This window comes from Desmodus rotundus, chromosome 2 (genome assembly GCF_022682495.2).
Source record: "Desmodus rotundus isolate HL8 chromosome 2, HLdesRot8A.1, whole genome shotgun sequence".
Taxonomy (NCBI): domain Eukaryota; kingdom Metazoa; phylum Chordata; class Mammalia; order Chiroptera; family Phyllostomidae; genus Desmodus; species Desmodus rotundus.
Window position 1 is genome coordinate 47492376 of NC_071388.1, and position 139964 is coordinate 47632339.

Below are 139964 nucleotides of genomic sequence, written 5' to 3' on the forward strand. Positions count from 1 at the left end.
CAGCGCCAGGTGGATCGGGCCCGGGTTGAGGAGACCCACGCCCACGTATGGGTTCTCCCAGTGGGACTCTTCCTGGGCCCCCACTGAGCGCCTAAGAGCCTTGCTTGGGCTCAAACTGCCCCACCCTGCCCCGAAGCTGCAAACTAGGACACCAGCAACTTCCACTCTGTCCCGTCTGGGCTAACCTGCAGGAGATGGGACTGTGACCTCTACGACCTCGGTCCCCCAGAGGTCGAATCCCCCCCCCCCCCCCCCGCCCTGACAAGACATCCGCGGCCTCCGTTCCTTGGTGTGTGCAAAAGGCATTCACCTGGGGAGAACCCGGGCCCTGGTGAGCAGCACAAGGCCCCGTGGAAGGAGCCAGTGGAGGCCTCTGGAGGCACGCTGGCCAAGGCTGGGGAACTTTCCCGTGGTTCTCTCGGGTCCAGGAGCCCTCTCTGGCCCGGGGAGCGCCCACGCCATCCCTTGAACCCCGCAGGACTCCCACATCCCGCGATAAGCGGCCCTCTGCCTCCATCGGGCTTGCAGGCATGGGGTAGGGGTGTGAGCAAATGGCCTATGTGAGAGCAGACCCGTAAACCCCGCAGTCCCATCCCCACCACTGCGAAGATCCCCCTGTTCTTCCATCCGTAAAGGGTTCCCCCTTTACGGATGGAAGAACAGGGGGGAGGCCCCCAGGAGATGCCTTTTGTCCGAGCTGCGGCTGGCTGGTTTGGGGCCAAGAAGCAGGGCCGCGCAGGCGCAGGCAGGCACTCACAACTGAAGCGCCCCTCGGGAAAAAGTACCCCACCCTTGAGATATCAGACCAGGTTCACAGGGTGCCTGGGCTCCTCTCGGGGAAATGGAAGCCCTCCCTGCCACCCAGAGGACCACGGGTTTTCCCGTTGACCACACCTCCCAGCAGCTCTCCCACCCCCGCAGAGGCAGAGTGCCTAGGGAAGACCTGGGGACCTGGGACCCGGGCAGGGGGCCGGCCACGGTTCAGCACCAGGTGGATCGGGCCCGGGTGGAGGAGACCCACGCCCACGTATGGGTTCTCCCAGTGGGACTCTGGCCTGGGCCCCCACTGAGCTCCTAAGAGCCTTGCTTGGGCTCAAACTGCCCCACCCTGCCCCGAAGCTGCAAACTTGGACTCCAGCGACTTCCACTCTGTCCCGTCTGGGCTAACCTGCAGGAGATGGGACTGTGACCTCTACGACCTCGGTCCCCCAGAGGTCGAATCCCCCCCCCCGCCCTGACAAGACATCCGCGGCCTCCGTTCCTTGGTGTGTGCAAAAGGCATTCACCTGGGGAGAATCTGGGCCCTGGTGAGCAGCACAAGGCCCCGTGGAAGGAGCCTGTGGAGGCCACTGGAGACACGCTGGCCAAGGCTGGGGAACTTTCCCTGTTGGGGGCTGGGATAAGCCTGAAACAGGCTGATACAATCAGACCTGAGAGCTGCGCCGGAATAACAGGATGCTGCGGTCAGGAGCCATAGAAACCCCCCCCTGGACATGCAGCTGGCACACCAATCAGTGCCTTGATCACGCGCCCGCCATGCACCCCCTGGCCAATCGCAGGCTAGAGCACGCTTTGAAGCCACCTATCCACTGCACTTCCTCTACTGCCCTCCTCTATATAACTCCCTCCGTTTTGAAATAAATTTGCAGCTTGATCAGAATCCTTTGTCTTGCTGCCGTTCTTTCGCGCCTCCTGTCCCATCCCTTTTCATCCGTTGCAGGTATATCGGCGGACCCCGTTGACTGCCTCGCAGGCCGAGGCAACTGGCGCCCAACGTCGGGCCCGACTGATCGCCTGTGCGGACCGCTGTCCCCTTCGATCGCAGCGTTTCGCCCGGCTCGCCGCCAGCGTTTCGCCCGGCTCACCGCGACTACCCGACCGAGCGCCGGCATTCCCTGACGACCCCCGTTCCCCGACAGCGGCATTTCAAAGGTAAGACCCAACCATGGGACAGGCATGCTCACAACATGATTTGTTCGTTGCTCAATTAAAAGAATCTCTCAAGGTGCGCAAGATAAGGGTTCGTAAAAAAGATTTGAATTCCTTTTTCACTTTCGTTTTTAAAATCTGCCCATGGTTTCCTCAGGAGGGTAGCATTGACTCCCGCCTCTGGCACCGTGTAGGCGACTGCCTAAATGACTATTATAAGGTTTTTGGCCCCGAGACTGTCCCTATAACTGCCTTTAACTATTATAACCTCATAGCAGACATCCTTAAAAACCACAATAATTCCCCTGACATACAGCGCCTTTGCAAAGAAGGGCAAGAAATTCTCCGTAGTCACTCCCCGGCCCCTTCAAAAGCCCCCTCAGTTCACGGCCTCCCCGACGCTCATGCTGACTCGCTTTCGCGACCCCCCTCACGAGCGCCTTCAAATTGCCCTTCTGTCTCCATCCAAATAGATACAAACCCTCCGGCCCCTTCTCTGCACCCTCCCCTTCAGGAGTTCTATTCCTCTGCTCCACCCCCCGTTTCTCAGGACTCCGGCGACCAGTTAGATCCCTCTGAACAGGCAGAATTAGAGGACGAGGCCGCTCGCTACAATAATCCTGGCTGGCCACCACTCGTGGCGGCAGTCCTTCCGCCATTCAAACCGCCTCCTTCTAGTACCTCTCACGCACCTGCCGCCGCCATTTTGCCTTCAGCGCATGGCGCGTCCGCCATTTCACCCGCGGCGGGCAAGGCACCCATTACCTTGCCCCTGGCGGCCACCGCCGCATTCACTCCGCTTCCAAAGCCTTTCCTTCAAGAGACCCTCACTTTCATCCGAGATATTAAAACCATTGCCAAAGAATTCTCCGCTTTTACGATCAGTCCCCCTCCCCACGAGACTTTAGCATTCCCAGTTACTAGATCCCAGACTCGCCCAGATAGGACCGAGAATGTAAATAGTTCAGCTGCGGCTGCAGCTACCCCCCTTCCTGACAGTGAAAACCCCGAGGACTCTGACAGCTCCCCTTCTGATATAGACGAAGCAGAGCCCAGTACAAGAGACACTGCGGCCCCCCAAACTTATTTCCACACATATAAGAAACTTAGTCTTAAAACATTAGAAAAGGTCAAATCTGCTGTAACACACTACGGGCCCACAGCCCCCTTTTCCCTCTGCCCTGGTCCAGGATGAGCATTCATTTGTGGTAATAATTTAGCTTTCACTGCCTTACCTGCCAACTGGACAGGGCTATGCGTCCTAGCTGCCTTATTACCTGACATAGACATCATCCCAGGAGATGAGCCTGTCCCCATTCCTGCTTTTGACCACTTCGCAGGACGACACAAGAGAGCCTTAGCTATTATTCCCCTGCTTGTTGGTCTAGGAGTCTCTGGAGCAGTAGGTACCGGAACTGCAGGATTAGGAGTTGCAGTTCACTCCTATACAAAACTTTCCAAACAACTTGTCGATGATGTCCAAGCCTTATCAAGTACTATTACTGACATTCAAGACCAGTTAGATTCCCTAGCAGAAGTAGTCCTACAGAATAGACGAGGTCTAGACTTACTCACAGCAGAGCAGGGAGGCATTTGTTTAGCTTTACAGGAACGATGCTGCTTTTATGCCAACAAGTCAGGCATCGTCCGGGACAAGATCAAGATCCTTCAAGAAGATCTGGAAAGACGACGAAAAGCTCTGACTGAGAGTCCTTTCCTTACAGCCTTCAATGGACTACTCCCCTTTCTTCTCCCTCTCCTCGGGTCTTTAATAGCTATCATTCTCTTCCTGACCTTTGCTCCCTGGGTTCTCAGGCGCACCACAAACCTCATCCGAGACCAACTTAACTCCCTTCTTGGCAAACCTATCCAGATACATTATCACCAGCTAGAAATGAATGAACCTGGCACTGACTCGCAGCGTCTTCTCCGAGAATGTCCTCGCGCATAAGCTCCTTTTTGCACCCCCACCTCCTACGAGGACAGTATAACTCTTGGCATTATACTTTACATATAAATTGTAATGGATACCGCTAGGTGCAGAGCAAAGCATCGCAAGGAGAAGCTACCCCGAAGGTGGCCCTGCCATGTCTCCTGAGAGGCAAGTCGGCTTGCATAGAGGTCAGCGCCCCAACCCTCTCCTCCGAAAAGGGTGCTTCAGAGCTCGGGACGAGCTCAGGAGGAGCCAGACCACTGCCTCCCCTAGCCGGTTAAAGTCCACTCCTCACCTTAAAAATGAAAATAAGGGAGGAGATGTTGGGGGCTGGGATAAGCCTGAAACAGGCTGATACAATCAGACCTGAGAGCTGCGCGGGAATAACAGGATGCTGCGGTCAGGAGCCATAGAAACCCCCCCCTGGACATGCAGCTGGCACACCAATCAGTGCCTTGATCACGCGCCCGCCATGCACCCCCTGGCCAATCGCAGGCTAGAGCACGCTTTGAAGCCACCTATCCACTGCACTTCCTCTACTGCCCTCCTCTATATAACTCCCTCCGTTTTGAAATAAATTTGCAGCTTGATCAGAATCCTTTGTCTTGCTGCCGTTCTTTCGCGCCTCCTGTCCCATCCCTTTTCATCCGTTGCAGGTATATCGGCGGACCCCGTTGACTGCCTCGCAGGCCGAGGCATTTCCCGTCGTTCTCTCGGGTCCAGGAGCCCTCTCTGGCCCGGGGAGCGCCCACGCCATCCCTTGAACCCCGCAGGACTCCCACATCCCGCGATAAGCGGCCCTCTGCCTCCATCGGGCTTGGAGGCATGGTGGAGGGGTGTGAGCAAATGGCGTATGTGAGAGCAGACCCGTAAACCCCTCAGTCCCATCCCCACCACTGCGAAGATCCCCCTGTTCTTCCATCCGTAAAGGGTTCCCCCTTTACGGATGGAAGAACAGGGGGGAGGCCCCCAGGAGATGCCTTTTGTCCGAGCTGCGGCTGGCTGGTTTGGGGCCAAGAAGCAGGGCCGCGCAGGCGAAGGCAGGCACTCACAACTGAAGCGCCCCTCGGGAAAAAGTACCCCACCCTTGAGATATCAGACCAGGTTCACAGGGTGCCTGGGCTCCTCTCGGGGAAATGGAAGCCCTCCCTGCCACCCAGAGGACCACGGGTTTTCCCGTTGACCACACCTCCCAGCAGCTCTCCCACCCCCGCAGAGGCAGAGTGCCTAGGGAAGACCTGGGGACCTGGGACCCGGGCAGGGGGCCGGCCACGATTCAGCACCAGGTGGATCGGGCCCGGGTGGAGGAGACCCACGCCCACGTATGGGTTCTCCCAGTGGGACTCTGGCCTGGGCCCCCACTGAGCGCCTAAGAGCCTTGCTTGGGCTCAAACTGCCCCACCCTGCCCCGAAGCTGCAAACTTGGACACCAGCGACTTCCACTCTGTCCCGTCTGGGCTAACCTGCAGGAGATGGGACTGTGACCTCTACGACCTCGGTCCCCCAGAGGTCGAACCCCCCCCCCTCAACAAGACATACTCGGCCTCTGTTCCATGGTGTGTGCCAAAGGCATTCACCTGGGGAGAACCTGCGCCCTGGTGAGCAGCACAAGGCCCCGTGGAAGGAGCCTGTGGAGGCCTCTGGAGGCACGCTGGCCAAGGCTGGGGAACTTTCCCGTAGTTCTCTCGGGTCCAGGAGCCCTCTCTGGCCCGGGGAGCGCCCACGCCATCCCTTGAACCCCGCAGGACTCCAACATCCCGCGATAAGCGGCTCTCTGCCTCCATCGGGCTTGCAGGCATGGGGTAGGGGTGTGAGCAAATGGCCTATGTGAGAGCAGACCCGTAAACCCCGCAGTCCCATCCCCACCACTGCGAAGATCCCCCTGTTCTTCCATCCGTAAAGGGTTCCCCCTTTACGGATGGAAGAACAGGGGGGAGGCCCCCAGGAGATGCCTTTTGTCCGAGCTGCGGCTGGCTGGTTTGGGGCCAAGAAGCCGGGCCGCGCAGGCGCAGGCAGGCACTCACAACTGAAGCGCCCCTCGGGAAAAAGTACCCCACCCTTGAGATATCAGACCAGGTTCACAGGGTGCCTGGGCTCCTCTCGGGGAAATGGAAGCCCTCCCTGCCACCCAGAGCACCACGGGTTTTCCCGTTGACCACACCTCCCAGCAGCTCTCCCACCCCCGCAGAGGCAGAGTGCCTAGGGAAGACCTGTGGACCTGGGAGCCGGGCAGTGGGCCGGCCACGGTTCAGCTGGCCCGGGTGGAGGAGACCCACGCCCAGGTATGGGTTCTCCCAGTGGGACTCTGGCCTGGGCCCCCACTGAGCGCCTAAGAGCCTTGCTTGGGCTCAAACTGGCCCACCCTGCCCCGAAGCTACAAACTTGGACCCAAGCTGCTTCCACTCTGTCCCGTCTGGGCTAACCTGTGGGAGACGGGACTGTGACCGCTACGACCTCGGTCCCCCAGAGGTCGAATCCCCCCCCTCAACAAGACATACTCGGCCTCCGTTCCTTGGTGTGTGCAAAAGGCATTCACCTGGGGAGAACCCGCGCCCTGGTGAGCAGCACAAGGCCCCGTGGAAGGAGCCAGTGGAGGCCTCTGGAGGCACGCTGGCCAAGGCTGGGGAACTTTCCCGTGGTTCTCTCGGGTCCAGGAGCCCTCTCTGGCCCGGGGAGCGCCCACGCCATCCCTTGAACCCCGCAGAACTCCCACATCCCGCGATAAGCGGCCCTCTGCCTCCATCGGGCTTGCAGGCATGGGGTAGGGGTGTGAGCAAATGGCCTATGTGAGAGCAGACCCGTAAACCCCGCAGTCCCATCCCCACCACTGCGAAGATCCCCCTGTTCTTCCATCCGTAAAGGGTTCCCCCTTTACGGATGGAAGAACAGGGGGGAGGCCCCCAGGAGATGCCTTTTGTCCGAGCTGCGTCTGGCTGGTTTGGGGCTAAGAAGCAGGGCCGCGCAGGCGCAGGCAGGCACTCACAACTGAAGAGCCCCTCGGGCAAAGTACCCCACCCTTGAGATATCAGACCAGGTTCACAGGGTGCCTGGGCTCCTCTCGGGGAAATGGAAGCCCTCCCTGCCACCCAGAGCACCACGGGTTTTCCCGTTGACCACACCTCCCAGCAGCTCTCCCACCCCAGCAGAGGCAGAGTGCCTAGGGAAGACCTGGGGACCTGGGAGCCGGGCAGGGGGCCGGCTACGGTTCAGCGCCAGGTGGATCGGGCCCGGGTGGAGGAGACCCACGCCCACGTATGGGTTCTCCCAGTGGGACTCTTCCTGGGCCCCCACTGAGCGCCTAAGAGCCTTGCTTGGGCTGAAACTGCCCCACCCTGCCCCGAAGCTGCAAACTAGGACACCAGCGACTTCCACTCTGTCCCGTCTGGGCTAACCTGCAGGAGATGGGACTGTGACCTCTACGACCTCGGTCCCCCGGAGGTCGAATCCCCCCCCCCCCCCCCCCGCCCTGACAAGACATCCGCGGCCTCCGTTCCTTGGTGTATGCAAAAGGCATTGACCTGGGGAGAACCCGGGCCCTGGTGAGCAGCACAAGGCCCCGTGGAAGGAGCCAGTGGAGGCCTCTGGAGGCACGCTGGCCAAGGCTGGGGAACTTTCCCGTAGTTCTCTCAGGTCCAGGAGCCCTCTCTGGCCCGGGGAGCGCCCACGCCATCCCTTGAACCCCGCAGGACTCCAACATCCCGCGATAAGCGGCCCTCTACTTCCATCGGGCTTGCAGGCATGGGGGAGGGGTGTGAGCAAATGGCCTATGTGAGAGCAGACCCGTAAACCCCGCAGTCCCATCCCCACCACTGCGAAGATCCCCCTGTTCTTCCATCCGTAAAGGGTTCCCCCTTTACGGATGGAAGAACAGGGGGGCGGCCCCCAGGAGATGCCTTTTGTCTGATCGGCGGCTGACTTGTTTGGGGCTAAGAAGCAGGGCCGCGCAGGCGCAGGCAGGCACTCACAACTGAAGCGCCCCTCGGGGCAAAGTACCCCACCCTTGAGATATCAGACCAGGTTCACAGGGTGCCTGGGCTCCTCTCCGGGAAATGGAAGCCCTCCCTGCCACCCAGAGGACCACGGGTTTGATCGTTGACCACACCTCCCAGCAGCTCTCCCACCCCCGCAGAGGCAGAGTGCCTAGGGAAGACCTGGGGACCTGGGACCCGGGCAGGGGGCCGGCCACGGTTCAGCACCAGGTGGATCGGGCCCGGGTGGAGGAGACCCACGCCCACGTATGGGTTCTCCCAGTGGGACTCTGGCCTGGGCCCCCACTGAGCGCCTAAGAGCCTTGCTTGGGCCCAAACTGCCCCACCCTGCCCCGAAGCTGCAAACTTGGACACCAGCGACTTCCACTCTGTCCCGTCTGGGCTAACCTGCAGGAGATGGGACTGTGACCTCTACGACCTCGGTCCCCCAGAGGTCGAATCCCCCCCCCCGCCCCGACAAGACATCTGCGGCCTCCGTTCCTTGGTGTGTGCAAAAGGCATTCACCTGGGGAGAACCTGGGCCCTGGTGAGCAGCACAAGGCCCCGTGGAAGGAGCCTGTGGAGGCCACTGGAGCCACGCTGGCCAAAGCTGGGGAACTTTCCCGTGGTTCTCTCGGGTCTAGGAGCCCTCTCTGGCCCGGGGAGCGCCCACGCCATCCCTTGAACCCCGCAGGACTCCCACATCCCGCGATAAGCGGCCCTCTGCCTCCATCGGGCTTGGAGGCATGGGGGAGGGGTGTGAGCAAATGGCCTATGTGAGAGCAGACCCGTAAACCCCTCAGTCCCATCCCCACCACTGCGAAGATCCCCCTGTTCTTCCATCCGTAAAGGGTTCCCCCTTTACGGATGGAAGAACAGGGGGGAGGCCCCCAGGAGATGCCTTTTGTCCGAGCTGCGTCTGGCTGGTTTGGGGCCAAGAAGCAGGGCCGCGCAGGCGCAGGCAGGCACTCACAACTGAAGAGCCCCTCGGGGCAAAGTACCCCACCCTTGAGATATCAGACCAGGTTCACAGGGTGCCTGGGCTCCTCTCGGGGAAATGGAAGCCCTCCCTGCCACCCAGAGCACCACGGGTTTTCCCGTTGACCACACCTCCCAGCAGCTCTCCCACCCCCGCAGAGGCAGAGTGCCTAGGGAAGACCTGGGGACCTGGGACCCGGGCAGGGGTCGGCCACGGTTCAGCGGGCCCGGGTGGAGGAGACCCACGCCCAGGTATGGGTTCTCCCAGTGGGACTCTGGCCTGGGCCCCCACTGAGCGCCTAAGAGTCTTGCTAGGGCTCAAACTGGCCCACCCTGCCCCGAAGCTGCAAACTTGGACCCAAGCGGCTTCCACTCTGTCCCGTCTGGGCTAACCTGCGGTAGACGGGACTGTGACCGCTACGACCTCGGTCCCCCATAGGTCGAATCCCCCCCCCTCAACAAGACATACTCGGCCTCTGTTCCTTGGTGTGTGCAAAAGGCATTCACCTGGGGAGAATCTGGGCCCTGGTGAGCAGCACAAGGCCCCGTGGAAGGAGCCTGTGGAGGCCTCTGGAGGCACGCTGGCCAAGGCTGGGGAACTTTCCCGTAGTTCTCTCGGGTCCAGGAGCCCTCTCTGGCCCGGGGAGCGCCCACGCCATCCCTTGAACCCCGCAGGACTCCAACATCCCGCGATAAGCGGCTCTCTGCCTCCATCGGGCTTGCAGGCATGGGGTAGGGGTGTGAGCAAATGGCCTATGTGAGAGCAGACCCGTAAACCCCGCAGTCCCATCCCCACCACTGCGAAGATCCCCCTGTTCTTCCATCCGTAAAGGGTTCCCCCTTTACGGATGTAAGAACAGGGGGCGGCCCCCAGGAGATGCCTTTTGTCCGATCTGCGGCTGGCTGGTTTGGGGCCAAGAAGCAGGGCCGCCCAGGCGCAGGCAGGCACTCACAACTGAAGCGCCCCTCGGGGCAAAGTACCCCACCCTTGAGATATCAGTCCACGTTCACAGGGTGCCTGGGCTCCTCTCGGGGAAATGGAAGCCCTCCCTGCCACCCAGAAGACCACGGGTTTTCCCGTTGACCACACCTCCCAGCAGCTCTCCCACCCCCGCAGAGGCAGAGTGCCTAGGGAAGACCTGGGGACCTGGGAGCCGGGCAGGGGGCCGGCTACGGTTCAGCGCCAGGTGGATCGGGCCCGGGTGGAGGAGACCCACGCCCACGTATGGGTTCTCCCAGTGGGACTCTTCCTGGGCCCCCACTGAGCGCCTAAGAGCCTTGCTTGGGCTCAAACTGCCCCACCCTGCCACGAAGCTGCAAACTAGGACACCAGCGACTTCCACTCTGTCCCGTCTGGGCTAACCTGCAGGAGATGGGACTGTGACCTCTACGACATCGGTCCCCTAGAGGTCGAATCCCCCCCCCTCAACAAGACATACTCGGCCTCTGTTCCATGGTGTGTGCAAAAGGCATTCACCTGGGGAGAACCCGGGCCCTGGTGAGCAGCACAAGGCCCCGTGGAAGGAGCCTGTGGAGGCCACTGGAGCCACGCTGGCCAAGGCTGGGGAACTTTCCCGTGGTCTCTCGAGTCCAGGAGCCCTCTCTGGCCCGGGGAGCGCCCACGCCATCCCTTGAACCCCGCAGGACTCCCACATCCCGCGATAAGCGGCCCTCTGCCTCCATCGGGCTTGGAGGCATGGGGGAGGGGTGTGAGCAAATGGCCTATGTGAGAGCAGACCCGTAAACCCCGCAGTCCCATCCCCACCACTGCGAAGATCCCCCTGTTCTTCCATCCGTAAAGGGTTCCCCCTTTACGGATGGAAGAACAGGGGGGAGGCCCCCAGGAGATGCCTTTTGTCCGAGCTGCGGCTGGCTGGTTTGGGGCCAAGAAGCCGGGCCGCGCAGGCGCAGGCAGGCACTCACAACTGAAGCGCCCCTCGGGAAAAAGTACCCCACCCTTGAGATATCAGACCAGGTTCACAGGGTGCCTGGGCTCCTCTCAGGGAAATGGAAGCCCTCCCTGCCACCCAGAGGACCACGGGTTTTCCCGTTGACCACACCTCCCAGCAGCTCTCCCACCCCCGCAGAGGCAGAGTGCCTAGGGAAGACCTGGGGACCTGGGAGCCGGGCAGTGGGCCGGCCACGGTTCAGCTGGCCCGGGTGGAGGAGACCCACGCCCAGGTATGGGTTCTCCCAGTGGGACTCTGGCCTGGGCCCCCACTGAGCGCCTAAGAGCCTTGCTTGGGCTCAAACTGGCCCACCCTGCCCCGAAGCTACAAACTTGGACCCAAGCTGCTTCCACTCTGTCCCGTCTGGGCTAACCTGCGGGAGACGGGACTGTGACCGCTACGACCTCGGTCCCCCAGAGGTCGAATCCCCCCCCTCAACAAGACATACTCGGCCTCTGTTCCTTGGTGTGTGCAAAAGGCATTCACCTGCGGAGAACCTGCGCCCTGGTGAGCAGCACAAGGCCCCGTGGAAGGAGCCTGTGGAGGCCTCTGGAGGCACGCTGGCCAAGGCTGGGGAACTTTCCCGTAGTTCTCTCGGGTCCAGGAGCCCTCTCTGGCCCGGGGAGCGCCCACGCCTTCCCTTGAACCCCGCAGGATTCCAACATCCTGCGATAAGCGGCCCTCTGCCTCCATCGGGCTTGCAGGCATGGGGTAGGGGTGTGAGCAAATGGCCTATGTGAGAGCAGACCCGTAAACCCCGCAGTCCCATCCCCACCACTGCGAAGATCCCCCTGTTCTTCCATCCGTAAAGGGTTCCCCCTTTACGGATGGAAGAAGAGGGGGGCGGCCCCCAGGAGATGCCTTTTGTCCGATCTGCGGCTGGCTTGTTTGGGGCCAAGAAGCAGGGCCGCGCAGGCGCAGGCAGGCACTCACAACTGAAGCGCCCCTCGGGGCAAAGTACCCCACCCTTGAGATATCAGACCAGGTTCACAGGGTGCCTGGGCTCCTCTCCGGGAAATGGAAGCCCTCCCTGCCACCCAGAGGACCACGGGTTTTCCCGTTGACCACACCTCCCAGCAGCTCTCCCACCCCCGCAGAGGCAGAGTGCCTAGGGAAGACCTGGGGACCTGGGACCCGGGCAGGGGGCCGGCCACGGTTCAGCACCAGGTGGATCGGGCCCGGGTGGAGGAAACCCACGCCCAGGTATGGGTTCTCCCAGTGGGACTCTGGCCTGGGCCCCCACTGAGCGCCTAAGAGCCTTGCTTGGGCTCAAACTGCCCCACCCTGCCCCGAAGCTGCAAACATGGACACCAGCGACTTCCACTCTGTCCCGTCTGGGCTAACCTGCAGGAGATGGGACTGTGACCTCTACGACCTCGGTCCCCCAGAGGTCGAATCCCCCCCCCCGCCCCGACAAGACATCTGCGGCCTCCGTTCCTTGGTGTGTGCAAAAGGCATTCACCTGGGGAGAACCTGGGCCCTGGTGAGCAGCACAAGGCCCCGTGGAAGGAGCCTGTGGAGGCCACTGGAGCCACGCTGGCCAAGGCTGGGGAACTTTCCCGTGGTTCTCTCGGGTCCAGGAGCCCTCTCTGGCCCGGGGAGCGCCCACGCCATCCCTTGAACCCCGCAGGACTCCCACATCCCGCGATAAGCGGCCCTCTGCCTCCATCGGGCTTGCAGGCATGGGGTAGGGGTGTGAGCAAATGGCCTATGTGAGAGCAGACCCGTAAACCCCGCAGTCCCATCCCCACCACTGCGAAGATCCCCCTGTTCTTCCATCCGTAAAGGGTTCCCCCTTTACGGATGGAAGAACAGGGGGGAGGCCCCCAGGAGATGCCTTTTGTCCGAGCTGCGGCTGGCTGGTTTGGGGCCAAGAAGCAGGGCCGCGCAGGCGCAGGCAGGCACTCACAACTGAAGAGCCCCTCGGGCAAAGTACCCCACCCTTGAGATATCAGACCAGGTTCACAGGGTGCCTGGGCTCCTCTCGGGGAAATGGAAGCCCTCCCTGCCACCCAGAGCACCACGGGTTTTCCCGTTGACCACACCTCCCAGCAGCTCTCCCACCCCAGCAGAGGCAGAGTGCCTAGGGAAGACCTGGGGACCTGGGAGCCGGGCAGGGGGCCGGCTACGGTTCAGCGCCAGGTGGATCGGGCCCGGGTTGAGGAGACCCACGCCCACGTATGGGTTCTCCCAGTGGGACTCTTCCTGGGCCCCCACTGAGCGCCTAAGAGCCTTGCTTGGGCTCAAACTGCCCCACCCTGCCCCGAAGCTGCAAACTAGGACACCAGCGACTTCCACTCTGTCCCGTCTGGGCTAACCTGCAGGAGATGGGACTGTGACCTCTACGACCTCGGTCCCCCAGAGGTCGAATCCCCCACCCCCCCCGCCCTGACAAGACATCCGCGGCCTCCGTTCCTTGGTGTGTGCAAAAGGCATTCACCTGGGGAGAACCCGGGCCCTGGTGAGCAGCACAAGGCCCCGTGGAAGGAGCCAGTGGAGGCCTCTGGAGGCACGCTGGCCAAGGCTGGGGAACTTTCCCGTGGTTCTCTCGGGTCCAGGAGCCCTCTCTGGCCCGGGGAGCGCCCACGCCATCCCTTGAACCCCGCAGGACTCCCACATCCCGTGATAAGCGGCCCTCTGCCTCCATCGGGCTTGCAGGCATGGGGTAGGGGTGTGAGCAAATGGCCTATGTGAGAGCAGACCCGTAAACCCCGCAGTCCCATCCCCACCACTGCGAAGATCCCCCTGTTCTTCCATCCGTAAAGGGTTCCCCCTTTACGGATGGAAGAACAGGGCGGAGGCCCCCAGGAGATGCCTTTTGTCCGAGCTGCGGCTGGCTGGTTTGGGGCCAAGAAGCAGGGCCGCGCAGGCGCAGGCAGGCACTCACAACTGAAGCGCCCCTCGGGAAAAAGTACCCCACCCTTGAGATATCAGACCAGGTTCACAGGGTGCCTGGGCTCCTCTCGGGGAAATGGAAGCCCTCCCTGCCACCCAGAGGACCACGGGTTTTCCCGTTGACCACACCTCCCAGCAGCTCTCCCACCCCCGCAGAGGCAGAGTGCCTAGGGAAGACCTGGGGACCTGGGACCCGGGCAGGGGGCCGGCCACGGTTCAGCACCAGGTGGATCGGGCCCGGGTGGAGGAGACCCACGCCCACGTATGGGTTCTCCCAGTGGGACTCTGGCCTGGGCCCCCACTGAGCTCATAAGAGCCTTGCTTGGGCTCAAACTGCCCCACCCTGCCCCGAAGCTGCAAACTTGGACTCCAGCGACTTCCACTCTGTCCCGTCTGGGCTAACCTGCAGGAGATGGGACTGTGACCTCTACGACCTCGGTCCCCCAGAGGTCGAATCCCCCCCCCCGCCCTGACAAGACATCCGCGGCCTCCGTTCCTTGGTGTGTGCAAAAGGCATTCACCTGGGGAGAATCTGGGCCCTGGTGAGCAGCACAAGGCCCCGTGGAAGGAGCCTGTGGAGGCCACTGGAGACACGCTGGCCAAGGCTGGGGAACTTTCCCGTCGTTCTCTCGGGTCCAGGAGCCCTCTCTGGCCCGGGGAGCGCCCACGCCATCCCTTGAACCCCGCAGGACTCCCACATCCCGCGATAAGCGGCCCTCTGCCTCCATCGGGCTTGGAGGCATGGTGGAGGGGTGTGAGCAAATGGCGTATGTGAGAGCAGACCCGTAAACCCCTCAGTCCCATCCCCACCACTGCGAAGATCCCCCTGTTCTTCCATCCGTAAAGGGTTCCCCCTTTACGGATGGAAGAACAGGGGGGAGGCCCCCAGGAGATGCCTTTTGTCCGAGCTGCGGCTGGCTGGTTTGGGGCCAAGAAGCAGGGCCGCGCAGGCGAAGGCAGGCACTCACAACTGAAGCGCCCCTCGGGAAAAAGTACCCCACCCTTGAGATATCAGACCAGGTTCACAGGGTGCCTGGGCTCCTCTCGGGGAAATGGAAGCCCTCCCTGCCACCCAGAGGACCACGGGTTTTCCCGTTGACCACACCTCCCAGCAGCTCTCCCACCCCCGCAGAGGCAGAGTGCCTAGGGAAGACCTGGGGACCTGGGACCCGGGCAGGGGGCCGGCCACGATTCAGCACCAGGTGGATCGGGCCCGGGTGGAGGAGACCCACGCCCACGTATGGGTTCTCCCAGTGGGACTCTGGCCTGGGCCCCCACTGAGCGCCTAAGAGCCTTGCTTGGGCTCAAACTGCCCCACCCTGCCCCGAAGCTGCAAACTTGGACACCAGCGACTTCCACTCTGTCCCGTCTGGGCTAACCTGCAGGAGATGGGACTGTGACCTCTACGACCTCGGTCCCCCAGAGGTCGAATTCCCCCCCCTCAACAAGACATACTCGGCCTCTGTTCCATGGTGTGTGCAAAAGGCATTCACCTGGGGAGAACCTGCGCCCTGGTGAGCAGCACAAGGCCCCGTGGAAGGAGCCTGTGGAGGCCTCTGGAGGCACGCTGGCCAAGGCTGGGGAACTTTCCCGTAGTTCTCTCGGGTCCAGGAGCCCTCTCTGGCCCGGGGAGCGCCCACGCCATCCCTTGAACCCCGCAGGACTCCAACATCCCGCGATAAGCGGCTCTCTGCCTCCATCGGGCTTGCAGGCATGGGGTAGGGGTGTGAGCAAATGGCCTATGTGAGAGCAGACCCGTAAACCCCGCAGTCCCATCCCCACCACTGCGAAGATCCCCCTGTTCTTCCATCCGTAAAGGGTTCCCCCTTTACGGATGGAAGAACAGGGGGGCGGCCCCCAGGAGATGCCTTTTGTCCGATCTGCGGCTGGCTGGTTTGGAGCCAAGAAGCAGGGCCGCGCAGGCGCAGGCAGGCACTCACAACTGAAGCGCCCCTCGGGGCAAAGTACCCCACCCTTGAGATATCAGACCAGGTTCACAGGGTGACTGGGCTCCTCTCGGGGAAATGGAAGCCCTCCCTGCCACCCAGAGGACCACGGGTTTTCCCGTTGACCACACCTCCCAGCATCTCTCCCACCCCCGCAGAGGCAGAGTGCCTTGGGAAGACCTGGGGACCTGGGAGCCGGGCAGGGGGCCGGCCACGGTTCAGCGCCAGGTGGATCGGGCCCGGGTGGAGGAGACCCACGCCCAGGTATGGGTTCTCCCAGTGGGACTCAGGCCTGGGCCCCCACTGAGCGCCTAAGAGCCTTGCTTGGGCTCAAACTGCCCCACCCTGCCCCGAAGCTGCAAACTTGGACCCAGGCGGCTTCCACTCTGTCCCCTCTGGGCTAACCTGCAGGAGATGGGACTGTGACCTCTACCACCTCGGTCCCCCAGAGGTCGAATCCCCCCCCCTCAACAAGACATACTCGGCCTCTGTTCCTTGGTGTGTGCAAAAGGCATTCACCTGCGGAGAACCTGCGCCCTGGTGAGCAGCACAAGGCCCCGTGGAAGGGGCCTGTGGAGGCCACTGGAGCCACGCTGGCCAAGGCTGGGGAACTTTCCCGTGGTTCTCTCGGGTCCAGGAGCCCTCTCTGGCCCGGCGAGCGCCCACGCCATCCATTGAACCCCGCAGGACTCCCACATCCCGCGATAAGCGGCCCTCTGCCTCCATCGGGCTTGGAGGCATGGGGGAGGGGTGTGAGCAAATGGCCTATGTGAGAGCAGACCCGTAAACCCCTCAGTCCCATCCCCAACACTGCGAAGATCCCCCTGTTCTTCCATCCGTAAAGGGTTCCCCCTTTACGGATGGAAGAACAGGGGGGAGGCCCCCAGGAGATGCCTTTTGTCCGAGCTGCGGCTGGCTGGTTTGGGGCCAAGAAGCAGGGCCGCGCAGGCGCAGGCAGGCACTCACAACTGAAGAGCCCCTCGGGGTAAGTACCCCACCCTTGAGATATCAGACCAGGTTCACAGGGTGCCTGGGCTCCTCTCGGGGAAATGGAAGCCCTCCCTGCCACCCAGAGCACCACGGGTTTTCCCGTTGACCACACCTCCCAGCAGCTCTCCCACCCCCGCAGAGGCAGAGTGCCTAGGGAAGACCTGGGGACCTGGGACCCGGGCAGGGGGCCGGCCACGGTTCAGCGGGCCCGGGTGGAGGAGACCCACGCCCAGGTATGGGTTCTCCCAGTGGGACTCTGGCCTGGGCCCCCACTGAGCGCCTAAGAGTCTTGCTTGGGCTCAAACTGGCCCACCCTGCCCCGAAGCTGCAAACTTGGACCCAAGCGGCTTCCACTCTGTCCCGTCTGGGCTAACCTGCGGTAGACGGGACTGTGACCGCTACGACCTCGGTCCCCCAGAGGTCGAATCCCCCCCCCTCAACAAGACATACTCGGCCTCTGTTCCTTGGTGTGTGCAAAAGGCATTCACCTGCGGAGAACCTGCGCCCTGGTGAGCAGCACAAGGCCCCGTGGAAGGAGCCTGTGGAGGCCTCTGGAGGCACGCTGGCCAAGGCTGGGGAACTTTCCCGTAGTTCTCTCGGGTCCAGGAGCCCTCTCTGGCCCGGGGAGCGCCCACGCCATCCCTTGAACCCCGCAGGACTCCAACATCCCGCGATAAGCGGCTCTCTGCCTCCATCGGGCTTGCAGGCATGGGGTAGGGGTGTGAGCAAATGGCCTATGTGAGAGCAGACCCGTAAACCCCGCAGTCCCATCCCCACCACTGCGAAGATCCCCCTGTTTTCCATCCGTAAAGGGTTCCCCCTTTACGGATGGAAGAACAGGGGGGCGGCCCCCAGGAGATGCCTTTTGTCCGATCTGCGGCTGGCTGGTTTGGGGCCAAGAAGCAGGGCCGCGCAGGCGCAGGCAGGCACTCACAACTGAAGCGCCCCTCGGGGCAAAGTACCCCACCCTTGAGATATCAGACCAGGTTCACAGGGTGCCTGGGCTCCTCTCCGGGAAATGGAAGCCCTCCCTGCCACCCAGAGCACCACGGGTTTTCCCGTTGACCATACCTCCCAGCAGCTCTCCCACCCCCGCAGAGGCAGAGTGCCTAGGGAAGACCTGGGGACCTGGGACCCGGGCAGGGGGCCGGCCACGGTTCAGCAGGCCCGGGTGGAGGAGACCCACGCCCAGGTATGGGTTCTCCCAGTGGGACTCTTCCTGGGCCCCCACTGAGCGCCTAAGAGCCTTGCTTGGGCTCAAACTGCCCCACCCTGCCCCGAAGCTGCAAACTAGGACACCAGCGACTTCCACTCTGTCCCGTCTGGGCTAACCTGCAGGAGATGGGACTGTGACCTCTACGACCTCGGTCCCCCAGAGGTCGAATCCCCCCCCCCCCCCCCGCCCTGACAAGACATCCGCGGCCTCCGTTCCTTGGTGTGTGCAAAAGGCATTCACCTGGGGAGAACCCGGGCCCTGGTGAGCAGCACAAGGCCCCGTGGAAGGAGCCAGTGGAGGCCTCTGGAGGCACGCTGGCCAAGGCTGGGGAACTTTCCCGTGGTTCTCTCGCGTCCAGGAGCCCTCTCTGGCCCGGGGAGCGCCCACGCCATCCCTTGAACCCCGCAGGACTCCCACATCCCGCGATAAGCGGCCCTCTGCCTCCATCGGGCTTGCAGGCATGGGGTAGGGGTGTGAGCAAATGGCCTATGTGAGAGCAGACCCGTAAACCCCGCAGTCCCATCCCCACCACTGCGAAGATCCCCCTGTTCTTCCATCCGTAAAGGGTTCCCCCTTTACGGATGGAAGAACAGGGGGGAGGCCCCCAGGAGATGCCTTTTGTCCGAGCTGCGGCTGGCTGGTTTGGGGCCAAGAAGCAGGGCCGCGCAGGCGCAGGCAGGCACTCACAACTGAAGCGCCCCTCGGGAAAAAGTACCCCACCCTTGAGATATCAGACCAGGTTCACAGGGTGCTTGGGCTCCTCTCGGGGAAATGGAAGCCCTCCCTGCCACCCAGAGGACCACGGGTTTTCCCGTTGACCACACCTCCCAGCAGCTCTCCCACCCCCGCAGAGGCAGAGTGCCTAGGGAAGACCTGGGGACCTGGGACCCGGGCAGGGGGCCGGCCACGGTTCAGCACCAGGTGGATCGGGCCCGGGTGGAGGAGACCCACGCCCACGTATGGGTTCTCCCAGTGGGACTCTGGCCTGGGCCCCCACTGAGCGCCTAAGAGCCTTGCTTGGGCTCAAACTGCCCCACCCTGCCCCGAAGCTGCAAACTTGGACTCCAGCGACTTCCACTCTGTCCCGTCTGGGCTAACCTGCAGGAGATGGGACTGTGACCTCTACGACCTCGGTCCCCCAGAGGTCGAATCCCCCCCCCCGCCCTGACAAGACATCCGCGGCCTCCGTTCCTTGGTGTGTGCAAAAGGCATTCACCTGGGGAGAATCTGGGCCCTGGTGAGCAGCACAAGGCCCCGTGGAAGGAGCCTGTGGAGGCCACTGGAGACACGCTGGCCAAGGCTGGGGAACTTTCCCGTCGTTCTCTCGGGTCCAGGAGCCCTCTCTGGCCCGGGGAGCGCCCACGCCATCCCTTGAACCCCGCAGGACTCCCACATCCCGCGATAAGCGGCCCTCTGCCTCCATCGGGCTTGGAGGCATGGTGGAGGGGTGTGAGCAAATGGCGTGTGTGAGAGCAGACCCGTAAACCCCTCAGTCCCATCCCCACCACTGCGAAGATCCCCCTGTTCTTCCATCCGTAAAGGGTTCCCCCTTTACGGATGGAAGAACAGGGGGGAGGCCCCCAGGAGATGCCTTTTGTCCGAGCTGCGGCTGGCTGGTTTGGGGCCAAGAAGCAGGGCCGCGCAGGCGAAGGCAGGCACTCACAACTGAAGCGCCCCTCGGGAAAAAGTACCCCACCCTTGAGATATCAGACCAGGTTCACAGGGTGCCTGGGCTCCTCTCGGGGAAATGGAAGCCCTCCCTGCCACCCAGAGGACCACGGGTTTTCCCGTTGACCACACCTCCCAGCAGCTCTCCCACCCCCGCAGAGGCAGAGTGCCTAGGGAAGACCTGGGGACCTGGGACCCGGGCAGGGGGCCGGCCACGATTCAGCACCAGGTGGATCGGGCCCGGGTGGAGGAGACCCACGCCCACGTATGGGTTCTCTCAGTGGGACTCTGGCCTCGGCCCCCATTGAGCGCCTAAGAGCCTTGCTTGGGCTCAAACTGCCCCACCCTGCCCCGAAGCTGCAAACTTGGACACCAGCGACTTCCACTCTGTCCCGTCTGGGCTAACCTGCAGGAGATGGGACTGTGACCTCTACGACCTCGGTCCCCCAGAGGTCGAATCCCCCCCCCTCAACAAGACATACTCGGCCTCTGTTCCATGGTGTGTGCAAAAGGCATTCACCTGGGGAGAACCTGCGCCCTGGTGAGCAGCACAAGGCCCCGTGGAAGGAGCCTGTGGAGGCCTCTGGAGGCACGCTGGCCAAGGCTGGGGAACTTTCCCGTAGTTCTCTCGGGTCCAGGAGCCCTCTCTGGCCCGGGGAGCGCCCACGCCATCCCTTGAACCCCGCAGGACTCCAACATCCCGCGATAAGCGGCTCTCTGCCTCCATCGGGCTTGCAGGCATGGGGTAGGGGTGTGAGCAAATGGCCTATGTGAGAGCAGACCCGTAAACCCCGCAGTCCCATCCCCACCACTGCGAAGATCCCCCTGTTCTTCCATCCGTAAAGGGTTCCACCTTTACGGATGGAAGAACAGGGGGGCGGCCCCCAGGAGATGCCTTTTGTCCGATCTGCGGCTGGCTGGTTTGGGGCCAAGAAGCAGGGCCGCGCAGGCGCAGGCAGGCACTCACAACTGAAGCGCCCCTCGGGGCAAAGTACCCCACCCTTGAGATATCAGTCCAGGTTCACAGGGTGCCTGGGCTCCTCTCGGGGAAATGGAAGCCCTCCCTGCCACCCAGAAGACCACGGGTTTTCCCGTTGACCACACCTCCCAGCAGCTCTCCCACCCCCGCAGAGGCAGAGTGCCTAGGGAAGACCTGGGGACCTGGGAGCCGGGCAGGGGGCCGGCTACGGTTCAGCGCCAGGTGGATCGGGCCCGGGTGGAGGAGACCCACGCCCACGTATGGGTTCTCCCAGTGGGACTCTTCCTGGGCCCCCACTGAGCGCCTAAGAGCCTTGCTTGGGCTCAAACTGCCCCACCCTGCCACGAAGCTGCAAACTAGGACACCAGCGACTTCCACTCTGTCCCGTCTGGGCTAACCTGCAGGAGATGGGACTGTGACCTCTACCACCTCGGTCCCCCTGAGGTCGAATCCCCCCCCCTCAACAAGACATACTCGGCCTCTGTTCCATGGTGTGTGCAAAAGGCATTCACCTGGGGAGAACCCGGGCCCTGGTGAGCAGCACAAGGCCCCGTGGAAGGAGCCTGTGGAGGCCACTGGAGCCACGCTGGCCAAGGCTGGGGAACTTTCCCGTGGTCTCTCGGGTCCAGGAGCCCTCTCTGGCCCGGGGAGCGCCCACGCCATCCCTTGAACCCCGCAGGACTCCCACATCCCGCGATAAGCGGCCCTCTGCCTCCATCGGGCTTGGAGGCATGGGGGAGGGGTGTGAGCAAATGGCCTATGTGAGAGCAAACCCGTAAACCCCGCAGTCCCATCCCCACCACTGCGAAGATCCCCCTGTTCTTCCATCCGTAAAGGGTTCCCCCTTTACGGATGGAAGAACAGGGGGGAGGCCCCCAGGAGATGCCTTTTGTCCGAGCTGCGGCTGGCTGGTTTGGGGCAAAGAAGCAGGGCCGCGCAGGCGCAGGCAGGCACTCACAACTGAAGCGCCCCTCGGGAAAAAGTACCCCACCCTTGAGATATCAGACCAGGTTCACAGGGTGCCTGGGCTCCTCTCGGGGAAATGGAAGCCCTCCCTGCCACCCAGAGGACCACGGGTTTTCCCGTTGACCACACCTCCCAGCAGCTCTCCCACCCCCGCAGAGGCAGAGTGCCTAGGGAAGACCTGGGGACCTGGGACCCGGGCAGGGGGCCGGCCACGGTTCAGCACCAGGTGGATCGGGCCCGGGTGGAGGAGACCCACGCCCACGTATGGGTTCTCCCAGTGGGACTCTGGCCTGGGCCCCCACTGAGCTCCTAAGAGCCTTGCTTGGGCTCAAACTGCCCCACCCTGCCCCGAAGCTGCAAACTTGGACTCCAGCGACTTCCACTCTGTCCCGTCTGGGCTAACCTGCAGGAGATGGGACTGTGACCTCTACGACCTCGGTCCCCCAGAGGTCGAATCCCCCCCCCCGCCCTGACAAGACATCCGCGGCCTCCGTTCCTTGGTGTGTGCAAAAGGCATTCACCTGGGGAGAATCTGGGCCCTGGTGAGCAGCACAAGGCCCCGTGGAAGGAGCCTGTGGAGGCCACTGGAGACACGCTGGCCAAGGCTGGGGAACTTTCCCGTCGTTCTCTCGGGTCCAGGAGCCCTCTCTGGCCCGGGGAGCGCCCACGCCATCCCTTGAACCCCGCAGGACTCCCACATCCCGCGATAAGCGGCCCTCTGCCTCCATCGGGCTTGGAGGCATGGTGGAGGGGTGTGAGCAAATGGCGTATGTGAGAGCAGACCCGTAAACCCCTCAGTCCCATCCCCACCACTGCGAAGATCCCCCTGTTCTTCCATCCGTAAAGGGTTCCCCCTTTACGGATGGAAGAACAGGGGGGAGGCCCCCAGGAGATGCCTTTTGTCCGAGCTGCGGCTGGCTGGTTTGGGGCCAAGAAGCAGGGCCGCGCAGGCGAAGGCAGGCACTCACAACTGAAGCGCCCCTCGGGAAAAAGTACCCCACCCTTGAGATATCAGACCAGGTTCACAGGGTGCCTGGGCTCCTCTCGGGGAAATGGAAGCCCTCCCTGCCACCCAGAGGACCACGGGTTTTCCCGTTGACCACACCTCCCAGCAGCTCTCCCACCCCCGCAGAGGCAGAGTGCCTAGGGAAGACCTGGGGACCTGGGACCCGGGCAGGGGGCCGGCCACGATTCAGCACCAGGTGGATCGGGCCCGGGTGGAGGAGACCCACGCCCACGTATGGGTTCTCCCAGTGGGACTCTGGCCTGGGCCCCCACTGAGCGCCTAAGAGCCTTGCTTGGGCTCAAACTGCCCCACCCTGCCCCGAAGCTGCAAACTTGGACACCAGCGACTTCCACTCTGTCCCGTCTGGGCTAACCTGCAGGAGATGGGACTGTGACCTCTACGACCTCGGTCCCCCAGAGGTCGAATCCCCCCCCCTCAACAAGACATACTCGGCCTCTGTTCCATGGTGTGTGCAAAAGGCATTCACCTGGGGAGAACCTGCGCCCTGGTGAGCAGCACAAGGCCCCGTGGAAGGAGCCTGTGGAGGCCTCTGGAGGCACGCTGGCCAAGGCTGGGGAACTTTCCCGTAGTTCTCTCGGGTCCAGGAGCCCTCTCTGGCCCGGGGAGCGCCCACGCCATCCCTTGAACCCCGCAGGACTCCAACATCCCGCGATAAGCGGCTCTCTGCCTCCATCGGGCTTGCAGGCATGGGGTAGGGGTGTGAGCAAATGGCCTATGTGAGAGCAGACCCGTAAACCCCGCAGTCCCATCCCCACCACTGCGAAGATCCCCCTGTTCTTCCATCCATAAAGGGTTCCCCCTTTACGGATGGAAGAACAGGGGGGCGGCCCCCAGGAGATGCCTTTTGTCCGATCTGCGGCTGGCTGGTTTGGGGCCAAGAAGCAGGGCCGCCCAGGCGCAGGCAGGCACTCACAACTGAAGCGCCCCTCGGGGCAAAGTACCCCACCCTTGAGATATCAGTCCAGGTTCACAGGGTGCCTGGGCTCCTCTCGGGGAAATGGAAGCCCTCCCTGCCACCCAGAAGACCACGGGTTTTCCCGTTGACCACACCTCCCAGCAGCTCTCCCACCCCCGCAGAGGCAGAGTGCCTAGGGAAGACCTGGGGACCTGGGAGCCGGGCAGGGGGCCGGCTACGGTTCAGCGCCAGGTGGATCGGGCCCGGGTGGAGGAGACCCACGCCCACGTATGGGTTCTCCCAGTGGGACTCTTCCTGGGCCCCCACTGAGCGCCTAAGAGCCTTGCTTGGGCTCAAACTGCCCCACCCTGCCACGAAGCTGCAAACTAGGACACCAGCGACTTCCACTCTGTCCCGTCTGGGCTAACCTGCAGGAGATGGGACTGTGACCTCTACGACCTCGGTCCCCCTGAGGTCGAATCCCCCCCCCTCAACAAGACATACTCGGCCTCTGTTCCATGGTGTGTGCAAAAGGCATTCACCTGGGGAGAACCCGGGCCCTGGTGAGCAGCACAAGGCCCCGTGGAAGGAGCCTGTGGAGGCCACTGGAGCCACGCTGGCCAAGGCTGGGGAACTTTCCCGTGGTCTCTCGGGTCCAGGAGCCCTCTCTGGCCCGGGGAGCGCCCACGCCATCCCTTGAACCCCGCAGGACTCCCACATCCCGCGATAAGCGGCCCTCTGCCTCCATCGGGCTTGGAGGCATGGGGGAGGGGTGTGAGCAAATGGCCTATGTGAGAGCAGACCCGTAAACCCCGCAGTCCCATCCCCACCACTGCGAAGATCCCCCTGTTCTTCCATCCGTAAAGGGTTCCCCCTTTACGGATGGAAGAACAGGGGGGCGGCCCCCAGGAGATGCCTTTTGTCCGAGCTGCGGCTGGCTGGTTTGGGGCAAAGAAGCAGGGCCGCGCAGGCGCAGGCAGGCACTCACAACTGAAGCGCCCCTCGGGAAAAAGTACCCCACCCTTGAGATATCAGACCAGGTTCACAGGGTGCCTGGGCTCCTCTCGGGGAAATGGAAGCCCTCCCTGCCACCCAGAGGACCACGGGTTTTCCCGTTGACCACACCTCCCAGCAGCTCTCCCACCCCCAAAGAGGCAGAGTGCCTAGGGAAGACCTGGGGACCTGGGACCCGGGCAGGGGGCCGGCCACGGTTAAGCGGGCCCTGGTGGAGGAGACCCACGCCCAGGTATGGGTTCTCCCAGTGGGACTCTGGCCTGGGCCCCTACTGGGCGCCTAAGAGCCTTGCTTGGGCTCAAACTGGCCCACCCTGCCCCGAAGCTACAAACTTGGACCCAAGCGGCTTCCACTCTGTCCATTCTGGGCTAACCTGCAGGAGATGGGACTGTGACCTCTACCACCTCGGTCCCCCAGAGGTCGAATCCCCCCGCCCCGCCCCGACAAGACATCCGCGGCCTCCGTTCCTTGGTGTGTGCAAAAGGCATTCACCTGGGGAGAACCCGGGCCCTGGTGAGCAGCACAAGGCTCCATGGAAGGAGCCTGTGGAGGCCACTGGAGCCACGCTGGCCAAGGCTGGGGAACTTTCCCGTGGTTCTCTCGGGTCCAGGAGCCCTCTCTGGCCCGGGGAGCGCCCACGCCATCCCTTGAACCCCGCAGGACTCCAACATCCCGCGATAAGCGGCCCTCTGCCTCCATCGGGTTTGGAGGCATGGGGTAGGGGTGTGAGCAAATGGCCTATGTGAGAGCAGACCCGTAAACCCCTCAGTCCCATCCCCACCACTGGGAAGATCCCCCTGTTCTTCCATCCGTAAAGGGTTCCCCCTTTACGGATGGAAGAACAGGGGGGCGGCCCCCAGGAGATGCCTTTTGTCCGATCTGCGGCTGGCTGGTTTGGAGCCAAGAAGCAGGGCCGCGCAGGCGCAGGCAGGCACTCACAACTGAAGCGCCCCTCGGGGCAAAGTACCCCACCCTTGAGATATCAGACCAGGTTCACAGGGTGACTGGGCTCCTCTCGGGGAAATGGAAGCCCTCCCTGCCACCCAGAGGACCACGGGTTTTCCCGTTGACCACACCTCCCAGCATCTCTCCCACCCCCGCAGAGGCAGAGTGCCTTGGGAAGACCTGGGGACCTGGGAGCCGGGCAGGGGGCCGGCCACGGTTCAGCGCCAGGTGGATCGGGCCCGGGTGGAGGAGACCCACGCCCAGGTATGGGTTCTCCCAGTGGGACTCAGGCCTGGGCCCCCACTGAGCGCCTAAGAGCCTTGCTTGGGCTCAAACTGCCCCACCCTGCCCCGAAGCTGCAAACTTGGACCCAGGCGGCTTCCACTCTGTCCCCTCTGGGCTAACCTGCAGGAGATGGGACTGTGACCTCTACCACCTCGGTCCCCCAGAGGTCGAATCCCCCCCCCTCAACAAGACATACTCGGCCTCTGTTCCTTGGTGTGTGCAAAAGGCATTCACCTGCGGAGAACCTGCGCCCTGGTGAGCAGCACAAGGCCCCGTGGAAGGGGCCTGTGGAGGCCACTGGAGCCACGCTGGCCAAGGCTGGGGAACTTTCCCGTGGTTCTCTCGGGTCCAGGAGCCCTCTCTGGCCCGGCGAGCGCCCACGCCATCCATTGAACCCCGCAGGACTCCCACATCCCGCGATAAGCGGCCCTCTGCCTCCATCGGGCTTGGAGGCATGGGGGAGGGGTGTGAGCAAATGGCCTATGTGAGAGCAGACCCGTAAACCCCTCAGTCCCATCCCCAACACTGCGAAGATCCCCCTGTTCTTCCATCCGTAAAGGGTTCCCCCTTTACGGATGGAAGAACAGGGGGGAGGCCCCCAGGAGATGCCTTTTGTCCGAGCTGCGGCTGGCTGGTTTGGGGCCAAGAAGCAGGGCCGCGCAGGCGCAGGCAGGCACTCACAACTGAAGAGCCCCTCGGGGTAAGTACGCCACCCTTGAGATATCAGACCAGGTTCACAGGGTGCCTGGGCTCCTCTCGGGGAAATGGAAGCCCTCCCTGCCACCCAGAGCACCACGGGTTTTCCCGTTGACCACACCTCCCAGCAGCTCTCCCACCCCCGCAGAGGCAGAGTGCCTAGGGAAGACCTGGGGACCTGGGACCCGGGCAGGGGGCCGGCCACGGTTCAGCGGGCCCGGGTGGAGGAGACCCACGCCCAGGTATGGGTTCTCCCAGTGGGACTCTGGCCTGGGCCCCCACTGAGCGCCTAAGAGTCTTGCTTGGGCTCAAACTGGCCCACCCTGCCCCGAAGCTGCAAACTTGGACCCAAGCGGCTTCCACTCTGTCCCGTCTGGGCTAACCTGCGGTAGACGGGACTGTGACCGCTACGACCTCGGTCCCCCAGAGGTCGAATCCCCCCCCCTCAACAAGACATACTCGGCCTCTGTTCCTTGGTGTGTGCAAAAGGCATTCACCTGCGGAGAACCTGCGCCCTGGTGAGCAGCACAAGGCCCCGTGGAAGGAGCCTGTGGAGGCCTCTGGAGGCACGCTGGCCAAGGCTGGGGAACTTTCCCGTAGTTCTCTCGGGTCCAGGAGCCCTCTCTGGCCCGGGGAGCGCCCACGCCATCCCTTGAACCCCGCAGGACTCCAACATCCCGCGATAAGCGGCTCTCTGCCTCCATCGGGCTTGCAGGCATGGGGTAGGGGTGTGAGCAAATGGCCTATGTGAGAGCAGACCCGTAAACCCCGCAGTCCCATCCCCACCACTGCGAAGATCCCCCTGTTTTCCATCCGTAAAGGGTTCCCCCTTTACGGATGGAAGAACAGGGGGGCGGCCCCCAGGAGATGCCTTTTGTCCGATCTGCGGCTGGCTGGTTTGGGGCCAAGAAGCAGGGCCGCGCAGGCGCAGGCAGGCACTCACAACTGAAGCGCCCCTCGGGAAAAAGTACCCCACCCTTGAGATATCAGACCAGGTTCACAGGGTGCCTGGGCTCCTCTCGGGGAAATGGAAGCCCTCCCTGCCACCCAGAGGACCACGGGTTTTCCCGTTGACCACACCTCCCAGCAGCTCTCCCACCCCCGCAGAGGCAGAGTGCCTAGGGAAGACCTGGGGACCTGGGACCCGGGCAGGGGGCCGGCCACGGTTCAGCACCAGGTGGATCGGGCCCGGGTGGAGGAGACCCACGCCCACGTATGGGTTCTCCCAGTGGGACTCTGGCCTGGGCCCCCACTGAGCGCCTAAGAGCCTTGCTTGGGCTCAAACTGCCCCACCCTGCCCCGAAGCTGCAAACTTGGACTCCAGCGACTTCCACTCTGTCCCGTCTGGGCTAACCTGCAGGAGATGGGACTGTGACCTCTACGACCTCGGTCCCCCAGAGGTCGAATCCCCCCCCCCGCCCTGACAAGACATCCGCGGCCTCCGTTCCTTGGTGTGTGCAAAAGGCATTCACCTGGGGAGAATCTGGGCCCTGGTGAGCAGCACAAGGCCCCGTGGAAGGAGCCTGTGGAGGCCACTGGAGACACGCTGGCCAAGGCTGGGGAACTTTCCCGTCGTTCTCTCGGGTCCAGGAGCCCTCTCTGGCCCGGGGAGCGCCCACGCCATCCCTTGAACCCCGCAGGACTCCCACATCCCGCGATAAGCGGCCCTCTGCCTCCATCGGGCTTGGAGGCATGGTGGAGGGGTGTGAGCAAATGGCGTGTGTGAGAGCAGACCCGTAAACCCCTCAGTCCCATCCCCACCACTGCGAAGATCCCCCTGTTCTTCCATCCGTAAAGGGTTCCCCCTTTACGGATGGAAGAACAGGGGGGAGGCCCCCAGGAGATGCCTTTTGTCCGAGCTGCGGCTGGCTGGTTTGGGGCCAAGAAGCAGGGCCGCGCAGGCGAAGGCAGGCACTCACAACTGAAGCGCCCCTCGGGAAAAAGTACCCCACCCTTGAGATATCAGACCAGGTTCACAGGGTGCCTGGGCTCCTCTCGGGGAAATGGAAGCCCTCCCTGCCACCCAGAGGACCACGGGTTTTCCCGTTGACCACACCTCCCAGCAGCTCTCCCACCCCCGCAGAGGCAGAGTGCCTAGGGAAGACCTGGGGACCTGGGACCCGGGCAGGGGGCCGGCCACGATTCAGCACCAGGTGGATCGGGCCCGGGTGGAGGAGACCCACGCCCACGTATGGGTTCTCCCAGTGGGACTCTGGCCTCGGCCCCCATTGAGCGCCTAAGAGCCTTGCTTGGGCTCAAACTGCCCCACCCTGCCCCGAAGCTGCAAACTTGGACACCAGCGACTTCCACTCTGTCCCGTCTGGGCTAACCTGCAGGAGATGGGACTGTGACCTCTACGACCTCGGTCCCCCAGAGGTCGAATCCCCCCCCCTCAACAAGACATACTCGGCCTCTGTTCCATGGTGTGTGCAAAAGGCATTCACCTGGGGAGAACCTGCGCCCTGGTGAGCAGCACAAGGCCCCGTGGAAGGAGCCTGTGGAGGCCTCTGGAGGCACGCTGGCCAAGGCTGGGGAACTTTCCCGTAGTTCTCTCGGGTCCAGGAGCCCTCTCTGGCCCGGGGAGCGCCCACGCCATCCCTTGAACCCCGCAGGACTCCAACATCCCGCGATAAGCGGCTCTCTGCCTCCATCGGGCTTGCAGGCATGGGGTAGGGGTGTGAGCAAATGGCCTATGTGAGAGCAGACCCGTAAACCCCGCAGTCCCATCCCCACCACTGGGAAGATCCCCCTGTTCTTCCATCCGTAAAGGGTTCCCCCTTTACGGATGGAAGAACAGGGGGGCGGCCCCCAGGAGATGCCTTTTGTCCGATCTGCGGCTGGCTGGTTTGGGGCCAAGAAGCAGGGCCGCGCAGGCGCAGGCAGGCACTCACAACTGAAGCGCCCCTCGGGGCAAAGTACCCCACCCTTGAGATATCAGTCCAGGTTCACAGGGTGCCTGGGCTCCTCTCGGGGAAATGGAAGCCCTCCCTGCCACCCAGAAGACCACGGGTTTTCCCGTTGACCACACCTCCCAGCAGCTCTCCCACCCCCGCAGAGGCAGAGTGCCTAGGGAAGACCTGGGGACCTGGGAGCCGGGCAGGGGGCCGGCTACGGTTCAGCGCCAGGTGGATCGGGCCCGGGTGGAGGAGACCCACGCCCACGTATGGGTTCTCCCAGTGGGACTCTTCCTGGGCCCCCACTGAGCGCCTAAGAGCCTTGCTTGGGCTCAAACTGCCCCACCCTGCCACGAAGCTGCAAACTAGGACACCAGCGACTTCCACTCTGTCCCGTCTGGGCTAACCTGCAGGAGATGGGACTGTGACCTCTACCACCTCGGTCCCCCTGAGGTCGAATCCCCCCCCCTCAACAAGACATACTCGGCCTCTGTTCCATGGTGTGTGCAAAAGGCATTCACCTGGGGAGAACCCGGGCCCTGGTGAGCAGCACAAGGCCCCGTGGAAGGAGCCTGTGGAGGCCACTGGAGCCACGCTGGCCAAGGCTGGGGAACTTTCCCGTGGTCTCTCGGGTCCAGGAGCCCTCTCTGGCCCGGGGAGCGCCCACGCCATCCCTTGAACCCCGCAGGACTCCCACATCCCGCGATAAGCGGCCCCCTGCCTCCATCGGGCTTGGAGGCATGGGGGAGGGGTGTGAGCAAATGGCCTATGTGAGAGCAGACCCGTAAACCCCGCAGTCCCATCCCCACCACTGCGAAGATCCCCCTGTTCTTCCATCCGTAAAGGGTTCCCCCTTTACGGATGGAAGAACAGGGGGGAGGCCCCCAGGAGATGCCTTTTGTCCGAGCTGCGGCTGGCTGGTTTGGGGCAAAGAAGCAGGGCCGCGCAGGCGCAGGCAGGCACTCACAACTGAAGCGCCCCTCGGGAAAAAGTACCCCACCCTTGAGATATCAGACCAGGTTCACAGGGTGCCTGGGCTCCTCTCGGGGAAATGGAAGCCCTCCCTGCCACCCAGAGGACCACGGGTTTTCCCGTTGACCACACCTCCCAGCAGCTCTCCCACCCCCGCAGAGGCAGAGTGCCTAGGGAAGACCTGGGGACCTGGGACCCGGGCAGGGGGCCGGCCACGGTTAAGCGGGCCCTGGTGGAGGAGACCCACGCCCAGGTATGGGTTCTCCCAGTGGGACTCTGGCCTGGGCCCCTACTGGGCGCCTAAGAGCCTTGCTTGGGCTCAAACTGGCCCACCCTGCCCCGAAGCTACAAACTTGGACCCAAGCGGCTTCCACTCTGTCCAGTCTGGGCTAACCTGCAGGAGATGGGACTGTGACCTCTACCACCTCGGTCCCCCAGAGGTCGAATCCCCCCGCCCCGCCCCGACAAGACATCCGCGGCCTCCGTTCCTTGGTGTGTGCAAAAGGCATTCACCTGGGGAGAACCCGGGCCCTGGTGAGCAGCACAAGGCTCCATGGAAGGAGCCTGTGGAGGCCACTGGAGCCACGCTGGCCAAGGCTGGGGAACTTTCCCGTGGTTCTCTCGGGTCCAGGAGCCCTCTCTGGCCCGGGGAGCGCCCACGCCATCCCTTGAACCCCGCAGGACTCCAACATCCCGCGATAAGCGGCCCTCTGCCTCCATCGGGTTTGGAGGCATGGGGTAGGGGTGTGAGCAAATGGCCTATGTGAGAGCAGACCCGTAAACCCCTCAGTCCCATCCCCACCACTGGGAAGATCCCCCTGTTCTTCCATCCGTAAAGGGTTCCCCCTTTACGGATGGAAGAACAGGGGGGCGGCCCCCAGGAGATGCCTTTTGTCCGATCTGCGGCTGGCTGGTTTGGAGCCAAGAAGCAGGGCCGCGCAGGCGCAGGCAGGCACTCACAACTGAAGCGCCCCTCGGGGCAAAGTACCCCACCCTTGAGATATCAGACCAGGTTCACAGGGTGACTGGGCTCCTCTCGGGGAAATGGAAGCCCTCCCTGCCACCCAGAGGACCACGGGTTTTCCCGTTGACCACACCTCCCAGCATCTCTCCCACCCCCGCAGAGGCAGAGTGCCTAGGGAAGACCTGGGGACCTGGGAGCCGGGCAGGGGGCCGGCCACGGTTCAGCGCCAGGTGGATCGGGCCCGGGTGGAGGAGACCCACGCCCAGGTATGGGTTCTCCCAGTGGGACTCAGGCCTGGGCCCCCACTGAGCGCCTAAGAGCCTTGCTTGGGCTCAAACTGCCCCACCCTGCCCCGAAGCTGCAAACTTGGACCCAGGCGGCTTCCACTCTGTCCCCTCTGGGCTAACCTGCGGGAGATGGGACTGTGACCGCTACGACCTCGGTCCCCCAGAGGTCGAATCCCCCCCCCTCAACAAGACATACTCGGCCTCTGTTCCTTGGTGTGTGCAAAAGGCATTCACCTGCGGAGAACCTGCGCCCTGGTGAGCAGCACAAGGCCCCGTGGAAGGGGCCTGTGGAGGCCACTGGAGCCACGCTGGCCAAGGCTGGGGAACTTTCCCGTGGTTCTCTCGGGTCCAGGAGCCCTCTCTGGCCCGGCGAGCGCCCACGCCATCCCTTGAACCCCGCAGGACTCCCACATCCTGCGATAAGCGGCCCTCTGCCTCCATCGGGCTTGGAGGCATGGGGGAGGGGTGTGAGCAAATGGCCTATGTGAGAGCAGACCCGTAAACCCCTCAGTCCCATCCCCAACACTGCGAAGATCCCCCTGTTCTTCCATCCGTACAGGGTTCCCCCTTTACGGAAGGAAGAACAGGGGGGAGGCCCCCAGGAGATGCCTTTTGTCCGAGCTGCGTCTGGCTGGTTTGGGGCCAAGAAGCACGGCCGCGCAGGCGCAGGCAGGCACTCACAACTGAAGAGCCCCTCGGGGTAAGTACCCCACCCTTGAGATATCAGACCAGGTTCACAGGGTGCCTGGGCTCCTCTCGGGGAAATGGAAGCCCTCCCTGCCACCCAGAGCACCACGGGTTTTCCCGTTGACCACACCTCCCAGCAGCTCTCCCACCCCCGCAGAGGCAGAGTGCCTAGGGAAGACCTGGGGACCTGGGACCCGGGCAGGGGGCCGGCCACGGTTCAGCGGGCCCGGGTGGAGGAGACCCACGCCCAGGTATGGGTTCTCCCAGTGGGACTCTGGCCTGGGCCCCCACTGAGCGCCTAAGAGTCTTTCTTGGGCTCAAACTGGCCCACCCTGCCCCGAAGCTGCAAACTTGGACCCAAGCGGCTTCCACTCTGTCCCGTCTGGGCTAACCTGCGGTAGACGGAACTGTGACCGCTACGACCTCGGTCCCCCAGAGGTCGAATCCCCCCCCTCAAAAAGACATACTCGGCCTCTGTTCCTTGGTGTGTGCAAAAGGCATTCACCTGCGGAGAACCTGCGCCCTGGTGAGCAGCACAAGGCCCCGTGGAAGGAGCCTGTGGAGGCCTCTGGAGGCACGCTGGCCAAGGCTGGGGAACTTTCCCGTAGTTCTCTCGGGTCCAGTAGCCCTCTCTGGCCCGGGGAGCGCCCACGCCATCCCTTGAACCCCGCAGGACTCCAACATCCCGCGATAAGCGGCCCTCTGCCTCCATCGGGCTTGCAGGCATGGGGTAGGGGTGTGAGCAAATGGCCTATGTGAGAGCAGACCCGTAAACCCCGCAGTCCCATCCCCACCACTGCGAAGATCCCCCTGTTCTTCCATCCGTAAAGGGTTCCCCCTTTACGGATGGAAGAACAGGGGGGCGGCCCCCAGGAGATGCCTTTTGTCCGATCTGCGGCTGGCTTGTTTGGGGCCAAGAAGCAGGGCCGCGCAGGCACAGGCAGGCACTCACAACTGAAGCGCCCCTCGGGGCAAAGTACCCCACCCTTGAGATATCAGACCAGGTTCACAGGGTGCCTGGGCTCCTCTCGGGGAAATGGAAGCCCTCCCTGCCACCCAGAGCACCACGGGTTTTCCCGTTGACCACACCTCCCAGCAGCTCTCCCACCCCCGCAGAGGCAGAGTGCCTAGGGAAGACCTGGGGACCTGGGAGCCGGGCAGCGGGCCGGCCACGGTTCAGCGCCAGGTGGATCGGGCCCGGGTGGAGGAGACCCACGCCCAGGTATGGGTTCTCCCAGTGGGACTCTGGCCTGGGCCCCCACTGAGCGCCTAAGAGTCTTGCTTGGGCTCAAACTGGCCCACCCTGCCCCGAAGCTGCAAACTTGGACCCAAGCGGCTTCCACTCTGTCCCGTCTGGGCTAACCTGCGGTAGACGGGACTGTGACCGCTACGACCTCGGTCCCCCTGAGGTCGAATCCCCCCCCCTCAACAAGACATACTCGGCCTCTGTTCCATGGTGTGTGCAAAAGGCATTCACCTGGGGAGAACCCGGGCCCTGGTGAGCAGCACAAGGCCCCGTGGAAGGAGCCTGTGGAGGCCACTGGAGCCACCCTGGCCAAGGCTGGGGAACTTTCCCGTGGTCTCTCCGGTCCAGGAGCCCTCTCTGGCCCGGGGAGCGCCCACGCCATCCCTTGAACCCCGCAGGACTCCCACATCCCGCGATAAGCGGCCCTCTGCCTCCATCGGGCTTGGAGGCATGGGGGAGGGGTGTGAGCAAATGGCCTATGTGAGAGCAGACCCGTAAACCCCGCAGTCCCATCCCCACCACTGCGAAGATCCCCCTGTTCTTCCATCCGTAAAGGGTTCCCCCTTTACGGATGGAAGAACAGGGGGGAGGCCCCCAGGAGATGCCTTTTGTCCGAGCTGCGGCTGGCTGGTTTGGGGCAAAGAAGCAGGGCCGCGCAGGCGCAGGCAGGCACTCACAACTGAAGCGCCCCTCGGGAAAAAGTACCCCACCCTTGAGATATCAGACCAGGTTCACAGGGTGCCTGGGCTCCTCTCGGGGAAATGGAAGCCCTCCCTGCCACCCAGAGGACCACGGGTTTTCCCGTTGACCACACCTCCCAGCATCTCTCCCACCCCTGCAGAGGCAGAGTGCCTAGGGAAGACCTGGGGACCTGGGAGCCGGGCAGGGGGCCGGCCACGGTTCAGCGCCAGGTGGATCGGGCCCGGGTGGAGGAGACCCACGCCCAGGTATGGGTTCTCCCAGTGGGACTCAGGCCTGGGCCCCCACTGAGCGCCTAAGAGCCTTGCTTGGGCTCAAACTGCCCCACCCTGCCCCGAAGCTGCAAACTTGGACCCAGGCGGCTTCCACTCTGTCCCCTCTGGGCTAACCTGCAGGAGATGGGACTGTGACCTCTACGACCTCGGTCCCCCAGAGGTGGAATCCCCCCACCCCCCCGCCCTGACAAGACATCCGCGGCCTCCGTTCCTTGGTGTGTGCAAAAGGCATTCACCTGGGGAGAACCCGGGCCCTGGTGAGCAGCACAAGGCCCCGTGGAAGGAGCCTGTGGTGGCCTCTGGAGGCACGCTGGCCAAGGCTGGGGAACTTTCCCGTAGTTCTCTCGGGTCCAGGAGCCCTCTCTGGCCCGGGGAGCGCCCACGCCATCCCTTGAACCCCGCAGGACTCCAACATCCCGCGATAAGCGGCCCTCTGCCTCCATCGGGCTTGCAGGCATGGGGGAGGGGTGTGAGCAAATGGCCTATGTGAGAGCAGACCCGTAAACCCCGCAGTCCCATCCCCACCACAGCGAAGATCCCCCTGTTCTTCCATCCGTAAAGGGTTCCCCCGTTACGGATGGAAGAACAAGGGGGAGGCCCCCAGGAGATGCCTTTTGTCCGAGCTGCGTCTGGCTGGTTTGGGACCAAGAAGCAGGGCCGCGCAGGCGCAGGCAGGCACTCACAACTGAAGAGCCCCTCGGGGCAAAGTACCCCACCCTTGAGATATCAGACCAGGTTCACAGGGTGCCTGGGCTCCTCTCGGGGAAATGGAAGCCCTCCCTGCCACCCAGAGCACCACGGGTTTTCCCGTTGACCACACCTCCCAGCAGCTCTCCCACCCCCGCAGAGGCAGAGTGCCTAGGGAAGACCTGGGGACCTGGGAGCCGGGCAGCGGGCCGGCCACGGTTCAGCGCCAGGTGGATCGGGCCCGGGTGGAGGAGACCCACGCCCAGGTATGGGTTCTCCCAGTGGGACTCTGGCCTGGGCCCCCACTGAGCGCCTAAGAGTCTTGCTTGGGCTCAAACTGGCCCACCGTGCCCCCAAGCTGCAAACTTGGACCCAAGCGGCTTCCACTCTGTCCCGTCTGGGCTAACCTGCGGTAGACGGGACTGTGACTGCTACGACCTCGGTCCCCCAGAGGTCGAATCCCCCCCCCTCAACAAGACATACTCGGCCTCTGTTCCTTGGTGTGTGCAAAAGGCATTCACCTGCGGAGAACCTGCGCCCTGGTGAGCAGCACAAGGCCCCGTGGAAGGAGCCTGTGGAGGCCTCTGGAGGCACGCTGGCCAAGGCTGGGGAACTTTCCCGTAGTTCTCTCGGGTCCAGGAGCCCTCTCTGGCCCGGGGAGCGCCCACGCCATCCCTTGAACCCCGCAGGACTCCAACATCCCGCGATAAGCGGCTCTCTGCCTCCATCGGGCTTGCAGGCATGGGGTAGGGGTGTGAGCAAATGGCCTATGTGAGAGCAGACCCGTAAACCCCGCAGTCCCATCCCCACCACTGCGAAGATCCCCCTGTTTTCCATCCGTAAAGGGTTCCCCCTTTACGGATGGAAGAACAGGGGGGCGGCCCCCAGGAGATGCCTTTTGTCCGATCTGCGGCTGGCTGGTTTGGGGCCAAGAAGCAGGGCCGCGCAGGCGCAGGCAGGCACTCACAACTGAAGCGCCCCTCGGGGCAAAGTACCCCACCCTTGAGATATCAGACCAGGTTCACAGGGTGCCTGGGCTCCTCTCGGGGAAATGGAAGCCCTCCCTGCCACCCAGAGCACCACGGGTTTTCCCGTTGACCACACCTCCCAGCAGCTCTCCCACCCCCGCAGAGGCAGAGTGCCTAGGGAAGACCTGGGGACCTGGGACCCGGGCAGGGGGCCGGCCACGGTTAAGCGGGCCCTGGTGGAGGAGACCCACGCCCAGGTATGGGTTCTCCCAGTGGGACTCTGGCCTGGGCCCCTACTGGGCGCCTAAGAGCCTTGCTTGGGCTCAAACTGGCCCACCCTGCCCCGAAGCTACAAACTTGGACCCAAGCGGCTTCCACTCTGTCCAGTCTGGGCTAACCTGCAGGAGATGGGACTGTGACCTCTACCACCTCGGTCCCCCAGAGGTCGAATCCCCCCGCCCCGCCCCGACAAGACATCCGCGGCCTCCGTTCCTTGGTGTGTGCAAAAGGCATTCACCTGGGGAGAACCCGGGCCCTGGTGAGCAGCACAAGGCTCCATGGAAGGAGCCTGTGGAGGCCACTGGAGCCACGCTGGCCAAGGCTGGGGAACTTTCCCGTGGTTCTCTCGGGTCCAGGAGCCCTCTCTGGCCCGGGGAGCGCCCACGCCATCCCTTGAACCCCGCAGGACTCCAACATCCCGCGATAAGCGGCCCTCTGCCTCCATCGGGTTTGGAGGCATGGGGTAGGGGTGTGAGCAAATGGCCTATGTGAGAGCAGACCCGTAAACCCCTCAGTCCCATCCCCACCACTGGGAAGATCCCCCTGTTCTTCCATCCGTAAAGGGTTCCCCCTTTACGGATGGAAGAACAGGGGGGCGGCCCCCAGGAGATGCCTTTTGTCCGATCTGCGGCTGGCTGGTTTGGAGCCAAGAAGCAGGGCCGCGCAGGCGCAGGCAGGCACTCACAACTGAAGCGCCCCTCGGGGCAAAGTACCCCACCCTTGAGATATCAGACCAGGTTCACAGGGTGACTGGGCTCCTCTCGGGGAAATGGAAGCCCTCCCTGCCACCCAGAGGACCACGGGTTTTCCCGTTGACCACACCTCCCAGCATCTCTCCCACCCCCGCAGAGGCAGAGTGCCTAGGGAAGACCTGGGGACCTGGGAGCCGGGCAGGGGGCCGGCCACGGTTCAGCGCCAGGTGGATCGGGCCCGGGTGGAGGAGACCCACGCCCAGGTATGGGTTCTCCCAGTGGGACTCAGGCCTGGGCCCCCACTGAGCGCCTAAGAGCCTTGCTTGGGCTCAAACTGCCCCACCCTGCCCCGAAGCTGCAAACTTGGACCCAGGCGGCTTCCACTCTGTCCCCTCTGGGCTAACCTGCGGGAGATGGGACTGTGACCGCTACGACCTCGGTCCCCCAGAGGTCGAATCCCCCCCCCTCAACAAGACATACTCGGCCTCTGTTCCTTGGTGTGTGCAAAAGGCATTCACCTGCGGAGAACCTGCGCCCTGGTGAGCAGCACAAGGCCCCGTGGAAGGGGCCTGTGGAGGCCACTGGAGCCACGCTGGCCAAGGCTGGGGAACTTTCCCGTGGTTCTCTCGGGTCCAGGAGCCCTCTCTGGCCCGGCGAGCGCCCACGCCATCCCTTGAACCCCGCAGGACTCCCACATCCTGCGATAAGCGGCCCTCTGCCTCCATCGGGCTTGGAGGCATGGGGGAGGGGTGTGAGCAAATGGCCTATGTGAGAGCAGACCCGTAAACCCCTCAGTCCCATCCCCAACACTGCGAAGATCCCCCTGTTCTTCCATCCGTACAGGGTTCCCCCTTTACGGAAGGAAGAACAGGGGGGAGGCCCCCAGGAGATGCCTTTTGTCCGAGCTGCGTCTGGCTGGTTTGGGGCCAAGAAGCACGGCCGCGCAGGCGCAGGCAGGCACTCACAACTGAAGAGCCCCTCGGGGTAAGTACCCCACCCTTGAGATATCAGACCAGGTTCACAGGGTGCCTGGGCTCCTCTCGGGGAAATGGAAGCCCTCCCTGCCACCCAGAGCACCACGGGTTTTCCCGTTGACCACACCTCCCAGCAGCTCTCCCACCCCCGCAGAGGCAGAGTGCCTAGGGAAGACCTGGGGACCTGGGACCCGGGCAGGGGGCCGGCCACGGTTCAGCGGGCCCGGGTGGAGGAGACCCACGCCCAGGTATGGGTTCTCCCAGTGGGACTCTGGCCTGGGCCCCCACTGAGCGCCTAAGAGTCTTTCTTGGGCTCAAACTGGCCCACCCTGCCCCGAAGCTGCAAACTTGGACCCAAGCGGCTTCCACTCTGTCCCGTCTGGGCTAACCTGCGGTAGACGGAACTGTGACCGCTACGACCTCGGTCCCCCAGAGGTCGAATCCCCCCCCTCAAAAAGACATACTCGGCCTCTGTTCCTTGGTGTGTGCAAAAGGCATTCACCTGCGGAGAACCTGCGCCCTGGTGAGCAGCACAAGGCCCCGTGGAAGGAGCCTGTGGAGGCCTCTGGAGGCACGCTGGCCAAGGCTGGGGAACTTTCCCGTAGTTCTCTCGGGTCCAGTAGCCCTCTCTGGCCCGGGGAGCGCCCACGCCATCCCTTGAACCCCGCAGGACTCCAACATCCCGCGATAAGCGGCCCTCTGCCTCCATCGGGCTTGCAGGCATGGGGTAGGGGTGTGAGCAAATGGCCTATGTGAGAGCAGACCCGTAAACCCCGCAGTCCCATCCCCACCACTGCGAAGATCCCCCTGTTCTTCCATCCGTAAAGGGTTCCCCCTTTACGGATGGAAGAACAGGGGGGCGGCCCCCAGGAGATGCCTTTTGTCCGATCTGCGGCTGGCTTGTTTGGGGCCAAGAAGCAGGGCCGCGCAGGCACAGGCAGGCACTCACAACTGAAGCGCCCCTCGGGGCAAAGTACCCCACCCTTGAGATATCAGACCAGGTTCACAGGGTGCCTGGGCTCCTCTCGGGGAAATGGAAGCCCTCCCTGCCACCCAGAGCACCACGGGTTTTCCCGTTGACCACACCTCCCAGCAGCTCTCCCACCCCCGCAGAGGCAGAGTGCCTAGGGAAGACCTGGGGACCTGGGAGCCGGGCAGCGGGCCGGCCACGGTTCAGCGCCAGGTGGATCGGGCCCGGGTGGAGGAGACCCACGCCCAGGTATGGGTTCTCCCAGTGGGACTCTGGCCTGGGCCCCCACTGAGCGCCTAAGAGTCTTGCTTGGGCTCAAACTGGCCCACCCTGCCCCGAAGCTGCAAACTTGGACCCAAGCGGCTTCCACTCTGTCCCGTCTGGGCTAACCTGCGGTAGACGGGACTGTGACCGCTACGACCTCGGTCCCCCTGAGGTCGAATCCCCCCCCCTCAACAAGACATACTCGGCCTCTGTTCCATGGTGTGTGCAAAAGGCATTCACCTGGGGAGAACCCGGGCCCTGGTGAGCAGCACAAGGCCCCGTGGAAGGAGCCTGTGGAGGCCACTGGAGCCACCCTGGCCAAGGCTGGGGAACTTTCCCGTGGTCTCTCCGGTCCAGGAGCCCTCTCTGGCCCGGGGAGCGCCCACGCCATCCCTTGAACCCCGCAGGACTCCCACATCCCGCGATAAGCGGCCCTCTGCCTCCATCGGGCTTGGAGGCATGGGGGAGGGGTGTGAGCAAATGGCCTATGTGAGAGCAGACCCGTAAACCCCGCAGTCCCATCCCCACCACTGCGAAGATCCCCCTGTTCTTCCATCCGTAAAGGGTTCCCCCTTTACGGATGGAAGAACAGGGGGGAGGCCCCCAGGAGATGCCTTTTGTCCGAGCTGCGGCTGGCTGGTTTGGGGCAAAGAAGCAGGGCCGCGCAGGCGCAGGCAGGCACTCACAACTGAAGCGCCCCTCGGGAAAAAGTACCCCACCCTTGAGATATCAGACCAGGTTCACAGGGTGCCTGGGCTCCTCTCGGGGAAATGGAAGCCCTCCCTGCCACCCAGAGGACCACGGGTTTTCCCGTTGACCACACCTCCCAGCAGCTCTCCCACCCCCAAAGAGGCAGAGTGCCTAGGGAAGACCTGGGGACCTGGGACCCGGGCAGGGGGCCGGCCACGGTTAAGCGGGCCCTGGTGGAGGATACCCACGCCCAGGTATGGGTTCTCCCAGTGGGACTCTGGCCTGGGCCCCTACTGGGCGCCTAAGAGCCTTGCTTGGGCTCAAACTGGCCCACCCTGCCCCGAAGCTACAAACTTGGACCCAAGCGGCTTCCACTCTGTCCAGTCTGGGCTAACCTGCAGGAGATGGGACTGTGACCTCTACCACCTCGGTCCCCCAGAGGTCGAATCCCCCCGCCCCGCCCCGACAAGACATCCGCGGCTTCCGTTCCTTGGTGTGTGCAAAAGGCATTCACCTGGGGAGAACCCGGGCCCTGGTGAGCAGCACAAGGCTCCATGGAAGGAGCCTGTGGAGGCCACTGGAGCCACGCTGGCCAAGGCTGGGGAACTTTCCCGTGGTTCTCTCGGACCCAGGAGCCCTCTCTGGCCCGGGGAGCGCCCACGCCATCCCTTGAACCCCGCAGGACTCCAACATCCCGCGATAAGCGGCTCTCTGCCTCCATCGGGCTTGCAGGCATGGGGTAGGGGTGTGAGCAAATGGCCTATGTGAGAGCAGACCCGTAAACCCCGCAGTCCCATCCCCACCACTGCGAAGATCCCCCTGTTCTTCCATCCGTAAAGGGTTCCCCCTTTACGGATGGAAGAACAGGGGGGCGGCCCCCAGGAGATGCCTTTTGTCCGATCTGCGGCTGGCTGGTTTGGGGCCAAGAAGCAGGGCCGCGCAGGCGCAGGCAGGCACTCACAACTGAAGCGCCCCTCGGGGCAAAGTACCCCACCCTTGAGATATCAGTCAGTCCAGGTTCACAGGGTGCCTGGGCTCCTCTCGGGGAAATGGAAGCCCTCCCTGCCACCCAGAAGACCACGGGTTTTCCCGTTGACCACACCTCCCAGCAGCTCTCCCACCCCCGCAGAGGCAGAGTGCCTAGGGAAGACCTGGGGACCTGGGAGCCGGGCAGGGGGCCGGCTACGGTTCAGCGCCAGGTGGATCGGGCCCTGGTGGAGGAGACCCACGCCCACGTATGGGTTCTCCCAGTGGGACTCTTCCTGGGCCCCCACTGAGCGCCTAAGAGCCTTGCTTGGGCTCAAACTGCCCCACCCTGCCACGAAGCTGCAAACTAGGACACCAGCGACTTCCACTCTGTCCCGTCTGGGCTAACCTGCAGGAGATGGGACTGTGACCTCTACGACCTCGGTCCCCCTGAGGTCGAATCCCCCCCCCTCAACAAGACATACTCGGCCTCTGTTCCTTGGTGTGTGCAAAAGGCATTCACCTGCGGAGAACCTGCGCCCTGGTGAGCAGCACAAGGCCCCGTGGAAGGAGCCTGTGTAGGCCTCTGGAGGCACGCTGGCCAAGGCTGGGGAACTTTCCCGTAGTTCTCTCGGGTCCAGGAGCCCTCTCTGGCCCGGGGAGCGCCCACGCCATCCCTTGACCCCGCAGGACTCCAACATCCCGCGATAAGCGGCTCTCTGCCTCCATCGGGCTTGCAGGCATGGGGTAGGGGTGTGAGCAAATGGCCTATGTGAGAGCAGACCCGTAAACCCCGCAGTCCCATCCCCACCACTGCGAAGATCCCCCTGTTCTTCCATCCGTAAAGGGTTCCCCCTTTACGGATGGAAGAACAGGGGGGCGGCCCCCAGGAGATGCCTTTTGTCCGAACTGCGTCTGGCTGGTTTGGGGCCAAGAAGCAGGGCCGCGCAGGCGCAGGCAGGCACTCACAACTGAAGCGCCCCTCGGGGCAAAGTACCCCACCCTTGAGATATCAGACCAGGTTCACAGGGTGCCTGGGCTCCTCTCGGGGAAATGGAAGCCCTCCCTGCCACCCAGAGGACCACGGGTTTTCCCGTTGACCACACCTCCCAGCAGCTCTCCCACCCCCGCAGAGGCAGAGTGCCTAGGGAAGACCTGGGGACCTGGGACCCGGGCAGGGGGCCGGCCACGATTCAGCACCAGGTGGATCGGGCCCGGGTGGAGGAGACCCACGCCCACGTATGGGTTCTCCCAGTGGGACTCTGGCCTCGGCCCCCATTGAGCGCCTAAGAGCCTTGCTTGGGCTCAAACTGCCCCACCCTGCCCCGAAGCTGCAAACTTGGACACCAGCGACTTCCACTCTGTCCCGTCTGGGCTAACCTGCAGGAGATGGGACTGTGACCTCTACGACCTCGGTCCCCCAGAGGTCGAATCCCCCCCCCTCAACAAGACATACTCGGCCTCTGTTCCATGGTGTGTGCAAAAGGCATTCACCTGGGGAGAACCTGCGCCCTGGTGAGCAGCACAAGGCCCCGTGGAAGGAGCCTGTGGAGGCCTCTGGAGGCACGCTGGCCAAGGCTGGGGAACTTTCCCGTAGTTCTCTCGGGTCCAGGAGCCCTCTCTGGCCCGGGGAGCGCCCACGCCATCCCTTGAACCCCGCAGGACTCCAACATCCCGCGATAAGCGGCTCTCTGCCTCCATCGGGCTTGCAGGCATGGGGTAGGGGTGTGAGCAAATGGCCTATGTGAGAGCAGACCCGTAAACCCCGCAGTCCCATCCCCACCACTGGGAAGATCCCCCTGTTCTTCCATCCGTAAAGGGTTCCCCCTTTACGGATGGAAGAACAGGGGGGCGGCCCCCAGGAGATGCCTTTTGTCCGATCTGCGGCTGGCTGGTTTGGGGCCAAGAAGCAGGGCCGCGCAGGCGCAGGCAGGCACTCACAACTGAAGCGCCCCTCGGGGCAAAGTACCCCACCCTTGAGATATCAGTCCAGGTTCACAGGGTGCCTGGGCTCCTCTCGGGGAAATGGAAGCCCTCCCTGCCACCCAGAAGACCACGGGTTTTCCCGTTGACCACACCTCCCAGCAGCTCTCCCACCCCCGCAGAGGCAGAGTGCCTAGGGAAGACCTGGGGACCTGGGAGCCGGGCAGGGGGCCGGCTACGGTTCAGCGCCAGGTGGATCGGGCCCGGGTGGAGGAGACCCACGCCCACGTATGGGTTCTCCCAGTGGGACTCTTCCTGGGCCCCCACTGAGCGCCTAAGAGCCTTGCTTGGGCTCAAACTGCCCCACCCTGCCACGAAGCTGCAAACTAGGACACCAGCGACTTCCACTCTGTCCCGTCTGGGCTAACCTGCAGGAGATGGGACTGTGACCTCTACCACCTCGGTCCCCCTGAGGTCGAATCCCCCCCCCTCAACAAGACATACTCGGCCTCTGTTCCATGGTGTGTGCAAAAGGCATTCACCTGGGGAGAACCCGGGCCCTGGTGAGCAGCACAAGGCCCCGTGGAAGGAGCCTGTGGAGGCCACTGGAGCCACGCTGGCCAAGGCTGGGGAACTTTCCCGTGGTCTCTCGGGTCCAGGAGCCCTCTCTGGCCCGGGGAGCGCCCACGCCATCCCTTGAACCCCGCAGGACTCCCACATCCCGCGATAAGCGGCCCCCTGCCTCCATCGGGCTTGGAGGCATGGGGGAGGGGTGTGAGCAAATGGCCTATGTGAGAGCAGACCCGTAAACCCCGCAGTCCCATCCCCACCACTGCGAAGATCCCCCTGTTCTTCCATCCGTAAAGGGTTCCCCCTTTACGGATGGAAGAACAGGGGGGAGGCCCCCAGGAGATGCCTTTTGTCCGAGCTGCGGCTGGCTGGTTTGGGGCAAAGAAGCAGGGCCGCGCAGGCGCAGGCAGGCACTCACAACTGAAGCGCCCCTCGGGAAAAAGTACCCCACCCTTGAGATATCAGACCAGGTTCACAGGGTGCCTGGGCTCCTCTCGGGGAAATGGAAGCCCTCCCTGCCACCCAGAGGACCACGGGTTTTCCCGTTGACCACACCTCCCAGCAGCTCTCCCACCCCCGCAGAGGCAGAGTGCCTAGGGAAGACCTGGGGACCTGGGACCCGGGCAGGGGGCCGGCCACGGTTAAGCGGGCCCTGGTGGAGGAGACCCACGCCCAGGTATGGGTTCTCCCAGTGGGACTCTGGCCTGGGCCCCTACTGGGCGCCTAAGAGCCTTGCTTGGGCTCAAACTGGCCCACCCTGCCCCGAAGCTACAAACTTGGACCCAAGCGGCTTCCACTCTGTCCAGTCTGGGCTAACCTGCAGGAGATGGGACTGTGACCTCTACCACCTCGGTCCCCCAGAGGTCGAATCCCCCCGCCCCGCCCCGACAAGACATCCGCGGCCTCCGTTCCTTGGTGTGTGCAAAAGGCATTCACCTGGGGAGAACCCGGGCCCTGGTGAGCAGCACAAGGCTCCATGGAAGGAGCCTGTGGAGGCCACTGGAGCCACGCTGGCCAAGGCTGGGGAACTTTCCCGTGGTTCTCTCGGGTCCAGGAGCCCTCTCTGGCCCGGGGAGCGCCCACGCCATCCCTTGAACCCCGCAGGACTCCAACATCCCGCGATAAGCGGCCCTCTGCCTCCATCGGGTTTGGAGGCATGGGGTAGGGGTGTGAGCAAATGGCCTATGTGAGAGCAGACCCGTAAACCCCTCAGTCCCATCCCCACCACTGGGAAGATCCCCCTGTTCTTCCATCCGTAAAGGGTTCCCCCTTTACGGATGGAAGAACAGGGGGGCGGCCCCCAGGAGATGCCTTTTGTCCGATCTGCGGCTGGCTGGTTTGGAGCCAAGAAGCAGGGCCGCGCAGGCGCAGGCAGGCACTCACAACTGAAGCGCCCCTCGGGGCAAAGTACCCCACCCTTGAGATATCAGACCAGGTTCACAGGGTGACTGGGCTCCTCTCGGGGAAATGGAAGCCCTCCCTGCCACCCAGAGGACCACGGGTTTTCCCGTTGACCACACCTCCCAGCATCTCTCCCACCCCCGCAGAGGCAGAGTGCCTAGGGAAGACCTGGGGACCTGGGAGCCGGGCAGGGGGCCGGCCACGGTTCAGCGCCAGGTGGATCGGGCCCGGGTGGAGGAGACCCACGCCCAGGTATGGGTTCTCCCAGTGGGACTCAGGCCTGGGCCCCCACTGAGCGCCTAAGAGCCTTGCTTGGGCTCAAACTGCCCCACCCTGCCCCGAAGCTGCAAACTTGGACCCAGGCGGCTTCCACTCTGTCCCCTCTGGGCTAACCTGCGGGAGATGGGACTGTGACCGCTACGACCTCGGTCCCCCAGAGGTCGAATCCCCCCCCCTCAACAAGACATACTCGGCCTCTGTTCCTTGGTGTGTGCAAAAGGCATTCACCTGCGGAGAACCTGCGCCCTGGTGAGCAGCACAAGGCCCCGTGGAAGGGGCCTGTGGAGGCCACTGGAGCCACGCTGGCCAAGGCTGGGGAACTTTCCCGTGGTTCTCTCGGGTCCAGGAGCCCTCTCTGGCCCGGCGAGCGCCCACGCCATCCCTTGAACCCCGCAGGACTCCCACATCCTGCGATAAGCGGCCCTCTGCCTCCATCGGGCTTGGAGGCATGGGGGAGGGGTGTGAGCAAATGGCCTATGTGAGAGCAGACCCGTAAACCCCTCAGTCCCATCCCCAACACTGCGAAGATCCCCCTGTTCTTCCATCCGTACAGGGTTCCCCCTTTACGGATGGAAGAACAGGGGGGAGGCCCCCAGGAGATGCCTTTTGTCCGAGCTGCGTCTGGCTGGTTTGGGGCCAAGAAGCACGGCCGCGCAGGCGCAGGCAGGCACTCACAACTGAAGAGCCCCTCGGGGTAAGTACCCCACCCTTGAGATATCAGACCAGGTTCACAGGGTGCCTGGGCTCCTCTCGGGGAAATGGAAGCCCTCCCTGCCACCCAGAGCACCACGGGTTTTCCCGTTGACCACACCACCCAGCAGCTCTCCCACCCCCGCAGAGGCAGAGTGCCTAGGGAAGACCTGGGGACCTGGGACCCGGGCAGGGGGCCGGCCACGGTTCAGCGGGCCCGGGTGGAGGAGACCCACGCCCAGGTATGGGTTCTCCCAGTGGGACTCTGGCCTGGGCCCCCACTGAGCGCCTAAGAGTCTTTCTTGGGCTCAAACTGGCCCACCCTGCCCCGAAGCTGCAAACTTGGACCCAAGCGGCTTCCACTCTGTCCCGTCTGGGCTAACCTGCGGTAGACGGAACTGTGACCGCTACGACCTCGGTCCCCCAGAGGTCGAATCCCCCCGCCCCGCCCCGACAAGACATCCGCGGCTTCCGTTCCTTGGTGTGTGCAAAAGGCATTCACCTGGGGAGAACCCGGGCCCTGGTGAGCAGCACAAGGCTCCATGGAAGGAGCCTGTGGAGGCCACTGGAGCCACGCTGGCCAAGGCTGGGGAACTTTCCCGTGGTTCTCTCGGACCCAGGAGCCCTCTCTGGCCCGGGGAGCGCCCACGCCATCCCTTGAACCCCGCAGGACTCCAACATCCCGCGATAAGCGGCTCTCTGCCTCCATCGGGCTTGCAGGCATGGGGTAGGGGTGTGAGCAAATGGCCTATGTGAGAGCAGACCCGTAAACCCCGCAGTCCCATCCCCACCACTGCGAAGATCCCCCTGTTCTTCCATCCTTAAAGGGTTCCCCCTTTACGGATGGAAGAACAGGGGGGCGGCCCCCAGGAGATGCCTTTTGTCCGATCTGCGGCTGGCTGGTTTGGGGCCAAGAAGCAGGGCCGCGCAGGCGCAGGCAGGCACTCACAACTGAAGCGCCCCTCGGGGCAAAGTACCCCACCCTTGAGATATCAGTCAGTCCAGGTTCACAGGGTGCCTGGGCTCCTCTCGGGGAAATGGAAGCCCTCCCTGCCACCCAGAAGACCACGGGTTTTCCCGTTGACCACACCTCCCAGCAGCTCTCCCACCCCCGCAGAGGCAGAGTGCCTAGGGAAGACCTGGGGACCTGGGAGCCGGGCAGGGGGCCGGCTACGGTTCAGCGCCAGGTGGATCGGGCCCTGGTGGAGGAGACCCACGCCCACGTATGGGTTCTCCCAGTGGGACTCTTCCTGGGCCCCCACTGAGCGCCTAAGAGCCTTGCTTGGGCTCAAACTGCCCCACCCTGCCACGAAGCTGCAAACTAGGACACCAGCGACTTCCACTCTGTCCCGTCTGGGCTAACCTGCAGGAGATGGGACTGTGACCTCTACGACCTCGGTCCCCCTGAGGTCGAATCCCCCCCCCTCAACAAGACATACTCGGCCTCTGTTCCATGGTGTGTGCAAAAGGCATTCACCTGGGGAGAACCCGGGCCCTGGTGAGCAGCACAAGGCCCCGTGGAAGGAGCCTGTGGAGGCCACTGGAGCCACGCTGGCCAAGGCTGGGGAACTTTCCCGTGGTCTCTCGGGTCCAGGAGCCCTCTCTGGCCCGGGGAGCGCCCACGCCATCCCTTGAACCCCGCAGGACTCCCACATCCCGCGATAAGCGGCCCTCTGCCTCCATCGGGCTTGGAGGCATGGGGGAGGGGTGTGAGCAAATGGCCTATGTGAGAGCAGACCCGTAAACCCCGCAGTCCCATCCCCACCACTGCGAAGATCCCCCTGTTCTTCCATCCGTAAAGGGTTCCCCCTTTACGGATGGAAGAACAGGGGGGAGGCCCCCAGGAGATGCCTTTTGTCCGAGCTGCGGCTGGCTGGTTTGGGGCAAAGAAGCAGGGCCGCGCAGGCGCAGGCAGGCACTCACAACTGAAGCGCCCCTCGGGAAAAAGTACCCCACCCTTGAGATATCAGACCAGGTTCACAGGGTGCCTGGGCTCCTCTCGGGGAAATGGAAGCACTCCCTGCCACCCAGAGGACCACGGGTTTTCCCGTTGACCACACCTCCCAGCAGCTCTCCCACCCCCAAAGAGGCAGAGTGCCTAGGGAAGACCTGGGGACCTGGGACCCGGGCAGGGGGCCGGCCACGGTTAAGCGGGCCCTGGTGGAGGATACCCACGCCCAGGTATGGGTTCTCCCAGTGCGACTCTGGCCTGGGCCCCTACTGGGCGCCTAAGAGCCTTGCTTGGGCTCAAACTGGCCCACCCTGCCCCGAAGCTACAAACTTGGACCCAAGCGGCTTCCACTCTGTCCAGTCTGGGCTAACCTGCAGGAGATGGGACTGTGACCTCTACCACCTCGGTCCCCCAGAGGTCGAATCCCCCCGCCCCGCCCCGACAAGACATCCGCGGCTTCCGTTCCTTGGTGTGTACAAAAGGCATTCACCTGGGGAGAACCCGGGCCCTGGTGAGCAGCACAAGGCTCCATGGAAGGAGCCTGTGGAGGCCACTGGAGCCACGCTGGCCAAGGCTGGGGAACTTTCCCGTGGTTCTCTCGGGTCCAGGAGCCCTCTCTGGCCCGGGGAGCGCCCACGCCATCCCTTGAACCCCGCAGGACTCCCACATCCCGCGATAAGCGGCCCTCTGCCTCCATCGGGTTTGGAGGCATGGGGTAGGGGTGTGAGCAAATGGCCTATGTGAGAGCAGACCCGTAAACCCCTCAGTCCCATCCCCACCACTGCGATGATCCCCCTATTCTTCCATCCGTAAAGGGTTCCCCCTTTACGGATGGAAGAACAGGGGGGCGGCCCCCAGGAGATGCCTTTTGTCCGATCTGCGGCTGGCTGGTTTGGAGCCAAGAAGCAGGGCGGCGCAGGCGCAGGCAGGCACTCACAACTGAAGCGCCCCTCGGGGCAAAGTACCCCACCCTTGAGATATCAGACCAGGTTCACAGGGTGACTGGGCTCCTCTCGGGGAAATGGAAGCCCTCCCTGCCACCCAGAGGACCACGGGTTTTCCCGTTGACCACACCTCCCAGCATCTCTCCCACCCCTGCAGAGGCAGAGTGCCTAGGGAAGACCTGGGGACCTGGGAGCCGGGCAGGGGGCCGGCCACGGTTCAGCGCCAGGTGGATCGGGCCCGGGTGGAGGAGACCCACGCCCAGGTATGGGTTCTCCCAGTGGGACTCAGGCCTGGGCCCCCACTGAGCGCCTAAGAGCCTTGCTTGGGCTCAAACTGCCCCACCCTGCCCCGAAGCTGCAAACTTGGACCCAGGCGGCTTCCACTCTGTCCCCTCTGGGCTAACCTGCAGGAGATGGGACTGTGACCTCTACGACCTCGGTCCCCCAGAGGTGGAATCCCCCCACCCCCCCGCCCTGACAAGACATCCGCGGCCTCCGTTCCTTGGTGTGTGCAAAAGGCATTCACCTGGGGAGAACCCGGGCCCTGGTGAGCAGCACAAGGCCCCGTGGAAGGAGCCTGTGGTGGCCTCTGGAGGCACGCTGGCCAAGGCTGGGGAACTTTCCCGTAGTTCTCTCGGGTCCAGGAGCCCTCTCTGGCCCGGGGAGCGCCCACGCCATCCCTTGAACCCCGCAGGACTCCAACATCCCGCGATAAGCGGCCCTCTGCCTCCATCGGGCTTGCAGGCATGGGGGAGGGGTGTGAGCAAATGGCCTATGTGAGAGCAGACCCGTAAACCCCGCAGTCCCATCCCCACCACAGCGAAGATCCCCCTGTTCTTCCATCCGTAAAGGGTTCCCCCGTTACGGATGGAAGAACAAGGGGGAGGCCCCCAGGAGATGCCTTTTGTCCGAGCTGCGTCTGGCTGGTTTGGGACCAAGAAGCAGGGCCGCGCAGGCGCAGGCAGGCACTCACAACTGAAGAGCCCCTCGGGGCAAAGTACCCCACCCTTGAGATATCAGACCAGGTTCACAGGGTGCCTGGGCTCCTCTCGGGGAAATGGAAGCCCTCCCTGCCACCCAGAGCACCACGGGTTTTCCCGTTGACCACACCTCCCAGCAGCTCTCCCACCCCCGCAGAGGCAGAGTGCCTAGGGAAGACCTGGGGACCTGGGAGCCGGGCAGCGGGCCGGCCACGGTTCAGCGCCAGGTGGATCGGGCCCGGGTGGAGGAGACCCACGCCCAGGTATGGGTTCTCCCAGTGGGACTCTGGCCTGGGCCCCCACTGAGCGCCTAAGAGTCTTGCTTGGGCTCAAACTGGCCCACCGTGCCCCCAAGCTGCAAACTTGGACCCAAGCGGCTTCCACTCTGTCCCGTCTGGGCTAACCTGCGGTAGACGGGACTGTGACTGCTACGACCTCGGTCCCCCAGAGGTCGAATCCCCCCCCCTCAACAAGACATACTCGGCCTCTGTTCCTTGGTGTGTGCAAAAGGCATTCACCTGCGGAGAACCTGCGCCCTGGTGAGCAGCACAAGGCCCCGTGGAAGGAGCCTGTGGAGGCCTCTGGAGGCACGCTGGCCAAGGCTGGGGAACTTTCCCGTAGTTCTCTCGGGTCCAGGAGCCCTCTCTGGCCCGGGGAGCGCCCACGCCATCCCTTGAACCCCGCAGGACTCCAACATCCCGCGATAAGCGGCTCTCTGCCTCCATCGGGCTTGCAGGCATGGGGTAGGGGTGTGAGCAAATGGCCTATGTGAGAGCAGACCCGTAAACCCCGCAGTCCCATCCCCACCACTGCGAAGATCCCCCTGTTTTCCATCCGTAAAGGGTTCCCCCTTTACGGATGGAAGAACAGGGGGGCGGCCCCCAGGAGATGCCTTTTGTCCGATCTGCGGCTGGCTGGTTTGGGGCCAAGAAGCAGGGCCGCGCAGGCGCAGGCAGGCACTCACAACTGAAGCGCCCCTCGGGGCAAAGTACCCCACCCTTGAGATATCAGACCAGGTTCACAGGGTGCCTGGGCTCCTCTCGGGGAAATGGAAGCCCTCCCTGCCACCCAGAGCACCACGGGTTTTCCCGTTGACCACACCTCCCAGCAGCTCTCCCACCCCCGCAGAGGCAGAGTGCCTAGGGAAGACCTGGGGACCTGGGACCCGGGCAGGGGGCCGGCCACGGTTCAGCGGGCCCGGGTGGAGGAGACCCACGCCCAGGTATGGGTTCTCCCAGTGGGACTCTGGCCTGGGCCCCCACTGAGCGCCTAAGAGTCTTGCTTGGGCTCAAACTGGCCCACCCTGCCCCGAAGCTGCAAACTTGGACCCAAGCGGCTTCCACTCTGTCCCGTCTGGGCTAACCTGCGGTAGACGGGACTGTGACCGCTACGACCTCGGTCCCCCAGAGGTCGAATCCCCCCCCTCAAAAAGACATACTCGGCCTCTGTTCCTTGGTGTGTGCAAAAGGCATTCACCTGCGGAGAACCTGCGCCCTGGTGAGCAGCACAAGGCCCCGTGGAAGGAGCCTGTGTAGGCCTCTGGAGGCACGCTGGCCAAGGCTGGGGAACTTTCCCGTAGTTCTCTCGGGTCCAGGAGCCCTCTCTGGCCCGGGGAGCGCCCACGCCATCCCTTGAACCCCGCAGGACTCCAACATCCCGCGATAAGCGGCCCTCTGCCTCCATCGGGCTTGCAGGCATGGGGTAGGGGTGTGAGCAAATGGCCTATGTGAGAGCAGACCCGTAAACCCCGCAGTCCCATCCCCACCACTGCGAAGATCCCCCTGTTCTTCCATCCGTAAAGGGTTCCCCCTTTACGGATGGAAGAACAGGGGGGCGGCCCCCAGGAGATGCCTTTTGTCCGATCTGCGGCTGGCTTGTTTGGGGCCAAGAAGCAGGGCCCCGCAGGCACAGGCAGGCACTCACAACTGAAGCGCCCCTCGGGGCAAAGTACCCCACCCTTGAGATATCAGACCAGGTTCACAGGGTGCCTGGGCTCCTCTCCGGGAAATGGAAGCCCTCCCTGCCACCCAGAGGACCACGGTTTTTCCCGTTGACCACACCTCCCAGCAGCTCTCCCACCCCCGCAGAGGCAGAGTGCCTAGGGAAGACCTGGGGACCTGGGACCCGGGCAGGGGGCCGGCCACGGTTCAGCACCAGGTGGATCGGGCCCGGGTGGAGGAGACCCACGCCCACGTATGGGTTCTCCCAGTGGGACTCTGGCCTGGGCCCCCACTGAGCGCCTAAGAGCCTTGCTTGGGCTCAAACTGCCCCACCCTGCCCCGAAGCTGCAAACTTGGACTCCAGCGACTTCCACTCTGTCCCGTCTGTGCTAACCTGCAGGAGACGGGACTGTGACCTCTACGACCTCGGTCCCCCAGAGGTCGAATCCCCCCCCCCCCGCCCTGACAAGACATCCGCGGCCTCCGTTCCTTGGTGTGTGCAAAAGGCATTCACCTGGGGAGAATCTGGGCCCTGGTGAGCAGCACAAGGCCCCGTGGAAGGAGCCTGTGGAGGCCACTGGAGACACGCTGGCCAAGGCTGGGGAACTTTCCCGTCGTTCTCTCGGGTCCAGGAGCCCACTCTGGCCCGGGGAGCGCCCACGCCATCCCTTGAACCCCGCAGGACTCCCACATCCCGCGATAAGCGGCCCTCTGCCTCCATCGGGCTTGGAGGCATGGGGGAGGGGTGTGAGCAAATGGCGTATGTGAGAGCAGACCCGTAAACCCCTCAGTCCCATCCCCACCACTGCGAAGATCCCCCTGTTCTTCCATCCGTAAAGGGTTCCCCCTTTATGGATGGAAGAACAGGGGGGAGGCCCCCAGGAGATGCCTTTTGTCCGAGCTGCGGCTGGCTGGTTTGGGGCCAAGAAGCAGGGCCGCGCAGGCGAAGGCAGGCACTCACAACTGAAGCGCCCCTCGGGAAAAAGTACCCCACCCTTGAGATATCAGACCAGGTTCACAGGGTGCCTGGGCTCCTCTCGGGGAAATGGAAGCCCTCCCTGCCACCCAGAGGACCACGGGTTATCCCGTTGACCACACCTCCCAGCATCTCTCCCACCCCCGCAGAGGCAGAGTGCCTAGGGAAGACCTGGGGACCTGGGAGCCGGGCAGCGGGCCGGCCACGGTTCAGCGCCAGGTGGATCGGGCCCGGGTGGAGGAGACCCACGCCCAGGTATGGGTTCTCCCAGTGGGACTCTGGCCTGGGCCCCCACTGAGCGCCTAAGAGTCTTGCTTGGGCTCAAACTGGCCCACCCTGCCCCGAAGCTGCAAACTTGGACCCAAGCGGCTTCCACTCTGTCCCGTCTGGGCTAACCTGCGGTAGTCGGGACTGTGACCGCTACGACCTCGGTCCCCCAGAGGTCGAATCCCCCCCCCTCAACAAGACATACTCGGCCTCTGTTCCTTGGTGTGTGCAAAAGGCATTCACCTGCGGAGAACCTGCGCCCTGGTGAGCAGCACAAGGCCCCGTGGAAGGAGCCTGTGTAGGCCTCTGGAGGCACGCTGGCCAAGGCTGGGGAACTTTCCCGTAGTTCTCTCGGGTCCAGGAGCCCTCTCTGGCCCGGGGAGCGCCCACGCCATCCCTTGACCCCGCAGGACTCCAACATCCCGCGATAAGCGGCTCTCTGCCTCCATCGGGCTTGCAGGCATGGGGTAGGGGTGTGAGCAAATGGCCTATGTGAGAGCAGACCCGTAAACCCCGCAGTCCCATCCCCACCACTGCGAAGATCCCCCTGTTCTTCCATCCGTAAAGGGTTCCCCCTTTACGGATGGAAGAACAGGGGGGCGGCCCCCAGGAGATGCCTTTTGTCCGAACTGCGTCTGGCTGGTTTGGGGCCAAGAAGCAGGGCCGCGCAGGCGCAGGCAGGCACTCACAACTGAAGCGCCCCTCGGGGCAAAGTACCCCACCCTTGAGATATCAGACCAGGTTCACAGGGTGCCTGGGCTCCTCTCCGGGAAATGGAAGCCCTCCCTGCCACCCAGAGGACCACGGGTTTTCCCGTTGACCACACCTCCCAGCATCTCTCCCACCCCCGCAGAGGCAGAGTGCCTAGGGAAGACCTGGGGACCTGGGAGCCGGGCAGGGGGCCGGCCACGGTTCAGCGCCAGGTGGATCGGGCCCGGGTGGAGGAGACCCACGCCCAGGTATGGGTTCTCCCAGTGGGACTCAGGCCTGGGCCCCCACTGAGCGCCTAAGAGCCTTGCTTGGGCTCAAACTGCCCCACCCTGCCCCGAAGCTGCAAACTTGGACACCAGCGACTTCCACTCTGTCCCGTCTGGGCTAAACTGCAGGAGATGGGACTGTGACCTCTACGACCTCGGTCCCCCAGAGGTCGAATCCCCCCCCCCCCCGCCCTGACAAGACATCCGCGGCCTCCGTTCCTTGGTGTGTGCAAAAGGCATTCACCTGGGGAGAATCTGGGCCCTGGTGAGCAGCACAAGGCCCTGTGGAAGGAGCCTGTGGAGGCCACTGGAGACACGCTGGCCAAGGCTGGGGAACTTTCCCATGGTTCTCTCGGGTCCAGGAGCCCTCTCTGGCCAGGGGAGCGCCCACGCCATCCCTTGAACCCCGCAGGACTCCCACATCCCGCGATAAGCGGCCCTCTGCCTCCATCGGGCTTGGAGGCATGGGGGAGGGGTGTGAGCAAATGGCGTATGTGAGAGCAGACCCGTAAACCCCTCAGTCCCATCCCCACCACTGCGAAGATCCCCCTGTTCTTCCATCCGTAAAGGGTTCCCCCTTTATGGATGGAAGAACAGGGGGGAGGCCCCCAGGAGATGCCTTTTGTCCGAGCTGCGGCTGGCTGGTTTGGGGCCAAGAAGCAGGGCCGCGCAGGCGAAGGCAGGCACTCACAACTGAAGCGCCCCTCGGGAAAAAGTACCCCACCCTTGAGATATCAGACCAGGTTCACAGGGTGCCTGGGCTCCTCTCGGGGAAATGGAAGCCCTCCCTGCCACCCAGAGGACCACGGGTTATCCCGTTGACCACACCTCCCAGCAGCTCTCCCACCCCCGCACAGGCAGAGTGCCTAGGGAAGACCTGGGGACCTGGGAGCCGGGCAGCGGGCCGGCCACGGTTCAGCGCCAGGTGGATCGGGCCCGGGTGGAGGAGACCCACGCCCAGGTATGGGTTCTCCCAGTGGGACTCTGGCCTGGGCCCCCACTGAGCGCCTAAGAGTCTTGCTTGGGCTCAAACTGGCCCACCCGGCCCCGAAGCTGCAAACTTGGACCCAAGCGGCTTCCACTCTGTCCCGTCTGGGCTAACCTGCGGTAGTCGGGACTGTGACCGCTACGACCTCGGTCCCCCAGAGGTCGAATCCCCCCCCCTCAACAAGACATACTCGGCCTCTGTTCCTTGGTGTGTGCAAAAGGCATTCACCTGCGGAGAACCTGCGCCCTGGTGAGCAGCACAAGGCCCCGTGGAAGGAGCCTGTGGAGGCCTCTGGAGGCACGCTGGCCAAGGCTGGGGAACTTTCCCGTAGTTCTCTCGGGTCCAGGAGCCCTCTCTGGCCCGGGGAGCGCCCACGCCATCCCTTGACCCCGCAGGACTCCAACATCCCGCGATAAGCGGCTCTCTGCCTCCATCGGGCTTGCAGGCATGGGGTAGGGGTGTGAGCAAATGGCCTATGTGAGAGCAGACCCGTAAACCCCGCAGTCCCATCCCCACCACTGCGAAGATCCCCCTGTTTTCCATCCGTAAAAGGTTCCCACTTTACGGATGGAAGAACAGGGGGGCGGCCCCCAGGAGATGCCTTTTGTCCGAACTGCGTCTGGCTGGTTTGGGGCCAAGAAGCAGGGCCGCGCAGGCGCAGGCAGGCACTCACAACTGAAGCGCCCCTCGGGGCAAAGTACCCCACCCTTGAGATATCAGACCAGGTTCACAGGGTGCCTGGGCTCCTCTCCGGGAAATGGAAGCCCTCCCTGCCACCCAGAGGACCACGGGTTTTCCCGTTGACCACACCTCCCAGCATCTCTCCCACCCCCGCAGAGGCAGAGTGCCTAGGGAAGACCTGGGGACCTGGGAGCCGGGCAGGGGGCCGGCCACGGTTCAGCGCCAGGTGGATCGGGCCCGGGTGGAGGAGACCCACGCCCAGGTATGGGTTCTCCCAGTGGGACTCAGGCCTGGGCCCCCACTGAGCGCCTAAGAGCCTTGCTTGGGCTCAAACTGCCCCACCCTGCCCCGAAGCTGCAAACTTGGACACCAGCGACTTCCACTCTGTCCCGTCTGGGCTAAACTGCAGGAGATGGGACTGTGACCTCTACGACCTCGGTCCCCCAGAGGTCGAATCCCCCCCCCCCCCGCCCTGACAAGACATCCGCGGCCTCCGTTCCTTGGTGTGTGCAAAAGGCATTCACCTGGGGAGAATCTGGGCCCTGGTGAGCAGCACAAGGCCCTGTGGAAGGAGCCTGTGGAGGCCACTGGAGACACGCTGGCCAAGGCTGGGGAACTTTCCCATGGTTCTCTCGGGTCCAGGAGCCCTCTCTGGCCAGGGGAGCGCCCACGCCATCCCTTGAACCCCGCAGGACTCCAACATCCCGCGATAAGCGGCTCTCTGCCTCCATCGGGCTTGCAGGCATGGGGTAGGGGTGTGAGCAAATGGCCTATGTGAGAGCAGACCCGTAAACCCCGCAGTCCCATCCCCACCACTGGGAAGATCCCCCTGTTCTTCCATCCGTAAAGGGTTCCCCCTTTACGGATGGAAGAACAGGGGGGCGGCCCCCAGGAGATGCCTTTTTTCCGATCTGCGGCTGGCTGGTTTGGGGCCAAGAAGCAGGGCCGCGCAGGCGCAGGCAGGCACTCACAACTGAAGCGCCCCTCGGGGCAAAGTACCCCACCCTTGAGATATCAGTCCACGTTCACAGGGTGCCTGGGCTCCTCTCGGGGAAATGGAAGCCCTCCCTGCCACCCAGAAGACCACGGGTTTTCCCGTTGACCACACCTCCCAGCAGCTCTCCCACCCCCGCAGAGGCAGAGTGCCTAGGGAAGACCTGGGGACCTGGGAGCCGGGCAGGGGGCCGGCTACGGTTCAGCGCCAGGTGGATCGGGCCCGGGTGGAGGAGACCCACGCCCACGTATGGGTTCTCCCAGTGGGACTCTTCCTGGGCCCCCACTGAGCGCCTAAGAGCCTTGCTTGGGCTCAAACTGCCCCACCCTGCCAAGAAGCTGCAAACTAGGACACCAGCGACTTCCACTCTGTCCCGTCTGGGCTAACCTGCAGGAGATGGGACTGTGACCTCTACGACCTCGGTCCCCCAGAGGTCGAATCCCCCCCCCTCAACAAGACATACTCGGCCTCTGTTCCATGGTGTGTGCAAAAGGCATTCACCTGGGGAGAACCCGGGCCCTGGTGAGCAGCACAAGGCCCCGTGGAAGGAGCCTGTGGAGGCCACTGGAGCCACGCTGGCCAAGGCTGGGGAACTTTCCCGTGGTCTCTCGGGTCCAGGAGCCCTCTCTGGCCCGGGGAGCGCCCACGCCATCCCTTGAACCCCGAAGGACTCCCACATCCCGCGATAAGCGGCCCTCTGCCTCCATCGGGCTTGGAGGCATGGGGGAGGGGTGTGAGCAAATGGCCTATGTGAGAGCAGACCCGTAAACCCCGCAGTCCCATCCCCACCACTGCGAAGATCCCCCTGTTCTTCCATCCGTAAAGGGTTCCCCCTTTACGGATCGAAGAACAGGGGGGAGGCCCCCAGGAGATGCCTTTTGTCCGAGCTGCGGCTGGCTGGTTTGGGGCTAAGAAGCAGGGCCGCGCAGGCGCAGGCAGGCACTCACAACTGAAGAGCCCCTCGGGCAAAGTACCCCACCCTTGAGATATCAGACCAGGTTCACAGGGTGCCTGGGCTCCTCTCCGGGAAATGGAAGCCCTCCCTGCCACCCAGAGGACCACGGGTTTTCCCGTTGACCACACCTCCCAGCAGCTCTCCCACCCCCGCAGAGGCAGAGTGCCTAGGGAAGACCTGGGGACCTGGGACCCGGGCAGGGGGCCGGCCACGGTTCAGCACCAGGTGGATCGGGCCCGGGTGGAGGAAACCCACGCCCAGGTATGGGTTCTCCCAGTGGGACTCTGGCCTGGGCCCCCACTGAGCGCCTAAGAGCCTTGCTTGGGCTCAAACTGCCCCACCCTGCCCCGAAACTGCAAACTAGGACACCAGCGACTTCCACTCTGTCCCGTCTGGGCTAACCTGCAGGAGATGGGACTGTGACCTCTACGACCTCGGTCCCCCAGAGGTCGAATCCCCCCCCCCCGCCCTGACAAGACATCCGCGGCCTCCTTTCCTTGGTGTGTGCAAAAGGCATTCACCTGGGGAGAACCCGGGCCCTGGTGAGCAGCACAAGGCCCCGTGGAAGGAGCCAGTGGAGGCCTCTGGAGGCACGCTGGCCAAGGCTGGGGAACTTTCCCGTGGTTCTCTCGGGTCCAGGAGCCCTCTCTGGCCCGGGGAGCGCCCACGCCATCCCTTGAACCCCGCAGGACTCCCACATCCCGCGATAAGCGGCCCTCTGCCTCCATCGGGCTTGCAGGCATGGGGTAGGGGTGTGAGCAAATGGCCTATGTGAGAGCAGACCCGTAAACCCCGCAGTCCCATCCCCACCACTGCGAAGATCCCCCTGTTCTTCCTTCCGTAAAGGGTTCCCCCTTTACGGATGGAAGAACAGGGGGGAGGCCCCCAGGAGATGCCTTTTGTCCGAGCTGCGTCTGGCTGGTTTGGGGCTAAGAAGCAGGGCCGCGCAGGCGCAGGCAGGCACTCACAACTGAAGAGCCCCTCGGGCAAAGTACCCCACCCTTGAGATATCAGACCAGGTTCACAGGGTCCCTGGGCTCCTCTCGGGGAAATGGAAGCCCTCCCTGCCACCCAGAGCACCACGGGTTTTCCCGTTGACCACACCTCCCAGCAGCTCTCCCACCCCAGCAGAGGCAGAGTGCCTAGGGAAGACCTGGGGACCTGGGAGCCGGGCAGGGGGCCGGCTACGTTTCAGCGCCAGGTGGATCGGGCCCGGGTGGAGGAGACCCACGCCCACGTATGGGTTCTCCCAGTGGGACTCTTCCTGGGCCCCCACTGAGCGCCTAAGAGCCTTGCTTGGGCTCAAACTGCCCCACCCTGCCCCGAAGCTGCAAACTAGGACACCAGCGACTTCCACTCTGTCCCGTCTGGGCTAACCTGCAGGAGATGGGACTGTGACCTCTACGACCTCGGTCCCCGGGAGGTCGAATCCCCCCCCCCCCCCCCGCCCTGACAAGACATCCGCGGCCTCCGTTCCTTGGTGTGTGCAAAAGGCATTCACCTGGGGAGAACCCGGGCCCTGGTGAGCAGCACAAGGCCCCGTGGAAGGAGCCAGTGGAGGCCTCTGGAGGCACGCTGGCCAAGGCTGGGGAACTTTCCCGTAGTTCTCTCAGGTCCAGGAGCCCTCTCTGGCCCGGGGAGCGTCCACGCCATCCCTTGAACCCCGCAGGACTCCAACATCCCGCGATAAGCGGCCCTCTGCTTCCATCGGGCTTGCAGGCATGGGGGAGGGGTGTGAGCAAATGGCCTATGTGAGAGCAGACCCGTAAACCCCGCAGTCCCATCCCCACCACTGCGAAGATCCCCCTGTTTTCCATCCGTAAAGGGTTCCCCCATTACGGATGGAAGAACAGGGGGGCGGCCCCCAGGAGATGCCTTTTGTCTGATCGGCGGCTGGCTTGTTTGGGGCTAAGAAGCAGGGCCGCGCAGGCGCAGGCAGGCACTCACAACTGAAGCGCCCCTCGGGGCAAAGTACCCCACCCTTGAGATATCAGACCAGGGTCACAGGGTGCCTGGGCTCCTCTCGGGGAAATGGAAGCCCTCCCTGCCACCCAGAGGACAACGGGTTTTCCCGTTGACCACACCTCCCAGCAGCTCTCCCACCCCCGCAGAGGCAGAGTGCCTAGGGAAGACCTGGGGACCTGGGACCCGGGCAGGGGGCCGGCCATGGTTCAGCACCAGGTGGATCGGGCCCGGGTGGAGGAGACCCACGCCCAGGTATGGGTTCTCCCAGTGGGACTCTGGCCTGGGCCCCCACTGAGCGCCTAAGAGCCTTGCTTGGGCTCAAACTGCCCCACCCTGCCCCGAAGCTGCAAACATGGACACCAGCGACTTTCACTCTGTCCCGTCTGGGCTAACCTGCAGGAGATGGGACTGTGACCTCTACGACCTCGGTCCCCCAGAGGTCGAATCCCCCCCCACCCCGCCCTGACAAGACATCCGCGGCCTCCGTTCCTTGGTGTGTGCAAAAGGCATTCACCTGGGGAGAATCTGGGCCCTGGTGAGCAGCACAAGGCCCCGTGGAAGGAGCCTGTGGAGGCCACTGGAGACACGCTGGCCAAGGCTGGGGAACTTTCCCATGGTTCTCTCGGGTCCAGGAGCCCTCTCTGGCCCGGGGAGCGCCCACGCCATCCCTTGAACCCCGCAGGACTCCCACATCCCGCGATAAGCGGCCCTCTGCCTCCATCAGGCTTGGAGGCATGGGGGAGGGGTGTGAGCAAATGGCGTATGTGAGAGCAGACCCGTAAACCCCTCAGTCCCATCCCCACCACTGCGAAGATCCCCCTGTTCTTCCATCCGTAAAGGGTTCCCCCTTTACGGATGGAAGAACAGCGGGGAGGCCCCCAGGAGATGCCTTTTGTCCGAGCTGCGGCTGGCTGGTTTGGGGCCAAGAAGCAGGGCCGCGCAGGCGCAGGCAGGCACTCACAACTGAAGCGCCCCTCGGGAAAAAGTACCCCACCTTTGAGATATCAGACCAGGTTCACAGGGTGCCTGGGCTCCTCTCGGGGAAATGGAAGCCCTCCCTGCCACCCAGAGGACCACGGGTTTTCCCGTTGACCACACCTCCCAGCAGCTCTCCCACCCCCGCAGAGGCAGAGTGCCTAGGGAAGACCTGGGGACCTGGGAGCCGGGCAGTGGGCCGGCCACGGTTCAGCTGGCCCGGGTGGAGGAGACCCACGCCCAGGTATGGGTTCTCCCAGTGGGACTCTGGCCTGGGCCCCCACTGAGCGCCTAAGAGCCTTGCTTGGGCTCAAACTGGCCCACCCTGCCCCGAAGCTACAAACTTGGACCCAAGCTGCTTCCACTCTGTCCCGTCTGGGCTAACCTGCGGGAGACGGGACTGTGACCGCTACGACCTCGGTCCCCCAGAGGTCGAATCCCCCCCCTCAACAAGACATACTCGGCCTCTGTTCCTTGGTGTGTGCAAAAGGCATTCACCTGCGGAGAACCTGCGCCCTGGTGAGCAGCACAAGGCCCCGTGGAAGGAGCCTGTGGAGGCCTCTGGAGGCACGCTGGCCAAGGCTGGGGAACTTTCCCGTAGTTCTCTCGGGTCCAGGAGCCCTCTCTGGCCCGGGGAGCGCCCACGCCTTCCCTTGAACCCCGCAGGATTCCAACATCCCGCGATAAGCGGCCCTCTGCCTCCATCGGGCTTGCAGGCATGGGGTAGGGGTGTGAGCAAATGGCCTATGTGAGAGCAGACCCGTAAACCCCGCAGTCCCATCCCCACCACTGCGAAGATCCCCCTGTTCTTCCATCCGTAAAGGGTTCCCCCTTTACGGATGGAAGAACAGGGGGTCGGCCCCCAGGAGATGCCTTTTGTCCGATCTGCGGCTGGCTTGTTTGGGGCCAAGAAGCAGGGCCGCGCAGGCGCAGGCAGGCACTCACAACTGAAGAGCCCCTCGGGCAAAGTACCCCACCCTTGAGATATCAGACCAGGTTCACAGGGTGCCTGGGCTCCTCTCCGGGAAATGGAAGCCCTCCCTGCCACCCAGAGGACCACGGGTTTTCCCGTTGACCACACCTCCCAGCAGCTCTCCCACCCCCGCAGAGGCAGAGTGCCTAGGGAAGACCTGGGGACCTGGGACCCGGGCAGGGGGCCGGCCACGGTTCAGCACCAGGTGGATCGGGCCCGGGTGGAGGAAACCCACGCCCAGGTATGGGTTCTCCCAGTGGGACTCTGGCCTGGGCCCCCACTGAGCGCCTAAGATCCTTTCTTGGGCTCAAACTGCCCCACCCTGCCCCGAAGCTGCAAACATGGACACCAGCGACTTCCACTCTGTCCCGTCTGGGCTAACCTGCAGGAGATGGGACTGTGACCTCTACGACCTCGGTCCCCCAGAGGTCGAATCCCCCCCCCCCGCCCCGACAAGACATCTGCGGCCTCAGTTCCTTGGTGTGTGCAAAAGGCATTCACCTGGGGAGAACCTGGGCCATGGTGAGCAGCACAAGGCCCCGTGGAAGGAGCCTGTGGAGGCCACTGGAGCCACGCTGGCCAAGGCTGGGGAACTTTCCCGTGGTTCTCTCGGGTCCAGGAGCCCTCTCTGGCCGGGGGAGCGCCCACGCCATCCCTTGAACCCCGCAGGACTCCCACATCCCGCGATAAGCGGCCCTCTGCCTCCATCGGGCTTGCAGGCATGGAGTAGGGGTGTGAGCAAATGGCCTATGTGAGAGCAGACCCGTAAACCCCGCAGTCCCATCCCCACCACTGCGAAGATCCCCCTGTTCTTCCATCCGTAAAGGGTTCCCCCTTTACGGATGGAAGAACAGGGGGGAGGCCCCCAGGAGATGCCTTTTGTCCGAGCTGCGTCTGGCTGGTTTGGGGCTAAGAAGCAGGGCCGCGCAGGCGCAGGCAGGCACTCACAACTGAAGAGCCCCTCGGGCAAAGTACCCCACCCTTGAGATATCAGACCAGGTTCACAGGGTGCCTGGGCTCCTCTCGGGGAAATGGAAGCCCTCCCTGCCACCCAGACCACCACGGGTTTTCCCGTTGACCACACCTCCCAGCAGCTCTCCCACCCCAGCTGAGGCAGAGTGCCTAGGGAAGACCTGGGGACCTGGGAGCCGGGCAGGGGGCCGGCTACGGTTCAGCGCCAGGTGGATCGGGCCCGGGTGGAGGAGACCCACGCCCAGGTATGGGTTCTCCCAGTGGGACTCTGGCCTGGGCCCCCACTGAGCGCCTAAGAGCCTTGCTTGGGCTCAAACTGCCCCACCCTGCCCCGAAGCTGCAAACATGGACACCAGCGACTTTCACTCTGTCCCGTCTGGGCTAACCTGCAGGAGATGGGACTGTGACCTCTACGACCTCGGTCCCCCAGAGGTCGAATCCCACCCCCCCGCCCCGACAAGACATCTGCGGCCTCCGTTCCTTGGTGTGTGCAAAAGGCATTCACCTGGGGAGAACCTGGGCCCTGGTGAGCAGCACAAGGCCCCGTGGAAGGAGCCTGTGGAGGCCACTGGAGCCACGCTGGCCAAAGCTGGGGAACTTTCCCGTGGTTCTCTCGGGTCCAGGAGCCCTCTCTGGCCCGGGGAGCGCCCACGCCATCCCTTGAACCCCGCAGGACTCCCACATCCCGCGATAAGCGGCCCTCTGCCTCCATCGGGCTTGGAGGCATGGGGGAGGGGTGTGAGCAAATGGCCTATGTGAGAGCAGACCCGTAAACCCCTCAGTCCCATCCCCACCACTGCGAAGATCCCCCTGTTCTTCCATCCGTAAAGGGTTCCCCCTTTACGGATGGAAGAACAGGGGGGAGGCCCCCAGGAGATGCCTTTTGTCCGAGCTGCGTCTGGCTGGTTTGGGGCCAAGAAGCAGGGCCGCGCAGGCGCAGGCAGGCACTCACAACTGAAGAGCCCCTCGGGGCAAATTACCCCACCCTTGAGATATCAGACCAGGTTCACAGGGTGCCTGGGCTCCTCTCGGGGAAATGGAAGCCCTCCCTGCCACCCAGAGCACCACGGGTTTTCCCGTTGACCACACCTCCCAGCAGCTCTCCCACCCCTGCAGAGGCAGAGTGCCTAGGGAAGACCTGGGGACCTGGGACCCGGGCAGGGGGCCGGCCACGGTTCAGCGGGCCCGGGTGGAGGAGACCCACGCCCAGGTATGGGTTCTCCCAGTGGGACTCTGGCCTGGGCCCCCACTGAGCGCCTAAGAGTCTTGCTAGGGCTCAAACTGGCCCACCGTGCCCCGAAGCTGCAAACTTGGACCCAAGCGGCTTCCACTCTGTCCCGTCTGGGCTAACCTGCGGTAGACGGGACTGTGACCGCTACGACCTCGGTCCCCCAGAGGTCGAATCCCCCCCCCTCAACAAGACATACTCGGCCTCTGTTCCTTGGTGTGTGCAAAAGGCATTCACCTGCGGAGAACCTGCGCCCTGGTGAGCAGCACAAGGCCCCGTGGAAGGAGCCTGTGGAGGCCTCTGGAGGCACGCTGGCCAAGGCTGGGGAACTTTCCCGTAGTTCTCTCGGGTCCAGGAGCCCTCTCTGGCCCGGGGAGCGCCCACGCCATCCCTTGAACCCCGCAGGACTCCAACATCCCGCGATAAGCGGCTCTCTGCCTCCATCGGGCTTGCAGGCATGGGGTAGGGGTGTGAGCAAATGGCCTATGTGAGAGCAGACCCGTAAACCCCGCAGTCCCATCCCCACCACTGCGAAGATCCCCCTGTTCTTCCATCCGTAAAGGGTTCCCCCTTTACGGATGGAAGAACAGGGGGGCGGCCCCCAGGAGATGCCTTTTGTCCGATCTGCGGCTGGCTGGTTTGGGGCCAAGAAGCAGGGCCGCGCAGGCGCAGGCAGGCACTCACAACTGAAGCGCCCCTCGGGGCAAAGTACCCCACCCTTGAGATATCAGTCCAGGTTCACAGGGTGCCTGGGCTCCTCTCGGGGAAATGGAAGCCCTCCCTGCCACCCAGAAGACCACGGGTTTTCCCGTTGACCACACCTCCCAGCAGCTCTCCCACCCCCGCAGAGGCAGAGTGCCTAGGGAAGACCTGGGCACCTGGGAGCCGGGCAGGGGGCCGGCTACGGTTCAGCGCCAGGTGGATCGGGCCCGGGTGGAGGAGACCCACGCCCACGTATGGGTTCTCCCAGTGGGACTCTTCCTGGGCCCCCACTGAGCGCCTAAGAGCCTTGCTTGGGCTCAAACTGCCCCACCCTGCCACGAAGCTGCAAACTAGGACACCAGCGACTTCCACTCTGTCCCGTCTGGGCTAACCTGCAGGAGATGGGACTGTGACCTCTACGACCTCGGTCCCCCAGAGGTCGAATCCCCCCCCCTCAACAAGACATACTCGGCCTCTGTTCCATGGTGTGTGCAAAAGGCATTCACCTGGGGAGAACCCGGGCCCTGGTGAGCAGCACAAGGCCCCGTGGAAGGAGCCTGTGGAGGCCACTGGAGCCACGCTGGCCAAGGCTGGGGAACTTTCCCGTGGTCTCTCGGGTCCAGGAGCCCTCTCTGGCCCGGGGAGCGCCCACGCCATCCCTTGAACCCCGCAGGACTCCCACATCCCGCGATAAGCGGCCCTCTGCCTCCATCGGGCTTGGAGGCATGGGGGAGGGGTGTGAGCAAATGGCCTATGTGAGAGCAGACCCGTAAACCCCGCAGTCCCATCCCCACCACTGCGAAGATCCCCCTGTTCTTCCATCCGTAAAGGGTTCCCCATTTACGGATGGAAGAACAGGGGGGAGGCCCCCAGGAGATGCCTTTTGTCCGAGCTGCGGCTGGTTGGTTTGGGGCAAAGAAGCAGGGCCGCGCAGGCGCAGGCAGGCACTCACAACTGAAGCGCCCCTCGGGAAAAAGTACCCCACCCTTGAGATTTCAGACCAGGTTCACAGGGTGCCTGGGCTCCTCTCGGGGAAATGGAAGCCCTCCCTGCCACCCAGAGGACCACGGGTTTTCCCGTTGACCACACCACCCAGCAGCTCTCCCACCCCCAAAGAGGCAGAGTGCCTAGGGAAGACCTGGGGACCTGGGACCCGGGCAGGGGGCCGGCCACGGTTAAGCGGGCCCTGGTGGAGGAGACCCACGCCCAGGTATGGGTTCTCCCAGTGGGACTCTGGCCTGGGCCCCTACTGGGCGCCTAAGAGCCTTGCTTGGGCTCAAACTGGCCCACCCTGCCCCGAAGCTACAAACTTGGACCTAAGCGGCTTCCACTCTGTCCAGTCTGGGCTAACCTGCAGGAGATGGGACTGTGACCTCTACCACCTCGGTCCCCCAGAGGTCGAATCCCCCCGCCCCGCCCCGACAAGACATCCGCGGCCTCCGTTCCTTGGTGTGTGCAAAAGGCATTCACCTGGGGAGAACCCGGGCCCTGGTGAGCAGCACAAGTCTCCATGGAAGGAGCCTGTGGAGGCCACTGGAGCCACGCTGGCCAAGGCTGGGGAACTTTCCCGTGGTTCTCTCGGGTCCAGGAGCCCTCTCTGGCCCGGGGAGCGCCCACGCCATCCCTTGAACCCCGCAGGACTCCAACATCCCGCGATAAGCGGCCCTCTGCCTCCATCGGGTTTGGAGGCATGGGGTAGGGGTGTGAGCAAATGGCCTATGTGAGAGCAGACCCGTAAACCCCTCAGTCCCATCCCCACCACTGCGAAGATCCCCCTGTTCTTCCATCCGTAAAGGGTTCCCCCTTTACGGATGGAAGAACAGGGGGGCGGCCCCCAGGAGATGCCTTTTGTCCGAGCTGCGGCTGGCTGGTTTGGAGCCAAGAAGCAGGGCCGCGCAGGCGCAGGCAGGCACTCACAACTGAAGCGCCCCTCGGGGCAAAGTACCCCACCCTTGAGATATCAGACCAGGTTCACAGGGTGACTGGGCTCCTCTCGGGGAAATGGAAGCCCTCCCTGCCACCCAGAGGACCACGGGTTTTCCCGTTGACCACACCTCCCAGCATCTCTCCCACCCCAGCAGAGGCAGAGTGCCTAGGGAAGACCTGGGGACCTGGGAGCCGGGCAGCGGGCCGGCCACGGTTCAGCGCCAGGTGGATCGGGCCCGGGTGGAGGAGACCCACGCCCAGGTATGGGTTCTCCCAGTGGGACTCAGGCCTGGGCCCCCACTGAGCGCCTAAGAGCCTTGCTTGGGCTCAAACTGCCCCACCCTGCCCCGAAGCTGCAAACTTGGACCCAGGCGGCTTCCACTCTGTCCCCTCTGGGCTAACCTGCGGGAGATGGGACTGTGACCGCTACGACCTCGGTCCCCCAGAGGTCGAATCCCCCCCCCTCAACAAGACATACTCGGCCTCTGTTCCTTGGTGTGTGCAAAAGGCATTCACCTGCGGAGAACCTGCGCCCTGGTGAGCAGCACAAGGCCCCGTGGAAGGAGCCTGTGGAGGCCACTGGAGCCACGCTGGCTAAGGCTGGGGAACTTTCCCGTGGTTCTCTCGGGTCCAGGAGCCCTCTCTGGCCCGGGGAGCGCCCACGCCATCCCTTGAACCCCGCAGGACTCCCACATCCCGCGATAAGCGGCCCTCTGCCTCCATCGGGCTTGGAGGCATGGGGGAGGGGTGTGAGCAAATGGCCTATGTGAGAGCAGACCCGTAAACCCCTCAGTCCCATCCCCAACACTGCGAAGATCCCCCTGTTCTTCCATCCGTAAAGGGTTCCCCCTTTACGGATGGAAGAACAGGGGGGAGGCCCCCAGGAGATGCCTTTTGTCCGAGCTGCGTCTGGCTGGTTTGGGGCCAAGAAGCAGGGCCGCCAAGGCGCAGGCAGGCACTCACAACTGAAGAGCCCCTCGGGGCAAAGTACCCCACCCTTGAGATATCAGACCAGGTTCACAGGGTGCCTGGGCTCCTCTCGGGGAAATGGAAGCCCTCCCTGCCACCCAGAGCACCACGGGTTTTCCCGTTGACCACACCTCCCAGCAGCTCTCCCACCCCAGCAGAGGCAGAGTGCCTAGGGAAGACCTGGGGACCTGGGACCCGGGCAGGGGGCCGGCCACGGTTCAGCGGGCCCGGGTGGAGGAGACCCACGCCCAGGTATGGGTTCTCCCAGTGGGACTCTGGCCTGGGCCCCCACTGAGCGCCTAAGAGTCTTGCTTGGGCTCAAACTGGCCCACCCTGCCCCGAAGCTGCAAACTTGGACCCAAGCGGCTTCCACTCTGGTCCGTCTGGGCTAACCTGCGGTAGACGGGACTGTGACCGCTACGACCTCGGTCCCCCAGAGTTCGAATCCCCCCCCCTCAACAAGACATACTCGGCCTCTGTTCCTTGGTGTGTGCAAAAGGCATTCACCTGCGGAGAACCTGCGCCCTTGTGAGCAGCACAAGGCCCCGTGGAAGGAGCCTGTGGAGGCCACTGGAGACACGCTGGCCAAGGCTGGGGAACTTTCCCGTCGTTCTCTCGGGTCCAGGAGCCCTCTCTGGCCCGGGGAGCGCCCACGCCATCCCTTGAACCCCGCAGGACTCCAACATCCCGCGATAAGCGGCCCTCTGCCTCCATCGGGCTTGCAGGCATGGGGGAGGGGTGTGAGCAAATGGCCTATGTGAGAGCAGACCCGTAAACCCCGCAGTCCCATCCCCACCACAGCGAAGATCCCCCTGTTCTTCCATCCGTAAAGGGTTCCCCCGTTACGGATGGAAGAACAGGGGGGAGGCCCCCAGGAGATGCCTTTTGTCCGAGCTGCGTCTGGCTGGTTTGGGACCAAGAAGCAGGGCCGCGCAGGCGCAGGCAGGCACTCACAACTGAAGAGCCCCTCGGGGCAAAGTACCCCACCCTTGAGATATCAGACCAGGTTCACAGGGTGCCTGGGCTCCTCTCGGGGAAATGGAAGCCCTCCCTGCCACCCAGAGCACCACGGGTTTTCCCGTTGACCACACCTCCCAGCAGCTCTCCCACCCCCGCAGAGGCAGAGTGCCTAGGGAAGACCTGGGGACCTGGGAGCCGGGCAGCGGGCCGGCCACGGTTCAGCGCCAGGTGGATCGGGCCCGGGTGGAGGAGACCCACGCCCAGGTATGGGTTCTCCCAGTGGGACTCTGGCCTGGGCCCCCACTGAGCGCCTAAGAGTCTTGCTTGGGCTCAAACTGGCCCACCCTGCCCCGAAGCTGTAAACTTGGACCCAAGCGGCTTCCACTCTGTCCCGTCTGGGCTAACCTGCGGTAGACGGGACTGTGACCGCTACGACCTCGGTCCCCCAGAGGTCGAATCCCCCCCCTCAAAAAGACATACTCGGCCTCTGTTCCTTGGTGTGTGCAAAAGGCATTCACCTGCGGAGAACCTGCGCCCTGGTGAGCAGCACAAGGCCCCGTGGAAGGAGCCTGTGGAGGCCTCTGGAGGCACGCTGGCCAAGGCTGGGGAACTTTCCCGTAGTTCTCTCGGGTCCAGGAGCCCTCTCTGGCCCGGGGAGCGCCCACGCCATCCCTTGAACCCCGCAGGACTCCAACATCCCGCGATAAGCGGCCCTCTGCCTCCATCGGGCTTGCAGGCATGGGGTAGGGGTGTGAGCAAATGGCCTATGTGAGAGCAGACCCGTAAACCCCGCAGTCCCATCCCCACCACTGCGAAGATCCCCCTGTTCTTCCATCCGTAAAGGGTTCCCCCTTTACGGATGGAAGAACAGGGGGGCGGCCCCCAGGAGATGCCTTTTGTCCGATCTGCGGCTGGCTTGTTTGGGGCCAAGAAGCAGGGCCGCGCAGGCACAGGCAGGCACTCACAACTGAAGCGCCCCTCGGGGCAAAGTACCCCACCCTTGAGATATCAGACCAGGTTCACAGGGTGCCTGGGCTCCTCTCCGGGAAATGGAAGCCCTCCCTGCCACCCAGAGGACCACGGGTTTTCCCGTTGACCACACCTCCCAGCAGCTCTCCCACCCCCGCAGAGGCAGAGTGCCTAGGGAAGACCTGGGGACCTGGGACCCGGGCAGGGGGCCGGCCACGGTTCAGCACCAGGTGGATCGGGCCCGGGTGGAGGAGACCCACGCCCACGTATGGGTTCTCCCAGTGGGACTCTGGCCTGGGCCCCCACTGAGCGCCTAAGAGCCTTGCTTGGGCTCAAACTGCCCCACCCTGCCCCGAAGCTGCAAACTTGGACACCAGCGACTTCCACTCTGTCCCGTCTGGGCTAACCTGCAGGAGATGGGACTGTGACCTCTACGACCTCGGTCCCCCAGAGGTCGAATCCCCCCCCCCCGCCCTGACAAGACATCCGCGGCCTCCGTTCCTTGGTGTGTGCAAAAGGCATTCACCTGGGGAGAATCTGGGCCCTGGTGAGCAGCACAAGGCCCCGTGGAAGGAGCCTGTGGAGGCCACTGGAGACACGCTGGCCAAGGCTGGGGAACTTTCCCGTGGTTCTCTCGGGTCCAGGAGCCCTCTCTGGCCCGGGGAGCGCCCACGCCATCCCTTGAACCCCACAGGACTCCCACATCCCGCGATAAGCGGCCCTCTGCCTCCATCGGGCTTGGAGGCATGGGGGAGGGGTGTGAGCAAATGGCCTATGTGAGAGCAGACCCGTAAACCCCTCAGTCCCATCCCCACCACTGCGAAGATCCCCCTGTTCTTCCATCCGTAAAGGGTTCCCCCTTTACGGATGGAAGAACAGGGGGGAGGCCCCCAGGAGATGCCTTTTGTCCGAGCTGCGGCTGGCTGGTTTGGGGCCAAGAAGCAGGGCCGCGCAGGCGAAGGCAGGCACTCACAACTGAAGCGCCCCTCGGGAAAAAGTACCCCACCCTTGAGATATCAGACCAGGTTCACAGGGTGCCTGGGCTCCTCTCGGGGAAATGGAAGCCCTCCCTGCCACCCAGAGGACCACGGGTTTTCCCGATGACCACACCTCCCAGCAGCTCTCCCACCCCCGCAGAGGCAGAGTGCCTAGGGAAGACCTGGGGACCTGGGACCCGGGCAGGGGGCCGGCCACGGTTAAGCGGGCCCTGGTGGAGGATACCCACGCCCAGGTATGGGTTCTCCCAGTGGGACTCTGGCCTGGGCCCCTACTGGGCGCCTAAGAGCCTTGCTTGGGCTCAAACTGGCCCACCCTGCCCCGAAGCTACAAACTTGGACCCAAGCGGCTTCCACTCTGTCCAGTCTGGGCTAACCTGCAGGAGATGGGACTGTGACCTCTACCACCTCGGTCCCCCAGAGGTCGAATCCCCCCGCCCCGCCCCGACAAGACATCCGCGGCCTCCGTTCCTTGGTGTGTGCAAAAGGCATTCACCTGGGGAGAACCCGGGCCCTGGTGAGCAGCACAAGGCTCCATGGAAGGAGCCTGTGGAGGCCACTGGAGCCATGCTGGCCAAGGCTGGGGAACTTTCCCGTGGTTCTCTCGGGTCCAGGAGCCCTCTCTGGCCCGGGGAGCGCCCACGCCATCCCTTGAACCCCGCAGGACTCCAACATCCCGCGATAAGCGGCCCTCTGCCTCCATCGGGTTTGGAGGCATGGGGTAGGGGTGTGAGCAAATGGCCTATGTGAGAGCAGACCCGTAAACCCCTCAGTCCCATCCCCACCACTGCGAAGATCCCCCTGTTCTTCCATCCGTAAAGGGTTCCCCCTTTACGGATGGAAGAACAGGGGGGCGGCCCCCAGGAGATGCCTTTTGTCCGATCTGCGGCTGGCTGGTTTGGAGCCAAGAAGCAGGGCCGCGCAGGCGCAGGCAGGCACTCACAACTGAAGCGCCCCTCGGGGCAAAGTACCCCACCCTTGAGATATCAGACCAGGTTCACAGGGTGACTGGGCTCCTCTCGGGGAAATGGAAGCCCTCCCTGCCACCCAGAGGACCACGGGTTTTCCCGTTGACCACACCTCCCTGCATCTCTCCCACCCCCGCAGAGGCAGAGTGCCTAGGGAAGACCTGGGGACCTGGGAGCCGGGCAGGGGGCCGGCCACGGTTCAGCGCCAGGTGGATCGGGCCCGGGTGGAGGAGACCCACGCCCAGGTATGGGTTCTCCCAGTGGGACTCAGGCCTGGGCCCCCACTGAGCGCCTAAGAGCCTTGCTTGGGCTCAAACTGCCCCACCCTGCCCCGAAGCTGCAAACTTGGACCCAGGCGGCTTCCACTCTGTCCCCTCTGGGCTAACCTGCGGGAGATGGGACTGTGACCGCTACGACCTCGGTCCCCCAGAGGTCGAATCCCCCCCCCTCAACAAGACATACTCGGCCTCTGTTCCTTGGTGTGTGCAAAAGGCATTCACCTGCGGAGAACCTGCGCCCTGGTGAGCAGCACAAGGCCCCGTGGAAGGAGCCTGTGGAGGCCACTGGAGCCACGCTGGCCAAGGCTGGGGAACTTTCCCGTGGTTCTCTCGGGTCCAGGAGCCCTCTCTGGCCCGGCGAGCGCCCACGCCATCCCTTGAACCCCGCAGGACTCCCACATCCCGCGATAAGCGGCCCTCTGCCTCCATCGGGCTTGGAGGCATGGGGGAGGGGTGTGAGCAAATGGCCTATGTGAGAGCAGACCCGTAAACCCCTCAGTCCCATCCCCAACACTGCGAAGATCCCCCTGTTCTTCCATCCGTAAAGGGTTCCCCCTTTACGGATGGAAGAACAGGGGGGAGGCCCCCAGGAGATGCCTTTTGTCCGAGCTGCGTCTGGCTGGTTTGGGGCCAAGAAGCAGGGCCGCGCAGGCGCAGGCAGGCACTCACAACTGAAGAGCCCCTCGGGGCAAAGTACCCCACCCTTGAGATATCAGACCAGGTTCACAGGGTGCCTGGGCTCCTCTCGGGGAAATGGAAGCCCTCCCTGCCACCCAGAGCACCACGGGTTTTCCCTTTGACCACACCTCCCAGCAGCTCTCCCACCCCCGCAGAGGCAGAGTGCCTAGGGAAGACCTGGGGACCTGGGACCCGGGCAGGGGGCCGGCCACGGTTAAGCGGGCCCGGGTGGAGGAGACCCACGCCCAGGTATGGGTTCTCCCAGTGGGACTCTGGCCTAGGCCCCCACTGAGCGCCTAAGAGTCTTGCTTGGGCTCAAACTGGCCCACCCGGCCCCGAAGCTGCAAACTTGGACCCAAGCGGCTTCCACTCTGTCCCGTCTGGGCTAACCTGCGGTAGACGGGACTGTGACCGCTACGACCTCGGTCCCCCAGAGGTCGAATCCCCCCCCCTCAACAAGACATACTCGGCCTCTGTTCCTTGGTGTGTGCAAAAGGCATTCACCTGCGGAGAACCTGCGCCCTGGTGAGCAGCACAAGGCCCCGTGGAAGGAGCCTGTGAAGGCCTCTGGAGGCACGCTGGCCAAGGCTGGGGAACTTTCCCGTAGTTCTCTCGGGTCCAGGAGCCCTCTCTGGCCCGGGGAGCGCCCACGCTATCCCTTGAACCCCGCAGGACTCCAACATCCCGCGATAAGCGGCTCTCTGCCTCCATCGGGCTTGCAGGCATGGGGTAGGGGTGTGAGCAAATGGCCTATGTGAGAGCAGACCCGTAAACCCCGCAGTCCCATCCCCACCACTGCGAAGATCCCCCTGTTTTCCATCCGTAAAGGGTTCCCCCTTTACGGATGGAAGAACAGGGGGGCGGCCCCCAGGAGATGCCTTTTGTCCGATCTGCGTCTGGCTGGTTTGGGGCCAAGAAGCAGGGCCGCGCAGGCGCAGGCAGGCACTCACAACTGAAGCGCCCCTCGGGGCAAAGTACCCCACCCTTGAGATATCAGACCAGGTTCACAGGGTGCCTGGGCTCCTCTCCGGGAAATGGAAGCCCTCCCTGCCACCCAGAGCACCACGGGTTTTCCCGTTGACCACACCTCCCAGCAGCTCTCCCACCCCCGCAGAGGCAGAGTGCCTAGGGAAGACCTGGGGACCTGGGACCCGGGCAGGGGGCCGGCCACGGTTCAGCGGGCCCGGGTGGAGGAGACCCACGCCCAGGTATGGGTTCTCCCAGTGGGACTCTGGCCTGGGCCCCCACTGAGCGCCTAAGAGTCTTGCTTGGGCTCAAACTGGCCCACCCTGCCCCGAAGCTGCAAACTTGGACCCAAGCGGCTTCCACTCTGTCCCGTCTGGGCTAACCTGCGGTAGACGGGACTGTGACCGCTACGACCTCGGTCCCCCAGAGGTCGAATCCCCCCCCTCAAAAAGACATACTCGGCCTCTGTTCCTTGGTGTGTGCAAAAGGCATTCACCTGCGGAGAACCTGCGCCCTGGTGAGCAGCACAAGGCCCCGTGGAAGGAGCCTGTGGAGGCCTCTGGAGGCACGCTGGCCAAGGCTAGGGAACTTTCCCGTAGTTCTCTCGGGTCCAGGAGCCCTCTCTGGCCCGGGGAGCGCCCACGCCATCCCTTGAACCCCGCAGGACTCCAACATCCCGCGATAAGCGGCCCTCTGCCTCCATCGGGCTTGCAGGCATGGGGTAGGGGTGTGAGCAAATGGCCTATGTGAGAGCAGACCCGTAAACCCCGCAGTCCCATCCCCACCACTGCGAAGATCCCCCTGTTCTTCCATCCGTAAAGGGTTCCCCCTTTACGGATGGAAGAACAGGGGGGCGGCCCCCAGGAGATGCCTTTTGTCCGATCTGCGGCTGGCTTGTTTGGCGCCAAGAAGCAGGGCCGCGCAGGCACAGGCAGGCACTCACAACTGAAGCGCCCCTCGGGGCAAAGTACCCCACCCTTGAGATATCAGACCAGGTTCACAGGGTGCCTGGGCTCCTCTCCGGGAAATGGAAGCCCTCCCTGCCACCCAGAGGACCACGGGTTTTCCCGTTGACCACACCTCCCAGCAGCTCTCCCACCCCCGCAGAGGCAGAGTGCCTAGGGAAGACCTGGGGACCTGGGACCCGGGCAGGGGGCCGGCCACGGTTCAGCACCAGGTGGATCGGGCCCGGGTGGAGGAAACCCACGCCCAGGTATGGGTTCTCCCAGTGGGACTCTGGCCTGGGCCCCCACTGAGCGCCTAAGAGCCTTGCTTGGGCTCAAACTGCCCCACCCTGCCCCGAAGCTGCAAACATGGACACCAGCGACTTCCACTCTGTCCCGTCTGGGCTAACCTGCAGGAGATGGGACTGTGACCTCTACGACCTCGGTCCCCCAGAGGTCGAATCCCCCCCCCCCGCCCCGACAAGACATCTGCGGCCTCCGTTCCTTGGTGTGTGCAAAAGGCATTCACCTGGGGAGAACCTGGGCCCTGGTGAGCAGCACAAGGCCCCGTGGAAGGAGCCTGTGGAGGCCACTGGAGCCACGCTGGCCAAGGCTGGGGAACTTTCCCGTGGTTCTCTCGGGTCCAGGAGCCCTCTCTGGCCCGGGGAGCGCCCACGCCATCCCTTGAACCCCGCAGGACTCCCACATCCCGCGATAAGCGGCCCTCTGCCTCCATCGGGCTTGCAGGCATGGGGTAGGGGTGTGAGCAAATGGCCTATGTGAGAGCAGACCCGTAAACCCCGCAGTCCCATCCCCACCACTGCGAAGATCCCCCTGTTCTTCCATCCGTAAAGGGTTCCCCCTTTACGGATGGAAGAACAGGGGGGAGGCCCCCAGGAGATGCCTTTTGTTCGAGCTGCGTCTGGCTGGTTTGGGGCTAAGAAGCAGGGCCGCGCAGGCGCAGGCAGGCACTCACAACTGAAGAGCCCCTCGGGCAAAGTACCCCACCCTTGAGATATCAGACCAGGTTCACAGGGTGCCTGGGCTCCTCTCCGGGAAATGGAAGCCCTCCCTGCCACCCAGAGGACCACGGGTTTTCTCGTTGACCACACCTCCCAGCAGCTCTCCCACCCCCGCAGAGGCAGAGTGCCTAGGGAAGACCTGGGGACCTGGGACCCGGGCAGGGGGCCGGCCACGGTTCAGCACCAGGTGGATCGGGCCCGGGTGGAGGAAACCCACGCCCAGGTATGGGTTCTCCCAGTGGGACTCTGGCCTGGGCCCCCACTGAGCGCCTAAGAGCCTTGCTTGGGCTCAAACTGCCCCACCCTGCCCCGAAGCTGCAAACATGGACACCAGCGACTTCCACTCTGTCCCGTCTGGGCTAACCTGCAGGAGATGGGACTGTGACCTCTACGACCTCGGTCCCCCAGAGGTCGAATCCCCCCCCCCCCCGCCCTGACAAGACATCCGCGGCCTCCGTTCCTTGGTGTGTGCAAAAGGCATTCACCTGGGGCGAACCCGGGCCCTGGTGAGCAGCACAAGGCCCCGTGGAAGGAGCCAGTGGAGGCCTCTGGAGGCACGCTGGCCAAGGCTGGGGAACTTTCCCGTGGTTCTCTCGGGTCCAGGAGCCCTCTCTGGCCCGGGGAGCGCCCACGCCATCCCTTGAACCCCGCAGGACTCCCACATCCCGCGATAAGCGGCCCTCTGCCTCCATCGGGCTTGCAGGCATGGGGTAGGGGTGTGAGCAAATGGCCTATGTGAGAGCAGACCCGTAAACCCCGCAGTCCCATCCCTACCACTGCGAAGATCCCCCTGTTCTTCCATCCGTAAAGGGTTCCCCCTTTACGGATGGAAGAACAGGGGGGAGGCCCCCAGGAGATGCCTTTTGTCCGAGCTGCGTCTGGCTGGTTTGGGGCTAAGAAGCAGGGCCGCGCAGGCGCAGGCAGGCACTCACAACTGAAGAGCCCCTCGGGCAAAGTACCCCACCCTTGAGATATCAGACCAGGTTCACAGGGTGCCTGGGCTCCTCTCGGGGAAATGGAAGCCCTCCCTGCCACCCAGAGCACCACGGGTTTTCCCGTTGACCACACCTCCCAGCAGCTCTCCCACCCCCGCAGAGGCAGAGTGCCTAGGGAAGACCTGGGGACCTGGGACCCGGGCAGGGGGCCGGCCACGGTTCAGCGGGCCCGGGTGGAGGAGACCCATGCCCAGGTATGGGTTCTCCCAGTGGGACTCTGGCCTGGGCCCCCATTGAGCGCCTAAGAGTCTTGCTAGGGCTCAAACTGGCCCACCCTGCCCCGAAGCTGCAAACTTGGACCCAAGCGGCTTCCACTCTGTCCCGTCTGGGCTAACCTGCGGTAGACGGGACTGTGACCGCTACGACCTCGGTCCCCCAGAGGTCGAATCCCCCCCCCTCAACAAGACATACTCGGCCTCTGTTCCTTGGTGTGTGCAAAAGGCATTCACCTGGGGAGAACCTGCGCCCTGGTGAGCAGCACAAGGCCCCGTGGAAGGAGCCTGTGGAGGCCTCTGGAGGCACGCTGGCCAAGGCTGGGGAACTTTCCCGTAGTTCTCTCGGGTCCAGGAGCCCTCTCTGGCCCGGGGAGCGCCCACGCCATCCCTTGAACCCCGCAGGACTCCAACATCCCGCGATAAGCGGCTCTCTGCCTCCATCGGGCTTGCAGGCATGGGGTAGGGGTGTGAGCAAATGGCCTATGTGAGAGCAGACCCGTAAACCCCGCAGTCCCATCCCCACCACTGCGAAGATCCCCCTGTTCTTCCATCCGTAAAGGGTTCCCCCTTTACGGATGGAAGAACAGGGGGGCGGCCCCCAGGAGATGCCTTTTGTCCGATCTGCGGCTGGCTGGTTTGGGGCCAAGAAGCAGGGCCGCGCAGGCGCAGGCAGGCACTCACAACTGAAGCGCCCCTCGGGGCAAAGTACCCCACCCTTGAGATATCAGTCCAGGTTCACAGGGTGCCTGGGCTCCTCTCGGGGAAATGGAAGCCCTCCCTGCCACCCAGAAGACCACGGGTTTTCCCGTTGACCACACCTCCCAGCAGCTCTCCCACCCCAGCAGAGGCAGAGTGCCTAGGGAAGACCTGGGGACCTGGGAGCCGGGCAGGGGGCCGGCTACGGTTCAGCGCCAGGTGGATCGGGCCCGGGTGGAGGAGACCCACGCCCACGTATGGGTTCTCCCAGTGGGACTCTTCCTGGGCCCCCACTGAGCGCCTAAGAGCCTTGATTGGGCTCAAACTGCCCCACCCTGCCACGAAGCTGCAAACTAGGACACCAGCGACTTCCACTCTGTCCCGTCTGGGCTAACCTGCAGGAGATGGGACTGTGACCTCTACGACCTCGGTCCCCCTGAGGTCGAATCCCCCCCCCTCAACAAGACATACTCGGCCTCTGTTCCATGGTGTGTGCAAAAGGCATTCACCTGGGGAGAACCCGGGCCCTGGTGAGCAGCACAAGGCCCCGTGGAAGGAGCCTGTGGAGGCCACTGGAGCCACGCTGGCCAAGGCTGGGGAACTTTCCCGTGGTCTCTCGGGTCCAGGAGCCCTCTCTGGCCCGGGGAGCGCCCACGCCATCCCTTGAACCCCGCAGGACTCCCACATCCCGCGATAAGCGGCCCTCTGCCTCCATGGGGCTTGGAGGCATGGGGGAGGGGTGTGAGCAAATGGCGTATGTGAGAGCAGACCCGTAAACCCCTCAGTCCCATCCCCAGCACTGCGAAGATCCCCCTGTTCTTCCATCCGTAAAGGGTTCCCCCTTTACGGATGGAAGAACAGGGGGGAGGCCCCCCGGAGATGCCTTTTGTCCGAGCTGCGGCTGGCTGGTTTGGGGCCAAGAAGCAGGGCCGCGCAGGCGCAGGCAGGCACTCACAACTGAAGCGCCCCTCGGGAAAAAGTACCCCACCCTTGAGATATCAGACCAGGTTCACAGGGTGCCTGGGCTCCTCTCGGGGAAATGGAAGCCCTCCCTGCCACCCAGAGGACCACGGGTTTTCCCGTTGACCACACCTCCCAGCAGCTCTCCCACCCCCGCAGAGGCAGAGTGCCTAGGGAAGACCTGGGGACCTGGGACCCGGGCAGGGGGCCGGCCACGGTTCAGCACCAGGTGGATCGGGCCCGGGTGGAGGAGACCCACGCCCAGGTATGGGTTCTCCCAGTGGGACTCTGGCCTGGGCCCCCACTGAGCGCCTAAGAGCCTTGCTTGGGCTCAAACTGCCCCACCCTGCCCCGAAGCTGCAAACATGGACACCAGCGACTTTCACTCTGTCCCGTCTGGGCTAACCTGCAGGAGATGGGACTGTGACCTCTACGACCTCGGTCCCCCAGAGGTCGAATCCCCCCCCCTCAACAAGACATACTCGGCCTCTGTTCCTTGGTGTGTGCAAAAGGCATTCACCTGCGGAGAACCTGCGCCCTGGTGAGCAGCACAAGGCCCCGTGGAAGGAGCCTGTGGAGGCCTCTGGAGGCACGCTGGCCAAGGCTGGGGAACTTTCCCGTAGTTCTCTCGGGTCCAGGAGCCCTCTCTGGCCCGGGGAGCGCCCACGCCATCCCTTGAACCCCGCAGGACTCCAACATCCCGCGATAAGCGGCTCTCTGCCTCCATCGGGCTTGCAGGCATGGGGTAGGGGTGTGAGCAAATGGCCTATGTGAGAGCAGACCCGTAAACCCCGCAGTCCCATCCCCACCACTGCGAAGATCCCCCTGTTTTCCATCCGTAAAGGGTTCCCCCTTTACGGATGGAAGAACAGGGGGGCGGCCCCCAGGAGATGCCTTTTGTCCGATCTGCGGCTGGCTGGTTTGGGGCCAAGAAGCAGGGCCGCACAGGCGCAGGCAGGCACTCACAACTGAAGCGCCCCTCGGGGCAAAGTACCCCACCCTTGAGATATCAGACCAGGTTCACAGGGTGCCTGGGCTCCTCTCGGGGAAATGGAAGCCCTCCCTGCCACCCAGAGCACCACGGGTTTTCCCGTTGACCACACCTCCCAGCAGCTCTCCCACCCCCGCAGAGGCAGAGTGCCTAGGGAAGACCTGGGGACCTGGGACCCGGGCAGGGGGCCGGCCACGGTTCAGCACCAGGTGGATCGGGCCCGGGTGGAGGAGACCCACGCCCACGTATGGGTTCTCCCAGTGGGACTCTGGCCTGGGCCCCCACTGAGCGCCTAAGAGCCTTGCTTAGGCTCAAACTGCCCCACCCTGCCCCGAAGCTGCAAACTTGGACTCCAGCGACTTCCACTCTGTCCCGTCTGGGCTAACCTGCAGGAGATGGGACTGTGACCTCTACGACCTCGGTCCCCCAGAGGTCGAATCCCCCCCCCCGCCCTGACAAGACATCCGCGGCCTCCGTTCCTTGGTGTGTGCAAAAGGCATTCACCTGGGGAGAATCTGGGCCCTGGTGAGCAGCACAAGGCCCCGTGGAAGGAGCCTGTGGAGGCCACTGGAGACACGCTGGCCAAGGCTGGGGAACTTTCCCGTCGTTCTCTCGGGTCCAGGAGCCCTCTCTGGCCCGGGGAGCGCCCACGCCATCCCTTGAACCCCGCAGGACTCCCACATCCCGCGATAAGCGGCCCTCTGCCTCCATCGGGCTTGGAGGCATGGGGGAGGGGTGTGAGCAAATGGCGTATGTGAGAGCAGACCCGTAAACCCCTCAGTCCCATCCCCACCACTGCGAAGATCCCCCTGTTCTTCCATCCGTAAAGGGCTTTACGGATGGAAGAACAGGGGGGAGGCCCCCAGGAGATGCCTTTTGTCCGAGCTGCGGCTGGCTGGTTTGGGGCCAAGAAGCAGGGCCGCGCAGGCGAAGGCAGGCACTCACAACTGAAGCGCCCCTCGGGAAAAAGTACCCCACCCTTGAGATATCAGACCAGGTTCACAGGGTGCCTGGGCTCCTCTCGGGGAAATGGAAGCCCTCCCTGCCACCCAGAGGACCACGGGTTTTCCCGTTGACCACACCTCCCAGCAGCTCTCCCACCCCCGCAGAGGCAGAGTGCCTAGGGAAGACCTGGGGACCTGGGACCCGGGCAGGGGGCTGGCCACGATTCAGCACCAGGTGGATCGGGCCCGGGTGGAGGAGACCCACGCCCACGTATGGGTTCTCCCAGTGGGACTCTGGCCTGGGCCCCCACTGAGCGCCTAAGAGCCTTGCTTGGGCTCAAACTGCCCCACCCTGCCCCGAAGCTACAAACTTGGACACCAGCGACTTCCACTCTGTCCCGTCTGGGCTAACCTGCAGGAGATGGGACTGTGACCTCTACGACCTCGGTCCCCCAGAGGTGGAATCCCCCCACCCCCCCGCCCTGACAAGACATCCGCGGCCTCCGTTCCTTGGTGTGTGCAAAAGGCATTCACCTGGGGAGAACCCGGGCCCTGGTGAGCAGCACAAGGCCCCGTGGAAGGAGCCTGTGGAGGCCTCTGGAGGCACGCTGGCCAAGGCTGGGGAACTTTCCCGTAGTTCTCTCGGGTCCAGGAGCCCTCTCTGGCCCGGGGAGCGCCCACGCCATCCCTTGAACCCCGCAGGACTCCAACATCCCGCGATAAGCGGCCCTCTGCCTCCATCGGGCTTGCAGGCATGGGGGAGGGGTGTGAGCAAATGGCCTATGTGAGAGCAGACCCGTAAACCCCGCAGTCCCATCCCCACCACAGCGAAGATCCCCCTGTTCTTCCATCCGTAAAGGGTTCCCCCTTTACGGATGGAAGAACAGGGGGGAGGCCCCCAGGAGATGCCTTTTGTCCGAGCTGCGTCTGGCTGGTTTGGGACCAAGAAGCAGGGCCGCGCAGGCGCAGGCAGGCACTCACAACTGAAGAGCCCCTCGGGGCAAAGTACCCCACCCTTGAGATATCAGACCAGGTTCACAGGGTGCCTGGGCTCCTCTCGGGGAAATGGAAGCCCTCCCTGCCACCCAGAGCACCACGGGTTTTCCCGTTGACCACACCTCCCAGCAGCTCTCCCACCCCCGCAGAGGCAGAGTGCCTAGGGAAGACCTGGGGACCTGGGAGCCGGGCAGGGGGCCGGCTACGGTTCAGCGCCAGGTGGATCGGGCCCGGGTGGAGGAGACCCACGCCCAGGTATGGGTTCTCCCAGTGGGACTCTGGCCTGGGCCCCCACTGAGCGCCTAAGAGTCTTGCTTGGGCTCAAACTGGCCCACCCTGCCCCGAAGCTGCAAACTTGGACCCAAGCGGCTTCCACTCTGTCCCGTCTGGGCTAACCTGCGGTAGACGGGACTGTGACCGCTACGACCTCGGTCCCCCAGAGGTCGAATCCCCCCCCCTCAACAAGACATACTCGGCCTCTGTTCCTTGGTGTGTGCAAAAGGCATTCACCTGGGGAGAACCTGCGCCCTGGTGAGCAGCACAAGGCCCCGTGGAAGGAGCCTGTGGAGGCCTCTGGAGGCACGCTGGCCAAGGCTGGGGAACTTTCCCGTAGTTCTCTCGGGTCCAGGAGCCCTCTCTGGCCCGGGGAGCGCCCACGCCATCCCTTGAACCCCGCAGGACTCCAACATCCCGCGATAAGCGGCTCTCTGCCTCCATCGGGCTTGCAGGCATGGGGTAGGGGTGTGAGCAAATGGCCTATGTGAGAGCAGACCCGTAAACCCCGCAGTCCCATCCCCACCACTGCGAAGATCCCCCTGTTCTTCCATCCGTAAAGGGTTCCCCCTTTAGGGATGGAAGAACAGGGGGGCGGCCCCCAGGAGATGCCTTTTGTCCGATCTGCGGCTGGCTGGTTTGGGGCCAAGAAGCAGGGCCACGCAGGCGCAGGCAGGCACTCACAACTGAAGCGCCCCTCGGGGCAAAGTACCCCACCCTTGAGATATCAGTCCAGGTTCACAGGGTGCCTGGGCTCCTCTCGGGGAAATGGAAGCCCTCCCTGCCACCCAGAAGACCACGGGTTTTCCCGTTGACCACACCTCCCAGCAGCTCTCCCACCCCCGCAGAGGCAGAGTGCCTAGGGAAGACCTGGGGACCTGGGAGCCGGGCAGGGGGCCGGCTACGGTTCAGCGCCAGGTTGATCGGGCCCGGGTGGAGGAGACCCACGCCCACGTATGGGTTCTCCCAGTGGGACTCTTCCTGGGCCCCCACTGAGCGCCTAAGAGCCTTGCTTGGTCTCAAACTGCCCCACCCTGCCACGAAGCTGCAAACTAGGACACCAGCGACTTCCACTCTGTCCCGTCTGGGCTAACCTGCAGGAGATGGGACTGTGACCTCTACGACCTCGGTCCCCCTGAGGTCGAATCCCCCCCCCTCAACAAGACATACTCGGCCTCTGTTCCATGGTGTGTGCAAAAGTCATTCACCTGGGGAGAACCCGGGCCCTGGTGAGCAGCACAAGGCCCCGTGGAAGGAGCCTGTGGAGGCCACTGGAGCCACGCTGGCCAAGGCTGGGGAACTTTCCCGTGGTCTCTCGGGTCCAGGAGCCCTCTCTGGCCCGGGGAGCGCCCACGCCATCCCTTGAACCCCGTAGGACTCCCACATCCCGCGATAAGCGGCCCTCTGCCTCCATCGGGCTTGGAGGCATGGGGGAGGGGTGTGAGCAAATGGCGTATGTGAGAGCAGACCCGTAAACCCCGCAGTCCCATCCCCACCACTGCGAAGATCCCCCTGTTCTTCCATCCGTAAAGGGTTCCCCCTTTACGGATGGAAGAACAGGGGGGAGGCCCCCAGGAGATGCCTTTTGTCCGAGCTGCGGCTGGCTGGTTTGGGGCAAACAAGCAGGGCCGCGCAGGCGCAGGCAGGCACTCACAACTGAAGCGCCCCTCGGGAAAAAGTACCCCACCCTTGAGATATCAGACCAGGTTCACAGGGTGCCTGGGCTCCTCTCGGGGAAATGGAAGCCCTCCCTGCCACCCAGAGGACCACGGGTTTTCCCGTTGACCACACCTCCCAGCAGCTCTCCCACCCCCAAAGAGGCAGAGTGCCTAGGGAAGACCTGGGGACCTGGGACCCGGGCAGTGGGCCGGCCACGGTTAAGCGGGCCCTGGTGGAGGAGACCCACGCCCAGGTATGGGTTCTCCCAGTGGGACTCTGGCCTGGGCCCCTACTGGGCGCCTAAGAGCCTTGCTTGGGCTCAAACTGGCCCACCCTGCCCCGAAGCTACAAACTTGGACTCAAGCGGCTTCCACTCTGTCCAGTCTGGGCTAACCTTCAGGAGATGGGACTGTGACCTCTACCACCTCGGTCCCCCAGAGGTCGAATCCCCCCGCCCCGCCCCGACAAGACATCCGCGGCCTCCGTTCCTTGGTGTGTGCAAAAGGCATTCACCTGGGGAGAACCCGGGCCCTGGTGAGCAGCACAAGGCTCCATGGAAGGAGCCTGTGGAGGCCACTGGAGCCACGCTGGCCAAGGCTGGGGAACTTTCCCGTGGTTCTCTCGGGTCCAGGAGCCCTCTCTGGCCCGGGGAGCGCCCACGCCATCCCTTGAACCCCGGAGGACTCCAACATCCCGCGATAAGCGGCCCTCTGCCTCCATCGGGTTTGGAGGCATGGGGTAGGGGTGTGAGCAAATGGCCTATGTGAGAGCAGACCCGTAAACCCCTCAGTCCCATCCCCACCACTGCGAAGATCCCCCTGTTCTTCCATCCGTAAAGGGTTCCCCCTTTACGGATGGAAGAACAGGGGGGCGGCCCCCAGGAGATGCCTTTTGTCCGATCTGCGGCTGGCTGGTTTGGAGCCAAGAAGCAGGGCCGCGCAGGCGCAGGCAGGCACTCACAACTGAAGCGCCCCTCGGGGCAAAGTACCCCACCCTTGAGATATCAGACCAGGTTCACAGGGTGACTGGGCTCCTCTCGGGGAAATGGAAGCCCTCCCTGCCACCCAGAGGACCACGGGTTTCCCGTTGACCACACCTCCCAGCATCTCTCCCACCCCCGCAGAGGCAGAGTGCCTAGGGAAGACCTGGGGACCTGGGAGCCGGGCAGGGGGCCGGCCACGGTTCAGCGCCAGGTGGATCGGGCCCGGGTGGAGGAGACCCACGCCCAGGTATGGGTTCTCCCAGTGGGACTCTGGCCTGGGCCCCCACTGAGCGCCTAAGAGTCTTGCTTGGGCTCAAACTGGCCCACCCTGCCCCGAAGCTGCAAACTTGGACCCAAGCGGCTTCCACTCTGTCCCGTCTGGGCTAACCTGCGGTAGACGGGACTGTGACCGCTACGACCTCGGTCCCCCAGAGGTCGAATCCCCCCCCCTCAACAAGACATACTCGGCCTCTGTTCCTTGGTGTGTGCAAAAGGCATTCACCTGCGGAGAACCTGCGCCCTGGTGAGCAGCACAAGGCCCCGTGGAAGGAGCCTGTGGAGGCCTCTGGAGGCACGCTGGCCAAGGCTGGGGAACTTTCCCGTAGTTCTCTTGGGTCCAGGAGCCCTCTCTGGCCCGGGGAGCGCCCACGCCATCCCTTGAACCCCGCAGGACTCCAACATCCCGCGATAAGCGGCTCTCTGCCTCCATCGGGCTTGCAGGCATGGGGTAGGGGTGTGAGCAAATGGCCTATGTGAGAGCAGACCCGTAAACCCCGCAGTCCCATCCCCACCACTGCGAAGATCCCCCTGTTTTCCATCCGTAAAGGGTTCCCCCTTTACGGATGGAAGAACAGGGGGGCGGCCCCCAGGAGATGCCTTTTGTCCGATCTGCGGCTGGCTGGTTTGGGGCCAAGAAGCAGGGCCGCGCAGGCGCAGGCAGGCACTCACAACTGAAGCGCCCCTTGGGGCAAAGTACCCCACCCTTGAGATATCAGACCAGGTTCACAGGGTGCCTGGGCTCCTCTCGGGGAAATGGAAGCCCTCCCTGCCACCCAGAGCACCACGGGTTTTCCCGTTGACCACACCTCCCAGCAGCTCTCCCACCCCCGCAGAGGCAGAGTGCCTAGGGAAGACCTGGGGACCTGGGACCCGGGCAGGGGGCCGGCCACGGTTCAGCAGGCCCGGGTGGAGGAGACCCACGCCCAGGTATGGGTTCTCCCAGTGGGACTCTGGCCTGGGCCCCCACTGAGCGCCTAAGAGTCTTGCTTGGGCTCAAACTGGCCCACCCTGCCCCGAAGCTGCAAACTTGGACCCAAGCGGCTTCCACTCTGTCCCGTCTGGGCTAACCTGCGGTAGACGGGACTGTGACCGCTACGACCTCGGTCCCCCAGAGGTCGAATCCCCCCCCTCAAAAAGACATACTCGGCCTCTGTTCCTTGGTGTGTGCAAAAGGCATTCACCTGCGGAGAACCTGCGCCCTGGTGAGCAGCACAAGGCCCCGTGGAAGGAGCCTGTGGAGGCCTCTGGAGGCACGCTGGCCAAGGCTGGGGAACTTTCCCGTAGTTCTCTCGGGTCCAGGAGCCCTCTCTGGCCCGGGGAGCGCCCACGCCATCCCTTGAACCCCGCAGGACTCCAACATCCCGCGATAAGCGGCCCTCTGCCTCCATCGGGCTTGCAGGCATGGGGTAGGGGTGTGAGCAAATGGCCTATGTGAGAGCAGACCCGTAAACCCCGCAGTCCCATCCCCACCACTGCGAAGATCCCCCTGTTCTTCCATCCGTAAAGGGTTCCCCCTTTACGGATGGAAGAACAGGGGGGCGGCCCCCAGGAGATGCCTTTTTTCCGATCTGCGGCTGGCTTGTTTGGGGCCAAGAAGCAGGGCCGCGCAGGCACAGGCAGGCACTCACAACTGAAGCGCCCCTCGGGGCAAAGTACCCCACCCTTGAGATATCAGACCAGGTTCACAGGGTGCCTGGGCTCCTCTCGGGGAAATGGAAGCCCTCCCTGCCACCCAGAGCACCACGGGTTTTCCCGTTGACCACACCTCCCAGCAGCTCTCCCACCCCCGCAGAGGCAGAGTGCCTAGGGAAGACCTGGGGACCTGGGACCCGGGCAGGGGGCCGGCCACGGTTCAGCGGGCCCGGGTGGAGGAGACCCATGCCCAGGTATGGGTTCTCCCAGTGGGACTCTGGCCTGGGCCCCCATTGAGCGCCTAAGAGTCTTGCTAGGGCTCAAACTGGCCCACCCTGCCCCGAAGCTGCAAACTTGGACCCAAGCGGCTTCCACTCTGTCCCGTCTGGGCTAACCTGCGGTAGACGGGACTGTGACCGCTACGACCTCGGTCCCCCAGAGGTCGAATCCCCTCCCCTCAACAAGACATACTCGGCCTCTGTTCCTTGGTGTGTGCAAAAGGCATTCACCTGGGGAGAACCTGCGCCCTGGTGAGCAGCACAAGGCCCCGTGGAAGGAGCCTGTGGAGGCCTCTGGAGGCACGCTGGCCAAGGCTGGGGAACTTTCCCGTAGTTCTCTCGGGTCCAGGAGCCCTCTCTGGCCCGGGGAGCGCCCACGCCATCCCTTGAACCCCGCAGGACTCCCACATCCCGCGATAAGCGGCCCTCTGCCTCCATGGGGCTTGGAGGCATGGGGGAGGGGTGTGAGCAAATGGCGTATGTGAGAGCAGACCCGTAAACCCCTCAGTCCCATCCCCAGCACTGCGAAGATCCCCCTGTTCTTCCATCCGTAAAGGGTTCCCCCTTTACGGATGGAAGAACAGGGGGGAGGCCCCCCGGAGATGCCTTTTGTCCGAGCTGCGGCTGGCTGGTTTGGGGCCAAGAAGCAGGGCCGCGCAGGCGCAGGCAGGCACTCACAACTGAAGCGCCCCTCGGGGCAAAGTACCCCACCCTTGAGATATCAGTCCAGGTTCACAGGGTGCCTGGGCTCCTCTCGGGGAAATGGAAGCCCTCCCTGCCACCCAGAAGACCACGGGTTTTCCCGTTGACCACACCTCCCAGCAGCTCTCCCACCCCCGCAGAGGCAGAGTGCCTAGGGAAGACCTGGGGACCTGGGAGCCGGGCAGGGGGCCGGCTAAGGTTCAGCGCCAGGTGGATCGGGCCCGGGTGGAGGAGACCCACGCCCACGTATGGGTTCTCCCAGTGGGACTCTTCCTGGGCCCCCACTGAGCGCCTAAGAGCCTTGATTGGGCTCAAACTGCCCCACCCTGCCACGAAGCTGCAAACTAGGACACCAGCGACTTCCACTCTGTCCCGTCTGGGCTAACCTGCAGGAGATGGGACTGTGACCTCTACGACCTCGGTCCCCCTGAGGTCGAATCCCCCCCCCTCAACAAGACATACTCGGCCTCTGTTCCATGGTGTGTGCAAAAGGCATTCACCTGGGGAGAACCCGGGCCCTGGTGAGCAGCACAAGGCCCCGTGGAAGGAGCCTGTGGAGGCCACTGGAGCCACGCTGGCCAAGGCTGGGGAACTTTCCCGTGGTCTCTCGGGTCCAGGAGCCCTCTCTGGCCCGGGGAGCGCCCACGCCATCCCTTGAACCCCGCAGGACTCCCACATCCCGCGATAAGCGGCCCTCTGCCTCCATGGGGCTTGGAGGCATGGGGGAGGGGTGTGAGCAAATGGCGTATGTGAGAGCAGACCCGTAAACCCCTCAGTCCCATCCCCAGCACTGCGAAGATCCCCCTGTTCTTCCATCCGTAAAGGGTTCCCCCTTTACGGATGGAAGAACAGGGGGGAGGCCCCCCGGAGATGCCTTTTGTCCGAGCTGCGGCTGGCTGGTTTGGGGCCAAGAAGCAGGGCCGCGCAGGCGCAGGCAGGCACTCACAACTGAAGCGCCCCTCGGGAAAAAGTACCCCACCCTTGAGATATCAGACCAGGTTCACAGGGTGCCTGGGCTCCTCTCGGGGAAATGGAAGCCCTCCCTGCCACCCAGAGGACCACGGGTTTTCCCGTTGACCACACCTCCCAGCAGCTCTCCCACCCCCGCAGAGGCAGAGTGCCTAGGGAAGACCTGGGGACCTGGGACCCGGGCAGGGGGCCGGCCACGGTTCAGCACCAGGTGGATCGGGCCCGGGTGGAGGAGACCCACGCCCAGGTATGGGTTCTCCCAGTGGGACTCTGGCCTGGGCCCCCACTGAGCGCCTAAGAGCCTTGCTTGGGCTCAAACTGCCCCACCCTGCCCCGAAGCTGCAAACATGGACACCAGCGACTTTCACTCTGTCCCGTCTGGGCTAACCTGCAGGAGATGGGACTGTGACCTCTACGACCTCGGTCCCCCAGAGGTCGAATCCCCCCCCCCGCCCCGACAAGACATCCGCGGCCTCCGTTCCTTGGTGTGTGCAAAAGGCATTCACCTGCGGAGAACCTGCGCCCTGGTGAGCAGCACAAGGCCCCGTGGAAGGAGCCTGTGGAGGCCTCTGGAGGCACGCTGGCCAAGGCTGGGGAACTTTCCCGTAGTTCTCTCGGGTCCAGGAGCCCTCTCTGGCCCGGGGAGCGCCCACGCCATCCCTTGAACCCCGCAGGACTCCAACATCCCGCGATAAGCGGCTCTCTGCCTCCATCGGGCTTGCAGGCATGGGGTAGGGGTGTGAGCAAATGGCCTATGTGAGAGCAGACCCGTAAACCCCGCAGTCCCATCCCCACCACTGCGAAGATCCCCCTGTTTTCCATCCGTAAAGGGTTCCCCCTTTACGGATGGAAGAACAGGGGGGCGGCCCCCAGGAGATGCCTTTTGTCCGATCTGCGGCTGGCTGGTTTGGGGCCAAGAAGCAGGGCCGCGCAGGCGCAGGCAGGCACTCACAACTGAAGCGCCCCTCGGGGCAAAGTACCCCACCCTTGAGATATCAGACCAGGTTCACAGGGTGCCTGGGCTCCTCTCGGGGAAATGGAAGCCCTCCCTGCCACCCAGAGCACCACGGGTTTTCCCGTTGACCACACCTCCCAGCAGCTCTCCCACCCCCGCAGAGGCAGAGTGCCTAGGGAAGACCTGGGGACCTGGGACCCGGGCAGGGGGCCGGCCACGGTTCAGCAGGCCCGGGTGGAGGAGACCCACGCCCAGGTATGGGTTCTCCCAGTGGGACTCTGGCCTGGGCCCCCACTGAGCGCCTAAGAGTCTTGCTTGGGCTCAAACTGGCCCACCCTGCCCCGAAGCTGCAAACTTGGACCCAAGCGGCTTCCACTCTGTCCCGTCTGGGCTAACCTGCGGTAGACGGGACTGTGACCGCTACGACCTCGGTCCCCCAGAGGTCGAATCCCCCCCCTCAAAAAGACATACTCGGCCTCTGTTCCTTGGTGTGTGCAAAAGGCATTCACCTGCGGAGAACCTGCGCCCTGGTGAGCAGCACAAGGCCCCGTGGAAGGAGCCTGTGGAGGCCTCTGGAGGCACGCTGGCCAAGGCTGGGGAACTTTCCCGTAGTTCTCTCGGGTCCAGGAGCCCTCTCTGGCCCGGGGAGCGCCCACGCCATCCCTTGAACCCCGCAGGACTCCAACATCCCGCGATAAGCGGCCCTCTGCCTCCATCGGGCTTGGAGGCATGGGGGAGGGGTGTGAGCAAATGGCGTATGTGAGAGCATACCCGTAAACCCCTCAGTCCCATCCCCACCACTGCGAAGATCCCCCTGTTCTTCCATCCGTAAAGGGTTCCCCCTTTACGGATGGAAGAACAGGGGGGCGGCCCCCAGGAGATGCCTTTTGTCCGATCTGCGGCTGGCTTGTTTGGGGCCAAGAAGCAGGGCCGCGCAGGCGAAGGCAGGCACTCACAACTGAAGCGCCCCTCGGGAAAAAGTACCCCACCCTTGAGATATCAGACCAGGTTCACAGGGTGCCTGGGCTCCTCTCGGGGAAATGGAAGCCCTCCCTGCCACCCAGAGGACCACGGGTTTTCCCGTTGACCACACCTCCCAGCAGCTCTCCCACCCCCGCAGAGGCAGAGTGCCTAGGGAAGACCTGGGGACCTGGGACCCGGGCAGGGGGCTGGCCACGATTCAGCACCAGGTGGATCGGGCCCGGGTGGAGGAGACCCACGCCCACGTATGGGTTCTCCCAGTGGGACTCTGGCCTGGGCCCCCACTGAGCGCCTAAGAGCCTTGCTTGGGCTCAAACTGCCCCACCCTGCCCCGAAGCTACAAACTTGGACATCAGCGACTTCCACTCTGTCCCGTCTGGGCTAACCTGCAGGAGATGGGACTGTGACCTCTACGACCTCGGTCCCCCAGAGGTGGAATCCCCCCACCCCCCCGCCCTGACAAGACATCCGCGGCCTCCGTTCCTTGGTGTGTGCAAAAGGCATTCACCTGGGGCGAACCCGGGCCCTGGTGAGCAGCACAAGGCCCCGTGGAAGGAGCCAGTGGAGGCCTCTGGAGGCACGCTGGCCAAGGCTGGGGAACTTTCCCGTGGTTCTCTCGGGTCCAGGAGCCCTCTCTGGCCCGGGGAGCGCCCACGCCATCCCTTGAACCCCGCAGGACTCCCACATCCCGCGATAAGCGGCCCTCTGCCTCCATCGGGCTTGCAGGCATGGGGTAGGGGTGTGAGCAAATGGCCTATGTGAGAGCAGAACCGTAAACCCCGCAGTCCCATCCCCACCACTGCGAAGATCCCCCTGTTCTTCCATCCGTAAAGGGTTCCCCCTTTACGGATGGAAGAACAGGGGGGAGGCCCCCAGGAGATGCCTTTTGTCCGAGCTGCGTCTGGCTGGTTTGGGGCTAAGAAGCAGGGCCGCGCAGGCGCAGGCAGGCACTCACAACTGAAGAGCCCCTCGGGCAAAGTACCCCACCCTTGAGATATCAGACCAGGTTCACAGGGTGCCTGGGCTCCTCTCGGGGAAATGGAAGCCCTCCCTGCCACCCAGAGCACCACGGGTTTTCCCGTTGACCACACCTCCCAGCAGCTCTCCCACCCCCGCAGAGGCAGAGTGCCTAGGGAAGACCTGGGGACCTGGGACCCGGGCAGGGGGCCGGCCACGGTTCAGCGGGCCCTGGTGGAGGAGACCCACGCCCAGGTATGGGTTCTCCCAGTGGGACTCTGGCCTGGGCCCCTACTGGGCGCCTAAGAGCCTTGCTTGGGCTCAAACTGGCCCACCCTGCCCCGAAGCTACAAACTTGGACCCAAGCGGCTTCCACTCTGTCCAGTCTGGGCTAACCTGCAGGAGATGGGACTGTGACCTCTACCACCTCGGTCCCCCAGAGGTCGAATCCCCCCGCCCCGCCCCGACAAGACATCCGCGGCCTCCGTTCCTTGGTGTGTGCAAAAGGCATTCACCTGGGGAGAACCCGGGCCCTGGTGAGCAGCACAAGGCTCCATGGAAGGAGCCTGTGGAGGCCACTGGAGCCACGCTGGCCAAGGCTGGAGAACTTTCCCGTGGTTCTCTCGGGTCCAGGAGCCCTCTCTGGCCCGGGGAGCGCCCACGCCATCCCTTGAACCCCGCAGGACTCCAACATCCCGCGATAAGCGGCCCTCTGCCTCCATCGGGTTTGGAGGCATGGGGTAGGGGTGTGAGCAAATGGCCTATGTGAGAGCAGACCCGTAAACCCCTCAGTCCCATCCCCACCACTGCGAAGATCCCCCTGTTCTTCCATCCGTAAAGGGTTCCCCCTTTACGGATGGAAGAACAGGGGGGCGGCCCCCAGGAGATGCCTTTTGTCCGATCTGCGGCTGGCTGGTTTGGAGCCAAGAAGCAGGGCCGCGCAGGCGCAGGCAGGCACTCACAGCTGAAGCGCCCCTCGGGGCAATGTACCCCACCCTTGAGATATCAGACCAGGTTCACAGGGTGACTGGGCTCCTCTCGGGGAAATGGAAGCCCTCCCTGCCACCCAGAGGACCACGGGTTTTCCCGTTGACCACACCTCCCAGCATCTCTCCCACCCCCGCAGAGGCAGAGTGCCTAGGGAAGACCTGGGGACCTGGGAGCCGGGCAGGGGGCCGGCCACGGTTCAGCGCCAGGTGGATCGGGCCCGGGTGGAGGAGACCCACGCCCAGGTATGGGTTCTCCCAGTGGGACTCAGGCCTGGGCCCCCACTGAGCGCCTAAGAGCCTTGCTTGGGTTCAAACTGCCCCACCCTGCCCCGAAGCTGCAAACTTGGACCCAGGCGGCTTCCACTCTGTCCCCTCTGGGCTAACCTGCGGGAGATGGGACTGTGACCGCTACGACCTCGGTCCCCCAGAGGTCGAATCCCCCCCCCTCAACAAGACATACTCGGCCTCTGTTCCTTGGTGTGTGCAAAAGGCATTCACCTGCGGAGAACCTGCGCCCTGGTGAGCAGCACAAGGCCCCGTGGAAGGAGCCTGTGGAGGCCACTGGAGCCACGCTGGCTAAGACTGGGGAACTTTCCCGTGGTTCTCTCGGGTCCAGGAGCCCTCTCTGGCCCGGGGAGCGCCCACGCCATCCCTTGAACCCCGCAGGACTCCCACATCCCGCGATAAGCGGCCCTCTGCCTCCATCGGGCTTGGAGGCATGGGGGAGGGGTGTGAGCAAATGGCCTATGTGAGAGCAGACCCGTAAACCCCTCAGTCCCATCCCCAACACTGCGAAGATCCCCCTGTTCTTCCATCCGTAAAGGGTTCCCCCTTTACGGATGGAAGAACAGGGGGGCGGCCCCCAGGAGATGCCTTTTGTCCGATCTGCGGCTGGCTGGTTTGGGGCCAAGAAGCAGGGCCGCGCAGGCGCAGGCAGGCACTCACAACTGAAGCGCCCCTCGGGGCAAAGTACCCCACCCTTGAGATATCAGACCAGGTTCACAGGGTGCCTGGGCTCCTCTCGGGGAAATGGAAGCCCTCCCTGCCACCCAGAGCACCACGGGTTTTCCCGTTGACCACACCTCCCAGCAGCTCTCCCACCCCCGCAGAGGCAGAGTGCCTAGGGAAGACCTGGGGACCTGGGACCCGGGCAGGGGGCCGGCCACGGTTCAGCGGGCCCGGGTGGAGGAGACCCACGCCCAGGTATGGGTTCTCCCAGTGGGACTCTGGCCTGGGCCCCCACTGAGTGCCTAAGAGTCTTGCTTGGGCTCAAACTGGCCCACCCTGCCCCTAAGCTGCAAACTTGGACCCAAACGGCTTCCACTCTGTCCCGTCTGGGCTAACCTGCGGTAGACGGGACTGTGACCGCTACGACCTCGGTCCCCCAGAGGTCGAATCCCCCCCCTCAAAAAGACATACTCGGCCTCTGTTCCTTGGTGTGTGCAAAAGGCATTCACCTGCGGAGAACCTGCGCCCTGGTGAGCAGCACAAGGCCCCGTGGAAGGAGCCTGTGGAGGCCTCTGGAGGCACGCTGGCCAAGGCTGGGGAACTTTCCCGTGGTTCTCTCGGGTCCAGGAGCCCTCTCTGGCCCGGGGAGCGCCCACGCCATCCCTTGAACCCCGCAGGACTCCAACATCCCGCGATAAGCGGCTCTCTGCCTCCATCGGGCTTGCAGGCATGGGGTAGGGGTGTGAGCAAATGGCCTATGTGAGAGCAGACCCGTAAACCCCGCAGTCCCATCCCCACCACTGCGAAGATCCCCCTGTTTTCCATCCCCCTTTACGGATGGAAGAACAGGGGGGCGGCCCCCAGGAGATGCCTTTTGTCCGATCTGCGTCTGGCTGGTTTGGGGCCAAGAAGCAGGGCCGCGCAGGCGCAGGCAGGCACTCACAACTGAAGCGCCCCTCGGGGCAAAGTACCCCACCCTTGAGATATCAGACCAGGTTCACAGGGTGCCTGGGCTCCTCTCCGGGAAATGGAAGCCCTCCCTGCCACCCAGAGGACCACGGGTTTTCCCGTTGACCACACCTCCCAGCAGCTCTCCCACCCCCGCAGAGGCAGAGTGCCTAGGGAAGACCTGGGGACCTGGGACCCGGGCAGGGGGCCGGCCACGGTTCAGCACCAGGTGGATCGGGCCCGGGTGGAGGAGACCCACGCCCACGTATGGGTTCTCCCAGTGGGACTCTGGCCTGGGCCCCCACTGAGCGCCTAAGAGCCTTGCTTGGGCTCAAACTGCCCCACCCTGCCCCGAAGCTGCAAACTTGGACTCCAGCGACTTCCACTCTGTCCCGTCTGGGCTAACCTGCAGGAGATGGGACTGTGACCTCTACGACCTCGGTCCATCAGAGGTCGAATCCCCCCCCCCCCGCCCTGACAAGACATCCGCAGCCTCCGTTCCTTGGTGTGTGCAAAAGGCATTCACCTGGGGAGAATCTGGGCCCTGGTGAGCAGCACAAGGCCCCGTGGAAGGAGCCTGTGGAGGCCACTGGAGACACGCTGGCCAAGGCTGGGGAACTTTCCCGTGGTTCTCTCGGGTCCAGGAGCCCTCTCTGGCCCGGGGAGCGCCCACGCCATCCCTTGAACCCCGCAGGACTCCCACATCCCGCGATAAGCGGCCCTCTGCCTCCATCGGGCTTGGAGGCATGGGGGAGGGGTGTGAGCAAATGGCGTATGTAAGAGCAGACCCGTAAACCCCTCAGTCCCATCCCCACCACTGCGAAGATCCCCCTGTTCTTCCACCGTAAAGGGTTCCCCCTTTACGGATGGAAGAACAGGGGGGAGGCCCCCAGGAGATGCCTTTTGTCCCAGCTGCGGCTGGCTGGTTTGGGGCCAAGAAGCAGGGCTGCGCAGGCGCAGGCAGGCACTCACAACTGAAGCGCCCCTCGGGAAAAAGTACCCCACCCTTGAGATATCAGACCAGGTTCACAGGGTGCCTGGGCTCCTCTCGGGGAAATGGAAGCCCTCCCTGCCACCCAGAGGACCACGGGTTTTCCCGTTGACCACACCTCCCAGCAGCTCTCTCACCCCCGCAGAGGCAGAGTGCCTAGGGAAGACCTGGGGACCTGGGACCCGGGCAGGGGGCCGGCCACGGTTCAGCACCAGGTGGATCGGGCCCGGGTGGAGGAGACCCACGCCCAGGTATGGGTTCTCCCAGTGGGACTCTGGCCTGGGCCCCCACTGAGCGCCTAAGAGCCTTGCTTGGGCTCAAACTGCCCCACCCTGCCCCGAAGCTGCAAACATGGACACCAGCGACTTCCACTCTGTCCCGTCTGGGCTAACCTGCAGGAGATGGGACTGTGACCTCTACGACCTCGGTCCCCCAGAGTTCGAATCCCCCCCCCCCCGCCCCGACAAGACATCTGCGGCCTCCGTTCCTTGGTGTGTGCAAAAGGCATTCACCTGGGGAGAACCTGGGCCCTGGTGAGCAGCACAAGGCCCCGTGGAAGGAGCCTGTGGAGGCCACTGGAGCCACGCTGGCCAAGGCTGGGGAACTTTCCCGTGGTTCTCTCGGGTCCAGGAGCCCTCTCTGGCCCGGGGAGCGCCCACGCCATCCCTTGAACCCCGCAGGACTCCCACATCCCGCGATAAGCGGCCCTCTGCCTCCATCGGGCTTGGAGGCATGGGGGAGGGGTGTGAGCAAATGGCCTATGTGAGAGCAGACCCGTAAACCCCTCAGTCCCATCCCCACCACTGCGAAGATCCCCCTGTTCTTCCATCCGTAAAGGGTTCCCCCTTTACGGATGGAAGAACAGGGGGGAGGCCCCCAGGAGATGCCTTTTGTCCGAGCTGCGTCTGGCTGGTTTGTGGCCAAGAAGCAGGGCCGCGCAGGCGCAGGCAGGCACTCACAACTGAAGAGCCCCTCGGGCAAAGTACCCCACCCTTGAGATATCAGACCAGGTTCACAGGGTGCCTGCGCTCCTCTCGGGGAAATGGAAGCCCTCCCTGCCACCCAGAGCACCACGGGTTTTCCCGTTGACCACACCTCCCAGCAGCTCTCCCACCCCCGCAGAGGCAGAGTGCCTAGGGAAGACCTGGGGTCCTGGGAGCCGGGCAGGGGGCCGGCTACGGTTCAGCGCCAGGTGGATCGGGCCCGGGTGGAGGAGACCCACGCCCACGTATGGGTTCTCCCAGTGGGACTCTTCCTGGGCCCCCACTGAGCGCCTAAGAGCCTTGCTTGGGCTCAAACTGCCCCACCCTGCCCCGAAGCTGCAAACTAGGACACCAGCGACTTCCACTATGTCCCGTCTGGGCTAACCTGCAGGAGATGGGACTGTGACCTCTACGACCTCGGTCCCCCAGAGGTCGAATCCCCCCCCCCCGCCCCGCCCTGACAAGACATCCGCGGCCTCCGTTCCTTGGTGTGTGCAAAAGGCATTCACCTGGGGAGAACCCGGGCCCTGGTGAGCAGCACAAGGCCCCGTGGAAGGAGCCAGTGGAGGCATCTGGAGGTACGCTGGCCAAGGCTGGGGAACTTTCCCGTAGTTCTCTCAGGTCCAGGAGCCCTCTCTGGCCCGGGGAGCGCCCACGCCATCCCTTGAACCCCGCAGGACTCCAACATCCAGCGATAAGCGGCCCTCTGCCTCCATCGGGCTTGCAGGCATGGGGGAGGGGTGTGAGCAAATGGCCTATGTGAGAGCAGACCCGTAAACCCCGCAGTCCCATCCCCACCACTGCGAAGATCCCCCTGTTCTTCCATCCGTAAAGGGTTCCCCCTTTACGGATGGAAGAACAGGGGGGCGGCCCCCAGGAGATGCCTTTTGTCTGATCGGCGGCTGGCTTGTTTGGGGCTAAGAAGCAGGGCCGCGCAGGCGCAGGCAGGCACTCACAACTGAAGCGCCCCTCGGGGCAAAGTACCCCACCCTTGAGATATCAGACCAGGTTCACAGGGTGCCTGGGCTCCTCTCCGGGAAATGGAAGCCCTCCCTGCCACCCAGAGGACCACGGGTTTTCTCGTTGACCACACCTCCCAGCAGCTCTCCCACCCCCGCAGAGGCAGAGTGCCTAGGGAAGACCTGGGGACCTGGGACCCGGGCAGGGGGCCGGCCACGGTTCAGCACCAGGTGGATCGGGCCCGGGTGGAGGAGACCCACGCCCATGTATGGGTTCTCCCAGTGGGACTCTGGCCTGGGCCCCCACTGAGCTCCTAAGAGCCTTGCTTGGGCTCAAACTGCCCCACCCTGCCCCGAAGCTGCAAACTTGGACACCAGCGACTTCCACTCTGTCCCGTCTGGGCTAACCTGCAGGAGATGGGACTGTGACCTCTACGACCTCGGTCCCCCAGAGGTCGAATGCCCCCCCCCGCCCTGACAAGACATCCGCGGCCTCCGTTCCTTGGTGTGTGCAAAAGGCATTCACCTGGGGAGAATCTGGGCCCTGGTGAGCAGCACAAGGCCCCGTGGAAGGAGCCTGTGGAGGCCACTGGAGACACGCTGGCCAAGGCTGGGGAACTTTCCCATGGTTCTCTCGGGTCCAGGAGCCCTCTCTGGCCCTGGGAGCGCCCACGCCATCCCTTGAACCCCGCAGGACTCCCACATCCCGCGATAAGCGGCCCTCTGCCTCCATCGGGCTTGGAGGCATGGGGGAGGGGTGTGAGCAAATGGCCTATGTGAGAGCAGACCCGTAAACCCCTCAGTCCCATCCCCACCACTGCGAAGATCCCCCTGTTCTTCCATCCGTAAAGGGTTCCCCCTTTAAGGATGGAAGAACAGGGGGGAGGCCCCCAGGAGATGCCTTTTGTCCGAGCTGCGTCTGGCTGGTTTGGGGCCAAGAAGCAGGGCCGCGCAGGCGCAGGCAGGCACTCACAACTGAAGAGCCCCTCGGGGCAAAGTACCCCACCCTTGAGATATCAGACCAGGTTCACAGGGTGCCTGGGCTCCTCTCGGGGAAATGGAAGCCCTCCCTGCCACCCAGAGCACCACGGGTTTTCCCGTTGACCACACCTCCCAGCAGCTCTCTCACCCCCGCAGAGGCAGAGTGCCTAGGGAAGACCTGGGGACCTGGGAGCCGGGCAGGGGGCCGGCCACGGTTCAGCGGGCCCGGGTGGAGGAGACCCACGCCCAGGTATGGGTTCTCCCAGTGGGACTCTGGCCTGGGCCCCCACTGAGCACCTAAGAGCCTTGCTTTGGCTCAAACTGCCCCACCCTGCCCCGAAGCTGCAAACTTGGACCCAAGCGGCTTCCACTCTGTCCAGTCTGGGCTAACCTGCAGGAGATGGGACTGTGACCTCTACCACCTCGGTCCCCCAGAGGTCGAATCCCCCCGCCCCGCCCCGACAAGACATCCGCGGCCTCCGTTCCTTGGTGTGTGCAAAAGGCATTCACCTGGGGAGAACCCGGGCCCTGGTGAGCAGCACAAGGCCCCATGGAAGGAGCCTGTGGAGGCCACTGGAGCCACGATCGCCAAGGCTGGGGAACTTTCCCGTGGTTCTCTCGGGTCCAGGAGCCCTCTCTGGCCCGGGGAGCGCCCACGCCATCCCTTGAACCCCGCAGGACTCCAACATCCCGCGATAAGCGGCCCTCTGCCTCCATCGGGTTTGGAGGCATGGGGTAGGGGTGTGAGCAAATGGCCTATGTGAGAGCAGACCCGTAAACCCCTCAGTCCCATCCCCACCACTGCTAAGATCCCCCTGTTCTTCCATCCGTAAAGGGTTACCCCTTTACGGATGGAAGAACAGGGGGGCGGCCCCCTGGAGATGCCTTTTGTCCGATCTGCGGCTGGCTGGTTTGGAGCCAAGAAGCAGGGCCGCGCAGGCGCAGGCAGGCACTCACAACTGAAGCGCCCCTCGGGGCAAAGTACCCCACCCTTGAGATATGAGACCAGGTTCACAGGGTGACTGGGCTCCTCTCGGGGAAATGGAAGCCCTCCCTGCCACCCAGAGGACCACGGGTTTTCCCGTTGACCACACCTCCCAGCATCTCTCCCACCCCCGCAGAGGCAGAGTGCCTAGGGAAGACCTGGGGACCCGGGAGCCGGGCAGGGGGCCGGCCACGGTTCAGCGCCAGGTGGATCGGGCCCGGGTGGAGGAGACCCACGCCCAGGTATGGGTTCTCCCAGTGGGACTCAGGCCTGGGCCCCCACTGAGCGCCTAAGAGCCTTGCTTTGGCTCAAACTGCCCCACCCTGCCCCGAAGCTGCAAACTTGGACCCAGGCGGCTTCCACTCTGTCCCCTCTGGGCTAACCTGCGGGAGATGGGACTGTGACCTCTACGACCTCGGTCCCCCAGAGGTCGAATCCCCCCCCCTCAACAAGACATACTGGGCCTCTGTTCCTTGGTGTGTGCAAAAGGCATTCACCTGCGGAGAACCTGCGCCCTGGTGAGCAGCACAAGGCCCCGTGGAAGGAGCCTGTGGAGGCCTCTGGAGGCACGCTGGCCAAGGCTGGGGAACTTTCCCGTAGTTCTCTCGGGTCCAGGAGCCCTCTCTGGCCCGGGGAGCGCCCACGCCATCCCTTGAACCCCGCAGGACTCCCACATCCCGCGATAAGCGGCCCTCTGCCTCCATCGGGCTTGGAGGCATGGGGGAGGGGTGTGAGCAAATGGCCTATGTGAGAGCAGACCCGTAAACCCCTCAGTCCCATCCCCACCACTGCGAAGATCCCCCTGTTCTTCCATCCGTAAAGGGTTCCCCCTTTAAGGATGGAAGAACAGGGGGGAGGCCCCCAGGAGATGCCTTTTGTCCGAGCTGCGTCTGGCTGGTTTGGGGCCAAGAAGCAGGGCCGCGCAGGCGCAGGCAGGCACTCACAACTGAAGCGCCCCTCGGGAAAAAGTACCCCACCCTTGAGATATCAGACCAGGTTCACAGGGTGCCTGGGCTCCTCTCGGGGAAATGGAAGCCCTCCCTGCCACCCAGAGGACCACGGGTTTTCCCGTTGACCACACCTCCCAGCAGCTCTCCCACCCCCGCAGAGGCAGAGTGCCTAGGGAAGACCTTGGGACCTGGGAGCCGGGCAGTGGGCCGGCCACGGTTCAGCTGGCCCGGGTGGAGGAGACCCACGCCCAGGTATGGGTTCTCCCAGTGGGACTCTGGCCTGGGCCCCCACTGAGCGCCTAAGAGTCTTGCTTGGGCTCAAACTGGCCCACCCTGCCCCGAAGCTGCAAACTTGGACCCAAGCGGCTTCCACTCTGTCCCGTCTGGGCTAACCTGCGGTAGACGGGACTGTGACCGCTACGACCTCGGTCCCCCAGAGGTCGAATCCCCCCCCCCTCAACAAGACATACTCGGCCTCTGTTCCTTGGTGTGTGCAAAAGGCATTCACCTGCGGAGAACCTGCGCCCTGGTGAGCAGCACAAGGCCCCGTGGAAGGAGCCTGTGGAGGCCTCTGGAGGCACGCTGGCCAAGGCTGGGGAACTTTCCCGTAGTTCTCTCGGGTCCAGGAGCCCTCTCTGGCCCGGGGAGCGCCCAAGCCATCCCTTGAACCCCGCAGGACTCCAACATCCCGCGATAAGCGGCTCTCTGCCTCCATCGGGCTTGCAGGCATGGGGTAGGGGTGTGAGCAAATGGCCTATGTGAGAGCAGACCCGTAAACCCCGCAGTCCCATCCCCACCACTGCGAAGATCCCCCTGTTCTTCCATCCGTAAAGGGTTCCCCCTTTACGGATGGAAGAACAGGGGGGCGGCCCCCAGGAGATGCCTTTTGTCCGATCTGCGGCTGGCTGGTTTGGGGCCAAGAAGCAGGGCCGCGCAGGCGCAGGCAGGCACTCACAACTGAAGCGCCCCTCGGGGCAAAGTACCCCACCCTTGAGATATCAGTCCAGGTTCACAGGGTGCCTGGGCTCCTCTCGGGGAAATGGAAGCCCTCCCTGCCACCCAGAGGACCACGGGTTTTCCCGTTGACCACACCTCCCAGCAGCTCTCCCACCCCCGCAGAGGCAGAGTGCCTAGGGAAGACCTGGGGACCTGGGACCCGGGCAGGGTGCCGGCCACGGTTCAGCACCAGGTGGATCGGGCCCGGGTGGAGGAGACCCACGCCCACGTATGGGTTCTCCCAGTGGGACTCTTCCTGGGCCCCCACTGAGCGCCTAAGAGCCTTGCTTGGGCTCAAACTGCCCCACCCTGCCCCGAAGCTGCAAACTAGGACACCAGCGACTTCCACTCTGTCCCGTCTGGGCTAACCTGCAGGAGATGGGACTGTGACCTCTACGACCTCGGTCCCCCAGAGGTCGAATCCCCCACCCCCCGCCCTGACAAGACATCCGCGGCCTCCGTTCCTTGGTGTGTGCAAAAGGCATTCACCTGGGGAGAACCCGGGCCCTGGTGAGCAGCACAAGGCCCCGTGGAAGGATCCTGTGGAGGCCACTGGAGCCACGCTGGCCAAGGCTGGGGAACTTTCCCGTGGTCTCTCGGGTCCAGGAGCCCTCTCTGGCCCGGGGAGCGCCCACGCCATCCCTTGAACCCCGCAGGACTCCCACATGCCGCGATAAGCGGTCCTCTGCCTCCATCGGGCTTGGAGGCATGGGGGAGGGGTGTGAGCAAATGGCCTATGTGAGAGCAGACCCGTAAACCCCTCAGTCAGATCCCCACCACTGCGAAGATCCCCCTGTTCTTCCATCCGTAAAGGGTTCCCCCTTTACGGATGGAAGAACAGGGGGGAGGCCCCCAGGAGATGCCTTTTGTCCGAGCTGCGGCTGGCTGGTTTGGGGCCAAGAAGCAGGGCCGCGCAGGCGCAGGCAGGCACTCACAACTGAAGCGCCCCTCGGGAAAAAGTACCCCACCCTTGAGATATCAGACCAGGTTCACAGGGTGCCTGGGCTCCTCTCGGGGAAATGGAAGCCCTCCCTGCCACCCAGAGGACCACGGGTTTTCCCGTTGACCACACCTCCCAGCAGCTCTCCCACCCCCGCAGAGGCAGAGTGCCTAGGGAAGACCTGGGGACCTGGGACCCGGGCAGGGGGCCGGCCACTGTTCAGCGGGCCCGGGTGGAGGAGACCCACGCCCAGGTATGGGTTCTCCCAGTGGGACTCTGGCCTGGGCCCCACTGGGCGCCTAAGAGCCTTGCTTGGGCTCAAACTGGCCCACCCTGCCCCGAAGCTAAAAACTTGGACCCAAGCGGCTTCCACTCTGTCCAGTCTGGGCTAACCTGCAGGAGATGGGACTGTGACCTCTACCACCTCGGTCCCCCAGAGGTCGAATGCCCCCGCCCCGCCCCGACAAGACATCGGCGGCCTCCGTTCCTTGGTGTGTGCAAAAGGCATTCACCTGGGGAGAACCCGGGCCCTGGTGAGCAGCACAAGGCCCCATGGAAGGAGCCTGTGGAGGCCACTGGAGCCACGCTCGCCAAGGCTGGGGAACTTTCCCGTGGTTCTCTCGGGTCCCGGAGCCCTCTCTGGCCCGGGGAGCGCCCACGCCATCCCTTGAACCCCGCAGGACTCCAACATCCCGCGATAAGCGTCCCTCTGCCTCCATCGGGTTTGGAGGCATGGGGTAGGGGTGTGAGCAAATGGCCTATGTGAGAGCAGACCCGTAAACCCCTCAGTCCCATCCCCACCACTGCGAAGATCCCCCTGTTCTTCCATCCGTAAAGGGTTCCCCCTTTACGGATGGAAGAACAGGGGGGAGGCCCCCAGGAGATGCCTTTTGTCCGAGCCGCAGCTGGCTGGTTTGGGGCCAAGAAGCAGGGCCGCGCAGGCCCAGGCAGGCACTCACAACTGAAGCGCCCCTCGGGGCAAAGTACCCCACCCTTGAGATATCAGACCAGGTTCACAGGGTGCCTGGGCTCCTCTCGGGGAAATGGAAGCCCTCCTTGCCACCCAGAGGACCACGGGTTTTCCCATTGACCACACCTCCCAGCAGCTCTCCCACCCCCGCAGAGGCAGAGTGCCTAGGGAAGACCTGGGGACCTGGGAGCCGGGCAGGGGGCCGACAACGGTTCAGCGCCAGGTGGATCGGGCCCGGGTGGAGGAGACCCACGCCCAGGTATGGGTTCTCCCAGTGGGACTCTGGCCTGGGCCCCCACTGAGCGCCTAAGAACCTTGCTTGGGCTCAAACTGCCCCACCCTGCCCCGAAGCTGCAAACTAGGACACCAGCGACTTCCACTCTGTCCCGTCTGGGCTAACCTGCAGAAGATGGGACTGTGACCTCTACCACCTCGGTCCCCCAGAGGTCGAATCCCCCTCCGCCCGGACAAGACATCCGCGGCCTCCGTTCCTTGGTGTGTGCAAAAGGCATTCACATGCGGAGAACCTGGGCCCTGGTGAGCAGCACAAGGCCCCGTGGAAGGAGCCTGTGGAGGCCACTGGAGCCACGCTGGCCAAGGCTGGGGAACTTTCCCGTGGTTCTCTCGGGTCCAGGAGCCCTCTCTGGCCCGGGGAGCGCCCACGCCATCCCTTGAACCCCGCAGGACTCCCACATCCCGCGATAAGCGGCCCTCTGCCTCCATCGGGCTTGGAGGCATGGGGGAGGGGTGTGAGCAAATGGCCTATGTGAGAGCAGACCCGTAAACCCCTCAGTCCCATCCCCACCACTGCGAAGATCCCCCTGTTCTTCCATCCGTAACGGGTTCCCCCTTTACGGATGGAAGAACAGGGGGGAGGCCCCCAGGAGATTCCTTTTGTCCGAGCTGCGGCTGGCTGGTTTGGGGCCAAGAAGCAGGGCCGTGCAGGCGCAGGCAGGCACTCACAACTGAAGCGCCCCTCGGGAAAAAGTACCCCACCCTTGAGATATCAGACCAGGTTCACAGGGTGCCTGGGCTCCTCTCGGGGAAATGGAAGCCCTCCCTGCCACCCAGAGCACCACGGGTTTTCCCGTTGACCACACCTCCCAGCAGCTCTCCCACCCCCGCAGAGGCAGAGTGCCTAGGGAAGACCTGGGGTCCTGGGAGCCGGGCAGGGGGCCGGCTACGGTTCAGCGCCAGGTGGATCGGGCCCGGGTGGAGGAGACCCACGCCCACGTATGGGTTCTCCCAGTGGGACTCTTCCTGGGCCCCCACTGAGCGCCTAAGAGCCTTGCTTGGGCTCAAACTGCCCCACCCTGCCCCGAAGCTGCAAACTAGGACACCAGCGACTTCCACTCTGTCCCGTCTGGGCTAACCTGCAGGAGATGGGACTGTGACCTCTACGACCTCGGTCCCCCAGAGGTCGAATCCCCCCCCCGCCCCGCCCGGACAAGACATCCGCGGCCTCCGTTCCTTGGTGTGTGCAAAAGGCATTCACCTGGGGAGAACCCGGGCCCTGGTGAGCAGCACAAGGCCCCGTGGAAGGAGCCAGTGGAGGCATCTGGAGGTACGCTGGCCAAGGCTGGGGAACTTTCCCGTAGTTCTCTCAGGTACAGGAGCCCTCTCTGGCCCGGGGAGCGCCCACGCCATCCCTTGAACCCCGCAGGACTCCAACATCCTGCGATAAGCGGCCCTCTGCCTCCATCGGGCTTGCAGGCATGGGGGAGGGGTGTGAGCAAATGGCCTATGTGAGAGCAGACCCGTAAACCCCGCAGTCCCATCCCCACCACTGCGAAGATCCCCCTGTTCTTCCATCCGTAAAGGGTTCCCCCTTTACGGATGGAAGAACAGGGGGGCGGCCCCCAGGAGATGCCTTTTGTCTGATCGGCGGCTGGCTTGTTTGGGGCTAAGAAGCAGGGCCGCGCAGGCGCAGGCAGGCACTCACAACTGAAGCGCCCCTCGGGGCAAAGTACCCCACCCTTGAGATATCAGACCAGGTTCACAGGGTGCCTGGGCTCCTCTCCGGGAAATGGAAGCCCTCCCTGCCACCCAGAGGACCACGGGTTTTCTCGTTGACCACACCTCCCAGCAGCTCTCCCACCCCCGCAGAGGCAGAGTGCCTAGGGAAGACCTGGGGACCTGGGACCCGGGCAGGGGGCCGGCCACGGTTCAGCACCAGGTGGATCGGGCCCGGGTGGAGGAGACCCACGCCCATGTATGGGTTCTCCCAGTGGGACTCTGGCCTGGGCCCCCACTGAGCTCCTAAGAGCCTTGCTTGGGCTCAAACTGCCCCACCCTGCCCCGAAGCTGCAAACTTGGACACCAGCGACTTCCACTCTGTCCCGTCTGGGCTAACCTGCAGGAGATGGGACTGTGACCTCTACGACCTCGGTCCCCCAGAGGTCGAATGCCCCCCCCCGCCCTGACAAGACATCCGCGGCCTCCGTTCCTTGGTGTGTGCAAAAGGCATTCACCTGGGGAGAATCTGGGCCCTGGTGAGCAGCACAAGGCCCCGTGGAAGGAGCCTGTGGAGGCCACTGGAGACACGCTGGCCAAGGCTGGGGAACTTTCCCATGGTTCTCTCGGGTCCAGGAGCCCTCTCTGGCCCTGGGAGCGCCCACGCCATCCCTTGAACCCCGCAGGACTCCCACATCCCGCGATAAGCGGCCCTCTGCCTCCATCGGGCTTGCAGGCATGGGGGAGGGGTGTGAGCAAATGGCCTATGTGAGAGCAGACCCGTAAACCCCTCAGTCCCATCCCCACCACTGCGAAGATCCCCCTGTTCTTCCATCCGTAAAGGGTTCCCCCTTTAAGGATGGAAGAACAGGGGGGAGGCCCCCAGGAGATGCCTTTTGTCCGAGCTGCGTCTGGCTGGTTTGGGGCCAAGAAGCAGGGCCGCGCAGGCGCAGGCAGGCACTCACAACTGAAGAGCCCCTCGGGGCAAAGTACCCCACCCTTGAGATATCAGACCAGGTTCACAGGGTGCCTGGGCTCCTCTCGGGGAAATGGAAGCCCTCCCTGCCACCCAGAGCACCACGGGTTTTCCCGTTGACCACACCTCCCAGCAGCTCTCTCACCCCCGCAGAGGCAGAGTGCCTAGGGAAGACCTGGGGACCTGGGAGCCGGGCAGGGGGCCGGCCACGGTTCAGCGGGCCCGGGTGGAGGAGACCCACGCCCAGGTATGGGTTCTCCCAGTGGGACTCTGGCCTGGGCCCCCACTGAGCGCCTAAGAGCCTTGCTTTGGCTCAAACTGCCCCACCCTGCCCCGAAGCTGCAAACTTGGACCCAAGCGGCTTCCACTCTGTCCAGTCTGGGCTAACCTGCAGGAGATGGGACTGTGACCTCTACCACCTCGGTCCCCCAGAGGTCGAATCCCCCCGCCCCGCCCCGACAAGACATCCGCGGCCTCCGTTCCTTGGTGTGTGCAAAAGGCATTCACCTGGGGAGAACCCGGGCCCTGGTGAGCAGCACAAGGCCCCATGGAAGGAGCCTGTGGAGGCCACTGGAGCCACGCTCGCCAAGGCTGGGGAACTTTCCCGTGGTTCTCTCGGGTCCAGGAGCCCTCTCTGGCCCGGGGAGCGCCCACGCCATCCCTTGAACCCCGCAGGACTCCAACATCCCGCGATAAGCGGCCCTCTGCCTCCATCGGGTTTGGAGGCATGGGGTAGGGGTGTGAGCAAATGGCCTATGTGAGAGCAGACCCGTAAACCCCTCAGTCCCATCCCCACCACTGTTAAGATCCCCCTGTTCTTCCATCCGTAAAGGGTTCCCCCTTTACGGATGGAAGAACAGGGGGGCGGCCCCCTGGAGATGCCTTTTGTCCGATCTGCGGCTGGCTGGTTTGGAGCCAAGAAGCAGGGCCGCGCAGGCGCAGGCAGGCACTCACAACTGAAGCGCCCCTCGGGGCAAAGTACCCCACCCTTGAGATATGAGACCAGGTTCACAGGGTGACTGGGCTCCTCTCGGGGAAATGGAAGCCCTCCCTGCCACCCAGAGGACCACGGGTTTTCCCGTTGACCACACCTCCCAGCATCTCTCCCACCCCCGCAGAGGCAGAGTGCCTAGGGAAGACCTGGGGACCCGGGAGCCGGGCAAGGGGCCGGCCACGGTTCAGCGCCAGGTGGATCGGGCCCGGGTGGAGGAGACCCACGCCCAGGTATGGGTTCTCCCAGTGGGACTCAGGCCTGGGCCCCCACTGAGCGCCTAAGAGCCTTGCTTTGGCTCAAACTGCCCCACCCTGCCCCGAAGCTGCAAACTTGGACCCAGGCGGCTTCCACTCTGTCCCCTCTGGGCTAACCTGCGGGAGATGGGACTGTGACCGCTACGACCTCGGTCCCCCAGAGGTCGAATCCCCCCCCCTCAACAAGACATACTGGGCCTCTGTTCCTTGGTGTGTGCAAAAGGCATTCACCTGCGGAGAACCTGCGCCCTGGTCAGCAGCACAAGGCCCCGTGGAAGGAGCCTGTGGAGGCCTCTGGAGGCACGCTGGCCAAGGCTGGGGAACTTTCCCGTAGTTCTCTCGGGTCCAGGAGCCCTCTCTGGCCCGGGGAGCGCCCACGCCATCCCTTGATCCCCGCAGGACTCCCACATCCCGCGATAAGCGGCCCTCTGCCTCCATCGGGCTTGGAGGCATGGGGGAGGGTTGTGAGCAAATGGCCTATGTGAGAGCAGACCCGTAAACCCCTCAGTCCCATCCCCACCACTGCGAAGATCCCCCTGTTCTTCCATCCGTAAAGGGTTCCCCCTTTAAGGATGGAAGAACAGGGGGGAGGCCCCCAGGAGATGCCTTTTGTCCGAGCTGCGTCTGGCTGGTTTGGGGCCAAGAAGCAGGGCCGCGCAGGCGCAGGCAGGCACTCACAACTGAAGCGCCCCTCGGGAAAAAGTACCCCACCCTTGAGATATCAGACCAGGTTCACAGGGTGCCTGGGCTCCTCTCGGGGAAATGGAAGCCCTCCCTGCCACCCAGAGGACCACGGGTTTTCCCGTTGACCACACCTCCCAGCAGCTCTCCCACCCCCGCAGAGGCAGAGTGCCTAGGGAAGACCTGGGGACCTGGGAGCCGGGCAGTGGGCCGGCCACGGTTCAGCTGGCCCGGGTGGAGGAGACCCACGCCCAGGTATGGGTTCTCCCAGTGGGACTCTGGCCTGGGCCCCCACTGAGCGCCTAAGAGTCTTGCTTGGGCTCAAACTGGCCCACCCTGCCCCGAAGCTGCAAACTTGGACCCAAGCGGCTTCCACTCTGTCCCGTCTGGGCTAACCTGCGGTAGACGGGACTGTGACCGCTACGACCTCGGTCCCCCAGAGGTCGAATCCCCCCCCCTCAACAAGACATACTCGGCCTCTGTTCCTTGGTGTGTGCAAAAGGCATTCACCTGCGGAGAACCTGCGCCCTGGTGAGCAGCACAAGGCCCCGTGGAAGGAGCCTGTGGAGGCCTCTGGAGGCACGCTGGCCAAGGCTGGGGAACTTTCCCGTAGTTCTCTCGGGTCCAGGAGCCCTCTCTGGCCCGGGGAGCGCCCAAGCCATCCCTTGAACCCCGCAGGACTCCAACATCCCGCGATAAGCGGCTCTCTGCCTCCATCGGGCTTGCAGGCATGGGGTAGGGGTGTGAGCAAATGGCCTATGTGAGAGCAGACCCGTAAACCCCGCAGTCCCATCCCCACCACTGCGAAGATCCCCCTGTTCTTCCATCCGTAAAGGGTTCCCCCTTTACGGATGGAAGAACAGGGGGGCGGCCCCCAGGAGATGCCTTTTGTCCGATCTGCGGCTGGCTGGTTTGGGGCCAAGAAGCAGGGCCGCGCAGGCGCAGGCAGGCACTCACAACTGAAGCGCCCCTCGGGGCAAAGTACCCCACCCTTGAGATATCAGTCCAGGTTCACAGGGTGCCTGGGCTCCTCTCGGGGAAATGGAAGCCCTCCCTGCCACCCAGAGGACCACGGGTTTTCCCGTTGACCACACCTCCCAGCAGCTCTCCCACCCCCGCAGAGGCAGAGTGCCTAGGGAAGACCTGGGGACCTGGGACCCGGGCAGGGGGCCGGCCACGGTTCAGCACCAGGTGGATCGGGCCCGGGTGGAGGAGACCCACGCCCACGTATGGGTTCTCCCAGTGGGACTCTTCCTGGGCCCCCACTGAGCGCCTAAGAGCCTTGCTTGGGCTCAAACTGCCCCACCCTGCCCCGAAGCTGCAAACTAGGACACCAGCGACTTCCACTCTGTCCCGTCTGGGCTAACCTGCAGGAGATGGGACTGTGACCTCTACGACCTCGGTCCCCCAGAGGTCGAATCCCCCCCCCCCCCCGCCCTGACAAGACATCCGCGGCCTCCGTTCCTTGGTGTGTGCAAAAGGCATTCACCTGGGGAGAACCCGGGCCCTGGTGAGCAGCACAAGGCCCCGTGGAAGGATCCTGTGGAGGCCACTGGAGCCACGCTGGCCAAGGCTGGGGAACTTTCCCGTGGTCTCTCGGGTCCAGGAGCCCTCTCTGGCCCGGGGAGCGCCCACGCCATCCCTTGAACCCCGCAGGACTCCCACATGCCGCGATAAGCGGTCCTCTGCCTCCATCGGGCTTGGAGGCATGGGGGAGGGGTGTGAGCAAATGGCCTATGTGAGAGCAGACCCGTAAACCCCTCAGTCAGATCCCCACCACTGCGAAGATCCCCCTGTTCTTCCATCCGTAAAGGGTTCCCCCTTTACGGATGGAAGAACAGGGGGGAGGCCCCCAGGAGATGCCTTTTGTCCGAGCTGCGGCTGGCTGGTTTGGGGCCAAGAAGCAGGGCCGCGCAGGCGCAGGCAGGCACTCACAACTGAAGCGCCCCTCGGGAAAAAGTACCCCACCCTTGAGATATCAGACCAGGTTCACAGGGTGCCTGGGCTCCTCTCGGGGAAATGGAAGCCCTCCCTGCCAACCAGAGGACCACGGGTTTTCCCGTTGACCACACCTCCCAGCAGCTCTCCCACCCCCGCAGAGGCAGAGTGCCTAGGGAAGACCTGGGGACCTGGGACCCGGGCAGGGGGCCGGCCACGGTTCAGCGGGCCCGGGTGGAGGAGACCCACGCCCACGTATGGGTTCTCCCAGTGGGACTCTGGCCTGGGCCCCACTGGGCGCCTAAGAGCCTTGCTTGGGCTCAAACTGGCCCACCCTGCCCCGAAGCTAAAAACTTGGACCCAAGCGGCTTCCACTCTGTCCAGTCTGGGCTAACCTGCAGGAGATGGGACTGTGACCTCTACCACCTCGGTCCCCCAGAGGTCGAATGCCCCCGCCCCGCCCCGACAAGACATCGGCGGCCTCCGTTCCTTGGTGTGTGCAAAAGGCATTCACCTGGGGAGAACCCGGGCCCTGGTGAGCAGCACAAGGCCCCATGGAAGGAGCCTGTGGAGGCCACTGGAGCCACGCTCGCCAAGGCTGGGGAACTTTCCCGTGGTTCTCTCGGGTCCCGGAGCCCTCTCTGGCCCGGGGAGCGCCCACGCCATCCCTTGAACCCCGCAGGACTCCAACATCCCGCGATAAGCGGCCCTCTGCCTCCATCGGGTTTGGAGGCATGGGGTAGGGGTGTGAGCAAATGGCCTATGTGAGAGCAGACCCGTAAACCCCTCAGTCCCATCCCCACCACTGCGAAGATCCCCCTGTTCTTCCATCCGTAAAGGGTTCCCCCTTTACGGATGGAAGAACAGGGGGGAGGCCCCCAGGAGATGCCTTTTGTCCGAGCCGCAGCTGGCTGGTTTGGGGCCAAGAAGCAGGGCCGCGCAGGCCCAGGCAGGCACTCACAACTGAAGCGCCCCTCGGGGCAAAGTACCCCACCCTTGAGATATCAGACCAGGTTCACAGGGTGCCTGGGCTCCTCTCGGGGAAATGGAAGCCCTCCTTGCCACCCAGAGGACCACGGGTTTTCCCATTGACCACACCTCCCAGCAGCTCTCCCACCCCCGCAGAGGCAGAGTGCCTAGGGAAGACCTGGGGACCTGGGAGCCGGGCAGGGGGCCGACAACGGTTCAGCGCCAGGTGGATCGGGCCCGGGTGGAGGAGACCCACGCCCAGGTATGGGTTCTCCCAGTGGGACTCTGGCCTGGGCCCCCACTGAGCGCCTAAGAACCTTGCTTGGGCTCAAACTGCCCCACCCTGCCCCGAAGCTGCAAACTAGGACACCAGCGACTTCCACTCTGTCCCGTCTGGGCTAACCTGCAGAAGATGGGACTGTGACCTCTACCACCTTGGTCCCCCAGAGGTCGAATCCCCCTCCGCCCGGACAAGACATCCGCGGCCTCCGTTCCTTGGTGTGTGCAAAAGGCATTCACATGCGGAGAACCTGGGCCCTGGTGAGCAGCACAAGGCCCCGTGGAAGGAGCCTGTGGAGGCCACTGGAGCCACGCTGGCCAAGGCTGGGGAACTTTCCCGTGGTTCTCTCGGGTCCAGGAGCCCTCTCTGGCCCGGGGAGCGCCCACGCCATCCCTTGAACCCCGCAGGACTCCCACATCCCGCGATAAGCGGCCCTCTGCCTCCATCGGGCTTGGAGGCATGGGGGAGGGGTGTGAGCAAATGGCCTATGTGAGAGCAGACCCGTAAACCCCTCAGTCCCATCCCCACCACTGCGAAGATCCCCCTGTTCTTCCATCCGTAACGGGTTCCCCCTTTACGGATGGAAGAACAGGGGGGAGGCCCCCAGGAGATTCCTTTTGTCCGAGCTGCGGCTGGCTGGTTTGGGGCCAAGAAGCAGGGCCGTGCAGGCGCAGGCAGGCACTCACAACTGAAGCGCCCCTCGGGAAAAAGTACCCCACCCTTGAGATATCAGACCAGGTTCACAGGGTGCCTGGGCTCCTCTCGGGGAAATGGAAGCCCTCCCTGCCACCCAGAGGACCACGGGTTTTCCCGTTGACCACACCTCCCAGCAGCTCTCTCACCCCCGCAGAGGCAGAGTGCCTAGGGAAGACCTGGGGACCTGGGACCCGGGCAGGGGGCCGGCCACGGTTCAGCACCAGGTGGATCGGGCCCGGGTGGAGGAGACCCACGCCCACGTATGGGTTCTCCCAGTGGGACTCTGGCCTGGGCCCCCACTGAGCGCCTAAGAGCCTTGCTTGGGCTCAAACTGCCCCACCCTGCCCCGAAGCTGCAAACATGGACACCAGCGACTTCCACTCTGTCCCGTCTGGGCTAACCTGCAGGAGATGGGACTGTGACCTCTACGACCTCGGTCCCCCAGAGTTCGAATCCCCCCCCCCCGCCCCGACAAGACATCTGCGGCCTCCGTTCCTTGGTGTGTGCAAAAGGCATTCACCTGGGGAGAACCTGGGCCCTGGTGAGCAGCACAAGGCCCCGTGGAAGGAGCCTGTGGAGGCCACTGGAGCCACGCTGGCCAAGGCTGGGGAACTTTCCCGTGGTTCTCTCGGGTCCAGGAGCCCTCTCTGGCCCGGGGAGCGCCCACGCCATCCCTTGAACCCCGCAGGACTCCCACATCCCGCGATAAGCGGCCCTCTGCCTCCATCGGGCTTGGAGGCATGGGGGAGGGGTGTGAGCAAATGGCCTATGTGAGAGCAGACCCGTAAACCCCTCAGTCCCATCCCCACCACTGCGAAGATCCCCCTGTTCTTCCATCCGTAAAGGGTTCCCCCTTTACGGATGGAAGAACAGGGGGGAGGCCCCCAGGAGATGCCTTTTGTCCGAGCTGCGTCTGGCTGGTTTGTGGCCAAGAAGCAGGGCCGCGCAGGCGCAGGCAGGCACTCACAACTGAAGAGCCCCTCGGGCAAAGTACCCCACCCTTGAGATATCAGACCAGGTTCACAGGGTGCCTGGGCTCCTCTCGGGGAAATGGAAGCCCTCCCTGCCACCCAGAGCACCACGGGTTTTCCCGTTGACCACACCTCCCAGCAGCTCTCCCACCCCTGCAGAGGCAGAGTGCCTAGGGAAGACCTGGGGTCCTGGGAGCCGGGCAGGGGGCCGGCTACGGTTCAGCGCCAGGTGGATCGGGCCCGGGTGGAGGAGACCCACGCCCACGTATGGGTTCTCCCAGTGGGACTCTTCCTGGGCCCCCACTGAGCGCCTAAGAGCCTTGCTTGGGCTCAAACTGCCCCACCCTGCCCCGAAGCTGCAAACTAGGACACCAGCGACTTCCACTCTGTCCCGTCTGGGCTAACCTGCAGGAGATGGGACTGTGACCTCTACGACCTCGGTCCCCCAGAGGTCGAATCCCCCCCCCGCCCCGCCCTGACAAGACATCCGCGGCCTCCGTTCCTTGGTGTGTGCAAAAGGCATTCACCTGGGGAGAACCCGGGCCCTGGTGAGCAGCACAAGGCCCCGTGGAAGGAGCCAGTGGAGGCATCTGGAGGTACGCTGGCCAAGGCTGGGGAACTTTCCCGTAGTTCTCTCAGGTCCAGGAGCCCTCTCTGGCCCGGGGAGCGCCCACGCCTTCCCTTGAACCCCGCAGGACTCCAACATCCTGCGATAAGCGGCCCTCTGCCTCCATCGGGCTTGCAGGCATGGGGGAGGGGTGTGAGCAAATGGCCTATGTAAGAGCAGACCCGTAAACCCCGCAGTCCCATCCCCACCACTGCGAAGATCCCCCTGTTCTTCCATCCGTAAAGGGTTCCCCCTTTACGGATGGAAGAACAGGGGGGCGGCCCCCAGGAGATGCCTTTTGTCTGATCGGCGGCTGGCTTGTTTGGGGCTAAGAAGCAGGGCCGCGCAGGCGCAGGCAGGCACTCACAACTGAAGCGCGCCTCGGGGCAAAGTACCCCACCCTTGAGATATCAGACCAGGTTCACAGGGTGCCTGGGCTCCTCTCCGGGAAATGGAAGCCCTCCCTGCCACCCAGAGGACCACGGGTTTTCTCGTTGACCACACCTCCCAGCAGCTCTCCCACCCCCGCAGAGGCAGAGTGCCTAGGGAAGACCTGGGGACCTGGGACCCGGGCAGGGGGCCGGCCACGGTTCAGCACCAGGTGGATCGGGCCCGGGTGGAGGAGACCCACGCCCATGTATGGGTTCTCCCAGTGGGACTCTGGCCTGGGCCCCCACTGAGCTCCTAAGAGCCTTGCTTGGGCTCAAACTGCCCCACCCTGCCCCGAAGCTGCAAACTTGGACACCAGCGACTTCCACTCTGTCCCGTCTGGGCTAACCTGCAGGAGATGGGACTGTGACCTCTACGACCTCGGTCCCCCAGAGGTCGAATGCCCCCCCCCGCCCTGACAAGACATCCGCGGCCTCCGTTCCTTGGTGTGTGCAAAAGGCATTCACCTGGGGAGAATCTGGGCCCTGGTGAGCAGCACAAGGCCCCGTGGAAGGAGCCTGTGGAGGCCACTGGGGACACGCTGGCCAAGGCTGGGGAACTTTCCCATGGTTCTCTCGGGTCCAGGAGCCCTCTCTGGCCCGGGGAGCGCCCACGCCATCCCTTGAACCCCGCAGGACTCCCACATCCCGCGATAAGCGGCCCTCTGCCTCCATCGGGCTTGGAGGCATGGGGGAGGGGTGTGAGCAAATGGCCTATGTGAGAGCAGACCCGTAAACCCCTCAGTCCCATCCCCACCACTGCGAAGATCCCCCTGTTCTTCCATCCGTAAAGGGTTCCCCCTTTACGGATGGAAGAACAGGGGGGAGGCCCCCAGGAGATGCCTTTTGTCCGAGCTGCGGCTGGCTGGTTTGGGGCCAAGAAGCAGAGCCGCGCAGGCGCAGGCAGGCACTCACAACTGAAGAGCCCCTCGGGGCAAAGTACCCCACCCTTGAGATATCAGACCAGGTTCACAGGGTGCCTGGGCTCCTCTCGGGGAAATGGAAGCCCTCCCTGCCACCCAGAGCACCACGGGTTTTCCCGTTGACCACACCTCCCAGCAGCTCTCTCACCCCCGCAGAGGCAGAGTGCCTAGGGAAGACCTGGGGACCTGGGAGCCGGGCAGGGGGCCGGCCACGGTTCAGCGGGCCCGGGTGGAGGAGACCCACGCCCAGGTATGGGTTCTCCCAGTGGGACTCTGGCCTCGGCCCCCACTGAGCGCCTAAGAGCCTTGCTTTGGCTCAAACTGCCCCACCCTGCCCCGAAGCTGCAAACTTGGACCCAAGCGGCTTCCACTCTGTCCAGTCTGGGCTAACCTGCAGGAGATGGGACTGTGACCTCTACCACCTCGGTCCCCCAGAGGTCGAATCCCCCCGCCCCGCCCCGACAAGACATCCGCGGCCTCCGTTCCTTGGTGTGTGCAAAAGGCATTCACCTGGGGAGAACCCGGGCCCTGGTGAGCAGCACAAGGCCCCATGGAAGGAGCCTGTGGAGGCCACTGGAGCCACGCTCGCCAAGGCTGGGGAACTTTCCCGTGGTTCTCTCGGGTCCAGGAGCCCTCTCTGGCCCGGGGAGCGCCCACGACATCCCTTGAACCCCGCAGGACTCCAACATCCCGCGATAAGCGGCCCTCTGCCTCCATCGGGTTTGGAGGCATGGGGTAGGGGTGTGAGCAAATGGCCTATGTGAGAGCAGACCCGTAAACCCCTCAGTCCCATCCCCACCACTGCTAAGATCCCCCTGTTCTTCCATCCGTAAAGGGTTCCCCCTTTACGGATGGAAGAACAGGGGGGCGGCCCCCTGGAGATGCCTTTTGTCCGATCTGCGGCTGGCTGGTTTGGAGCCAAGAAGCAGGGCCGCGCAGGCGCAGGCAGGCACTCACAACTGAAGCGCCCCTCGGGGCAAAGTACCCCACCCTTGAGATATGAGACCAGGTTCACAGGGTGACTGGGCTCCTCTCGGGGAAATGGAAGCCCTCCCTGCCACCCAGAGGACCACGGGTTTTCCCGTTGACCACACCTCCCAGCATCTCTCCCACCCCCGCAGAGGCAGAGTGCCTAGGGAAGACCTGGGGACCTGGGTCCCGGGCAGGGGGCCGGCCACGATTCAGCACCAGGTGGATCGGGCACGGGTGGAGGAGACCCACGCCCAGGTATGGGTTCTCCCAGTGGGACTCTGGCCTGGGCCCCCACTGAGCGCCTAAGAGCCTTGCTTGGGCTCAAACTGCCCCACCCTGCCCCGAAGCTGCAAACTAGGACACCAGCGACTTCCACTCTGTCCCGTCTGGTCTAACCTGCAGGAGATGGGACTGTGACCTCTACGACCTCGGTCCCCCAGAGGTCGAATCCCCCCCCCCCCCCGCCCTGACAAGACATCCGCGGCCTCCGTTCCTTGGTGTGTGCAAAAGGCATTCACCTGGGGAGAACCCGGGCCCTGGTGAGCAGCACAAGGCCCCGTGGAAGGAGCCAGTGGAGGCCTCTGGAGGCACGCTGGCCAAGGCTGGGGAACTTTCCCGTAGTTCTCTCAGGTCCAGGAGCTCTCTCTGGTCCGGGGAGCGCCCACGCCATCCCTTGAACCCCGCAGGACTCCAACATCCTGCGATAAGCGGCCCTCTGCCTCCATCGGGCTTGCAGGCATGGGGGAGGGGTGTGAGCAAATGGCCTATGTGAGAGCAGACCCGTAAACCCCGCAGTCCCATCCCCACCACTGCGAAGATCCCCCTGTTCTTCCATCCGTAAAGGGTTCCCCCTTTACGGATGGAAGAACAGGGGGGCGGCCCCCAGGAGATGCCTTTTGTCTGATCGGCGGCTGGCTTGTTTGGGGCTAAGAAGCAGGGCCGCGCAGGCGCAGGCAGGCACTCACAACTGAAGCGCCCCTCGGGGCAAAGTACCCCACCCTTGAGATATCAGACCAGGTTCACAGGGTGCCTGGGCTCCTCTCCGGGAAATGGAAGCCCTCCCTGCCACCCAGAGGACCACGGGTTTTCCCGTTGACCACACCTCCCAGCAGTTCTCCCACCCCCGCAGAGGCAGAGTGCCTAGGGAAGACCTGGGGACCTGGGACCCGGGCAGGGGGCCGGCCACGGTTCAGCGGGCCCGGGTGGAGGAGACCCACGCCCAGGTATGGGTTCTCCCAGTGGGACTCTGGCCTGGGCCCCTACTGGGCGCCTAAGAGCCTTGCTTGGGCTCAAACTGGCCCTCCCTGCCCCGAAGCTACAAACCTGGACCCAAGCGGCTTCCACTCTGTCCAGTCTGGGCTAACCTGCAGGAGATGGGACTGTGACCTCTACCACCTCGGTCCCCCAGAGGTCGAATACCCCCGCCCCGCCCCGACAAGCCATCCGCGGCCTCTGTTCCTTGGTGTGTGCAAAAGGCATTCACCTGGGGAGAACCCGGGCCCTGGTGAGCAGCACAAGGCCCCATGGAAGGAGCCTGTGGAGGCCACTGGAGCCACGCTGGCCAAGGCTGGGGAACTTTCCCGTGGTTCTCTCGGGTCCAGGAGCCCTCTCTGGCCCGGGGAGCGCCCACGCCATCCCTTGAACCCCGCAGGACTCCAACATCCCGCGATAAGCGGCCCTCTGCCTCCATCGGGTTTGGAGGCATGGGGTAGGGGTGTGAGCAAATGGCCTATGTGAGAGCAGACCCGTAAACCCCTCAGTCCCATCCCCACCACTGCGAAGATCCCCCTGTTCTTCCATCCGTAAAGGGTTCCCCCTTTACGGATGGAAGAACAGGGGGGCGGCCCCCAGGAGATGCCTTTTGTCCGATCTGCGGCTGGCTGGTTTGGAGCCAAGAAGCAGGGCCGCGCAGGCGCAGGCAGGCACTCACAACTGAAGCGCCCCTCGGGGCAAAGTACCCCACCCTTGAGATATGAGACCAGGTTCACAGGGTGACTGGGCTCCTCTCGGGGAAATGGAAGCCCTCCCTGCCACCCAGAGGACCACGGGTTTTCCCGTTGACCACACCTCCCAGCATCTCTCCCACCCCCGCAGAGGCAGAGTGCCTGGGGAAGACCTGGGGTCCCGGGAGCCGGGCAGGGGGCCGGCCACGGTTCAGCGCCAGGTGGATCGGGCCCGGGTGGAGGAGACCCACGCCCAGGTATGGGTTCTCCCAGTGGGACTCAGGCCTGGGCCCCCACTGAGCGCCTAAGAGCCTTGCTTTGGCTCAAACTGCCCCACCCTGCCCCGAAGCTGCAAACTTGGACCCAGGCGGCTTCCACTCTGTCCCCTCTGGGCTAACCTGCGGGAGATGGGACTGTGACCGCTACGACCTCGGTCCCCCAGAGGTCGAATCCCCCCCCCTCAACAAGACATACTGGGCCTCTGTTCCTTGGTGTGTGCAAAAGGCATTCACCTGCGGAGAACCTGCGCCCTGGTGAGCAGCACAAGGCCCCGTGGAAGGAGCCTGTGGAAGCCACTGGAGCCACGCTGGCCAAGGCTGGGGAACTTTCCCGTAGTTCTCTCGGGTCCAGGAGCCCTCTCTGGCCCGGGGAGCGCCCACGCCATCCCTTGAACCCCGCAGGACTCCAACATCCCGCGATAAGCAGCTCTCTGCCTCCATCGGGCTTGCAGGCATGGGGGAGGGGTGTGAGCAAATGGCCTATGTGAGAGCAGACCCGTAAACCCCGCAGTCCCATCCCCACCACTGCGAAGATCCCCCTGTTCTTCCATCCGTAAAGGGTTCCCCCTTTACGGATGGAAGAACAGGGGGGCGGCCCCCAGGAGATGCCTTTTGTCCGATCTGCGGCTGGCTGGTTTGGGGCCAAGAAGCAGGGCCGCGCAGGCGCATGCAGGCACTCACAACTGAAGCGCCCCTCGGGGCAAAGTACCCCACCCTTGAGATATCAGTCCAGGTTCACAGGGTGCCTGGGCTTCTCTCAGGGAATTGGAAGCCCTCCCTGCCACCCAGAGGACCACGGGTTTTCCCGTTGACCACACCTCCCAGCAGCTCTCCCACCCCCACAGAGGCAGAGTGCCTAGGGAAGACCTGGGGACCTGGGACCCGGGCAGGGGGCCGGCCACGGTTCAGCACCAGGTGGATCGGGCCCGGGTGGAGGAGACCCACGCCCACGTATGGGTTCTCCCAGTGGGACTCTGGCCTGGGCCCCCACTGAGCGCCTAAGAGCCTTGCTTGGGCTCAAACTGCCCCACCCTGCCCCGAAGCTGCAAACTTGGACACCAGCGACTTCCACTCTGTCCCGTCTGGGCTAACCTGCAGGAGATGGGACTGTGACCTCTACGACCTCGGTCCCCCAGAGGTCGAATCCCCCCCCCTGCCCTGACACGACATCCACGGCCTCCGTTCCTTGGTGTGTGCAAAAGGCATTCACCTGGGGAGAATCTGTGCCCTGGTGAGCAGCACAAGGCCCGGTGGAAGGAGCCTGTGGAGGCCACTGGAGACACGCTGGCCAAGGCTGGGGAACTTTCCCATGGTTCTCTCGGGTCCAGGAGCCCTCTCTGGCCCGGGGAGCGCCCACGCCATCCCTTGAACCCCGCAGGACTCCCACATCCCGCGATAAGCGGCCCTCTGCCTCCATCGGGCTTGGAGGCATGGGGGAGGGGTGTGAGCAAATGGCCTATGTGAGAGCAGACCCGTAAACCCCTCAGTCCCATCCCCACCACTGCGAAGATCCCCCTGTTCTTCCATCCGTAAAGGGTTCCCCCTTTAAGGATGGAAGAACAGGGGGGAGGCCCCCAGGAGATGCCTTTTGTCCGAGCTGCGTCTGGCTGGTTTGGGGCCAAGAAGCAGGGCCGCGCAGGCGCAGGCAGGCACTCACAACTGAAGCGCCCCTCGGGAAAAAGTACCCCACCCTTGAGATATCAGACCAGGTTCACAGGGTGCCTGGGCTCCTCTCGGGGAAATGGAAGCCCTCCCTGCCACCCAGAGGACCACGGGTTTTCCCGTTGACCACACCTCCCAGCAGCTCTCCCACCCCGGCAGAGGCAGAGTGCCTAGGGAAGACCTGGGGACCTGGGAGCCGGGCAGTGGGCCGGCCACGGTTCAGCTGGCCCGGGTGGAGGAGACCCACGCCCAGGTATGGGTTCTGCCAGTGGGACTCTGGCCTGGGCCCCCACTGAGCGCCTAAGAGTCTTGCTTGGGCTCAAACTGGCCCACCCTGCCCCGAAGCTGCAAACTTGGACCCAAGCGGCTTCCACTCTGTCCCGTCTGGGCTAACCTGCGGTAGACGGGACTGTGACCGCTACGACCTCGGTCCCCCAGAGGTCGAATCCCCCCCCCTCAACAAGACATACTCGGCCTCTGTTCCTTGGTGTGTGCAAAAGGCATTCACCTGCGGAGAACCTGCGCCCTGGTGAGCAGCACAAGGCCCCATGGAAGGAGCCTGTGGAGGCCTCTGGAGGCACGCTGGCCAAGGCTGGGGAACTTTCCCGTAGTTCTCTCGGGTCCAGGAGCCCTCTCTGGCCCGGGGAGCGCCCAAGCCATCCCTTGAACCCCGCAGGACTCCAACATCCCGCGATAAGCGGCTCTCTGCCTCCATCGGGCTTGCAGGCATGGGGTAGGGGTGTGAGCAAATGGCCTATGTGAGAGCAGACCCGTAAACCCCGCAGTCCCATCCCCACCACTGCGAAGATCCCCCTGTTCTTCCATCCGTAAAGGGTTCCCCCTTTACGGATGGAAGAACAGGGGGGCGGCCCCCAGGAGATGCCTTTTGTCCGATCTGCGGCTGGCTGGTTTGGGGCCAAGAAGCAGGGCCGCGCAGGCGCAGGCAGGCACTCACAACTGAAGCGCCCCTCGGGGCAAAGTACCCCACCCTTGAGATATCAGTCCAGGTTCACAGGGTGCCTGGGCTCCTCTCGGGGAAATGGAAGCCCTCCCTGCCACCCAGAGGACCACGGGTTTTCCCGTTGACCACACCTCCCAGCAGCTCTCCCACCCCCGCAGAGGCAGAGTGCCTAGGGAAGACCTGGGGACCTGGGACCCGGGCAGGGGGCCGGCCACGGTTCAGCGCCAGGTGGATCGGGCCCGGGTGGAGGAGACCCACGCCCACGTATGGGTTCTCCCAGTGGGACTCTTCCTGGGCCCCCACTGAGCGCCTAAGAGCCTTGCTTGGGCTCAAACTGCCCCACCCTGCCCCGAAGCTGCAAACTAGGACACCAGCGACTTCCACTCTGTCCCGTCTGGGCTAACCTGCAGGAGATGGGACTGTGACCTCTACGACCTCGGTCCCCCAGAGGTCGAATCCCCCCCCCCCCGCCCTGACAAGACATCCGCGGCCTCCGTTCCTTGGTGTGTGCAAAAGGCATTCACCTGGGGAGAACCCGGGCCCTGGTGAGCAGCACAAGGCCCCGTGGAAGGATCCTGTGGAGGCCACTGGAGCCACGCTGGCCAAGGCTGGGGAACTTTCCCGTGGTCTCTCGGGTCCAGGAGCCCTCTCTGGCCCGGGGAGCGCCCACGCCATCCCTTGAACCCCGCAGGACTCCCACATGCCGCGATAAGCGGTCCTCTGCCTCCATCGGGCTTGGAGGCATGGGGGAGGGGTGTGAGCAAATGGCCTATGTGAGAGCAGACCCGTAAACCCCTCAGTCAGATCCCCACCACTGCGAAGATCCCCCTGTTCTTCCATCCGTAAAGGGTTCCCCCTTTACGGATGCAAGAACACGGGGGAGGCCCCCAGGAGATGCCTTTTGTCCGAGCTGCGGCTGGCTTGTTTGGGGCCAAGAAGCAGGGCCGCGCAGGCGCAGGCAGGCACTCACAACTGAAGCGCCCCTCGGGAAAAAGTACCCCACCCTTGAGATATCAGACCAGGTTCACAGGGTGCCTGGGCTCCTCTCGGGGAAATGGAAGCCCTCCCTGCCACCCAGAGGACCACGGGTTTTCCCGTTGACCACACCTCCCAGCAGCTCTCCCACCCCCGCAGAGGCAGAGTGCCTAGGGAAGACCTGGGGACCTGGGACCCGGGCAGGGGGCCGGCCACGGTTCAGCGGGCCCGGGTGGAGGAGACCCACGCCCACGTATGGGTTCTCCCAGTGGGACTCTGGCCTGGGCCCCACTGGGCGCCTAAGAGCCTTGCTTGGGCTCAAACTGCCCCACCCTGCCCCGAAGCTAAAAACTTGGACCCAAGCGGCTTCCACTCTGTCCAGTCTGGGCTAACCTGCAGGAGATGGGACTGTGACCTCTACCACCTCGGTCCCCCAGAGGTCGAATGCCCCCGCCCCGCCCCGACAAGACATCGGCGGCCTCCGTTCCTTGGTGTGTGCAAAAGGCATTCACCTGGGGAGAACCCGGGCCCTGGTGAGCAGCACAAGGCCCCATGGAAGGAGCCTGTGGAGGCCACTGGAGCCACGCTCGCCAAGGCTGGGGAACTTTCCCGTGGTTCTCTCGGGTCCCGGAGCCCTCTCTGGCCCGGGGAGCGCCCACGCCATCCCTTGAACCCCGCAGGACTCCAACATCCCGCGATAAGCAGCTCTCTGCCTCCATCGGGCTTGCAGGCATGGGGTAGGGGTGTGAGCAAATGGCCTATGTGAGAGCAGACCCGTAAACCCCGCAGTCCCATCCCCACCACTGCGAAGATCCCCCTGTTCTTCCATCCGTAAAGGGTTCCCCCTTTACGGATGGAAGAACAGGGGGGCGGCCCCCAGGAGATGCCTTTTGTCCGATCTGCGGCTGGCTGGTTTGGGGCCAAGAAGCAGGGCCGAGCAGGCGCATGCAGGCACTCACAACTGAAGCGCCCCTCGGGGCAAAGTACCCCACCCTTGAGATATCAGTCCAGGTTCACAGGGTGCCTGGGCTTCTCTCAGGGAAATGGAAGCCCTCCCTGCCACCCAGAGGACCACGGGTTTTCCCGTTGACCACACCTCCCAGCAGCTCTCCCACCCCCACAGAGGCAGAGTGCCTAGGGAAGACCTGGGGACCTGGGACCCGGGCAGGGGGCCGGCCACGGTTCAGCACCAGGTGGATCGGGCCCGGGTGGAGGAGACCCACGCCCACGTATGGGTTCTCCCAGTGGGACTCTGGCCTGGGCCCCCACTGAGCGCCTAAGAGCCTTGCTTGGGCTCAAACTGCCCCACCCTGCCCCGAAGCTGCAAACTAGGACACCAGCGACTTCCACTCTGTCCCGTCTGGGCTAACCTGCAGGAGATGGGACTGTGACCTCTACGACCTCGGTCCCCCAGAGGTCGAATCCCCCCCCCTGCCCTGACACGACATCCACGGCCTCCGTTCCTTGGTGTGTGCAAAAGGCATTCACCTGGGGAGAATCTGTGCCCTGGTGAGCAGCACAAGGCCCCGTGGAAGGAGCCTGTGGAGGCCACTGGAGACACGCTGGCCAAGGCTGGGGAACTTTCCCATGGTTCTCTCGGGTCCAGGAGCCCTCTCTGGCCCGGGGAGCGCCCACGCCATCCCTTGAATCCCGCAGGACTCCCACATCCCGCGATAAGCGGCCCTCTGCCTCCATCGGGCTTGGAGGCATGGGGGAGGGGTGTGAGCAAATGGCCTATGTGAGAGCAGACCCGTAAACCCCTCAGTCCCATCCCCACCACTGCGAAGATCCCCCTGTTCTTCCATCCGTAAAGGGTTCCCCCTTTAAGGATGGAAGAACAGGGGGGAGGCCCCCAGGAGATGCCTTTTGTCCGAGCTGCGTCTGGCTGGTTTGGGGCCAAGAAGCAGGGCCGCGCAGGCGCAGGCAGGCACTCACAACTGAAGCGCCCCTCGGGAAAAAGTACCCCACCCTTGAGATATCAGACCAGGTTCACAGGGTGCCTGGGCTCCTCTCGGGGAAATGGAAGCCCTCCCTGCCACCCAGAGGACCACGGGTTTTCCCGTTGACCACACCTCCCAGCAGCTCTCCCACCCCGGCAGAGGCAGAGTGCCTAGGGAAGACCTGGGGACCTGGGAGCCGGGCAGTGGGCCGGCCACGGTTCAGCTGGCCCGGGTGGAGGAGACCCACGCCCAGGTATGGGTTCTGCCAGTGGGACTCTGGCCTGGGCCCCCACTGAGCGCCTAAGAGTCTTGCTTGGGCTCAAACTGGCCCACCCTGCCCCGAAGCTGCAAACTTGGACCCAAGCGGCTTCCACTCTGTCCCGTCTGGGCTAACCTGCGGTAGACGGGACTGTGACCGCTACGACCTCGGTCCCCCAGAGGTCGAATCCCCCCCCCTCAACAAGACATACTCGGCCTCTGTTCCTTGGTGTGTGCAAAAGGCATTCACCTGCGGAGAACCTGCGCCCTGGTGAGCAGCACAAGGCCCCATGGAAGGAGCCTGTGGAGGCCTCTGGAGGCACGCTGGCCAAGGCTGGGGAACTTTCCCGTAGTTCTCTCGGGTCCAGGAGCCCTCTCTGGCCCGGGGAGCGCCCAAGCCATCCCTTGAACCCCGCAGGACTCCAACATCCCGCGATAAGCGGCTCTCTGCCTCCATCGGGCTTGCAGGCATGGGGTAGGGGTGTGAGCAAATGGCCTATGTGAGAGCAGACCCGTAAACCCCGCAGTCCCATCCCCACCACTGCGAAGATCCCCCTGTTCTTCCATCCGTAAAGGGTTCCCCCTTTACGGATGGAAGAACAGGGGGGCGGCCCCCAGGAGATGCCTTTTGTCCGATCTGCGGCTGGCTGGTTTGGGGCCAAGAAGCAGGGCCGCGCAGGCGCAGGCAGGCACTCACAACTGAAGCGCCCCTCGGGGCAAAGTACCCCACCCTTGAGATATCAGTCCAGGTTCACAGGGTGCCTGGGCTCCTCTCGGGGAAATGGAAGCCCTCCCTGCCACCCAGAGGACCACGGGTTTTCCCGTTGACCACACCTCCCAGCAGCTCTCCCACCCCCGCAGAGGCAGAGTGCCTAGGGAAGACCTGGGGACCTGGGACCCGGGCAGGGGGCCGGCCACGGTTCAGCGCCAGGTGGATCGGGCCCGGGTGGAGGAGACCCACGCCCACGTATGGGTTCTCCCAGTGGGACTCTTCCTGGGCCCCCACTGAGCGCCTAAGAGCCTTGCTTGGGCTCAAACTGCCCCACCCTGCCCCGAAGCTGCAAACTAGGACACCAGCGACTTCCACTCTGTCCCGTCTGGGCTAACCTGCAGGAGATGGGACTGTGACCTCTACGACCTCGGTCCCCCAGAGGTCGAATCCCCCCCCCCCGCCCTGACAAGACATCCGCGGCCTCCGTTCCTTGGTGTGTGCAAAAGGCATTCACCTGGGGAGAACCCGGGCCCTGGTGAGCAGCACAAGGCCCCGTGGAAGGATCCTGTGGAGGCCACTGGAGCCACGCTGGCCAAGGCTGGGGAACTTTCCCGTGGTCTCTCGGGTCCAGGAGCCCTCTCTGGCCCGGGGAGCGCCCACGCCATCCCTTGAACCCCGCAGGACTCCCACATGCCGCGATAAGCGGTCCTCTGCCTCCATCGGGCTTGGAGGCATGGGGTAGGGGTGTGAGCAAATGGCCTATGTGAGAGCAGACCCGTAAACCCCTCAGTCAGATCCCCACCACTGCGAAGATCCCCCTGTTCTTCCATCCGTAAAGGGTTCCCCCTTTACGGATGCAAGAACACGGGGGAGGCCCCCAGGAGATGCCTTTTGTCCGAGCTGCGGCTGGCTGGTTTGGGGCCAAGAAGCAGGGCCGCGCAGGCGCAGGCAGGCACTCACAACTGAAGCGCCCCTCGGGAAAAAGTACCCCACCCTTGAGATATCAGACCAGGTTCACAGGGTGCCTGGGCTCCTCTCGGGGAAATGGAAGCCCTCCCTGCCACCCAGAGGACCACGGGTTTTCCCGTTGACCACACCTCCCAGCAGCTCTCCCACCCCCGCAGAGGCAGAGTGCCTAGGGAAGACCTGGGGACCTGGGACCCGGGCAGGAGGCCGGCCACGGTTCAGCGGGCCCGGGTGGAGGAGACCCACGCCCACGTATGGGTTCTCCCAGTGGGACTCTGGCCTGGGCCCCACTGGGCGCCTAAGAGCCTTGCTTGGGCTCAAACTGCCCCACCCTGCCCCGAAGCTAAAAACTTGGACCCAAGCGGCTTCCACTCTGTCCAGTCTGGGCTAACCTGCAGGAGATGGGACTGTGACCTCTACCACCTCGGTCCCCCAGAGGTCGAATGCCCCCGCCCCGCCCCGACAAGACATCGGCGGCCTCCGTTCCTTGGTGTGTGCAAAAGGCATTCACCTGGGGAGAACCCGGGCCCTGGTGAGCAGCACAAGGCCCCATGGAAGGAGCCTGTGGAGGCCACTGGAGCCACGCTCGCCAAGGCTGGGGAACTTTCCCGTGGTTCTCTCGGGTCCCGGAGCCCTCTCTGGCCCGGGGAGCGCCCACGCCATCCCTTGAACCCCGCAGGACTCCAACATCCCGCGATAAGCGGCCCTCTGCCTCCATCGGGTTTGGAGGCATGGGGTAGGGGTGTGAGCAAATGGCCTATGTGAGAGCAGACCCGTAAACCCCTCAGTCCCATCCCCACCACTGCGAAGATCCCCCTGTTCTTCCATCCGTAAAGGGTTCCCCCTTTACGGATGGAAGAACAGGGGGGAGGCCCCCAGGAGATGCCTTTTGTCCGAGCCGCAGCTGGCTGGTTTGGGGCCAAGAAGCAGGGCCGCGCAGGCGCAGGCAGGCACTCACAACTGAAGAGCCCCTCGGGGCAAAGTACCCCACCCTTGAGATATCAGACCAGGTTCACAGGGTGCCTGGGCTCCTCTCGGGGAAATGGAAGCCCTCCTTGCCACCCAGAGGACCACGGGTTTTCCCATTGACCACACCTCCCAGCAGCTCTCCCACCCCCGCAGAGGCAGAGTGCCTAGGGAAGACCTGGGGACCTGGGAGCCGGGCAGGGGGCCGACAACGGTTCAGCGCCAGGTGGATCGGGCCCGGGTGGAGGAGACCCACGCCCAGGTATGGGTTCTCCCAGTGGGACTCTGGCCTGGGCCCCCACTGAGCGCCTAAGAACCTTGCTTGGGCTCAAACTGCCCCACACTGCCCCGAAGCTGCAAACTAGGACACCAGCGACTTCCACTCTGTCCCGTCTGGGCTAACCTGCAGAAGATGGGACTGTGACCTCTACCACCTCGGTCCCCCAGAGGTCGAATCCCCCTCCGCCCGGACAAGACATCCGCGGCCTCCGTTCCTTGGTGTGTGCAAAAGGCATTCACATGCGGAGAACCTGCGCCCTGGTGAGCAGCACAAGGCCCCGTGGAAGGAGCCTGTGGAGGCCACTGGAGCCACGCTGGCCAAGGCTGGGGAACTTTCCCGTGGTTCTCTCGGGTCCAGGAGCCCTCTCTGGCCCGGGGAGCGCCCACGCCATCCCTTGAACCCCGCAGGACTCCCACATCCCGCGATAAGCGGCCCTCTGCCTCCATCGGGCTTGGAGGCATGGGGGAGGGGTGTGAGCAAATGGCCTATGTGAGAGCAGACCCGTAAACCCCTCAGTCCCATCCCCACCACTGCGAAGATCCCCCTGTTCTTCCATCCGTAACGGGTTCCCCCTTTACGGATGGAAGAACAGGGGGGAGTCCCCCAGGAGATTCCTTTTGTCCGAGCTGCGGCTGGCTGGTTTGGGGCCAAGAAGCAGGGCCGTGCAGGCGCAGGCAGGCACTCACAACTGAAGCGCCCCTCGGGAAAAAGTACCCCACCCTTGAGATATCAGACCAGGTTCACAGGGTGCCTGGGCTCCTCTCGGGGAAATGGAAGCCCTCCCTGCCACCCAGAGGACCACGGGTTTTCCCGTAGACCACACCTCCCAGCAGCTCTCCCACCCCCGCAGAGGCAGAGTGCCTAGGGAAGACCTGGGGACCTGGGAGCCGGGCAGTGGGCCGGCCACGGTTCAGCTGGCCCGGGTGGAGGAGACCCACGCCCAGGTATGGGTTCTCCCAGTGGGACTCTGGCCTGGGCCCCCACTGAGCGCCTAAGAGCCTTGCTTGGGCTCAAACTGGCCCACCCTGCCCCGAAGCTACAAACTTGGACCCAAGCTGCTTCCACTCTGTCCCGTCTGGGCTAACCTGCGGGAGACGGGACTGTGACCGCTACGACCTCGGTCCCCCAGAGGTCGAATCCCCTCACTCAACAAGACATACTCGGCCTCTGTTCCTTGGTGTGTGCAAAAGGCATTCACCTGCGGAGAACCTGCGCCCTGGTGAGCAGCACAAGGCCCCGTGGAAGGAGCCTGTGGAGGCCTCTGGAGGCACGCTGGCCAAGGCTGGGGAACTTTCCCGTAGTTCTCTCGGGTCCAGGAGCCCTCTCTGGCCCGGGGAGCGCCCACGCCATCCCTTGAACCCCGCAGGACTCCAACATCCCGCGATAAGCGGCCCTCTGCCTCCATCGGGCTTGCAGGCATGGGGGAGGGGTGTGAGCAAATGGCCTATGTGAGAGCAGACCCGTAAACCCCGCAGTCCCATCCCCACCACTGCGAAGATCCCCCTGTTTTCCATCCGTAAAGGGTTCCCCCTTTACGGATGGAAGAACAGGGGGGCGGCCCCCAGGAGATGCCTTTTGTCCGATCTGCGGCTGGCTTGTTTGGGGCCAAGAAGCAGGGCCGCGCAGGCGCAGGCAGGCACTCACAACTGAAGCGCCCCTCGGGAAAAAGTACCCCACCCTTGAGATATCAGACCAGGTTCACAGGGTGCCTGGGCTCCTCTCCGGGAAATGGAAGCCCTCCCTGCCACCCAGTGGACCACGGGTTTTCCCGTTGACCACACCTCCCAGCAGCTCTCCCACCCCCGCAGAGGCAGAGTGCCTAGGGAAGACCTGGGGACCTGGGACCCGGGCAGGGGGCCGGCCACGGTTCAGCACCAGGTGGATCGGGCCCGGGTGGAGGAGACCCACGCCCACGTATGGGTTCTCCCAGTGGGACTCTGGCCTGGGCCCCCACTGAGCGCCTAAGAGCCTTGCTTGGGCTCAAACTGCCCCACCCTGCCCCGAAGCTGCAAACTTGGACTCCAGCGACTTCCACTCTGTCCCGTCTGGGCTAACCTGCAGGAGATGGGACTGTGACCTCTACGACCTCGGTCCCCCAGAGGTCGAATCCCCCCCCCCCGCCCTGACAAGACATCCGCAGCCTCCGTTCCTTGGTGTGTGCAAAAGGCATTCACCTGGGGAGAACCCGGGCCCTGGTGAGCAGCACAAGGCTCCATGGAAGGAGCCTGTGGAGGCCACTGGAGCCACGCTGGCCAAGGCTGGGGAACTTTCCCGTGGTTCTCTCGGGTCCAGGAGCCCTCTCTGGCCCGGGGAGCGCCCACGCCATCCCTTGAACCCCGGAGGACTCCAACATCCCGCGATAAGCGGCCCTCTGCCTCCATCGGGTTTGGAGGCATGGGGTAGGGGTGTGAGCAAATGGCCTATGTGAGAGCAGACCCGTAAACCCCTCAGTCCCATCCCCACCACTGCGAAGATCCCCCTGTTCTTCCATCCGTAAAGGGTTCCCCCTTTACGGATGGAAGAACAGGGGGGCGGCCCCCAGGAGATGCCTTTTGTCCGATCTGCGGCTGGCTGGTTTGGAGCCAAGAAGCAGGGCCGCGCAGGCGCAGGCAGGCACTCACAACTGAAGCGCCCCTCGGGGCAAAGTACCCCACCCTTGAGATATCAGACCAGGTTCACAGGGTGACTGGGCTCCTCTCGGGGAAATGGAAGCCCTCCCTGCCACCCAGAGGACCACGGGTTTTCCCGTTGACCACACCTCCCAGCATCTCTCCCACCCCCGCAGAGGCAGAGTGCCTAGGGAAGACCTGGGGACCTGGGAGCCGGGCAGGGGGCCGGCCACGGTTCAGCGCCAGGTGGATCGGGCCCGGGTGGAGGAGACCCACGCCCAGGTATGGGTTCTCCCAGTGGGACTCAGGCCTGGGCCCCCACTGAGCGCCTAAGAGCCTTGCTTGGGCTCAAACTGCCCCACCCTGCCCCGAAGCTGCAAACTTGGACCCAGGCGGCTTCCACTCTGTCCCCTCTGGGCTAACCTGCGGGAGATGGGACTGTGACCGCTACGACCTCGGTCCCCCAGAGGTCGAATCCCCCCCCCTCAACAAGACATACTCGGCCTCTGTTCCTTGGTGTGTGCAAAAGGCATTCACCTGCGGAGAACCTGCGCCCTGGTGAGCAGCACAAGGCCCCGTGGAAGGAGCCTGTGGAGGCCACTGGAGCCACGCTGGCCAAGGCTGGGGAACATTCCCGTGGTTCTCTCGGGTCCAGGAGCCCTCTCTGGCCCGGCGAGCGCCCCCGCCATCCCTTGAACCCCGTAGGACTCCCACATCCCGCGATAAGCGGCCCTCTGCCTCCATCGGGCTTGGAGGCATGGGGGAGGGGTGTGAGCAAATGGCCTATGTGAGAGCAGACCCGTAAACCCCTCAGTCCCATCCCCAACACTGCGAAGATCCCCCTGTTCTTCCATCCGTAAAGGGTTCCCCCTTTACGGATGGAAGAACAGGGGGGAGGCCCCCAGGAGATGCCTTTTGTCCGAGCTGCGTCTGGCTGGTTTGGGGCCAAGAAGCAGGGCCGCGCAGGCGCAGGCAGGCACTCACAACTGAAGAGCCCCTCGGGGCAAAGTACCCCACCCTTGAGATATCAGACCAGGTTCACAGGGTGCCTGGGCTCCTCTCGGGGAAATGGAAGCCCTCCCTGCCACCCAGAGCACCACGGGTTTTCCCGTTGACCACACCTCCCAGCAGCTCTCCCACCCCCGCAGAGGCAGAGTGCCTAGGGAAGACCTGGGGACCTGGGACCCGGGCAGGGGGCCGGCCACGGTTCAGCGGGCCCAGGTGGAGGAGACCCACGCCCAGGTATGGGTTCTCCCAGTGGGACTCTGGCCTGGGCCCCCACTGAGCGCCTAAGAGTCTTGCTTGGGCTCAAACTGGCCCACCCTGCCCCGAAGCTGCAAACTTGGACCCAAGCGGCTTCCACTCTGTCCCGTCTGGGCTAACCTGCGGTAGACGGGACTGTGACCGCTACGACCTCGGTCCCCCAGAGGTCGAATCCCCCCCCCTCAACAAGACATACTCGGCCTCTGTTCCTTGGTGTGTGCAAAAGGCATTCACCTGGGGAGAACCTGCGCCCTGGTGAGCAGCACAAGGCCCCGTGGAAGGAGCCTGTGGAGGCCTCTGGAGGCACGCTGGCCAAGGCTGGGGAACTTTCCCGTAGTTCTCTCGGGTCCAGGAGCCCTCTCTGGCCCGGGGAGCGCCCACGCCATCCCTTGAACCCCGCAGGACTCCAACATCCCGCGATAAGCGGCTCTCTGCCTCCATCGGGCTTGCAGGCATGGGGTAGGGGTGTGAGCAAATGGCCTATGTGAGAGCAGACCCGTAAACCCCGCAGTCCCATCCCCACCACTGCGAAGATCCCCCTGTTTTCCATCCGTAAAGGGTTCCCCCTTTACGGATGGAAGAACAGGGGGGCGGCCCCCAGGAGATGCCTTTTGTCCGATCTGCGGCTGGCTGGTTTGGGGCCAAGAAGCAGGGCCGCGCAGGCGCAGGCAGGCACTCACAACTGAAGCGCCCCTTGGGGCAAAGTACCCCACCCTTGAGATATCAGACCAGGTTCACAGGGTGCCTGGGCTCCTCTCGGGGAAATGGAAGCCCTCCCTGCCACCCAGAGCACCACGGGTTTTCCCGTTGACCACACCTCCCAGCAGCTCTCCCACCCCCGCAGAGGCAGAGTGCCTAGGGAAGACCTGGGGACCTGGGACCCAGGCAGGGGGCCGGCCATGGTTCAGCAGGCCCGGGTGGAGGAGACCCACGCCCAGGTATGGGTTCTCCCAGTGGGACTCTGGCCTGGGCCCCCACTGAGCGCCTAAGAGTCTTGCTTGGGCTCAAACTGGCCCACCCTGCCCCGAAGCTGCAAACTTGGACCCAAGCGGCTTCCACTCTGTCCCGTCTGGGCTAACCTGCGGTAGACGGGACTGTGACGGCTACGACCTCGGTCCCCCAGAGGTCGAATCCCCCCCCTGAAAAAGACATACTCGGCCTCTGTTCCTTGGTGTGTGCAAAAGGCATTCACCTGCGGAGAACCTGCGCCCTGGTGAGCAGCACAAGGCCCCGTGGAAGGAGCCTGTGGAGGCCTCTGGAGGCACGCTGGCCAAGGCTGGGGAACTTTCCCGTAGTTCTCTCGGGTCCAGGAGCCCTCTCTGGCCCGGGGAGCGCCCACGCCATCCCTTGAACCCCGCAGGACTCCAACATCCCGCGATAAGCGGCCCTCTGCCTCCATCGGGCTTGCAGGCATGGGGTAGGGGTGTGAGCAAATGGCCTATGTGAGAGCAGACCCGTAAACCCCGCAGTCCCATCCCCACCACTGCGAAGATCCCCCTGTTCTTCCATCCGTAAAGGGTTCCCCCTTTACGGATGGAAGAACAGGGGGGCGGCCCCCAGGAGATGCCTTTTTTCCGATCTGCGGCTGGCTTGTTTGGGGCCAAGAAGCAGGGCCGCGCAGGCACAGGCAGGCACTCACAACTGAAGCGCCCCTCGGGGCAAAGTACCCCACCCTTGAGATATCAGACCAGGTTCACAGGGTGCCTGGGCTCCTCTCGGGGAAATGGAAGCCCTCCCTGCCACCCAGAGCACCACGGGTTTTCCCGTTGACCACACCTCCCAGCAGCTCTCCCACCCCCGCAGAGGCAGAGTGCCTAGGGAAGACCTGGGGACCTGGGACCCGGGCAGGGGGCCGGCCACGGTTCAGCGGGCCCGGGTGGAGGAGACCCATGCCCAGGTATGGGTTCTCCCAGTGGGACTCTGGCCTGGGCCCCCATTGAGCGCCTAAGAGTCTTGCTAGGGCTCAAACTGGCCCACCCTGCCCCGAAGCTGCAAACTTGGACCCAAGCGGCTTCCACTCTGTCCCGTCTGGGCTAACCTGCGGTAGACGGGACTGTGACCGCTACGACCTCGGTCCCCCAGAGGTCGAATCCCCCCCCCTCAACAAGACATACTCGGCCTCTGTTCCTTGGTGTGTGCAAAAGGCATTCACCTGGGGAGAACCTGCGCCCTGGTGAGCAGCACAAGGCCCCGTGGAAGGAGCCTGTGGAGGCCTCTGGAGGCACGCTGGCCAAGGCTGGGGAACTTTCCCGTAGTTCTCTCGGGTCCAGGAGCCCTCTCTGGCCCGGGGAGCGCCCACGCCATCCCTTGAACCCCGCAGGACTCCAACATCCCGCGATAAGCGGCTCTCTGCCTCCATCGGGCTTGCAGGCATGGGGTAGGGGTGTGAGCAAATGGCCTATGTGAGAGCAGACCCGTAAACCCCGCAGTCCCATCCCCACCACTGCGAAGATCCCCCTGTTCTTCCATCCATAAAGGGTTCCCCCTTTACGGATGGAAGAACAGGGGGGCGGCCCCCAGGAGATGCCTTTTGTCCGATCTGCGGCTGGCTGGTTTGGGGCCAAGAAGCAGGGCCGCGCAGGCACAGGCAGGCACTCACAACTGAAGCGCCCCTCGGGGCAAAGTACCCCACCCTTGAGATATCAGTCCAGGTTCACAGGGTGCCTGGGCTCCTCTCGGGGAAATGGAAGCCCTCCCTGCCACCCAGAAGACCACGGGTTTTCCCGTTGACCACACCTCCCAGCAGCTCTCCCACCCCCGCAGAGGCAGAGTGCCTAGGGAAGACCTGGGGACCTGGGAGCCGGGCAGGGGGCCGGCTACGGTTCAGCGCCAGGTGGATCGGGCCCGGGTGGAGGAGACCCACGCCCACGTATGGGTTCTCCCAGTGGGACTCTTCCTGGGCCCCCACTGAGCGCCTAAGGGCCTTGATTGGGCTCAAACTGCCCCACCCTGCCACGAAGCTGCAAACTAGGACACCAGCGACTTCCACTCTGTCCCGTCTGGGCTAACCTGCAGGAGATGGGACTGTGACCTCTACGACCTCGGTCCCCCTGAGGTCGAATCCCCCCCCCTCAACAAGACATACTCGGCCTCTGTTCCATGGTGTGTGCAAAAGGCATTCACCTGGGGAGAACCCGGGCCCTGGTGAGCAGCACAAGGCCCCGTGGAAGGAGCCTGTGGAGGCCACTGGAGCCACGCTGGCCAAGGCTGGGGAACTTTCCCGTGGTCTCTCGGGTCCAGGAGCCCTCTCTGGCCCGGGGAGCGCCCACGCCATCCCTTGAACCCCGCAGGACTCCCACATCCCGCGATAAGCGGCCCTCTGCCTCCATGGGGCTTGGAGGCATGGGGGAGGGGTGTGAGCAAATGGCGTATGTGAGAGCAGACCCGTAAACCCCTCAGTCCCATCCCCAGCACTGCGAAGATCCCCCTGTTCTTCCATCCGTAAAGGGTTCCCCCTTTACGGATGGAAGAACAGGGGGGAGGCCCCCCGGAGATGCCTTTTGTCCGAGCTGCGGCTGGCTGGTTTGGGGCCAAGAAGCAGGGCCGCGCAGGCGCAGGCAGGCACTCACAACTGAAGCGCCCCTCGGGAAAAAGTACCCCACCCTTGAGATATCAGACCAGGTTCACAGGGTGCCTGGGCTCCTCTCGGGGAAATGGAAGCCCTCCCTGCCACCCAGAGGACCACGGGTTTTCCCGTTGACCACACCTCCCAGCAGCTCTCCCACCCCCGCAGAGGCAGAGTGCCTAGGGAAGACCTGGGGACCTGGGACCCGGGCAGGGGGCCGGCCACGGTTCAGCACCAGGTGGATCGGGCCCGGGTGGAGGAGACCCACGCCCACGTATGGGTTCTCCCAGTGGGACTCTTCCTGGGCCCCCACTGAGCGCCTAAGAGCCTTGCTTGGGCTCAAACTGCCCCACCCTGCCCCGAAGCTGCAAACTAGGACACCAGCGACTTCCACTCTGTCCCGTCTGGGCTAACCTGCAGGAGATGGGACTGTGACCTCTACGACCTCGGTCCCCCAGAGGTCGAATCCCCCCCCCCTCAACAAGACATACTCGGCCTCTGTTCCTTGGTGTGTGCAAAAGGCATTCACCTGCGGAGAACCTGCGCCCTGGTGAGCAGCACAAGTCCCCGTGGAAGGAGCCTGTGGAGGCCTCTGGAGGCACGCTGGCCAAGGCTGGGGAACTTTCCCGTAGTTCTCTCGGGTCCAGGAGCCCTCTCTGGCCCGGGGAGCGCCCACGCCATCCCTTGAACCCCGCAGGACTCCAACATCCCGCGATAAGCGGCTCTCTGCCTCCATCGGGCTTGCAGGCATGGGGTAGGGGTGTGAGCAAATGGCCTATGTGAGAGCAGACCCGTAAACCCCGCAGTCCCATCCCCACCACTGCGAAGATCCCCCTGTTTTCCATCCGTAAAGGGTTCCCCCTTTACGGATGGAAGAACAGGGGGGCGGCCCCCAGGAGATGCCTTTTGTCCGATCTGCGGCTGGCTGGTTTGTGGCCAAGAAGCAGGGCCGCGCAGGCGCAGGCAGGCACTCACAACTGAAGCGCCCCTCGGGGCAAAGTACCCCACCCTTGAGATATCAGACCAGGTTCACAGGGTGCCTGGGCTCCTCTCGGGGAAATGGAAGCCCTCCCTGCCACCCAGAGCACCACGGGTTTTCCCGTTGACCACACCTCCCAGCAGCTCTCCCACCCCCGCAGAGGCAGAGTGCCTAGGGAAGACCTGGGGACCTGGGACCCGGGCAGGGGGCCGGCCACGGTTCAGCAGGCCCGGGTGGAGGAGACCCACGCCCAGGTATGGTTTCTCCCAGTGGGACTCTGGCCTGGGCCCCCACTGAGCGCCTAAGAGCCTTGCTTAGGCTCAAACTGCCCCACCCTGCCCCGAAGCTGCAAACTTGGACTCCAGCGACTTCCACTCTGTCCCGTCTGGGCTAACCTGCAGGAGATGGGACTGTGACCTCTACGACCTCGGTCCCCCAGAGGTCGAATCCCCCCCCCCGCCCTGACAAGACATCCGCGGCCTCCGTTCCTTGGTGTGTGCAAAAGGCATTCACCTGGGGAGAATCTGGGCCCTGGTGAGCAGCACAAGGCCCCGTGGAAGGAGCCTGTGGAGGCCACTGGAGACACGCTGGCCAAGGCTGGGGAACTTTCCCGTCGTTCTCTCGGGTCCAGGAGCCCTCTCTGGCCCGGGGAGCGCCCACGCCATCCCTTGAACCCCGCAGGACTCCCACATCCCGCGATAAGCGGCCCTCTGCCTCCATCGGGCTTGGAGGCATGGGGGAGGGGTGTGAGCAAATGGCGTATGTGAGAGCAGACCCGTAAACCCCTCAGTCCCATCCCCACCACTGCGAAGATCCCCCTGTTCTTCCATCCGTAAAGGGTTCCCCCTTTACGGATGGAAGAACAGGGGGGAGGCCCCCAGGAGATGCCTTTTGTCCGAGCTGCGGCTGGCTGGTTTGGGGCCAAGAAGCAGGGCCGCGCAGGCGAAGGCAGGCACTCACAACTGAAGCGCCCCTCGGGAAAAAGTACCCCACCCTTGAGATATCAGACCAGGTTCACAGGGTGCCTGGGCTCCTCTCGGGGAAATGGAAGCCCTCCCTGCCACCCAGAGGACCACGGGTTTTCCCGTTGACCACACCTCCCAGCAGCTCTCCCACCCCCGCAGAGGCAGAGAGCCTAGGGAAGACCTGGGGACCTGGGACCCGGGCAGGGGGCTGGCCACGATTCAGCACCAGGTGGATCGGGCCCGGGTGGAGGAGACCCACGCCCACGTATGGGTTCTCCCAGTGGGACTCTGGCCTGGGCCCCCACTGAGCGCCTAAGAGCCTTGCTTGGGCTCAAACTGCCCCACCCTGCCCCGAAGCTACAAACTTGGACACCAGCGACTTCCACTCTGTCCCGTCTGGGCTAACCTGCAGGAGATGGGACTGTGACCTCTACGACCTCGGTCCCCCAGAGGTGGAATCCCCCCACCCCCCCGCCCTGACAAGACATCCGCGGCCTCCGTTCCTTGGTGTGTGCAAAAGGCATTCACCTGGGGAGAACCCGGGCCCTGGTGAGCAGCACAAGGCCCCGTGGAAGGAGCCTGTGGAGGCCTCTGGAGGCACGCTGGCCAAGGCTGGGGAACTTTCCCGTAGTTCTCTCGGGTCCAGGAGCCCTCTCTGGCCCGGGGAGCGCCCACGCCATCCCTTGAACCCCGCAGGACTCCAACATCCCGCGATAAGCGGCCCTCTGCCTCCATCGGGCTTGCAGGCATGGGGGAGGGGTGTGAGCAAATGGCCTATGTGAGAGCAGACCCGTAAACCCCGCAGTCCCATCCCCACCACAGCTAAGATCCCCCTGTTCTTCCATCCGTAAAGGGTTCCCCCTTTACGGATGGAAGAACAGGGGGGAGGCCCCCAGGAGATGCCTTTTGTCCGAGCTGCGTCTGGCTGGTTTGGGACCAAGAAGCAGGGCCGCGCAGGCGCAGGCAGGCACTCACAACTGAAGAGCCCCTCGGGGCAAAGTACCCCACCCTTGAGATATCAGACCAGGTTCACAGGGTGCCTGGGCTCCTCTCGGGGAAATGGAAGCCCTCCCTGCCACCCAGAGCACCACGGGTTTTCCCGTTGACCACACCTCCCAGCAGCTCTCCCACCCCCGCAGAGGCAGAGTGCCTAGGGAAGACCTGGGGACCTGGGAGCCGGGCAGGGGGCCGGCTACGGTTCAGCGCCAGGTGGATCGGGCCCGGGTGGAGGAGACCCACGCCCAGGTATGGGTTCTCCCAGTGGGACTCTGGCCTGGGCCCCCACTGAGCGCCTAAGAGTCTTGCTTGGGCTCAAACTGGCCCACCCTGCCCCGAAGCTGCAAACTTGGACCCAAGCGGCTTCCACTCTGTCCCGTCTGGGCTAACCTGCGGTAGACGGGACTGTGACCGCTACGACCTAGGTCCCCCAGAGGTCGAATCCCCCCCCCTCAACAAGACATACTCGGCCTCTGTTCCTTGGTGTGTGCAAAAGGCATTCACCTGGGGAGAACCTGCGCCCTGGTGAGCAGCACAAGGCCCCGTGGAAGGAGCCTGTGGAGGCCTCTGGAGGCACGCTGGCCAAGGCTGGGGAACTTTCCCGTAGTTCTCTCGGGTCCAGGAGCCCTCTCTGGCCCGGGGAGCGCCCACGCCATCCCTTGAACCCCGCAGGACTCCAACATCCCGCGATAAGCGGCTCTCTGCCTCCATCGGGCTTGCAGGCATGGGGTAGGGGTGTGAGCAAATGGCCTATGTGAGAGCAGACCCGTAAACCCCGCAGTCCCATCCCCACCACTGCGAAGATCCCCCTGTTCTTCCATCCGTAAAGGGTTCCCCCTTTACGGATGGAAGAACAGGGGGGCGGCCCCCAGGGGATGCCTTTTGTCCGATCTGCGGCTGGCTGGTTTGGGGCCAAGAAGCAGGGCCACGCAGGCGCAGGCAGGCACTCACAACTGAAGCGCCCCTCGGGGCAAAGTACCCCACCCTTGAGATATCAGTCCAGGTTCACAGGGTGCCTGGGCTCCTCTCGGGGAAATGGAAGCCCTCCCTGCCACCCAGAGCACCACGGGTTTTCCCGTTGACCACACCTCCCAGCAGCTCTCCCACCCCCGCAGAGGCAGAGTGCCTAGGGAAGACCTGGGGACCTGGGAGCCGGGCAGGGGGCCGGCTACGGTTCAGCGCCAGGTGGATCGGGCTCGGGTGGAGGAGACCCACGCCCACGTATGGGTTCTCCCAGTGGGACTCTTCCTGGGCCCCCACTGAGCGCCTAAGAGCCTTGCTTGATCTCAAACTGCCCCACCCTGCCACGAAGCTGCAAACTAGGACACCAGCGACTTCCACTCTGTCCCGTCTGGGCTAACCTGCAGGAGATGGGACTGTGACCTCTACGACCTCGGTCCCCCTGAGGTCGAATCCCCCCCCCTCAACAAGACATACTCGGCCTCTGTTCCATGGTGTGTGCAAAAGTCATTCACCTGGGGAGAACCCGGGCCCTGGTGAGCAGCACAAGGCCCCGTGGAAGGAGCCTGTGGAGGCCACTGGAGCCACGCTGGCCAAGGCTGGGGAACTTTCCCGTGGTCTCTCGGGTCCAGGAGCCCTCTCTGGCCCGGGGAGCGCCCACGCCATCCCTTGAACCCCGCAGGACTCCCACATCCCGCGATAAGCGGCCCTCTGCCTCCATCGGGCTTGGAGGCATGGGGGAGGGGTGTGAGCAAATGGCCTACGTGAGAGCAGACCCGTAAACCCCGCAGTCCCATCCCCACCACTGCGAAGATCCCCCTGTTCTTCCATCCGTAAAGGGTTCCCCCTTTACGGATGGAAGAACAGGGGGGAGGCCCCCAGGAGATGCCTTTTGTCCGAGCTGCGGCTGGCTGGTTTGGGGCAAACAAGCAGGGCCGCGCAGGCGCAGACAGGCACTCACAACTGAAGCGCCCCTCGGGAAAAAGTACCCCACCCTTGAGATATCAGACCAGGTTCACAGGGTGCCTGGGCTCCTCTCGGGGAAATGGAAGCCCTCCCTGCCACCCAGAGGACCACGGGTTTTCCCGTTGACCACACCTCCCAGCAGCTCTCCCACCCCCAAAGAGGCAGAGTGCCTAGGGAAGACCTGGGGACCTGGGACCCGGGCAGGGGGCCGGCCACGGTTAAGCGGGCCCTGGTGGAGGAGACCCACGCCCAGGTATGGGTTCTCCCAGTGGGACTCTGGCCTGGGCCCCTACTGGGCGCCTAAGAGCCTTGCTTGGGCTCAAACTGGCCCACCCTGCCCCGAAGCTACAAACTTGGACCCAAGCGGCTTCCACTCTGTCCAGTCTGGGCTAACCTGCAGGAGATGGGACTGTGACCTCTACCACCTCGGTCCCCCAGAGGTCGAATCCCCCAGCCCCGCCCCGACAAGACATCCGCGGCCTCGGTTCCTTGGTGTGTGCAAAAGGCATTCACCTGGGGAGAACCCGGGCCCTGGTGAGCAGCACAAGGCTCCATGGAAGGAGCCTGTGGAGGCCACTGGAGCCACGCTGGCCAAGGCTGGGGAACTTTCCCGTGGTTCTCTCGGGTCCAGGAGCCCTCTCTGGCCCGGGGAGCGCCCACGCCATCCCTTGAACCCCGGAGGACTCCAACATCCCGCGATAAGCGGCCCTCTGCCTCCATCGGGTTTGGAGGCATGGGGTAGGGGTGTGAGCAAATGGCCTATGTGAGAGCAGACCCGTAAACCCCTCAGTCCCATCCCCACCACTGCGAAGATCCCCCTGTTCTTCCATCCGTAAAGGGTTCCCCCTTTACGGATGGAAGAACAGGGGGGCGGCCCCCAGGAGATGCCTTTTGTCCGATCTGCGGCTGGCTGGTTTGGAGCCAAGAAGCAGGGCCGCGCAGGCGCAGGCAGGCACTCACAACTGAAGCGCCCCTCGGGGCAAAGTACCCCACCCTTGAGATATCAGACCAGGTTCACAGGGTGACTGGGCTCCTCTCGGGGAAATGGAAGCCCTCCCTGCCACCCAGAGGACCACGGGTTTTCCCGTTGACCACACCTCCCAGCATCTCTCCCAACCCCGCAGAGGCAGAGTGCCTAGGGAAGACCTGGGGACCTGGGAGCCGGGCAGGGGGCCGGCCACGGTTCAGCGCCAGGTGGATCGGGCCCGGGTGGAGGAGACCCACGCCCAGGTATGGGTTCTCCCAGTGGGACTCAGGCCTGGGCCCCCACTGAGCGCCTAAGAGCCTTGCTTGGGCTCAAACTGCCCCACCCTGCCCCGAAGCTGCAAACTTGGACCCAGGCGGCTTCCACTCTGTCCCCTCTGGGCTAACCTGCGGGAGATGGGACTGTGACCGCTACGACCTCGGTCCCCCAGAGGTCGAATCCCCCCCCCTCAACAAGACATACTCGGCCTCTGTTCCTTGGTGTGTGCAAAAGGCATTCACCTGCGGAGAACCTGCGCCCTGGTGAGCAGCACAAGGCCCCGTGGAAGGAGCCTGTGGAGGCCACTGGAGCCACGCTGGCCAAGGCTGGGGAACTTTCCCGTGGTTCTCTCGGGTCCAGGAGCCCTCTCTGGCCCGGCGAGCGCCCACGCCATCCCTTGAACCCCGTAGGACTCCCACATCCCGCGATAAGCGGCCCTCTGCCTCCATCGGGCTTGGAGGCATGGGGGAGGGGTGTGAGCAAATGGCCTATGTGAGAGCAGACCCGTAAACCCCTCAGTCCCATCCCCAACACTGCGAAGATCCCCCTGTTCTTCCATCCGTAAAGGGTTCCCCCTTTACGGATGGAAGAACAGGGGGGAGGCCCCCAGGAGATGCCTTTTGTCCGAGCTGCGTCTGGCTGGTTTGGGGCCAAGAAGCAGGGCCGCGCAGGCGCAGGCAGGCACTCACAACTGAAGAGCCCCTCGGGGCAAAGTACCCCACCCTTGAGATATCAGACCAGGTTCACAGGGTGCCTGGGCTCCTCTCGGGGAAATGGAAGCCCTCCCTGCCACCCAGAGCACCACGGGTTTTCCCGTTGACCACACCTCCCAGCAGCTCTCCCACCCCCGCAGAGGCAGAGTGCCTAGGGAAGACCTGGGGACCTGGGACCCGGGCAGGGGGCCGGCCACGGTTCAGCGGGCCCAGGTGGAG